This window comes from Apium graveolens, chromosome 9, assembly GCF_009905375.1.
Source record: "Apium graveolens cultivar Ventura chromosome 9, ASM990537v1, whole genome shotgun sequence".
NCBI lineage: Eukaryota > Viridiplantae > Streptophyta > Magnoliopsida > Apiales > Apiaceae > Apium > Apium graveolens.
Window position 1 is genome coordinate 285483409 of NC_133655.1, and position 119118 is coordinate 285602526.

General features: G+C 34.9%; 14 protein-coding genes across 26 annotated transcripts; 3 read left to right on the top strand and 11 right to left on the bottom strand.

Annotated features, from left to right (window-relative positions):
- Positions 1–9372: 9372 nt before the first annotated feature.
- LOC141686493 (uncharacterized) lies at positions 9373–9759 on the top strand. The gene has a single exon (XM_074491527.1). The coding sequence runs from the start codon at positions 9373–9375 to the stop codon at positions 9757–9759; it is 387 nt and encodes a 128-aa protein (XP_074347628.1).
- Positions 9760–17291: 7532 nt separating this feature from the next.
- Positions 17292–22372, top strand: LOC141682503 (putative F-box protein At3g25460). 4 transcript variants are annotated; one of them, XR_012559802.1, is made up of 4 exons: positions 17292–18717; positions 19295–19368; positions 19583–19686; positions 21966–21984. XR_012559802.1 is itself a non-coding variant. In XM_074487199.1 (2 exons), the coding sequence occupies exons 1-2, from the start codon at positions 17366–17368 to the stop codon at positions 19629–19631; spliced, it is 1401 nt and encodes a 466-aa protein (XP_074343300.1). In that variant the 5' UTR covers positions 17294–17365; the 3' UTR covers positions 19632–19909. The 4 variants fall into 4 exon arrangements, 1 of the variants encoding a protein (XP_074343300.1); XR_012559801.1 differs by lacking the exon at positions 21966–21984 and having other exon boundaries at positions 19583–19909; XR_012559800.1 differs by lacking the exon at positions 19295–19368 and having other exon boundaries at positions 17293–18717; positions 21966–22372.
- Positions 20931–26415, bottom strand: LOC141682504 (uncharacterized). Its single transcript, XM_074487200.1, has 7 exons — positions 26245–26415; positions 25177–25796; positions 24366–24553; positions 24011–24290; positions 23804–23934; positions 23242–23424; positions 20931–21583 (listed from the first exon to the last, which is right to left on the bottom strand). Exons 3-7 carry the CDS (start codon positions 24390–24392, stop codon positions 21230–21232), a joined length of 975 nt encoding a protein of 324 aa, XP_074343301.1. The 5' UTR covers positions 24393–24553; positions 25177–25796; positions 26245–26415; the 3' UTR covers positions 20931–21229.
- Positions 26416–28082: 1667 nt separating this feature from the next.
- LOC141686870 (uncharacterized) lies at positions 28083–32273 on the bottom strand. Its single transcript, XM_074491964.1, has 4 exons — positions 32113–32273; positions 31561–32007; positions 30350–30532; positions 28083–28529 (listed from the first exon to the last, which is right to left on the bottom strand). Exons 1-4 carry the CDS (start codon positions 32164–32166, stop codon positions 28302–28304), a joined length of 912 nt encoding a protein of 303 aa, XP_074348065.1. The 5' UTR covers positions 32167–32273; the 3' UTR covers positions 28083–28301.
- Positions 32274–34214: 1941 nt separating this feature from the next.
- Positions 34215–37956, top strand: LOC141686823 (uncharacterized). The gene is made up of 3 exons (XM_074491904.1): positions 34215–34714; positions 36373–36453; positions 37134–37956. Exons 1-3 carry the CDS (start codon positions 34318–34320, stop codon positions 37550–37552), a joined length of 897 nt encoding a protein of 298 aa, XP_074348005.1. The 5' UTR covers positions 34215–34317; the 3' UTR covers positions 37553–37956.
- A 553-nt stretch (positions 37957–38509) lies between these two features.
- Positions 38510–45973, bottom strand: LOC141683920 (transcription factor MYB3R-1-like). 2 transcript variants are annotated; one of them, XM_074488726.1, is made up of 13 exons: positions 45726–45973; positions 45153–45345; positions 44799–44853; positions 44477–44534; positions 43371–43465; positions 43154–43257; positions 42479–42607; positions 40332–42297; positions 39723–39940; positions 39603–39692; positions 39287–39401; positions 38977–39162; positions 38510–38859 (listed from the first exon to the last, which is right to left on the bottom strand). In XM_074488726.1, exons 2-13 carry the CDS (start codon positions 45224–45226, stop codon positions 38731–38733), a joined length of 3219 nt encoding a protein of 1072 aa, XP_074344827.1. In that variant the 5' UTR covers positions 45227–45345; positions 45726–45973; the 3' UTR covers positions 38510–38730. The 2 variants fall into 2 exon arrangements, with proteins under 2 accessions (XP_074344827.1, XP_074344826.1); XM_074488725.1 differs by having other exon boundaries at positions 39603–39940; positions 45726–45969.
- A 2054-nt stretch (positions 45974–48027) lies between these two features.
- LOC141686703 (uncharacterized) lies at positions 48028–50931 on the bottom strand. The gene is made up of 6 exons (XM_074491754.1): positions 50751–50931; positions 49524–49651; positions 49122–49225; positions 48935–49022; positions 48665–48726; positions 48028–48480 (listed from the first exon to the last, which is right to left on the bottom strand). The coding sequence occupies exons 1-6, from the start codon at positions 50861–50863 to the stop codon at positions 48328–48330; spliced, it is 648 nt and encodes a 215-aa protein (XP_074347855.1). The 5' UTR covers positions 50864–50931; the 3' UTR covers positions 48028–48327.
- Positions 50932–52652: 1721 nt separating this feature from the next.
- LOC141686794 (sulfite exporter TauE/SafE family protein 3-like) lies at positions 52653–57248 on the bottom strand. The gene is made up of 13 exons (XM_074491873.1): positions 57078–57248; positions 56651–56885; positions 55838–55997; positions 55293–55493; positions 55145–55209; positions 54967–54994; positions 54782–54870; positions 54625–54711; positions 54459–54509; positions 54054–54275; positions 53457–53550; positions 53115–53255; positions 52653–52976 (listed from the first exon to the last, which is right to left on the bottom strand). Exons 2-13 carry the CDS (start codon positions 56870–56872, stop codon positions 52891–52893), a joined length of 1446 nt encoding a protein of 481 aa, XP_074347974.1. The 5' UTR covers positions 56873–56885; positions 57078–57248; the 3' UTR covers positions 52653–52890.
- A 9791-nt stretch (positions 57249–67039) lies between these two features.
- Positions 67040–67786, bottom strand: LOC141686494 (uncharacterized). Its single transcript, XM_074491528.1, has one exon. It carries the CDS (start codon positions 67784–67786, stop codon positions 67040–67042), a length of 747 nt encoding a protein of 248 aa, XP_074347629.1.
- A 5984-nt stretch (positions 67787–73770) lies between these two features.
- Positions 73771–74313, bottom strand: LOC141686495 (RING-H2 finger protein ATL52-like). Its single transcript, XM_074491529.1, has one exon. It carries the CDS (start codon positions 74311–74313, stop codon positions 73771–73773), a length of 543 nt encoding a protein of 180 aa, XP_074347630.1.
- A 981-nt stretch (positions 74314–75294) lies between these two features.
- LOC141682595 (proline-rich receptor-like protein kinase PERK1) lies at positions 75295–81923 on the bottom strand. Of its 2 annotated transcripts, none has more exons than XM_074487287.1 (8): positions 81765–81923; positions 78346–78828; positions 77544–77630; positions 77074–77144; positions 76722–76852; positions 76204–76351; positions 75790–75951; positions 75295–75718 (listed from the first exon to the last, which is right to left on the bottom strand). In XM_074487287.1, exons 2-8 carry the CDS (start codon positions 78752–78754, stop codon positions 75578–75580), a joined length of 1149 nt encoding a protein of 382 aa, XP_074343388.1. In that variant the 5' UTR covers positions 78755–78828; positions 81765–81923; the 3' UTR covers positions 75295–75577. The 2 variants fall into 2 exon arrangements, with proteins under 2 accessions (XP_074343388.1, XP_074343387.1); XM_074487286.1 differs by lacking the exon at positions 81765–81923 and adding an exon at positions 79316–79911.
- Positions 81924–83014: 1091 nt separating this feature from the next.
- Positions 83015–90829, bottom strand: LOC141682579 (beta-adaptin-like protein A). Of its 2 annotated transcripts, XM_074487268.1 has the most exons (11): positions 90118–90828; positions 88790–89306; positions 88101–88225; positions 87380–87578; positions 86085–86313; positions 85776–85942; positions 85463–85672; positions 84830–84940; positions 84562–84738; positions 84042–84482; positions 83015–83482 (listed from the first exon to the last, which is right to left on the bottom strand). In XM_074487268.1, the coding sequence occupies exons 1-11, from the start codon at positions 90159–90161 to the stop codon at positions 83192–83194; spliced, it is 2511 nt and encodes an 836-aa protein (XP_074343369.1). In that variant the 5' UTR covers positions 90162–90828; the 3' UTR covers positions 83015–83191. The 2 variants fall into 2 exon arrangements, with proteins under 2 accessions (XP_074343369.1, XP_074343370.1); XM_074487269.1 differs by lacking the exon at positions 84562–84738 and having other exon boundaries at positions 90118–90829.
- A 360-nt stretch (positions 90830–91189) lies between these two features.
- Positions 91190–95756, bottom strand: LOC141686830 (uncharacterized). 7 transcript variants are annotated; one of them, XR_012560817.1, is made up of 6 exons: positions 95604–95756; positions 95153–95215; positions 93480–93602; positions 92973–93046; positions 92126–92177; positions 91190–91709 (listed from the first exon to the last, which is right to left on the bottom strand). XR_012560817.1 is itself a non-coding variant. In XM_074491912.1 (6 exons), exons 3-6 carry the CDS (start codon positions 93597–93599, stop codon positions 91450–91452), a joined length of 495 nt encoding a protein of 164 aa, XP_074348013.1. In that variant the 5' UTR covers positions 93600–93602; positions 95153–95215; positions 95604–95755; the 3' UTR covers positions 91190–91449. The 7 variants fall into 7 exon arrangements, 4 of the variants coding, with proteins under 4 accessions (XP_074348013.1, XP_074348012.1, XP_074348015.1 ...); XM_074491912.1 differs by having other exon boundaries at positions 92126–92189; positions 92973–93023; positions 95604–95755; XM_074491911.1 differs by having other exon boundaries at positions 92126–92189; positions 92973–93023; positions 95143–95215; positions 95604–95755.
- Positions 95757–115711: 19955 nt separating this feature from the next.
- Positions 115712–116191, bottom strand: LOC141686496 (uncharacterized). Its single transcript, XM_074491530.1, has one exon. It carries the CDS (start codon positions 116189–116191, stop codon positions 115712–115714), a length of 480 nt encoding a protein of 159 aa, XP_074347631.1.
- Positions 116192–119118: the final 2927 nt, after the last annotated feature.

The window sequence follows — 119118 nt, forward strand, 5'->3', positions numbered from 1 at the left end:
ACAATAAGTAACTACTACATCCTAATCACTGAGTCCTAATGACCAATGATGGTAAGTACATAAACTAAACAAATACGCCGAGTCCCCGGCAGCGGCGCCAAAAACTTGTTAGGGCGAAATCATGCACTAATATTCAGGCAAGTATACGCGTTCGCAAGTAATATAGAATACTTTCTAGTTCGTTCCCACAGAGACTCAGACTAAATTATTGTCTAATTAAACTCACTCACCAATGTATGATTACTTCTCAATGTTAAGACACTAACACTTAAGATTGTTGATTAAATATTAACTACAATTAACTACTTAATTAATCACTTACTTAACACTTCAAATTATCAATAATAAAACACTCATGAGATCACAACTTCATTATTACTTCCTTCAATAGCCATTGTTATTACCTTTAGCATGTGACAGTGATGATATTAATCGAATAACACAAAACTGATAAAAGCCAACTTTCATTGTACTAATACCATTCTACCAAGCATCCACAATTAAGATAGAAGTTGAATAGTCATCAATTATGTTGAGTTCCTATATGTCTACAGAAATTGACAACACAACGATTTAAGCACAAGTTATTCCTTTTGATTACATAGGGCAAATAAAACTGTTAGAGTTACCCACTAATCATGCACAACGTACATGAACCTATGCTAGCATGGCAAGTTCTAAATCTCAAGATCCACCGTCGCTTCACAAGAGATTAACACCCTATCTTATATGTTCGCGACGCACATAAGACGAATACGCACAACCAATACTAGATATCATACAATCATCACACACTAAAGTATCAAACAATTAACTAAAGAATTCCATAATAAATCTGTTGCAACCCCATGATCACGATTAGCCCATAATAGCACTTATCGTCATCATGGGTTCATATGAAATCATGATAAGCAAACACAAGAAAATAATAACTAAACTAATTATATTAAAACAGAGTACGTCACAAGAGTAAATAAGTTCAAAGCAAGAAAACTAGCATCCAACGTTACAACGAAACAAGAATCACAAGAAAATATGCTTCCTCTTCGTTGCGGTGTGCTAAATCGGTCTTCTTCCTTATCTCTTTTGCTCCTTGTGTAAAAACACAATCTTCTTTAATCCACACTTGTGAAAATGTCTCAAATCTACTTATATAATAGTCTCATAAAACTCAGATTACATAGAAGTGGAAACCAAACAGAAGTAGAAGTCCAGAAATATTATATCTTTTTTCCCGACCCTGCGCGGCCGCTCAGCATAGCTGAGCGGGCGCTCAGCTTGCTGCGCGGCCGCTCAGCAATGCTGAGCGGACGCTCAGACCTCTACTGGAAAAAATCTGATTTTGCTCCGTTTCTTTGCCGTAATCTGCCCGTTTCTTTCCTCTCGCAATGGTGAACACATGCCAAGGCTTATTCTTGATGATTCCTCCCCCGAAATGCAACTAATACCCTGAAATGCATAAACACTAGAAAAACGCATCAAATACACAAAATACTTGATTTCAAGACACCAATTTAAGCCATTTTAAGACATTCTAAGTGGTATAAAATACCACTTATCACCTTTACAGATTCCTCAGTCTGTAAAACAGATCTTGGTAAATGCTGATCCTGAAACCTATAAATCTGTTTATTCTGATGTCCAACCTACCATAACATCCCAAACACCACAACAACCATCAGAACATACCACTCGTACTACTCAACCATCTCTCCGAACATATCTCAAATCATATATCTCCACCTCACAGACAGCTCAACCTTCATCCTCAGCACCTACTGTGAAGCCTTCATCTTCCAAGCCTAAGAGGACAAAGACTGTTCCTCAAACACCTCATAAGAGAAGGAGGATTATTTTGAGAGATGAGTCTGATAGTGAGGAACAGGTTTCTACTTCAGAACCTGTTGTCAAAGAAGCTGAGAAAGTTTCTTCTCAGAAGGATTCTGGAATTGGGGAATCTAAGCTTCTCAAAAGACTTAGAAGAATGACTGAAGCTCCCAAGGAATCCCCACCTTCAAAGAGATACAAGAAACAGATAGCTAAAAGGCCGGTTTCAGATGATGAAGAAGCAACAGCTAAGGAAGGAGATCAGGAATCTCTGATCTCACAAGAAAAGGAATCTGCTCAAGCCACTGCTTCTCCATTAACTCCAACTCAGGAAGCTGCTACTGAAATGGCAAACACATCATCTGTGTCTCCTGTTCAAAATACTGTATCTCCTGTTGATCCAGGCACAAGTGCTGAAATTGATATCCAGAACTTGGTTGTGCCTGAAATACTTTACTTAGAAGCTCCAACAGCAATTCATCCATTAACAACACCTGTTACTGATGCTGCTCAAACTCCAGAACTATCTACTACACCTTCTCTGCAACTAGATGCTGATGATCAGAATATAGGTGAGCATCAGGATATGGCTGTTGATCAGAACTTGGATTCAGATCAACACTTAGAAGATGATGTTAAAGCCTCAATTGCTTCTCATACTGTTCTTTTGTCAGAAGATGCTGCTTCTATAAGTTCTGATGCTGCAAATGTTGGAGATACTGGTGATGCTGCTCCAAAAGTAGATACTGATGAAGCAGGTCCTTCAGGACATGCCTCTCAACAAACTGTTCTTAAATCTGAATTAGTTAAGAAGTTTGTTACCAGAGAAGCACCAGTGCCTTGGAGTGAAACTCCTGCAGGACAGGAGTGGACTAAGGAATGGAACTCAGTTACCTGTGTTCCATCTGCAAAGACTCTTGCTGAGCACTTGTCTAAAGCTGATGAGATGTTAATTACTGATGATTTCAAAACACAGCTTAGAGTCACTGCATTGAGTACTAAACATTTACAAGGTCTCCATTCAACTACTCATGCAGAGATACATAAAATTCAGGAAGAATTAATAAAGCAAGAACAAGTTCAGAAGATTGATAAGAAAAAATTCTTCCAACCTACCTTTGACAGAGTTGCTTATATTGAGAAGACTCAAGAGACACAACAAGCTCAGATTGATGATATTCTGAAAAATCAAGCTTCTTAGCAATCTCAACTTAATGAAATCCAAGCCTCAGTGGAATTGCTTGTCTCTCTTCTCTTACCTGCTGATGCCAAAAAGGGGGAGAAAGTAATTAAGTCCAAATGCAAAACTGATAAGACACTGAAGAGGAAGGATGATGAAAAGGATGATCAAGGAAACGCTGGAATGGGTAGAAGTCATAGTCAAGGTAGAGGTTTATCATCAAGAAAAGCTGAAATCACAAGTCACGGGACAAGTTCTGATACTGGAAAAAGAATCACTTCTGCTAATGATAAAAGGATAAGTTCTGGTGAACTTTTGGATCTTGATGAAGAAATGTCAAGACAGTTATTTCTTCAGGAAAATCCAGGAATGGACTTGGAGAATTTAATGGAAGAAGAAGCCAGACTTAAATCAGAAAAAGTCATATCTAAATCTGAAGCTTCTGGTAAAAAGACATTTCCAAAACTCAAGGGCATTGTGATAAAAGAAAGGACAAGTTCTGAAGCAACAATGGCTAAATCACAATTGCAGGTAGATCCAAGGTCCAAGGGCAAAGAGAAAGTTGGTGAACCTATCAAGGTTTATGTGCCTCCTGTGAATGAAGAAATTACTAATAAAAATGATAATCTTGATCTGACTTCAAGAAAAGTTTTTAAGACAACCTCTGACATGGCTCAAGTTGTTCAGAGTTAAGAGATAATTAGTTCTGATATTTCGAAGAAGCAAGTAACCTCTGACACAACTCAAGTTAACTTGATATCAGAAGATAAATCAAAGGAAACCTCTGACATTGCTCAAGTTAAACCTTCGAAGTTACTCCTACCAGGATTCACCAAAGCCAAACAGACTCAACCTTTAAAGACTGCTGCAAGTGGTTTTGAAGCAAGAGTAGTTACTGGAAAGGAAGCAAGAGATAAAACTGGATTGGGAAGTGTTGATGAAAGAAGAATACAGAACACTACCAATGATCCAACTTCCTTGAGTGAACCAGGTATTGGAGCAACTCCTGAGAGATTGAATCAACTAGAATCTGTGCAAATGGTTTACCATACCTACTTGAAAGAACACATCCTGTTGTACTGCATGACAGATGGTAGGGTTTATCATATAAGGGAAAATGCCATTCCACTGAAGTATTTTGAAGAACTGGAGCATGTATTATTCTTACTTCAAGTGAATGACTCAATAACTGAAAGTGCTGCAAACTATTTGAAGAATCAGATTCAGAGACAGAAAAGGTTTTATTCTGTTAAGTCTGACAGCACATATCTTCCAAAGTACATAGATCACAAGGGTGATATAGTTGAAATGAAGCCCAACACTGCTAAGATTATAACTACCTTTCTGGGTTACAGGGCTATGGAATTCAATCTAGAGTTTGATAAGGCATATTTGATCAGACTGGATCAGGATATAAGAAAAGCTAGAATTAATGATCTCAGGGCTGCAATCTTTCAAATTGGTGAAGATACTGCAAAACATAAAGATGCTAAAAGGAGGATGATTGATGAACTCAGATATGCCGAGAGATGTTTGTTAAGAACTATCTCAGAACAACTCCTGACATCAGAGAGATCAGAAGATGAAGCCAAGTCAAGATCTACAACTACTTAAATTCTGATATGAATACAGACTGAAGTTGTTATCAGAAGTTAAAGATTGGTAAAGCTTTAAGGACTGTAAGTTGTAGTTATCTAGTCTAATTCTCATGCATTTGTACTTAATGTTTTTGACATCGTCAAATATCTGTTAAACTTGTATATTATGCTAATTTACAAGTTGGGGGATATTGTTAGATATATTTGATAATGTCATAGCTAATATGATTTATATTTAGTTTTCAGATCTTACTTAAAACAGGATAAATCAGTAATTACTGAAAGTCAGGACTTAAGGATATCAGTACTTATATTATCAGAAGATAATCACCAAAAGATGGATATTAGAACTTAAGTACTGAAGGACGTTCAGATAAGGACATCAGTTGATTAAAGGAAAGAAGATCGAGATAAACATAAGTAGAGATATGCATGAAGAAGGAATTCTATGAAGAATAGAATACTTGGAAGAAAAAAGATATCTGATTGATATATTTTAGGAAGCAGAATTATATTCAATATCAATTAGCGATTATCTTGTAACTGTGTAGTATATAAACACAGACATAGGGTTTACACTAAAAGTGTTATCATATTCGAGAAGATTATTCATTGTAACCCTAGCAGCTCTCGTGATATTTGTTCATCACTGAGAGGTAACAGTTCCATACTGTAACAGAGTTTATTATTTCAATAAAGTTTATTTTCTGTTACTATACACTGTATTCACCCCCTCTACAGTGTGTGTGTGACCTAACATGAATCATATGAGAAATATGAATGATCTAGAAAGGATTTAACCCTACTATTTTAGGAGTGATATTATTGGCTTCTTGTTTGAGTTAGACTATGAAATGCATGACCATGCTCAAATGTTGATTTGATGTTATAGTCTACTCATCGATCAAGGAAACCTGGATTAAATTATGAAGAGGATGACACATAACATGCCTCGAGTTTAATCTATAATATATGGTTAAAAGGATTATAGTACATTATACATTATACACAAAAGGTTTAATCGGTCACCGATTTAATTATTATTACTTGGGTAGCAATGATGTATTACTAGATGTTGCTCATTGTTTATGATTTGGATTTAAAATTGTTGTCAACGTAATAATAACCTAAAGGGTCGCACAAAGAACGATTGGAGGATTATTTAATTTAAATTCGGATTTAAATTAAATGTAAGTAATTCAAATTATTTGTTATTAATTAAGTGTGACTTAATTAATTAAATAAATAGGAAATTCGAATTTAATATTAAATCCGAAATTAAGTTATTGGATGATTAAGTGAGACTTAATAATACAATAATTAGAATTTCAAATTTAATAATAATAATAACTCTAAAATTAAGTTTAGGGTTGGAGGCCCAATAGCTCTTGTCTATATAATATTTTCTAATAGAATTAGGATTACACGTTTTATTTGATAAAACATAAACCCTAGAACTTGAAGAGAGATAGAGAGAGCAAGAAGGCGACTTCAAGAACGTGCTAGTACACACCCATCCTCCGGGTAATCATTCGTGTGGATACCTTCAAGACGTAGATCGTTCCAGCGACGGGCTACGTGGTGATCATTCAAGACCTCCATCTTTCCATTAACGTAAAGTTTCTTAAGGTAAACATACTGAACTACGAATTAAATATTATTTTTTACATGGATCCTGCGGAGGGTTTCGATTTTTTAATAATTAAATTTACGTTTTCGTTGCATTTATATGCTAAAAACCCTTCAGGAATTGCCTCCGGAGACGTTGTTCTTAGAAGACACAATCAGGATTGAAATGTTGGAAGAAGAAGATCCCCCAAATGACATAGTCTAAGCGAATTTCAACGGGGAACGGCTCGAAGTAAGATTTGATGTCTTACAGAGTCTTGGACAAGATGTGCATAAGGTAGAGGCCCCTCTCCCTGAGAGCGCGCCCTTATCCTCGGGAAATTCAAAGGAAGTTGATGCCCCTATGACACATGGCATGCCTTCTAAAGAAGTTGATGATCCTCTCCGAGAGGATGCGCCTTCTCTGCCAAATGAGAGGATGATCCCGAAAGTTATGTGCCATCGTTTGAACATTAATCCCAAGCATAAGGGGATCCGATAAAAGCGGAGGGCCGTAAGTGGAGAAAGGGCTGTAGCCTTGGCAGAAGAAGTAGATAGACTCTTGGATGTCGGGCTAATCAGAGAATCTTTTTTACCCAGATTGGTTGGCAAATCCGGTGTTAGTGAAAAAACCTAACGGCAAATGGAGAACATGTGTGAATTTCACCGATCTGAACAAAGCGTGTCCAAAGGATAACTTCCCTTTGCCAAGAATTGACCAGTTGGTCGATGCAACGGCAGGCTATGCCCTGCTGAGTTTCATGGACGCGTACTCTAGCTATAATCAAATCTCCATGTACGAGCCTGACCAAGAGCACACCTCTTTTATTACTGATAGAGGACTCTATTGCTACGTTGGGATGTCGTTTGGTTTGATCAATATTGGGGCCACTTATCAAAGATCAGTGAACAAAATGTTTAAGAGGCAGATCGGGAAGACGATGGAGGTGTACGTGGATGATATGCTTGTAAAGTCTAAGAGGGCGGAAGATCACATAGCAGACTTGGCTGAGATGTTCCATATTTTGAGAAAATATAGGATGAAGCTAAATCCTCAAAAATGTGTATTTGGCGTGGAGTCAGGGAAATTCTTGGGGTTCATAATTAACCACCGAGGGATTGAGGCGAACCCAGCAAAAACCAAAGCTCTGTTGGACATGAAATCTCCCACCAGTATTAAGCAAGTGCAAAGCCTGATGGGAAGGATTGCGGTTTTGAATAGATTTGTTTCAAAGTCTTCGGATAGATGCAAAGAATTCTTTAAGGCAATTAAAGGGATGGGGAAGGATTTCGTGTGGACCTCGGACTGTGAAGAGGCTTTTCTGAAAATCAGGGAGCAGTTGGGAAATCCTCCTATGCTGGCCAAGCCAGAAGATGGGGAAACGTTAATTCTTTACTTAGCAGTCTCAGAATATTCCATCAGCGCGGTGTTGGTGAAAGAGGAAGGGAGCCACCAATCGTCCGTGTACTATGTGAGCAAAAGGTTGCTAAATGCAGAGACTAATTATACCAGTATGGAGAAATTGGTGTACGCCCTTATCCTTGCGGCACAAAAATTAAGGCCATACTTCCAAGCTCACCGAATAGAGGTCCGTACCGCTTATCCTCTCCGGCATATTCTACATAAACCAGAATCATCGGGAAGAATGCTAAAATGGGCAATAGAGTTGGGACAATTTGATTTGGAATATTGCCCTCGAATAGCGATAAAGGGACAAGCGCTGGCTGATTTCATACTTGAGTTTGACTCTGAAGTAGATGATAAGGCTATAGTGTTGGCAGAACCTTCCTCACAGGGGAATCCTCCTGTTGACATGAGAGAAGAGTTCCCACACCCTTGGTGGAACTTGCATGTCGACGGGGCCGTGAATAATAATGGAGTAGGGGTCAGGATTGTTTTGGTCACCCCGGAAGGACATCGTTTGATGAGTGCCATTCATTTCAAGTTTTATGTCACTAACAATGATGATGAGTATGAAACGTTAATCAATGGTTTGAAAATAGCTCTAGAAGTGGGGGTTGTGAATTTTATCGCTCGGACTGACTCAGAGTTAGTGATAAACCAAGTCAACGGAGGATTCTAAGCCTGAGGACCTCGGACAGAGTTATATATGAGATGTGCGCAACATCTACTGGGAAAGTTTGAAAGTGCCAGGCTAGAAGGCGTACCAAGGGAAGAAAATAGCAATATGGATGCCTTGGCAAAGATGGGGTCGTAAATGGACAGCGTCCAACTTGGGCAAATTCCTTTGGGGATCCAAGAAATCCCAAGTATTCCAGAAATAGGGGTGTTCCAGGCACAGGAGATCCCACAAGGAAATTGGATGACCCCCATTCATAGCTATATTCGAATGGGAGCTCTGCCAGAAGACAAGTTGCAGGCTCGACGCCTTCGCTACCAGGCTGCGAAGTACGTTGAATATAATGGAGTATTGTATCAGAGAGGGTTTAATCAACCACTATTACGCTATGTGGATCTGGAAGAAGGAAATTATATCCTTAGGGAAGTACACGAAGGTATTTGTGGCAACCACTCGGGGGGTGGTTCGTTGGCATTGAAAGTCCTCAGACAAGGATATTACTGGCCAATCATGAAAGAAGATGCCTTCAAGTTTGTTAGGGCATGTGATCGCTGTCAACGATTTGCTAATTACTTCAATGTCCCGGCAACATCTATCACTTCGCTGGCGAGTCCTTGGCCTTTTGCCATGTGGGGCATTGATCTCATTGGAGAATTGCCTAAAATCAAGGGGGGTGTGAAGTATGTTGTGGTGGTTGTTGATTATTTCACAAAATGGGCGGAAGCTATGCCATTGGCCACGATCACGGCAAAGAAAATCAAAGACTTTGTCTTCAACTCCATAGTCTACATGTTTGGTATTCCATATAAACTCATCTCGGATAATGGAAAACAGTTTGACAGTAAAGAGCTAAAGAAGCTTTGAACATAAAGAAAGATTTTGCTGCGGTTTACCACCCGCAAAGCAATGGTCAGACAAAGCCATAAACAAGATTATCAAGCACACTTTAAAGGCTAAGATGGAAGAAAAGAAGGGAGATTGGCCGGAGGAGATGCCCATGGTTCTCTAGTCTTACAACACGACTCCTAGATCGACCACTGGAGAGTCCCCTTTTTTGCTAACGTACGAGTATGAGGCTATGCTCCCCGTAGAAGTAGGGGCCGGATCTCTGCGAAGGGATTTGTTTGTTGAGAAAGATACGGAAGTTAACCAAAGACTCCACTTGGATTTGCTGGACGAAGCCAGAACGAACTCTCAGTTAAAGCTTGTTGCGTATCAACAGAGAATTGCAAGATATTTTAATAAGAAGGTAAAATCTGTGCCTTACAAGGTAGGGGATCTTGTGTTGCGAAAAGTTATGCCAAATACCAAAATAGCTCGGCATGGGGTGCTTGGAGCTAACTGGGAAGGACCATATAAGGTCAAGGCTATACTTTGGAAGGGAACCTATCTCTTGGAAAATTTGGATGGCAAGCTTATTCCCCGGGCTTGGAATGCAGAGCATCTACGAAAGTTTTATCAGTAGGGTGCGGCTTTGGCCCCCTCGTTTCAATGATTAATTTCTATGTAATATACTAGTATCAAATAAATTCGTCCTAGCCTAGGGGGGTAGTATACATGACTATGAACTTTGGAACTAACAGAAGGATAAATTTTTTAAATAAATTCCCTACAGAGCATAGTAGCCATGGGACTGGTGTACTTTTTACACTAGAGCGCATTATCAATGAAAGGAAACAGTTGCTTCAAATTGCTTATGTGCTTCGTTTAATTAAAGAAAAAGTTAGGTCGCGCCCTAACCAAAAAGACCCTTTAATAATAGAGAAAAAGTTATTTGTAATACACAAACAAAATATATCCATGAAACAATGTTCTCTAATTCAGAAATTGCAAAACATCATATCTAGGAATGTCTGCTAAAAATCAAGGCGCGCCTCTATGAAAGGACGCGCCTCAAGTTTCTATACACTTAGCAAATCTCAACAAATGATAAAAGTATATGATTAAGAAAAAGCTAAGACAAAGACTTAAATAAAGCAAGGCGCGCCCAAAAGGTAGAGGTGCCTTGACAAATTTTTTCCTTGAAAGATTGTTAGACAAGAATGTTTACTTTTAAGGCGTGTCTTACCCATCAGGGCGCGCCATCAATTTGGTACTAAGAAACTTTTTGCAGAAGATCAACTTGTTGAAATAAAGATAAATGAAACCTTACGACAGTCACAATAAAAGAGTAGCAAAACGGAATATAGTCATACAACCTTGCACAACATCAAAAGAGGGTTGGCTCCTCAAAGTATTGAAAAACTTAGTTCAAATGCAGTTTAAATATAATAATAGATCAGAAAGCGCCCTGAGATTCTCCAGTTGGAGGAATGGATTGGAGGGGAATTGAGGGATCAACCTCAGGCGCGTCCTTTTTAGGTTCATCAGTAGGCGCGCCCTCATCTTCCTCCAACCCAAGCTCAATCCTTTTTTCTCGAATCTCCTTGGCAAACTTCTTCTTGAATTCTGCCATTTCAGCTACGGTTTCTTCGCCGAACTTCTCAAAAGTGTACTCAGGATTGTTCTCCACAAACCCAATCCTGTAAAATGGAAACCGTTGGCAAAAGCATCATCTGTTATAGCCCTTCTCTCCTTCATCCAACCATTCATTTCCTGATCCTCAAGGTACTCTATCCTCGCTTTTGCTTCAGCCAATTCTATGTGAAGAGATTCAGCCTTTTTGTTGGCTATTTCAAGCTGGGAAGTCGAGTTTGGAACTTCACATTTGAGGAAAGAGATTTTAAAATCCTTGGCCTTGATATCTTTTGCATGGAGGAAGTCTTTGTCCTTCAAAGTATTTTGCAAAATGTTGTTGTCACCTTGCAGTCTCTCATGGCGCGCCTTCTCCTCTAAAATCTTGTCCACCACCTGATTGGAGTGGATGAACAATTGGCAAGATGCCTTGATAGAAGCCCTGGTGGCATCCTCCAAGCTCATGGCTTGCCACTGCTCCACCTCATCATCTGTAACACGGAGGGAACCCAGAGGGCCAAGGCAATTCAAAGCAGCAGAGGATCTCGAAGGCGCGCCATCTGTCCTTTGATTTTTGGGTGCGCCTTATTTTTCGGTCAGATCAATGATTGGCCTTTTCGGAACAGGAGCAGTCTGAGGGACAGGAGTAGGAGCAGGAGTGGATGTTTGGGCTGTAGTGACATCTTTCCTTGATTTGGGTTTGGGTTTGTTGCCAGGATGCGCCCCGAATGACTTAGGAATCCTGGGAGGAGCCATTTCTGCATAAGACATGGTAAATATTAATGAATATTGCAACAAGGCGCACCTAGACATTAGAGCGCGCCAAAGGTATCAAATTTATCAATGAAGGTTTGAAGACATATAATATACAGAGATATAGCAAGCAAAAAATGAAGGCATGGACTAAATGCATAATATAAGTGTGCAATCTTTAAATAAAATAAAACAAAGGCAACAATGAAAGAACTAAGGTATCCTAATAAAGGGCGTGCCCTGATCAAGGAATAATAGATTGATAACAATGAAATATAACATGCAATGATTTAAACTAGCAAAGAGCTATACAGGCAATGAAGTTTTCTTAAGCAATGGAGACGCGCCCACACTGGAGGGTGCGCCATTGAGACCTAAAATATTCAAACTTGTATGAATCTCGCCATGTAAGGAGTTGTCTTCCAATTCCTCCTCTTCTTCTTCGATTTCTTCATCGGTCTATATCAATGATATGGGAAACAGGGTTACCTTTCCTGAATTTGATGAATTTACGTTTTATTCCTACTTGGTCAGAAAGGATCCCAACTCGCATCAGATTACTCTTGGTGGCTAATGTGTTTAAATTCCATCTCTCGGTGGCCACTCTAAGAAGGGCTTCTGCTCGCCTTTTGGGCATGCCCTCGAGTGCTCTCACCACTGGTTTGTCTGAGTAAAAGCACTGTTATAAGAAGCAGAGAATATGTACAGGTGAGCTAAAAAATAAAACTGAAAGAGGCGCGCCCTTACTTGGAGATGTGTTGAATCGAATCCTCATCCTGGGAACGTCATAGAGGTAGAAAAAGTTTTCTTTCCAGCCCTTCTCGTGGCTGAGTTTTCCAGAAGAGAAACCTTTTTATTGTGTTATTTATCCGTGACCAGATAATAATATCCATGGTCAGATTTCCTTAGACTAAAGAAATGACTTACTTCGGCCATTGTGGGCTGTGGAAAACCTAGGTCCATATAAAGGATGAATAACGCAAGGACAAACTTGTAGTTGTTGGGAGTGAGTTGGAGTGGAACCACATCATAGAGTTCAATCACCTCTCTGAGGAAGGGGTGCAAGGGCGCGCCCACACCCAATGAAACTAGCTTAGGCCTGGTTACCATTCTAGGGATCCTGAAATTTCTCCCATAGTTGAAAATGTGAGGCCACATCATGCTGAGAGGGCGCTCCCAGATACCTTCCATATCATAGTATTCTATGAGCCATTCTAGTTGTTCATCAGAACAAGCTGAGGGAAGGCCCGCGCAGAATAGTTTTACATGCTCTTTCCTAAAACGTTTCTTCATGGCTTCGTTGCACGGCTCAAACTCATCCCAGTCAAAGTTTAACTCACTATCGGAAACTTCCCAATGCTGGAAAGGGATTGGAGAAGGTTCAGGAGAAGTGGAAAACTGAAGAGTGTCTTCATCAAAGAAATTCATTTCATCACGAAGAGGTGATGAGTTCACTTCAGGCGCGCCCTCAAGGATGGGAGATGTAGGCGCGTCCTGAGATTGGTGTGGAGAAAGGCTTGGAGAAACAGCCCTGTATGAGACCTTAGATGGTCCTGCCCCAACATTAACCCCAATTTTAACGCCCCTATACCTATACGCGTTCAAACTTTACAACCAGTCGTCATCATCCAGTTATGTACTAATAGGGACTAGAGATCTTTCTTTTTGAATTAGCTTTTGTTTACCTCTTCTCTGACTTAGAGGGACGTGATCTTGGGAGTCGTTTGATGATTATGCCATTATATCACTAACTTTGAACTCTTGAACAAGGCGTGCCTCTTGTTCCAAAAAGTGGGGAGTTTTGTGCGCGTCTGGGGAGTCTGGCTCAAAAGAGATGGGTGGAGGAGAGTAGATCCCTAGCTTAGTGCAAAAATCCTTAAATGGATGAAAAGGAGAGGACGCGCCCTCGTCTTCCAGCTGTCAAGAAAATCAAAAAATATTAAGGGGGCGCGCCCAATTCGACAAAGGGTAAAAGGAAATATAAAGGAAGTAAACAATGGAAGGGTAGTGTGCTCCTGTATTAGAAGTAACATATGTTAGCCCTATTAAGGCGCGTCATATACTAAGAAGGCGCGTCTTATCAAGGATAAGATCTATGTATTCTGATATGAGGGTTGAGCGTTAAGGTGTTCGAAGGTTAGTGGTTAAGACGGCGCGCCTTATCCGGGAAGGTATAAAGATTACAATCTAAATACACTACTGATAATAAAATGATGGCAAGTCTCAGATAAATGGAAGAGCGCACCATAGGTTGTGGGCGCGCCATAGTAAGTTTCGCGGTATATGTGCTCTTAACCCAGATTGAAAATAGGCTAATGAACGGTTGGAATTCTTTAAAACACAAATTTGAAATTTAAAACCCTATGGTTTTGGATCTAAACTACAAAATTTGTGTATAACACAGATATACATGCATATATACACACAACCAGAGAATGAATTATGAACAGGAAGATGAATAGATAATATGGCATGCACTGTGATTTTATTAACGAAATTCAGAAATGCAAAAAGCTTTATGTACCTTTTTGATTGGAGAGGGAGATTGACCGGAAAAATTAAGGGAATGGTGGAGAACAAGGCCGGTTCTAAGCAGAAGTTCCTCTCGCCGGTGTGGTAATGTTTTGGAGAAAAAGTAAAAAGAGAGAGTAAAGTAAAAAGTTAAAACTGAATGATTACCTATATTTATAGATAGAAATTATGTGGGACAACTGTCAGTCCCATCAATCACGTCGGCCACGGTTCCCGAGAAATAAGGGGAACCGTTTTTGAACCGTTTGAAATTCCAGGACGCGCCCTCTTGAAGGCGCACCTTATCTAACTATCACAGCAACTTGAAATTCTGAGTAGAGAAAGATTGGGACTTATACAAATTTAGATGAAAGATAAGTAAAAATTCCAATCTCATTTCCAATGACATATGGAATTTGGGGGGTGGTTGTTATGCCCGAAAATTGGTATAAACATTACTCATATTAAGATTGATAAAATAGTCAAAATTGAGGTACAAATGCCTAAAATTAAGGAACAGATAAGACGATCTTCCTTTATGGAAGGAAAGTAGGCGCGCCCTATGAATAGGGAAGGACGCGCCCTGAATTATGAATGATTGATGGAAACGTGCCCCTGTAGATATGGAGGGCGCGCCTCACCAGAAGAGGGAGGCGCACCTCAATGGTTGGGAGGAAAACACTCGGGAATTCATTACAGGGTTGGCCCTTTTTTACCTTTTGAAGAACTTAGGGCGCGCCCTAAAGTCAAGGATGGCTGGGAAGAAGTTCAACATGGTTACATGGATGGGCTCTTTGGAAGACTCGAAGAAGATGGAGATGATTATAACTAACGCATTTGATGCAGGTACTCTAGTGAAGAACTCCTTCCTGTAGTGTATCTACAGGAAGGCGGTGTCCGTGGTCAGAGACCTCCAGGGGTCAATGAGTACACTACAGGAAGGCGGTGTCCGTGGTCAGAGACCTCCAGGGGTATTCCTGGACGGAAGGCCTCCTCCTGTAGTCAATGAGTGTCCTCATTGGGGATGTGGGGTAAATTCTGGTGTGTGCTTTGGGAACTCTGTCTCTGTAATCAACGGGTGTCCTCGTTGGAAGACTTCGGAGTATCCAGCACTTTGCACCCAAGAGCTTGGGATCACTTGTTCTGTAATCTGGTAGGGGCTCCTTATCGGGAGACAAGGATGCGTCCAACATTTGGGGTGAACCACGGCTATACCTACGTCCACGAACTAGAGAAACAGCTGGTAGCGGAGGGTTATCCTTGGCCAGGGAGATGCCTTAACTGCGAAGTCTCGAAGCTGCGGACGAGCCTTGGGCCTTTGTGGTTGGGCCTCATCGGTGGACATTCCTAAAGTTAGTAGAAGATGGTTTCCAGTGGGTTTCCTATTAGGCCTCGGGACAAGAGTTCTAAGCCCATTAGGTTTCTTATTCCCCAAGAACTACGTTGGCTTGATTCCCTATAAATAGAGATACGTAGGCAAATTGCAAGGGGTCAGAAGTGAGAGCGCAAAAGAGCCACCACTAACCGTAAGCAATCTCAGCCATCAATAATCACCACCACCAAACACTGTTCATACTATCCGACGAACACTGTTCATCAAATCCACCGATTACTGTTCACTTTTCCGACAAAAAATCACTGTCACGGATCTTGTTTCCGGCTACAAACCTCAGACTATGTTGCTCCCAAATTCCTCCGTCAACAGTCTCTTATTCACTTCAGCTGTGTTTCAAAATCTTGACTACTTCGTACTCTTCACCTAATATTTATATTAATTCATCTTGCTCACAATGCTGTAAATAATAAGCACTTTAGAGCATCTCCAACAGCCTCTTAGTTCATTCCCTAACTTTAACATAAAATATTGGATCCTAATAATTTAAGACATCAATATCTACTTTCATCTCCAACAACATTCCATATATATATTCCTTATATAATATTTTATTATTAAAAAGTATCATTATTATAAAAAGTGAAGAAAGAGAAAGTACTTCATTCAAATATATATTATAAAATAAAAGTTAGAAGAGGGGAGAGGTTAGCTAAATATAAGGATTTGGGACAAGATCTTAGTGGATCTCAGTGATTTAAGGAATCAATAGGATACTGTTGGAGTAGTTTTTTTCCTCTTATTCCTTATATATTGTACTTTAAGACTCCAAATAGCTAAGCTCTTATGTTGTATAACTCATTACTTACAATTCCAGGTTTCTTCTGAGATTTGAGTTAGATAACATTGGAGTTCGAGAACTTAGAATTGTGGTAGATTGACTTTTGGACTTCCGTTAGCTGCGTTTTTGTAATAGTCACCTTTTTAGTAGGATTTTTGATATAAATTGTATTTTATTTTAGTTTTTATTTAGAATTATTAGTCCGAAAGTGCGGACTGTTACAATCTCATACTCGATATTTGTTTCAGAATTTTACATCCATAAACTATTCCTTATATTGTGAAGGTACGAGTTTATCATAGCTGAGGCTAAGGGGGACATGAGTATGACATGGGGCATGAGTAATCAAATTTATTATTATCATTTTTATCTCTATTTAAACACTAAATTGTAAATGGTTAATAAAAAAATAGTAAATCAAAATATAATAAATTAATAATTAAATAAATTAACATTTATAACTTAAAAAAATATTTTAAATCAAACATATTCATTCCAATACTAAATCAAATACATGATATCAAAAATGATATATAAACCCGATTTGTCATTCTATAACCAACCGACATTAACAAAGTACTAGCTTATATCCCGTGCGATACTCGGTATTTTAAAATTTTCATTTTTTATTTTTTAAAATTTATTTTTTAATTTTTTTTAATGTATATATATATTGTTAATTTTGTCGTTATTGCAATATTGTTTTAGTTTTTGATAATTTGTTGTTACATTTTTGCAAAAAATATGCATATATTAAGAAATATACAGACCGAGAATTGAATTACAGCTATGTATAGAGTACTGTCTAATCATATTCTATCCACTCTTATATCATCATTATATAATATTTCGGTTTTTGAATAGTATTAGAATAATGTAATATTGTTATATTTATGATTAGTTATATCTCTAATCATATTCTATTTAGAATTAAATTAAAATATTATATTTTAATTGGTGTTTGAATATTATTAAAATAATATAATTATTTTTTATCTATGATTATAATTTATTCTAATAAAATATAATCCTAACCGTTTATTTTTTATTATATCACATAAATGGTTGAGATTTTTTTGATGGTATCTTTCCGACTCCTATAAAGTTTTTTTATCGAATCATAAAAACCAGAAACCTCACAAATCACAATGACCAAAAACCCTCTCTAAAACTCCAACAATGGCGAAAACAGGAAGAGGAGGAAGAAGAAACCAAAAGCTCAACAGACCCTCTTCTTCATCTGCTAATTCAACACAACCCCTTGTAAAGACTCTTCCTGAAGAACTCATTGATCAGATTCTTTTTCGAACTCCAGTCAAGTCTCTTATTCGCTTCAGGTGTGTTTCGAAATCTTGGCTTCTCCGTACTCTTCACCCAAGATTTATATCAATGCATCTTGCTTACAATGCTGTTAATAATAAGCACCTTTTGTGCCATACTTATGATTATGATCTTGTTACCAAGACTAGCTTGAACCTTATTGCGTATTTTAGCTATATGAAAAGAATGGTACCTGTTTGTTATATTGATAAGTGTGTTAAGAATGGTGGTAGTGCTAAGAAGATTAGGTTTGATGAGTTTTCGAAAGAGATGGTTCTTGCGGGTTCGATTAATGGGGTAATGTGTTTGTCTCAACAGGGTGTTGAGATGAGGGGGAGGTTTGTTGCCTTGTGGAATAATGCGATTAATAGGTGGAAATTGATTAGGGTTCCTAGGTTGAAGTGTGAGTGTGATAGGTTGTATGCTTCGAGTGTTGGGTTGGGTTTTGATGAGAAGAATAATGATTATAAGATTGTGCGGATTGTTCCTGTTGTTCGTGAGCCGGATTTTGAGGAACATCGTTGGTCTCGGGTTGAGATTTATAGTGCTAATAGTAATTCTTGGACAGAGGTTGGTGGGGAGGATGGTGGTTTTATTGGTTTTTGGCCTAAATTACCGAATTGCAATTTTGTTATTAAAGGTTGTCCTTATTGGGTTGGAGTTGATCGGCCAGATGACATGAGGCCGTATGAACCTATGCAGAAGCACGAATTTCTTGGGGTTGTTGATCCTTGTACAGGGTTGTTTAAGAAGGTCTTGTATCCGGAGTATGTCAAGAATGAAAGTACTTATGTGCATCCTCTTAATTGGAAGGACTCGCTTGCTATCTTAGTTCAATCCCCAGGTGAGCAGCCAACCCCAATACTCGATATGTATTGGTTGGATGAGAAGAATCAAATTTGGACAAAGATACATACCATGGGGCCGTACTACTGTTTTGAAGGAGAATATGGATTCCGGATTCCTCAGTCCCTTACCACAGGCGAGATTGTAATTGAGAGTTGGAAGGGGACGTGTTTAAAGCAACGGACACCTTTCTTCTGGGACCCTAAAATTAGTGATTCTGCGATCTATACCAGTGACTATGACACTCTTTGTCCACTGTGGTATGAATCTTACAGTCATGTCGAGAGTTTAGTTTGTGTTAAGGGAATGGAACTTATCGAGAAGGAGGACAAAAACAAGAAGAAAACTAAACCTGCAAAGAAATGGTAAGTGCAATTTATAAACTTTGATTTTGTTATGTGTGTATACTTTACTTTAGTTGTCATGAAATTTTAATGTAATCAAATGGTTGGAATTAATACATTAGAAATATGTGTTATTTGTCAGATGTGTCTAAACAACGTGATGCAACTACATTCAAGCAGAACTATATGACCAACTTTAGGCTTGTCACTCCTCAATTGAAAGACTTTGGTCTACAGATTAGGCCCAGTAAGGTGTTTAGTTGAGTGTAAGCTATCAAGAAATGATATTAGTATTCAGAATCAGATGTATAGTGCATTGTGCTTGACTTTAACAGTTTCACCAATGCAACCTGGAAAGTCATTCCCCTCAAATACCCAACAATTAAATAATTTTACTGTACTGAGTTTGACTTAAATACTCCAACAATGTAACTTTATCATGCAGACTAAATTATATTATAAGCAATTAATTTGAGATAGTAAGTTTGTAATATGCTAAGATTGATCCAGTTGTTAATAGAGTTATTGTTGTTTAAGTGTACATATTCCCCCTTCTCTCTTTATTAATATATATATGTTTTGAAAATTTTGCATGCAGAGCATATCAGAGGACAAACTTCTTTGTTGATCATTCTATAATGAGAGAGAGAGAAAGATGTAGATACGTCACAAGTAAATGCAATTGTTTGTTACCCTCTCTGCGAGGGTCTCATATTATTTGCGCTATGTTTGGTAGTCAATAGCTATATATGATACTACTCATACTAGTATCAATGCATGTGTTAACTTTTCCTAAAATGCCTACTTGATAAGTTGATATGTCCTTTTCCGACTACCTCAACTCCCTGCAGCGTAATTTCTAATTTGGTTTGCTTTTTACTTGCAGGACTGAATTGTTCACCAAAGATTTTGAATCACTATTGCATCTTAAGTAAATCTTTTGCTGGATGAATTTGGAAGGAGCAAGGTTGAAGACGTTGGAAAGAACGGGTATAGTGTTTCTCTATAGTTATACTACTCTAGTAATGTCTAGTGAAACTTAAGCCCCATAAACAATTTTCTGTTGCAAAGGAATCATTACACTTAAGAAGAAGAAATGCTGGACTAATGTAAACTGTTTAACAGATAAGATGTTACTTCCTTGGTGTAAGCTTCTATGTATTTTGAATTTTTGATGGTTTGCGCGTTGAATTTAGAAGTCTGATATTCTTTATTTTGTTTTGGATATGAGCTTTGACCAGTGTTAGCTTCGTTATTGTTGTTGGTATCAAGTAGTTTCAGACATAGTTATTGTTGTTGGAATCAAGTAGTTTCATATTTGCTGCATAGTAAAAGCTGATCTAAGTTGCTTAAACCAGATATGATGCGACAGATAATGTTAGGGACAGCTTTGCCACTTTTTATTTTTTTGTACATATCTTACAGATTCTTAGGGCTGGCACACAGTCGGTAGGGCGAGGAAATGTGTGATATACTGGGTTAATAGGATCTGTGCTGAGGAAATGTGTGATATATTGGGTTAATAGGATCTGTTACTTTGGCCACATCTTGGAGGTACTACTGTATGTGGTGCTGAGCGGAAAACTAGTATTTTGTCATATTATTGAAGCTTGGGGAGCTATTTTGTCAACTCTATTTTTGAGTCTGACAACTCTGTTTTACATATGGTTATGCTTCGTTTTTTTTTACACTCGTTGGTCCCTTGGATTTTAAAATTTACATACCTCATATCGGCCATGGATAAGGTTTAGTACTGGTTTATACAGTTGTGTGCATTGTTTTTTAGACATGTTTATAAGCTTTAAACATGCCAATTGTTTTATAAATTTTGTTTTTGGTTCATTCGGTTGCAAAACCTGCTTCAATTTGGCTAGTATTAGTCAATGTGAGTGGTGCTTGGAGTTAAGTCAGTTGCAGTGCTCTGATTATGTTTGATTCTCATCTAACAAAAACCCAGTTGGTAGGTAGATTCAAAATCCTTGTTAAGTTTGTTAAGACTAGAGTCAATAGAATATGGTGCAAAAGGTTGTTCCAGACTTTGATTTCTTGGTACAAATTTACGCCTCCGTGGTTTGTAGGCTTCTGACTATCGAGTTCTTTCTCACTTTATTTGCTCAGTGATTTGATGTATATTGTACAGGTTCCGTTATTTCTCGTAATTGTTAGAATATATAGTTCACTTTGAACAGATGTGGCTTGGTGTTTCACTTCCAAATTTACAGTTCAGAATAAGGATAATAGCAAGATATCATAGTAAATATATGCAGATTTAACCTTAAAGATTAAGAACAAGTGAGCATTTGCTAAAAACTCTTGTCAGGCCAGTACGTCAAGAATATTTCTACTAGTCAGAATTGCTTTAAAAACTTCTGGCATCATGCCAGATTCCCAACCTGAGATGCCAATCTTAGATACGTGAACCCCATCAAGAGAGTCGGCATATGTACGTTTCTCTTAGATCACTCTCTGTGCCTTCAGAGAACATTCAGTTTGTTAAGCATCGGAATAAACATAATATTTTAAACAAACACAACTAATCATTGATGAGCACCAAGATCCAGCTACGCTTTTTCTGATTATCGGGTAGACTTTTAAGCATGTCAAATTCATCAACATCGCCATTCCTGAATCTCTCGACAGCCCTCATAACGTCATCATCCGTAATACCATCAACATTAGATATGACGTCATAGATTTCTTTGCATGTGGGTCTTGAAGGCACTTTTTCTTTACTCAAGTATGCAGAAGCGTGCGGAACTCCCTGTCCAAGACAATCCCTCTTCTGCCTTTTGTTTGATTCCCCAGAACCTGTCTCAGCAATGTGAATAGCTGCTTCATCACAATTCTGAATGTGCTTATTCTGATATGCAGAAGCTTGCGAAACTATCTGTCCAAGCAATTTCCAGAAAAGTAAAAAAATAAAATCAGCAACTCGAAGTAAGTACAAAGATGAAGCAGTGTTTAGTTTAGACTATTTTCATAAGTAGTCAATTAATGTGAGACTTCATAGTGGACTAATACTGGTACTAGTAAAGTAATACAACTAGATAACAAGAAATCAAGGTGGAGAGAAATTAAACCCAACTACAGGAGCACCTGAAAAGCTTACAACGACGACTTGATATATGCTATAATCTTCTAAGCTCTATAGTTCAAACTCTGCTAGTAACTGGGGTATTACCTTTCATTGCAAAATTCAGCTACCAGAGAAGTTAGATATGAGTACTAACTACTAACGTAATGATTGATTTTTTTCCTTGTTATTACAGTGGTTGTTGCAACTCCAAGCCCTCTGCCTCGACATCTTATCAAGCCAAAGAAATTCAAATACAGACACAACCACTACAGTCTGGTAACTTTTGTTGATCTCAAAGAAACTATATATATCTACATCACTACATGTTTGGGATTCTATAGTTACTTATACTTAAATATAATGCATAACTTCAGATCTTCTATGAATGAATGATCAAAATCAGTGACTGCAAATAATAGTTTTAAACGTCATAGTACATCCATAAGCTCTAGAATATATAGGCATTTGACAAGAGGAAATGACTGATCCCATTTGCTAGTTATAGGCATTTTACTGAGTATTGTAAAGGCACAACAAAGAACAGATATCATCAATCATTTTTAAAACTCTGTAAAGACACCAATTTATGAAAGACATTTATCATCCAAATTTCGCACTTAAGGATCATGTGATACTGAGGTATAACAAGTACATAATCATAAATATTTTTTGGTCATATGTAAAGACGGTGCAAGTAGCCATACAACTATTACTAATAATATTATCATTAATTAAAAAAAAAAGTTTTCTAGTCTGTACTCTTAGCTCTTGCTAAAGACGCAGAAGCACTCAGTTTGAAGAAGGCTCTATGTGGATAAAGTATTTAAATCTTAAGAAGTGTATCTTTGAGACAGATGCAAACAGTGGCGGATCTAGCTTAAATAAATAACCCAGCTGATTTTTTTTCACAGTGAATAATACACTTCAAATATTAATAAGATTCAATGAAGCAATGACTTTGGGATTGAAATTTTATTCCTGCTTTATACTCTTCTTCCCTGCTCTCTGCCTCTCTCTCTATTTGGGATCTTTATGAAATTTACCAAGAATATATGTATTTTGTTTTCACCTACATACTTTTACCCAGCGGAGATGTTTTATCCTATTAAAAACTAAAAAAAAAATTGCCCAGCTGGAGCTGGGCCAGCTTCCTCTACGGTCCGCCTCTGGATGCAAAGCTAGTTGCTGATGCTTGTCAAGGCGCTCGTGGAAGATATTATTTTGATACTATCATTGCTAATTGTGTTGTTTTTGTTTAAGCAACGCGATGAGGTGCATGTGAGTTTTGTTCATAGGTCAGCAAATGGAGCGACTCATTCTCCTGATTTTCTTCATCAAGCTATTGTTTACGATAAAACTAATTAATTTAAGTATGATTTGTTTAAAAAAAATAATGGCCTCGCTGAGGAGAAACCAATACATCTGGGGGCGATATATTGGTTATATATGCATATAAATAAATAAGTTACCTCGGCCTTGACTCTCCTTGCCTTCTTTGCTACTGGAGAAACAGGAGGCCCATCATGAACATTGTTCTGTCCTACAGCATCCTCATCATCCAAAAGAATAACCGTGGGTTCAACCTTAACCGCTGAAATAGGCACCTTCCGTGGCCTACCCCGCCCCCTCTTACTTGGCCCTTCATTAGTACTCTGTTCAAGAAGGACCACATTAGTCACCACAGAATCATACATAACCCGACTGATAATAGGAAATTACTAAAAAGAATACTCCATCCCTCCCACTCATGTATCGCGGAAGATCTTATTTTGATACTATCATGGCTAATTGTGTTGTTTTTATTTAAGCAACGTGATGAGGTGCATGTGAGTTTTGTTCATAGGTCTGCAAATGGAGGGGCTCATTCTCCTGATTTTCTTCATCAAGCTATTGTTTACGAGAAAACTAATTAATTTAAGTACGATTTGTTTAAAAAAATAATGACCTTGCTGAGGAGAAACCAATATATCTGGGGGTGATACAAAAGTGTCTAGACATAGAGAACACAGAAGTAACTGGACTTTAACGTACCTCATATAAATATTCACCATCATTAAAATGGTCATTTCCACTTCCTCCCTGTGTTTCATGTGAATCAACCTCTGCATCATCGTCATCTGAATCCCATTGCTGAAGGTCAGGCACAGGGGGGAGAACAAATCCTGAAACACAAACATAATTTGGAAATATTAGTTTCAAGGTTCGTGTTAGCAAAGCAATATACCGTTAAAAGATAACCTTCTTCTCCTTTCACAACAGATGTGTGTCTCTTATCTTTCCAAAACTTGATAGGTTCTCTATATTTTAGCAGGAGTTTCCATTCAATTTGTCCTCTCCTAGATTTTTCTTTAAACTTAATGTTCTCCAATTTACTTGTGTCAGCATTCTTTATTCCCAGTTGTAGGGGAGACAATTGGGGTCGATGATAGTTAACAACTTCAATGTCGAACATAACAAAAGAAGAGAAGAAAATTCTCTGTTTTCCTTTATCAAATCTTTCATAGGGGCGCCAGTTTATCTACAAAATTGTCAAAAAAGATATTAAGAGCTGCTAAAACAATCTGGGCAGAAAAAACAAGAAAACTACACTCACATCCTTTTGATGCTGAACACCATTCATTAAAGCCACCCACTCGATATTCCTGTGGTTATTTTTGAGACGTCCTTCAATTTTTTGCTCCAATACAGAAAGGAAGGGAACTCATTAGTTGTACAACTTTTGGGATCAGGAATGCCCAAGTACTCCTTCTGTATGGAGGGAATCCGCTCCAAAAAGAACATCTGCAGAAGAAATTAGAAAATAATAGGAGCAAATTCCAGCAGTAAGAGGATGTCCAGTGCCAGCTACAGGAGATGCTATTTCTAGCTCTAATATAGCATTTACAAACAACTCCAATGCAAAGCTAATGTGGATCAATAAAAAAGGAAAAACTGAAGTTGCTATAACTGAATGTGCTATTTCTACCTGCTCTACTTAGATGCTTTCTGTAACTAATCATAATCTTCCGGTTTAAACAACTTAGGTCCAGTCAAGAGCTAGTTTTCAGTAATTATAATTAGTAAGCCTGATACCAAAATCCATGCACCGAGATTAATACTATCATTTACAATTTACTATAAGCTTCAACATACAGTGTACTGAACCGTAGTGCTTACAGGATCAAAATTACATGCTTTGACACGGTGATCAGGAATCTTGCAAAATTTAATTAATTTTTCCTTTTTCTGAAAGTTATATTCAACCAGGTAATTAGCATAAAACCTTAAAAGTGAACAGACTTTTACTAGATATAAAGCATGATTTCTTAGAAAACCTCTCAAACTATAATCATGACTCGAGAAATTTAAATAAAGAACACTATAATGTTCGTGTCAGGAAAAGAAAATTTTACATGAATGCATACCTACAGTATCCATGTTGCTCCCTTTGTGAATCTTTTTCTTTTGAATGCTGACTGCAGCTTTGCAAGTACAGCAGTGCCCCATGCAAAGCTGTTAACTGATCGAGCACTTAAATCCTTCAGCATTGTTAAATATCCCACGAAAACCGTGGGTTTCCCCTTTTCAGGAAACAGAATTGTTCTCATCAAGAAAAGAATGTACGCCCTTGCATACTTCTTTAAATCTTCTTTGTTGGTTGCTGGTGGTAGCGTCTGAAAGGTGTTTAGCAACCAAGACTTCTTAACATAAAAAACATCAGCTTTTCTTGACGGATCATCTTGCCCTAACATTTCTAGGATCAGATTAGAAGGGTTAAAGTCGCCGCAGACAATTGGTTTACCATCCACCGGAAGACCAGTTATATTGTACATATCCTCCAATCCCATATACAAATTATATTTTTTGAAAGAAAACATCTCGCCATCCAGTAGGGACATTATAGCTTGCAAAAAGTTGTTGCTACAATGAAACTCAGTCATGTTTTTAAATATATTGAAGCACGTGTCATTGAGCAAATTGTCAACTGCTTCATCGAGCTTCCAACTTTTAAATTGATCTATTGCTGAACAACTTATCATTTTTTCTGCATTGTAAGAAATAAGTTATCAGCTTAACATTATCAAAGTAGGAATGTACATTGATCGTTACCAATGAAAATCAAACCGAACTGCAGATCTCGGAGGCCAAAAGGTATATATGATCACGACATAGACACGAGTTCAAAAAAAATTAAACAATGTATATCTCTCTAAAACTATATTTTAATGTTCTACAATAACGAATTAACTCATTTTACCCATAGAATAACTAACTTAAAATTAGTTACAGTGACGTGGAACTATGCAATTGAACTTGTGAGGGAGACAATTAGAGAAACATGCATATCAATAAACACAACAAAATACACGAAAGTAGTTCAATTGCATACATTGAGCAGATATAAATAATACACAAAATGAGTTCAATTAAATGCAATTATACAAAATTAGGGCATAAATAATGCAACTAATTTTACGAGATTTCGAGATTACCTGATAATGATTTTTTGACTGGAAAGAGACGAGATGGAGTGGGAAACACTGAGAGAGAGAGAGAGAGCGGGAGAGAGAGAGAGAGAGAGAGAGCGGGAGAGAGAGAGAGCGGGAGAGATAGAGAGAGAGAGAGAAATAAAAGTGTGAACAGACAGAGGGAGGGGAACGGTGTTAAACAGCTTGAATTTTGATTTTTGAATTTTTTGACATTTCACGGATTTAAATGTCAATCAAGACTTGGAACGTCATCCACAGACTCTTCATTTATAATTAACTTTAAAATTCGTAAATTGTTGTTAATTCATTTATATTTCGACTAAATACCCCATAATTTCAAGAGTTACATTTAACATGCTTAGAGCAACTCCAACAGCTTAACTATTTGGAGTGTTAAAGTTCCTTAATTCACAAGATCCATTAAAATCTTTTTCTAATTCTTTATCTTTAGCTAACCTCTCTCCTCTTCTAACTTTTATTTTATAATATATACTTGAAAGAAACATTTTTTTTTCTTTATTTTATATAATAATGTTACTTTTTAATGATTAAATATTGTATAAGGAATGAATATAGGGAATATTGTTGGAGTTGAGAATAGTTATTGATGTCTTAAGTTACTAATATCCAATATTTTATATTAAATTTAGGGAATGAACTAAGAAACTGTTGGACGTGCTCCAACAATGTCTTGGTTGAAGTCTGAAATATAATATAAAATTTTATGTCCTAGTAATTTAGGACATATTTATCTTACTTGAACTCCAACAATGTGTCTTGTTCTTATTATATATTTAATATTTTATTATTAAAAGTTTACTTTCATCATTAAAATACAATATATAGTAGAGAGAGAAAGAGAGAGTGTACCATAATATATAATAAAATATGAAATAGGCCAAGAAGAGAAGTGACTTAAAAATAAAACTCAAAGAGGTTGTCCTACGCAACTCCAAGAGATTCCCTATTTGTTATCCTAAGGTGTAATTTAAGGAATGGAGTAAAAAATGTGCTCCAACAGAATCTAGAGTCTTTATTTCACTGAGATCCTTCTTCCATTACTTATAAATAACTAACCTACCCCTTCTTCTTAGTAAGTGCTAACTTTCATTTAATAATATAATATTAGAGCATTTTCTTTCTCTCTCTATTATGTAGTGTATGAAAAGTACTTTTAGTAATATAATATCAAATAAGGAACCAATATAAGAAACATTGTTGAAACTCAAAATTCTTATCAATGTTCTAAATTACTAAGATTCAATATTTTATATTAAATATAAGGAATGAAGGCATACTAGGTCATTGTTGGATCAATTTTTTTTATCATATGTCTTAAATTTCAATTTAGGATATCATATAAGGCGTCTCTTGGACTTGCTCTTAAATTTAACTTCCTAGATCACTCTCCATGCCTCTAAGAAATGAAAGTTATTGTTATCTCCAGATATAACTTATAAGTGTAATATATTTTATGTCTCAATTTATCTGTCTTGTTTGTATTTTGATGGTCAAATTAACTCAAATTTGACCGTAAATAAATTGCATTTTGTTCAAAAAAAAAAAAAAAAAAGTTTGACCGTAAATAAAAACTCATTTTTTCATTATTTTGAAAAACCGAAAAAGAAATTTTAAAGTAGATTAAACATATTTTCTAATAATATAATTTTTAGAAATATTTTCTATAATGTACAATGTGAAATTTTCAACCAAAATTTGGTTAATTTGATCGCAAAAAATCAAACAAGACGGGTAAATTGGGACGGAGAGAATACTAATCAGGACACCGTGCCAAGACATTAAACAAGATTAAAAGAAAGAAATAAGATTGTGTCTGGAAACACAAATTTCATTCGAATATTGGAATTCAATTTGTAAAATTCGCAATTCTGATTCCAGTATTCGGAATTCTGTATCAATAGAATTTCAAGTCGTGCATTACAAATTCTGACACTGTTTCTCAAAAACTAGAGTTGCATTTGAAAAATCAATTTAAGAACTCGTCATAATAAACATAATCTATCAAAATTAAACAATCTTAGCATTATGCCTAAACACAACTACTCGTTAATAAGCAACAAGATCCAGCTACGCTTTTTCCGATTATCCGGTAGGCTTTTGAGCATGTCAAATTCATCAACATTGCCGTTCATGAATCTCTTGACAGCCCTCATAACTTCATCATCAGTAATGCCATCAACATTAGATATGACATCATAGATTTCTTTGCATGTCCGTTTTGCAGGCTCTTTTGCTTTACTCGCGTTTGCAGAACTGTGCAGAACTCCCTGTCCAAGCCATTCACAGCAGATTAAAAAAAACAATTAATCAGCAAATTAAAATGAGTGCAAAGACGACAACCGGTGTTTAGTTCAGTAGGTAATCGATCAATGTGAGCCTGGTGTTTAGTTCAGTAAGTAATCGATCAATGTGAGCCTGGTTTTTAGTTCAGTAAGTAATCGATCAATGTGAGCCTGGTGGTTAGTTCAGTAAGTAATCGATCAATGTGAGCCTCCTGGTGTTTAGTTCAGTAAGTAATCGATCAATGTGAGCCTGGTGTTTAGTTCAGTATGTAATCGATCAATGTGAGCCTGGTGGTTAGTTCAGTAAGTAATCGATCAATGTGAGACTTCATTATGGACTAATATTGGTACTAGTAAAGTATTACAATAGATAGCAACTAGCAAGAAATTGAAAATGGAAAGAAAGTAAACCTAACTACAGGAGCACCTGAAAAGCCTATGACATCGACTTTGATAATAGGTTATAATCTTCTAGGCTGTTCGGTTTAAACTCCGTTAGTAATTGAAGCATTTCCTTTCTTGTAAAGTTTCAGCTACCATAGTCTATAAGTCAGATGACTACAAACAGAAGTATGGATTAATTTCCTTGACATTACTATGGTTGTTGCAACTCAAAGCCCTCTGCCTCGACATTTATACAGGAAAAGAACATCAGACGCAAACACAAGCACTAACTCTTGTTGATCTTCGAAGAAACTATTTACTACATGACATGATTGGGATTGTATAGTTTGTAAAATTACTTATATATAATACGTGGTTTCAGATATGCCCATGAACGAATGATCAAAATCAGAGACGACAATGATAATTTTAAATGTCGTGGTACATCCATAAGCTCTAGAAAATATATAGGCATTTGACCAGAGGAAATTACTGATCCTCGTTTCCTAGTTACAGGCATTTGACTGAGAATTGTAAAGGCTGACAACAAATTTGAACAAATATCTTAAATCATTGTTAAACCTCTGTAAACACGCCAATTTAGGAAAGACTATATCATCCAAATTTCACACTTAAGGATCATTTGATACTGAGGTAGGAACAATGTCGAACTTAAAATGCCACACTCATACACAGTGATAACCACAAATGGAAGCAGTGTACTACCCACAAATACTTGTAGATAGATAAATTGACAAAACAGATGCTAATGCTATGTTTACTCTCTTCCATATCTAATTATTTATGTGAGACGACTTCTAATACTATTATCACAGTGCACATTACTGTGATTCAGTTCTTTCTAGAGCTCGGTTTTCTGCCAAGGAGTCAAGGGAAACACTTTAATTTTAGAAAGAATTATCTTTTAACTCAATAATCAAAGCAAGGTAAACAAAAATTAAACTATCCAAGTAATTAGCAACAACAAGATAAAGGGAAAACAAGTACGATGAGATTTTATATGGTTTGTCCTTGATAATCCTAGAGGATCAATTTGGCCCAGTGATAACTAACTAAAAACCAACAAAAACACTCTCCTAACTCCTTATATTAATATTATTTATACTCTATTTTATATGGTTCCATAATCCATACTCTATTCGAACATATTTAAAGTCTGTGCAGTAAACCATAAAACTATAATCAGTAATCATAGATAATAACAAGTCCCCTAAATTATATGAAGATTTAATTACAAATTAGGTGTGCACATAATTATAAAAGAACCATGTTGTGTAAGTTAAACAAACCATGCCATGTTATGTTACTAGCATGAAACACACCACACATTTACTGAAAACTAAAGTAAATGCATCATTTGATAGCCTTTGATTATATATGCATATAAATAAATAAGTCACCTCAGCCTTGACTCTCCTTGCCTTCTTTGCTACTGGCGAAACAGGAGGCCCATCACGAACATTGTTCTGTCCTGCAGCATCGTCATCATCCAAAAGAATAAACGTGGGTTCAACCTTAACCGCTGAAATAGGCACCTTCCGTGGCCTACCCCTCCCCCTCTTGCTTGGCCCTTCATCAGTACTCTGTTCAAGAAGGACCACATTAGTCACTGCAGAATCATACATAACCCGACTGATAATAGGAAATTACTAAAAAGAATACTCCATCCTTCCCACTCATGTATGGTTCATGTTTACTCTTCTTTATGTTCTTTTTAGTATTGATTGTATTATTAACATTGAAATTTCAGACATCAATGTTGCTTAAGATAAGTTCTTGATTTTCACCTCTTTGTACTCTTACATTGTTTAAAAAGTGCTACTGCATACTAGCTCACCTTGTTCACTATTTTTTACACTAGATTATGCTCAGGTATATTTGTTGCAACTTAGGATCAGACTATAGGTTCTGTGCTTTACGTAATGATGTTCTTAGTGCCTCAGATGAACACTGGAACATAAACTTGCAGGTAATTTGCAAGTCAGAAAATGAGTATATAAAATTTCTAGCAAAAAGTGGCTTAATTTTGTTTCCCTCTTTCCTTCGAAAAATAACTGTACTAACAATCTGACCCTGAATCTTAATTATAACATAAAACAGTTAGGAGATATGATAGATAATCATCTGCAATGCTATCAAAGAAACAAATGACTCAAGTGATAAAACAAAGGAAAAAGTTCATGCAAATTGTGTAGACCAAAGATAGTTGTCAAAACATATAAACCTAGGGCATTGATTGTAAGATAAACAAACTAATAGCTACCAAAAAAATTTATTACTTTTCAAATAATTAACACTTAAATTACCATATTAACGGAAAGTGGACAATATTTTGGGACAGACAATATGAAGAGTAGTGCTAGGTACCCCAAATTCGTTCCCAAAACTTGTGTGGCGTGACATTTGTCACATTTTAATTTGGTGGCCCATATAGATGCACGCGGATCTCATCTCATTATCAAGAAAGTTACCAAGTATGTTTTTTCCACATCAGCATTTGGGAACGATAATGAATGGGAACCGATTTGGTAACTCTAGCATTTCTCTAATATGAAATTTGGTCAAATTGAATGAAACGGAGGGAGTAATAAGTTATTACAGCATTACTCACAGGACCAATTACAGAATTACTCGCAGGAGTAGGCGGATAACTTGCAGGCGGAGGCATAGACCAAGGCGCTGGCGTAGGCGCATGCATATGCACATTATTATTCATATGCACATGCACATCATTACTTATATTACCCCTAGCATACTGATATTTGGCGCCAGAGTTAGAACTATCAACCAAATTCGCGTTAGGCACACGAGGCCGATTCTGATTCAATAACGCTAACGGAGCCCGAAAATCAGCCGGACTCCGAAACGCAGCGTACTTATATAGTCCATTTTGAAAAAGAACTGTGCCATTCTTTGTCATTGTCTCGAGTTGTCGAGACACCTGTGTAAAATGATTTGGACTCGGAGTAATGTTGTACTGGCTCAAAATATAGCTTGATATACGATGATAACTTGTTCCAGCTTCCTCGTGTAAAACTCCTAGTGCACACGATACCATCTAGAAAAACAACAGAAAACAGAATTGATCTCAAACATAAGTCAAACATGTGCATAAATATTGTGATATTTATGTATATTTATACAAAATGAATAGTAGAGTTACCTCTGCATAACGTGTGGGAGAGGTGAGCGACCGCTGTGACGGTGTTAATGCCATGGAATCGAGAGAGATCGAGATCTGAGAGAGAGAGATCTGAGAGAGATGAAAAGAAGGGTTTTTGGTTTGAATTTCAGAGTTAGGGCGGGTTATGTGGGCACTGACTGTGGTTTAAATGTTTATCCTGTTTTCTTTTCCAAATAAAAAATTTACTTTCAACAAAATGCTACTTAATTTTATACTCATTTCTATTTGTTTACACTTTCATTTTTAGTATATCACTTACAATTTTACATTTCAAAATTTTCTAAAAATGGTAAAAAAATTTAAATCACTTTATATATATAAACATATAATATTAATAGGTGTCATTACTTTGTCAAATAACTGTTAGGTAAAAAATTTGATATATATATATATTAATATAAAAATTTTAAAATAATAATACTTTTGAGGGAATTTAATGGTGAAATCAGTATATGTTTCTAGCAAAAATCGAAAAACAGATTTTTCACACAAAGGAGAATGGTTTTCTCTAAAAGCAACTTTTCGATCAAAATCGCTTTTCAAAAAGTCAACTTTTAAAACAATAAAAAACTGTTGTTAATGTCTACAGCAATATCAAACAAGTTCGTAGTTAATTTTGATAATTAATTTAATAATTAATTAATATTTTTATATTAAATAATTACATAACTTGTGTTAATCATGATAAACCTTGATAACTAACTTACCAATTTTTATGATAATTACAAAAATAATGGAATTTAAATTTGGCTTATTTTAAAATACAGCAAATCAAACAAACTCATGTTACATTTAAGTAATTTTAAGTTACACAATCTCGTTATATAAAAACAAACGAGGCCTTAATAAGCATACCAAGTTACGGGTTGGTGGCCGAAATTACCACAAATTTTTATATTTGATTACCTAAATATCAAATTTGAGATATGTGACCAAAAAATATTATCTAAATATGTTATTTATATACTGAATATGTGAAATACACTCTCTCGGCACATACCTAAATACCCATTCTCTCACTTGCTATTCAACCAAAATTTCTTTTGACATAACCGGTACCGGATAATACTTAATTGGTAAAATTTGGCAAAATATTGAAAATATGTATTTTTTTAATTAATTTTTAGAAGTGTTATTTTTGTCTTTTTTTCCCAAGTCTATCATCCTTTTGTATTAAACGAAGATTTTGAAATTTTCAAACAGAAAACCAAGATTTACTATTTTTTATTTGGAAATTAAATTCAATTTGTTTTTTTTTAATTCTAAATTTTAAGTTATTGTATGAGTCGTGTTCTAAAATTCGGAAATCGGTATTGTTTGATTGAGGTACTTTTCAGTGAGTAATCGGATAATCGGTAATTAATCGGAGCATTTATCGGAACCAATTTAATTAATTAAATAATAAAAAATAACTATATTTAAATTTCATTAGGCTTTTATAAAATTAAAAAATATATATATCACATATCATTAGTTCATATTTAATATTTAAGTGATTTATACATAATTTTTTTGATAATAGATTTATACATTATAATTAATACTCATTACTTAGTACTTAGAAAGTTAGTACATATTATATATAAATTCGTGATCCGCTAAAATTGACCGATTTTTTTAAAAAAACGCACTTTGACTTGGTTTCCCCATTAATCGAGGCAGGAACCGTCCGAACTCCGATTAATCAGTTAATCAACCGATTTTTAGAACACCTATCAGATAATATATTTCAAAAATATTAAAATCAGCGAAACTCTGCCTATAAATATTTATTTATAGTACTTACTTAAAATTTATTATAAAATATTTATTTTTAAGATTTTTCTTTTGAATTTTAGTATAAATTAGGTTTTTTTAAAAAAATATCCGAGTCCAAAAAAACTCCATTCAACTAATAGCATATATGCTTGATTTTGGTTAATTTTGATTGATTCCGTATTTTTGTAAAAAAAATAAAAAATTATTATTTTGAAAATTTCTTTATTAATTATTTACTTTTATTTAGAAAAATAAATTTTATAAAAATATGTGTTTTACCATTTTATAATTTGAGACGTGTGCAGAAAAATAAAACGGCTAATACATAAAAACAGTCAATAAACTTCCCAATTTCATAAATCTCACTCATTTCAAACCCTAATTCCCCAAATCAAACCTATACACACAACGATACACACAACCCCAATGGCGTTACTAAGCAACGCACTTCGCCAAGCATTCATGCCAAAGCACGAGTACGACAATCTGCGAGAAGAAGACAAAGCCCTAATTCAATTACAAAGACCAATTTTAATTTCACTGTTTGTATGTATTGTACTGGTAATTGTTGTGTCTACTACAATTAGCATGAACATTGTGTTTCCAGGGGAGGGTGGGAAGAGGCCCTTTTGTCGGGATTTGAGGATTCAGCCTTTGTCGATTAATACGAGTGGCGGTGGTGGTGGTGGCGGTGGGGGTGATTTGGATGGGTTTCCCGGGGCGTTTTATTTGACGGATCAGGAGACGGTGGATTATTATTGGATGGTTGTGTTTGTTCCGTCATGTTTGGTGTTTTTTGTCTCGTTGGCGTATTTAGTTGCTGGTGAGGAATGTGGTTGTCAAATGTGGTTATTTCGCGTGTTTGCGTGTTATGGGAATTTATTAAGTTGCGGTGTTGAGTTGAATTTTAGTTATGATAATTAATGTGGTTTATGAGAATTTTGTATGGTTGTGTTTGTTACATTGAGTTTGGTGTTTTTTGTCTCGTTGGCGTATTTAGTTGCTGGCGAGGAATGTGGTTGTCAAATGTTTTTGTATTTGCGTATTATGGAAAATTAGGTTGAGGTTGTTGAGCTCAATTTTAGATACGATGATTAATGTGGTTTATGATGATTATGATAGTTGTGTAGGTGGTGAATTGAATTGTGTGTTTTAGTTGAAATGTCGGTTTATTGTTATTTAGTTGCAGGTTAGAAATGTGCTATGTGATTTTCAATGTGTTTAGATTTTGTAGTTAGTTGAATTTTTTTTGTATGCAATGTTGCTATGTAGTACTCTGCTATAATGTGGTTTATGATGATTTTGTTTGAGTTGAATTAGGTTGAGCTGTTGAGCTCAATTTTAGCTACGATGATTAATGTGGTTTATGCTGATTGTGGTTTATGCTGATTTTGTATGCTTATTTTGAGTTTGGTGTTTTTGTTTCGTTTGCAGGTTAGGAATTTGAATGTGAAATGCGATTATTTGTGTGTTTGCGTAGTATGGGAGATTGTTAAGTTGTGGTATTAAGTTGAGTTTTAGTTCTGATAAATTAATGTGATTTGTGATCTTTATGATAATAATGTGGTTTATGATAATTACGATAGTTGTGTAGTTGGTGAATTGAGTTGTGTGTTTTAGTTGAAATATCGGTTAATTATGGATGCTTTTTTTTTGGTGGGCGTGTTTTGCTATGAGGTTTTTGCATTGCTACGAAGACACAATGTTTTAGAAGTACAGTCTTGTTAGTTTTAAAATCTTTATTGATTGCTTTATTAATGATATGAGTTTGCGAAAAATGTGTCATTGGTCTGTAATTTTGTATTTCAGTGATTTGATTGAAAGGATATTTTAAATATGTGTGTAGATTGTAGGCAATGCAATTATGTTAATCTAAGCAAAAACATTTATGACTGACTGAAGCTATTTCCTGTAGCCTTTGTACATAGCCGGTTTAGGTTGTTCTTAAAAAAGAATTTTGCGTATATATTAATATGATCCTTTAGAGTAAATAATTGGGGGTCATGTCCAGCTCAGTTAGCCATGCTTTGCTGAATTATCAATTTCTCAAGTTAAATGAGCTAAAATTACATTTACTTGAACTCTTTGTCGCGTCACTATGTACTGGATGTGTAAACTTGTCTTTTCGCAAAACGTAATCCCAACCCAAGATTCCCAACAGTTGAAAGAAGACGAGTCTGAGAAATTTTTTAGTTCGATGCTTTTTTACTTTTTCCATAAGTGTGATTAATTTCCTGCAAGCATTTTTTAGGTTTAGGAAAATTGCAGCAACATTTGGCCTCTCCTATGTGAGAGTTCGTAATTTGCAAATGTGCCATATGAAAGGCTCAAAATGTGTTAGTATGTTGAGACATAAAGTGAAGTTTTGGTTACATTATTTATCCTGGATAGATGTTTCATGTGGTGTTTTGGTTGATATAATTTTTTTTTCTCAATTTTTCTAATCATCAAGACAAATTTTAATTACACATTTTTCTGCAGGAATGGCTGTAGCATACACTGCTCCGACAAGGCATGGATGCTTGATGGTGGTTGAGAATAACTATTGTGCTTCAAAGAGGGGTATGCATCTGATATTCGTAACTTTGTATAAGCTAATACCTAGGTAGAATTATATAATACATCCCAATTTCACGCTCTGTATATTTCTCAAATCTAGTACTTGAAGATGTACAGGGGCTTAATGTGATCCAGCAAATTTTTTCACTTTTTATCAAGGGTTTTGGTCTATATCCAACCAATAAGCATTTTGTTATTGCATGCCTCTTATTATCTTTGCTTTAAAGTAGCTGATGCTGTTTTGATATAATCAGTAGGATGTTGTATTAGTTTATAAGTAATTTTCTCTGAGACCTTGTCATGAATTCATGATGCTGCTTGTATTTTATTCATAGGATTTGGTCCGAATCTTGTTGAGTGCTTTAATATCCCTAGCTCAAGTGAGTCTCATGGTACATGTGGATCCAGTACATGAGTGGATAGCGGCTTCTGCCTTACCAACAGGCTGAAGACAAGCATCTCTATGTGCTGATTTGTTTTTGTGTCAGTGTTTGCTGTTAACAATTGTTTCTATCCTTGATTTAATATTTACGACACCACCTGGAGTAGTAGGAAAGGAAAAAATCTTCTCATATGACGTATTGATGTCTTTTAGAATTTGTGAAATTAGTTTCCAATGGTATTGCTCGTTAAGAAACTTCTAAAATATTCATAAATTCATTATTCTTTTTATATATTTATAGGTGGCGTCCGCTGTCTTTCCATTTTGAATGCCGTCTTTGCCATAGTCTTTGGTCTCCTTGCTCTATTTCTGGGTTCTACACTTCTCACTCTAGGTAGCAGCTGTTCAGTGCCACTGTTCTGGTGCTACGAAACTGCATCTTGGGCGCTGGTCATTCTGTATGGGGTTACATCATACCTTTTAAGAAGAAAAGCAGCTGTGGTTCTTGATGAGAGTGACTATGCTGGTCGGAATATGGGACTCGAAATGCTGGAAGCAAACCCCGTGGAAGTGACACCAGAGGTAGAGAGGCGCCTGAATGAAGGTTTCAAGTCATGGATGGGTACATCTTACCTATCATCTGATGATGAAGATGATCCTAATGACTATCTGGAAGTGCAGCATCCTTTGCACACCAATTCTAGCAGGCAAAGAGTGTGACTTTTACCGACTTCTCTTTCAATTTTCTGTAACCTCGGCTTCAAATCGCATCCAACCTAACATCTTGCTAAATAGAGGAAGCATGAACTTTTTGGCGGTGTTGCAAACACGGAGAGAAGAATTCCATATTTTGACAAACACGAGTATTGATCTATATGCTTGGAAAACAAGAGAAGATGACGGTATCTGTTGTCGTAAGATTAATTAAATCTGTAAATAGTAGATGCATTTTAACCATTACTCGAGGTTCGGCACTGTAAATCCCAGTGTTTCCACTACAGTGGATAATGTTTATACTATCTTTATCATAAGAACTAGTTAGTTTGCATGATAGTTTGTGAACTACTTCTACATACATTACTAATGATAATAGTGGTTAGTAGAAGCAAAATGTTTTTATTTGACATGTATACATGGAAATTGGCAGATACAAAAGCAACAAAAGCTGTTTATTTTAGTACAGAACTAAACAATTCTGAAGCTAATTTGGAGAAACACATACTCTAATGTTCCTCTTGACAAATTTTTATCTACCTTTTCAATTCTAAACTTGCATTTCCTTGTAAATTTTCTTTTAAAGATTACGAAAATCGATGAAGTTAAAGATTGAATTTTTTCTTCCAGTTGGTTCAAATGAATGTCTACGAAAATGGGAAATGCGATTTTCAGAGCACATATTTTTTCCATAGCTTCAGAAATGTGCTCAGCAATTTGATATCTCATTCTCATCCATTAAAGTCGGTATATTCTCGATAATTTCAAGCCAATTAAACATGTGATTATTCGATATTTTCTTTGTCACTCTCATGTTGAACTTCGAAAGGCCGTTCTGATGATCATTGCAGTGTAACCAAAAGATGAAGAAACGCATTCTTAAACTAAATTACAGATTTTCATTCATAATAAATTACACAAGTACATAGCTGTAGAACTTGAATTTGTAAGGTAACAAAAAGATGAAGAAACACAGTCTTATAATATATTACAAACACTTTTCATCTATAATTACATAATTGTAGAGCCTTGAATCCATACAGTGTCATAAACTCAAAACAGGAAGTATGCAAGATGTACATATACATATTTATATATTTAATTTTAAATATCACATTTAGCTAAAAAAATTAAAAAAATTTAATATCACTATAGCAGAATGCCAGCTGAGCAAAGTGAACCAGCTACCTGCAGCCTTTTAGGAGGTAGGAAGAGGGACTTGAAAAACTCATTGCTGCCGATTTTTTTCCACTTTCTGATCCTTTACGAGGGGTTGCATCACATTCACTGAAATCCAACATCCGCCCCTCCGTCTGAAAAATTATTATGGAAAATACAGTTCTTAGATGCGTTTGGTAAAAACTAAATATGTATATGGTAATTTGGACTAATAATAGTGAAAAGGTAGAATTTGTGCGAACTTGTCATACCAAACCAATTGAAGTTGAATCCACTTTTTCTTCGGAGCATCTTTTCTTTAATAAAGAATCGGGAGTTTCGTCTCCTAATACCTCTTGTGCATCAGCAAATGTAGCCGCAGTGTGTTCACTTAATTGTTTCATTAGTCCAATGGCATCATAGCTCCTTGTCCCTGGACTCGTAAAGAAACCAATGTCCTGCACGTTGGACCGTGATTGCACAGGCTTAGAAAATTGGGGGGGGGGGCACAAGAGGGGTATAAAAACAATATATGGTAAAAAAAAATTATAGAAAATCTAGAAACTACAAAAATGCAGATACCTCAATTGTTATGTCTGTGTCGATTCTTGGACCTGGGACAAAAGAATTCATGAACCAAGGAGATTTCCATGCCGAAGGGGAATCAATGCTTCTCCTGAAAGGTGTCCCACCCATCCTATGGCACAAAAGAGCAACAAGCACAAGAAATATGAAAAAACAGGTTAGCAGTGCTTGAGGAAGGTCACAACAATGTGTAATTAAAGTTTATGTGCATCTCATCATTAAACTGAAAATGAGTAATGTATAATAACAATTTATATCTCGCATAATACATAAACGAGATCACAAGATCAGGAAAAGCCATAATATCTCTTACATGCTAAAGTTTTCAGCACCGGAAAATTTCCCAGAACTGGCAACTGTAATCTCTAAAGGAGCTGATGATGGACGCTGTATGGATGTACTTGCACCAATATGGCTTCTGCTCTTATTTCTGGCAGAAAAATCAGGGCTTAAGAGTGATATCAATGGGCGCTCAGATGATTCTGAAACAGCAACTTGACTTGATGCAGCTTCTAACCTTCTGGTATATTGACTTCCAAGAGTTCTAGCACTTGAGCTTGGGACTCTGTTTGATTTGACTCCAAAATGATCAGGCGAGATGAACAACATATCTTGCATCTTCTCTTCAAGATCTTCGGAAGGCTGTTGCACCTGACATATGATAAAGATGAGAACTTTAACTATTAGTTACATACAACTTTTAACTTCCCGTGACAGATGACAGACGTTAAATCCTTGAACATAATGCAACTCAAATTAAGAGTATTAACTCTAAACTGAAGCAGAGTACAAAATATGTACGTAAAGTATTGTGCCTTCTAAACGCATGACCATCAAAAAATTAATACTAGCATGTCAAGACTAATTATTATGATCTTCCTCTTAAAAAAGTTTCTTGTAGAGTAAGAGTGATAACTGGCATAATTTTTAAGGTACCTATTCTTTATGTACTTAGGAAATAACATAACCAGAAGCGCACCAGTTATCAGTGAGAAAAATAATTGGGAAAATAGAGCAAGAGATTAAAAGAACAAGTACTCACTGTTTGTGCAGCACCAGCGGTCTCAGCATTACAACTAATATTCCCTTCTTTATTTTTGTTGCATCGATTGCTGCTATCAATCTCTTCAGCTAAAATTCTGTTATGTAATGATGTAGTGCATTCTTTTCCCTCCTTTTCCCCAATTTCAGAGGCATGATTTAAATTTTCTTTATCTTCGTCCAAAGCATTAGAGCATCTCATCAGATTTGCTGGTGGCGATGTTGGAGTTGCTTCATGTTTACCAATTTCATTAGACATGACCTCCAATCGAGAGAAATCTCTGGCCAAGTTAGAGAAGCTTCTCTCAGTCTTCTTTTCACACCTTTTTTCAGACAAAGGTGAAACCAAGTCCCGATGTCGTTTCTTCAATATGGACGGTGTGCATGTGAAACTCTTGGCAGCACTTTTTAGCACAACATCTGGACTGTAATCTCGAGATGGTGAGTCCCACAGTCTAAATGGGGTAAAGGATTCCAGAGAAGATGTCATTAGCTGGCGTATACCAAGGGGGCTATACTCCTGCTGCATATCAGTACCAATTTGGATTAGATCGCAGCTGAGAAAAGGAATATCCAAACTTGGAAAACGAGGCGGCTCATAGAATAAACCTCCAGCATCATGTTGCCCATCTGGTTCAACTGGATTTTCACTCTGTGAAGGGAAACTGATAGTATTATTTGAACGAGGCGGCTCATTGAATAAACCTCCAGCAGCATCCTGTTGCTCAGCTGGTTCAACTAGGTTTTCAATCTGTGAAGGGAAACTGAGAGTATTGTTTGAACTAGGCAGCTCATAGAACAAACCTCCAGCATCCTGTTGCTCAGCTGGTTCAAATGGGTTTTCACTCATTGAAGGGAAACTGAGAGTATTGTTTGATTCAGTTAAAGCAAAAGCATTCTCTGGGGCCAAATTTGAACAATGTTTTTCTGTATCTGAATGACTTTGCTGTCCTACACTGTCTATCCTTTCATTTAAATGAGAAGAGACGGTGTCATTGGTGTAGATAAAGCCATCATTTATTATTCTAAGTAGCTCCTCTTCTTGATTCCCAAGTGAGGTGCCATTGAATTGATTTGGATCACTTCCATAAATATTTCCACACTTTTCATAGGGGAACTGGGAAGGAATTGGAAAAGGCTGATAACAATCAGTTCCCATCATCACAGAAGTAAATGGATAATATGAGTTTGAAGCTAGATGGATGCCCTCAGAAGTTTGATAATCTGATGAGTGATCAAGTAATGACTCGGTAAAACCAGCTGTGTTGGTTATTGCTATACATTTGGTAAGATTTCCAGGTACAAATGAACTCTCACTCCCTGCTTGGTAGGGATCTTCAGACATCAGCATTTGTTCTGCTTTGTCAGATCCAGCTATGTTGTTTCCCAAGGGAGCAGAAGTACACAAAGCCACGGAACTTTGCATTGGAAAAGGCAACCCCTCATGGTTTTCTCTGTCAGCTATGCTGTGCACTAACCTCGATGGTTCCTCGTCACAGTGATGAGACATGTTTGGCAACCCATTTGGATCGAGTTGCCAATTTGTTCCTGGAGAAGTTACCCAGTCACGAGGATAAACATGTTCGGGTAGATTGCCCGAACCATTATATTCACAAGGCAACTCTGCCATGGTACATGAAACTTCCCGGGACACTGGACTATAGGTTAACTCTTTACCATAACTAGATTCTTCCTTTACTAGAAAGTCCTCTCTTGCAATTGCATTGGACATGTCATCAGTATACTGGGAACAAGCCATTGCAGTAGAACCTTGACTACATTCTGATGTTGCCTCAGCTTCTCTCCCATCTCCCGGTACACTGTTATCACCGTTGTACTGCTGAAGCCGTGATGAAGACGACACTGATTGAGGACCATGGAACTGTGCAAGTAAACCTGATGCCAAGTATGAGTCTGCTTTCTTTTTTACAGAACTGTTCCAATGATTTTTAATGGCATTGTCTGACCTGTTGACCATAGATGCAAACTACTGAGAAACATGCTAAAATCCACTGTTAAATTTGAACATAAATACATAATAATGGGCCATGAGCAAGAATACTGGATAATGGACGACAGTAGGAAAATCTAATAGCCATGGATACACAATTCAGAGTACTTGTAATGTTAATATATAAGAATACGAACCTTCCAGGCAAGTATTTTGACAACTCTGCCCACTTATTCCCATAAACTTGATGGGCACGAACCAAAGCAATCTCTTCCTCTATGGTCCATGCATCCTTGTTTATGGAAGGATTTAGATGATTGTGCCACCTGAAGATATGCACTCAAATTTTGTAAGTAAACAAGGTTTAGTAAGCGAATATAGATCAGACTGTACCAGATATATCTGTACTTATCCAATCGTACCACGCTGAACAAGCGGTTGAACAAACTTATTGCTAATATGATACATTTAATATGATACTATAGAGTGCCAAGTTAGAACCTTGAGTTAGTACCAGGAAATCTGCTTCACTTGCAATTTCAATTTTTAAAAGAATAGAAAAACCTCTTTCTTTTCAACAGTTGAACTTGAACCATGTAGCAATATTCGGGATGTTAAAGTTACAGTTTTCTTCTGATTATTGTGAATTTAGGTGGTTGTAAATTGCCATCTTCAAGCAACATAGTTAACAAGGAAAATATTATGATTAAGAAGCAGCTAAATGATAGATGAACCGCCTGACACTCAAAAGGAAAATTTTGAAAACTTATGCTGAACAATCTGGAAAAACATACAAGTTACACCACAAAAGATACGTATTAGGTACCCAAAAAATGGAATTAGGAGATTTATGGTTTCATATACAATCTTACCTTTCTCGGCATTGCTTGCCAATACGTCCAGGTAGATGTTGAGCGATAGTAGACCACTTTTTTGGCCCAATTTGTTCAACCAATTGAATTATTATATCATCCTCCTAAACAGATACATACATGATAAAGAGATAAATAACAAAGTTGAAGTCCTAAAATCTTGACATGCTCAAATTATAAATTATTTATATTCATCTGTATAAACATGATGCATCACCTCTTTAGACCATGGACCTTTGACAAGCTCTGGATTTAAAACTTTCTGCCACCTGTGTAAGCACTGTACATCTGTCCTTTCTTTGAAACATTCCGCTGCTCAATTCAAAAAGTAATTGATCAATCCAGTGTAGCGTAATATAAAATGAAATAGTGGTATTGGTTTGGTTGTCTAAGTGAAGCAGATCACATGAAGCAAGAAAGGTAATGTGGCAATTGGAAGACAAAAATCACTCATGACTAGAAATGACTGTGCCTCTTAAAGAGGTGGGCAAAAAGACGCAAGTGAACTGAGTTTTAAATTTATATAGTCTACTGTCACATATGTCATAAATGATTTTTTCTGAAACTAAGGCGCTTCCGTTTTAACAAGTATGCCAACACGAAACCTTACAGTATCCAAAAGGAGAACTGACCTGAATGAGCAAACAAAACGGAAGATGTACTGCCTACAGAATGAAAATTTTGACCTATATATATATATATATATATAATTTAGGACACAAAATCTGTACTCCCTAGAGCCTGGAGAATGAAACTTAAACTTAACATGTAGTTAATACTTAGAACACGTTATAAATAAAATGTTCTTTCTAGAAGTGAATATCATTCGAACTATACAAACTTAAATTTTGTATGATCAGTTCACAAATAACCCTAGTGGCCCAATGGCCAAACCTTAGGCAGCTACATTTGCTATTACAATTACCTACTTCAAACACAACAATATCAGAAAGTACATTGCACCATTTCAGGTCTAGTTCAGGTAATTCAATCTAGTTACAAACATAAGCATCAGTTATTAACACAACCAAGATACTTCAATTGAAATTTACAAAGAAGCAAGGAACAGGACTAAATGACATAATTAAGGCAAATTTAAAAACTAGCCACTGTGTTTATCTATGTCCACAACTTCTAGTATCTCAGTAGATGTGATTCTGACCCTGAAGAAGAAGTAATTTATTCCAATCTACTGAGATACTAGAAACAGAGACTACTTTTATCTCGTTACTGTCAAAGAAAAGAATCATGAACATCAAATGTATTACCAAAACCAGTAATTTTTTTATGTTGACTAAACAAGTTCAGGTAATTAGGACATACCTATCTTTTTCCAATTTTTTCCGTTAAATCGTTGAACAGCCTGCCGCAAAATCTCATCCTGGGGCAAAATGAAATAACCATCACATCAAGAATATAAGTATGTGGTAGAACATCATAAATGTAAAATACAGGAATGAGAGATAAGGTAACATCTGAAAACTCCTATACCAAATGAAAAAAAACTGTCCAATAAAGCTTTGTGCATAATAAAATAAAAGGACCAAGAGAGTAATATATAAGCTATATACTACTTAGATGTCAACCAAAAATTATTAGCATTGTAATTAGGCACTCGGAAGGATCATAAGGAAATGGTTTGTACCTCTTCAGGAGTCCACTGTCCCTTCGTAGATCGCCTGGTAGGACCACTAGTCCTCCTACAAACAGTCATAGAGTTAAACAAGTTCAATTTACACAGTACACATACTTTTAAGTATTTAGCAATAAACCCTTGTTTGCTAAATTAATCTACCATGTAAACAATGTAACTGATATTACCAAGGGCATTTTGGATCATGAGACTTCAACCCGTTTAACGGGAATAAGATTCTACTACATTTTTGTACTTAAATTTCATCCCTATAAATTGGATTAAAATCCATGATTTAAATGCCACTAGATTACACCAAGGAACCAACTATAAAAAACATGACAACTGAAATGCAAATAAACATACCCGTGTAAAGGTCGAACTCTCTGAGCACTATCACTAACTCCCTCGGAAGAATTATTTACTCTATCACCTTTCATCAGTAATCGATTGTAACACAAATTCAGCTCTCCAATAATTATCTTCAAAATTTCTCCCCCAAACCATTATCAATTTAAGTACACGATGAAGCGGTACCCAGCTCCTTGCTCACTATAATCTGAACATTAAAAGTAATCAATTAAAATTAAATTCACAACTTTAAACAACCAAAAAAACACTAACTTAATTAAATAACAAACACATAAACAAATCATATATTCAATTTAATCACAAACTAGAAGTGTTCGTATATATCATCAATTTTACAAACTAAAACACTGATTTAATTAATTAACAGAATTATAACAAATCACAAATTATTAATTATAGAGAAGGGGGGGAGAGAGAGAGAGAGAGAGATGGAGATATGGAGAGATGGAGGGAGGGGGGGGGAGAGAGAGAGAGAGAGATGGAGAGATAGACGGAGAGAGAAAAAGGGGAGAGGGGGGAGAGAGCCAGAGCGAGAGAGAGAGAGAGAGAGAGAGAGAGAGAGATTACCAGATTAAGAAATTGGAATCGAGAGATTGAGGAGCATGAGAGAGAGTAAACTCGCATTTCAGATCGAACTCGTGCGGCGGCGATCTGTGATTCTCCAGTGAATTTTACGGCGAGGAGAGATTTTTAGAGAGAGAGACGGTGTGTGTTTGAGAGAGAGAGATGGGGGAGAGAGGATACAAACGGTAAAAAAATTCAAATAAGATTGGGGGTTTTATTTCAAACCCTATACAGAAAAGTCTTCTTTTTTAGGTGAGTGACGACGACGTTTTGGTGTTTTGAATTGATAATTGATAAATGATCAATGTGTTTCTCTAACGGAAGCTTTTTATGGTATTTTAATTTAATAAAATTAAATAGAGGTCGAAACTTGAAGGTGAATATAGAAGTTAAAATGTTACTGTGCACAGACATAATATATTTTGGTATGCTTTACAAAGTTTGTTTGGGTTTATAATTTTCGCTATAATTTCTTTATTTTAAATATTTGTTGAGAAATATACGGTAAAAATACGATATTATCATAGGCGAGTATAATTAAGATTTTCGTTTCAACTTCGAGTAGGGCTGTAAACGAAACGAGTCGAGTCGGGTTTTTCCTTAACGAGTTCAAGTTCGAGTTTTTTCTTAACGAGTTCGAGTTCGAGTTTTTCCTTAACAAGTCGAGTTTGAAATGTTTAACGATCAGATTTTCATGTTCGAACTCGAGTTCGTTAACAACCGAGTCTCGGGTTCGAGTTGTTCACGAACTTTTCGAGTCGAGTCGAACTCGAGTCGAGTTCGAGTTGGTCATTATTTTTTTAATTTTTTTTGGTTTTTTTTCACAATTAAAGTCCAAACAAGGCATAACCCAAATAAAATAAAATTTAAGCCCAGTCTAATTAGGAAGACACGGGTAGAGAATAGAGCATACTCATGTATATATTTAGATTTTTTTTATGCATATTGCTTATCGAGTCGAGTTCGAGTCGAGTGTAACGAGTCGAGTCGATCTGGAGTCAATATCGAGTCGAGTTCGAGTCGACCACTTGTAAAACTCGGATTGACTCGATAAGTCAAACGAGCATATTTTCTTGTTCGAACTCGAGCTCGATTACTTAACGGGTCGAGTCAAGTTAAACGAGTCAAGTCTAGTCGATCTTTAAAGCCCTAACTTCGAGTAATTCGTAAGATTTGGTTAGTGATATATGACAGAGTTACGCTGTTTAAATTTACTATGGCTACGAATTAAGAAACATTTTCAGAACAAATTTGTATTAACACAAAGAGAGAGGTTATTGTCAAACGTCATTTTTTATCTTTTTGGATAATCGTAAATATTCGTTATATGTACAACAATAAATTTATCGATGACATCAATCCAACATTAAAATAAAAATTTGATCACTATTTCGCACGGAAAAAAATCAAGGTTAATATTTAGATTGCTCAAACTCAAGGGTTAAAATTTATTAATGATCCGTTGATTTTCAAAGGTTGACAGAAAAAATAAATTATAATTCTAATTATGTAATCAAAACCCCTAAACAAGTGCTAAAAAGTCAAGCATCAAATATTAAAAATATTGAAAAACAGAGGGAGTATAACGTTAACTTGAGATACATGGTACTACCTCAGTCCCGACCAATTGTTATCGTTTATGAGAGAGTGTTGACACGCATTTTAAGATGAATATAAAGTATAGTTCTAAAACTTTTTTTAAAAATTTTCTTGTTCTGAATAAAAATAGAATGTTTATACTTTTATTCAGAAAAAGAAATTTTTTAAAAAAAGTTATAGAATTATACTTTATATTCATCTTAAAATGCGTGCCGAATACTCTTTTAGAAACGATAACAACTGGGAGAGACGGAAGGAGTAATAATTAACATGTATACGTATAAATGAATTACTTATAACTGTTCTATACATTACAAAAGGATAATAAAGAGAAAGGAAAAATAATCTCAAACAGCTGAAAGCCTCAAATTCATCAAGCAATGCAACATTATAAAGACCATTCAATTAAGATAATAACCATAATGGACTTGTACTACCAGCCCTTGAAAAAACAAAGCTAATTTGCAACTGAAAATGCTTCCAGGTGACAAGCATTTTCTTGGAAGCATTTTCTTCCCAGACAAGCAAGCAAAGGATCACATACAAACACTAAAAAAGTAATCACCGACACCTTATACAGTAAAATCCCCTACTAAAGTCGAATTCTTCGTTCTAAAGTTTTAAATAAATCCATAGCAAAGCAGTTATACCGACACATTATTAAATAACAAAAAACAAAAAAAAACATTATTAAATAACAAAAAACAAAAAAAACTTCTGGCGGTGATTTGTCATCGCCAGTTAAGAATGCATATTACGCACAGAAACAAGTTTCCGCCCACCTCTCAAATTGTACATTGTGGTTACAACTTATTAAGAGGTTCAGGGCTAACAATTACATCACACAACATATTAATACTAGTAATAAATACCCGCTTCCCCTTCTCTGTTCTCTCAGTATGGATATCTCATTTTATACTTACCACTTCTTTTTTTTCCCTTTGGGAAGTTCCCAGAAACCGCAAGAATGCCATAAAAATAGGAAATATTAAAATTTCCATGTTTTTTACATGAAATCATCTTCGAGTTCTTGCAAGGACTTCTGGGTTGAAGCAATCTCTTTGTTGGATGTCATCTTGTCAGCGACCATCAAATTCTTGTAGCTCCTAACCTCTGCCTGTCTCTCCTTTTCAAGCCTCTCTATCTCCTCCCTTCGTTTCTGTAAAAGCAATTTGAAGGAAATGAATGAAGAAAAAGTAGAAGTAGAACATGCAAAGAAGGTCATAACAAATACAAGAACCTATAACACATGAATTAAAATTACATGACATGTCATAATGATTGCTTCAATTTATGAGGGATGGAAGACAATACGTCACATTCAATTAAAATAATAGACTCGCCTTATCTCTCAGCTGCAATTTCCTTTCTGCACGTTCTGCTGCATTAACTGCCTCACGCTCAGCTGTAATTTTACAATACAACATAAATATTTCATAGGTTGCCAAGTTGTAAAGAAAAGTTACACAAAAAATAACAGAAAAAGTAAAGCAGCAAGAATAAATGCAAATATAACCTTATGGAGATTCTAAACCTCTACATTCCTTGAACGTAAGTGCCAAAAGATTCTTTCATCTAAAATAGAAAAAAAAAAAGAAAAAAAAAGAGGTTACCTTTCAAATCAGGTGTCCTTTCCACTTTTGTCTTGTTCAATCTATTCACAACCTCATTAAGCCGCTTCTCCACTCTCACAGTGCGAACCTGAATGCATAATAATCACAAAGGAAATCCAGAAATAAAATAACAATTCATGTTCAAGCCAAAATGAACAGAAATTTTAGCAGTGTTGGACTACCATACCGCTTTCGAATTGTGAAAACCAACTTGTCCAACATCCATAGACGCAGTCTTCTTCAAGTTTTGCCATGGAGTGTAAACAACATCAACATTGTTCACCTTGTTCCCTGCCCCCCATAAATAAGAAAAACCCATTGTCAATAGAATTACAGTGTAGTACTGATATAGATATTATAGAGAAGTAATCAAATACAAATAACCATCTTTTTCCTCACCAGACAATATATTAAAATGACAATGATGAACTCTATAGCACACATTTAAATACTCAATAAGATTCCCAAACTTTTCACTAACCTTAGATTTTTATTCACAGTTTTGGCTAGAAAATTTTAAATCTAAAAGCATTATAATATATAATCAATTAGCTGAATGTACTCGACAGTAAATAGATGCAGCACTTACCTTGAATGGAATTTGCTTTGACTAGCTGTGCGCAATCTTCCAGAAGACCTTCCGACATATCATCAATTCCCTGACCCTTGCGCAATCTTACATAAACATGGGCTGAAGACATTTTATCCACGTGGAACCTGCGGCAGAAGAAACCCTGTGAAGGAAGTTCTAACATTAAAGAAGAATGAATATCTAGGAAGCCAACTATATATGCCTCTTGCCTCGAGTAGATTATATTCACTCAATCAGTCCTTGAAATTATCAAAATAACTAAGAACCTTAAGCCCCATTTGTTGTGCGTTACATATTCTGTTTTGGAAAATACTAAACAAGAATATAGGTTATTCGTTAAATATTTCCCCAAATTTTTAGGATGCAAAATATTTTCCCCGCTTTTCTTAGGCTTTTTTGTTTTGCTCATCCAATATATTCTGTTGACTAAATTTACTAAGCAAACCAACATAACAAAACTAGAGATATATTTCCCCGTAAAATATTCTCCCAACATACGGTACAATGAAAACAAACCCTACGAGACATGCATAACATTTTAGTCCCGTGCCATATTTAAAGGACTAATCATCCATGGATTAATATTTACCAGTGAATAAGCGACAACCAATTAATAATAAACCTTACACTATAATCCCGAAAAAAAACATAGTCTCAACCAAGATTTCACAACACCTTCTTTCCCTTTATCATAAATATCAAACATCTCCACTTCTTTTCATATTAAACACTACAATCCAGTACTTTCAACCACACAAAAATTCCAAAATCCCCTCAATATTCTACATAAACAATATCGATAAAACCGACAAAACTCAATCCATCACTACACACCCAAATCTTGAACCTCAAAAACAAACAATCCAACCAATTCACAAACCCTAACCATCAAAAAATCCAATCAATCACAAAACCCCAAACAACCCATCCAAAAAGATAACTAATTTAACATAAACAACACACAACCAACGTTGAAAAACATTAAAAATCACTACTTTACAAAAAACAACAAAATTACAATAAAAATTGAAATTTAATCACAAACAATTCAACCAATTCACAAACCCTAACAATCATAAAACCAGTAACAACCCATCCAAAAAGATAACAAATTTAACATAAACAACACACAACCAACGTTAAACAACATTAAAAATCATAACTTTACAAAAAAACAAGATTATAATTAAAAAAAAAAACTGATCTTTATATAATTGAATATACCAGATGTCTTCAGGGAAGCCATATTTGATAAGCTCCTCATTTTCATGCTTATCAAGACCCATAAAGATGGTGTAATCTCCTACTTCGGGTCGGGCTTTGAAGTAGAACACCATTTTTCCCCAAATTGAGATCACCTAGGGTTTCTAATTGAATTGCTCTTCTCTAGATATTCACAATTATAAAGACTCGTTTTTACTTTTTATTTACGAATATTTAATTGTGCCGTACTTTTGCTTTTTAATATTAGAAAAGGTAAAATAATAGTATCTAAATTGTCATTTTGTGTGAGGAAATATTATTTTCGTCAACCACACTCATTTTTTTACCGTTTTTTACTCATATTTATATATATTTAAATGTCATTATAAAATATATTTTCATAATTATTTTTTTATTTTCTTTTTTATATAAACATTTTTACATTATATTTTTTTAAATAAAAAATAATTAAATATTTTGAAAATTATATTTTATAAGATATTTAAAATGCGTGTCGAGTCCGTTTCTGCCAATATAAAGAACCCAAATAACGGAGGGAGTATTATTCTATATTTGTTAGTGCTAGAAATATTTTTTGAATACATATTCTTATAATAAAAAATAAATTTATCATTTGAGTTATTTAATCGCAGGACCTTAATATTAGTTTCAATTGTGTTGAAAATGACGATATTATTTGAAAATATAATTTACTTTGGAAGTAAAGTTGAGAAGATTAGCAGCATCTAGTGATTTAACTTTATTTATTTATTTTGGTGCTAGTGATTTAACTTTATATAAGGAACATGTTTTGGAATAATGAATATTAAATCTACTCATTATTATCACATAACCTTTTAATTATTCTTTAGTTGACTTAATGGCTATCTTTCGGTCCAGCAACCTTGGATTTTATGCATCCAAACAAAACAATTGGCACAAGTTATTCCCATAATTTGTGCAACTTGGAAAAAGAAAATTTATTTTGTTATTTTATGGAGTACTCAACTACTCAAGCATGCCTTGCCAACATAATATATAAAATAACTTTGAATTATAATAAATATATGTGATGATATATTACACTTTCGGTCAAATATAATTAAATTTTGGAGAAAAGGGTTACTAAAGTTAATTTTAGCAAAATTAATTAAGGTGATTACGATTTTGTAGATAAAAGTTCGATGATATTATTGTAATAATTGAATTAACCCGTGCATTTATAAACGTAACCTTGATTTTGTATTGCAAATTAATTTAATTCTGAATAATTCTCTCAGGATAACTTTAGCCTTTTTAAGTCTTAAATTTTTTTAATAAGTGCTTTTTAATAAGTGGAGTGGCTGAGCTCTTCTATAGTAGTTCAACTTTGCGTATGCCTGTGTAATTAAATAGCAAAAGAAAAAAAATCGAATAAACTTGCACAATGCAGATTTTATGGCTCATTTCGATTCTCGCCCATCATTTTTATAAATATCTCAATGTGTTCATTTTAAATTGAACTAAACGTACACTTATGTGCGTTCATGTGTACGTCGAACCGAACCAAATCAAACCATAACAAATGAACTAAACATATAACTGTGTCTATTTTTCATATGTATTTCGATAATAGGGACTAATAATGGAATAATAAAGTTATTGGTTTTGCACATATTTGATTTTGGGCACCTCCCAGAAAGCCTCGTAGGTTGCTTATATTTTAGTAATCTACCCCTCCCACAAATGACGTGGGACAACTCGTAACAAAAGTAACTGTGTATGATCTCGAAACTGTGAACGGAGCATGTTTTGTTTCCTGAATAGGGTGAATCAAAGCTTTGGGTGCAAAACAATGTCATTTTGTTGAGTTACTGGGAACTTACAATAAGTAAGAGTACAGGATAGCCTATAAACTAAGAACAGGAGAGCTGCACAAAATGCTTAAAGACTGACAAATTATTTTAATTACGACAAAAAATTTAGAAGAGACTAAACTCGAGGTTTCTCAAAATGTAAGGATTAAGGTACAACATTTGTTCATACAAAGTAACATTACAATGTATAATACAACGGGACTAACGGTAACAATGGTCATCATTCATCCCACAAGTCAAATACTGCAACATTCTTGATGCACTTTGAGTGCTTCTAGATTGCAATGCAGATCTAGATAGCACCTTCAAGCTTCGTACTTGCAGAGGTTCTCGAAACCCATGTATTCATGCCTCTGAATCTTACCAACCATGTTTACTATTCCGACTCCACCTGTCAACGAAAAAGTATGTTTGTAAATATATCAAGATCGAGTTTACCAGGCTGCAACGAGGTTCACTATAATCCAAACGAGTTTAGATTGTCAATAATGATGTGAATTTCAGTTTTGTAATGCAAGGGAGTACTCACCCAAGGAGATTGCACTAATAAAGATAGTAGAGGCCAGAATGAAGATGATTATAGAGGCCCTTCCAAGTATATTGATCACCCTTCTTACCACATGTTGTCCGACAAAAGCAGCAATAGTGGCCACGAGAACTAAGTAGGATGCTGTTACATAAGTGGAAACATCATCAGACATCAATGCAATTTGAAATTCAATCATTCTACCATCACAATACAAATCATTTTACTCACTAACTTCGTTCTTAGTTCTTATTCTTTCACCTTTTTAACAATCTGGCTGATTTCTTATTATGCTTTTTTCAACTTTTGAAGGTAGGAAAGAAGGTTTTGAAGAATGACACTTACCGTAAGGAACTGGGAAACGCTTTAGAAGGTAGTATTCTACAACTGACATTGATGAGGAAAACATCATTGCAAAAGTGGCTGTGGCACTTGAGACCTGCACAAGATTTCAAGCGATTTAAGAGCAGAATATTACCAAATAAAAATTATATTTGGCAGCTGTGCTGAAAATCTTCAATTTACTGTTTTACAACATACGACTATCTGCTACCTGCTAGTAATATCCAGGATATATATATCCAGGTGATTCTGTTTCTATTTTGAAACAAAAACCAATGATCTTTCACAAGTCACATATTTACCTAAATCGCTTGGGCAAGTTATACTTCAATTCACTATACATATCACTCATCTCTGGTGCACGTTCTACATCTCCAGACATTTTAAGGTACTAATGCTCATAAACTTTTCAAGAATATAATATTTTATTTTTTTGTACTTCTGTACTCCTAATTTCTTGATTAAAACTAGAACAGAGAATCCTACAAAGACATTGTGTAAACCATAACATTTGCGGCACATAAAATATTTACGCATCTGGTACAAATTTTTAAATTTTTTCTTCCACTACTATAGTATCTTAAATAAGCTTGAACTCACCTGTGGAGGGACTCCTAACTCCAAAAATAATGGGCCCATTATAAATCCTCCACCAAGACCAAGTAACCCTCCCACTACACCAGCCACTACACCAAAGAAGCAATAAACAAACAGCTGTCCAACTCGAAAATTGGTTCCTGATTCTCCCTTTGATGCAATCACCCGTCGTCCAGTGTACAGGCTATATGCTTCATACAGAGATACCCCAACAGAAACTGGAACCTACATAACAATAAAAAAGTAAAATTATATGGACATTTAAAACCCCACCTGACGGAAGCTTGAACTAGAACGCGCAACAAACCTATTGTGTTTAAGGAACCATTAGAGAAGAGTCTTCCTACAATAGTATGCAAGTGTGTACATAGGAAAAGTAATTAACCCCAACTCATATGTATAGCATACCTGTAATAAATTGAGTACCCAGTACGCTGTTGAACAATTAGATGTGTAATTCTGTTGCAGAACATTGAATATCAGTGACTCCGTATAAAAATAATAATAGTTCTGAAGTTACTAGAAACACAACAACTCGGAAACATGCATTGTTGACAGTGGAGAAAACAAAAACCTTGGCAATCTGCACTGCAAGAAATGTGACCCAAACAAAAGAAAGTAGCCCGAACTCTTTCCAGCACACATTCTCAAGAATAGATACCTGATATTAAAACACAAATTAGGATATAGAACCTCTGTTTAAAGAATATTGATATCCAGAGATCACTTACTTCTTCTTTTAGAGATTTCTTTGTCCCATTTGCAGCCTTGTCAGGTCCACCAGGAAGAAGCTTGTAGTCTGCTCCCTCACCTCCATTCCCTGGCCATACTAGACATGTTAATGCCAGATACCAGAATATTTCTAATCAAAATACCTTATTGTTAGTATCTACGGTAATTATGTAGCTACACCCACCATTATTCTCCAGACGGCTTGCAGCCTCCTGAAACAAGAAACGAGGAAAACGGGGAACAAATGAACTGCCTTAGTACAAAACATAATAGCATTAAGCTTCAAAGTTTGTTTAGCTAGTAGAGCATTGAATCCTTCTAAAAATATACATAAAAGAACAGACGAAATTATTTATTACTACCTTTTTTAAGATAGTTTCTCCTTTCCAAGTATCAACACCTTTTAAAAATGCCTTCGTTGATGTGCCTGCAAACCACCAATCAGAAACAACTTAGAGGCTATTAGTAATTGACTCAGATATCTAATACAACAGACCATTAATTCATTACCGATAAAGAGTACAATCAGCAGAACTGTGACCATCCAATCAGCGAAGAGCACGTTGAAAGCAACTCCAATACTAATACCAAGCATCAACATTGGTTGAATGAGCACGGCCAAATCATAGTCAATGATTGGCATATCTATTGTGGGATGACGCAGCTTTAAGTTATAGTAAACAGTAGAGGCAGCTGCACCCATGATCATACCTATATAAAAGATAAAATTACTATTTACTTCTTTACCAAGCTAGCAAGTCCTTAAATCTGAGTGACTGATAACAGTTAACACACATGCATCTATAGATAAAACTTCTGTGAAAGCTTAATCCAAGCACCAGATGGGATCTAATATTGAATAATGCAGTGTAACCTCATATATCAAGCAAAAATAGTAGATATATTCTTTACAGGACTAAGGTAAAAAATAGAACATATGAATATGCTCATACAAATAGACTGTGAAACCCAATTATTACACATTCCTATTAAAATCTTGAATTAAATGCATCTTTTAGTTTACAATGACTAATAATTTCACATATGCGGCTTACATTTTGAGATTGCAGTTGCTGATTTGGGATCAAATCCTATAATTAGGGTAAGCATGGGAACAAATATGCCGCCACCGCCGACACCGCCTACACTTCCAAAAGCTGCTCCGCAAAATCCAATTATAGAAGCGACGACGATTTGCCAGTTAAATTCCAACTCCTGAAAGAAGCAAGTCCAGAAATTGTCCACATTATATAAAATCTCTATATGACATTAGCAATTTGAAGGTCAACGGAAAACGATAAATTCATATATGATTGCCCTAGACAAGCAGGTAACAAGAACAAATAGAGCCCCAATCTTGTTATTCATCCAAAATACATGCATGCACGATATCACAGTTTACAAATATAAATATACGAAAAAACAATCTTTTGCAAAATTATCCCTAGTTGGAGGAGGGGGTACACAATTGCTTCCTCACAAGTCACAATTCACAGCTATTTCTCCAAAAAAAAAAAAAGTTTTTTGTTAGTTCAATAATTACTACTATGTAGATAAGAGAAAGACTGCACTTAGATCTACCCCAACATTATGACAACAACCACTATTGAACATTTGATTTCAAACAACTCTCTCATTAATAAATGCCTTGGTCCCTTAAATAAAGGAAATGCTCAGACAATGCAATGTGACTTTCAAATAAGATACAGTAAGTACTTTGTACAATAGCAAAAGTTCCTCAGAACAGCATTAGAGCAAAGCATAACTTATCCAATCTGATTGAATTAGCAATAACAATTATATCAAGAAAAAGAACATAAACTTTATAAGCAATTATGCAATAAATTTATACAAATAATGAATCTTACAGGCCAAACATGCTGGTAACCAGATTGATTTGACTGCCACAAGAAATTCACACACTTAAAAAGAAAATTTGATTCAGATTCATCATCTGCATTATGGATCAAAGTGGAACCCTCTTTTTTGAAGCTCCTTTCTGCTGAAACAAACACTGCAGCTAATGCAAAGCTCCACACAATCACTCCTAGTGATCTCAAAATCTTCCATTTTCCTCCAAACCCCTCCATCACAATTCAAACCCTGAAAAAAACCACCTACCAGTCAAATCACTGTAAAAAAATAATAGTGTGTGTGTGTGTGTGTTTTCAAACATTTTCTTCTGTTTACATCATTTCAAGAAGATTCAAGAAAAGGGTATCTATAAAGTCCAACTTTAAACAGACCCATGTAGTGAAAACTCAAAATCAAACCAAGAAAACAAAAGGGTCTCACCAGAACTTAATTTAAACAAAAGGGTCTTTTTCTGCTTGACACAAAACAAAGCAAGACTTGAGATCAATGATGATGATCCCAAGAATATAAAATGTGGAGAGTGACTTGAAGAAGTTGAAGTTGCAAAGATAGAGCTATACAATTTTAATGTACTAATGTGTGTTATATGTACATGTGTTTTTGTCTTGGTAAAAATATAAGTCTTGTTTGTTTGCAAGTTTGGTGATAAAATTGTACTACTAGTCTATAGTAGATGTTTGATTAACTCACGTTTGTTGATTATTTGTTGACACGTCATTATGTTACATGTGACGGGAACGGCGGGCTTGTTCGATTGTGCATGCAATTTCAGAATCTTCTGAGTGGTAAAGTTGAAGATCATTTCAATCGGTTCAATCGGTGTCACAATCTGTTCTTTTTCCGTATAGCTAATTTTACAAGTTTTTAGAATGGATGAACTTTCGATTATGCTATGATTAGACATACAGTACTCCCTCATTACCAAAATATTTTTCACGTTTTGACTTTTGTCACTATTCACATTAAGCGATTAACAAATAATTTACGGTTAATCTATAAGATCAAACATAGTCATGAGTGATCTTGTTGTATTCGTGTTTAGGAGTACTGTAATACATTGAAATTTTTATATTTAATACAAATACGAAATTAAAGATATTAACAATCAAAAACGTGCATTGTCAAACGTGTCCGACACAAATGGGAAAAATATTTAGGCACAGAGGGAGTAATAATTTAGATCGGTTGAATTAAATCCAGTTCCGCTTATATATTTGACTTCACAAAACTTGAATTATTTTTACAAATTTTTAGATTGGATGAACTTTTCATTATACTATGGTTCGACATATAATAATAGTTTAAATCGATCGAATTAAATCCAGTTCCGTGTATATATTTGATTTCACAAAATTTGAATTATTTTTAGTTCAAACGGGGTTTATTTTAGTTGAGATCATTTCTGATTAAAATCGAACGAATTTCTAATAATGATCGTATTACATTTGGTTTGAATTGAATCAAATTCAATTCGGATCATTCCAAATTTTTTTTTGCGTAGATAACCCGTAAGCGCTATCCTTGAGGTGCGACCGGGTAAACCCTACTGGCTCACGCAATATGCTGCAAATCACGTTAACCAAGTTAAATCGCATTTAAGCGACAAATTCTGACTCAGAAGACCAAATCTTCTTTTATTCTAGATAATATTTTATTTAGGAAAAGAATTGATTTTAATTAATTCTGAGTAAATAAAAATCGTTAGGTAAGTTTCTCATAATAATATTCTCTCCGTCCCTCCATATTTTTTATATTTGGGATGAGGGCTCGTCACACATTTTATATCCGTATAGTTTTTAAATTATTTTAACTTTTTTCTTCTAAATAAAATTATGATGTTTAAGTTTTTATATAAATAAATAATTTTTAAAAAAAAATTATATAACTATACTTTATAATAGTGTTAAAATACGTGTCAAATATGAGAAAAAACTATAAAAAAAATGATTAGGATGGAAGGAGTATTTTTTTATTATTCGTTTATTTATTAATTATTTTTCCTAATTTTGGAGATATAGAAAAAAATAACTCAATTTTATATTTTAAGCATTTATTTTACGAACTCAAAAACATAGCATAAATCTTTCTATTTTTTTCTAGGAATAATCAAGAGGAAATTTTGGTTATACCATAAAGTGATTATGAAACGACTATTTGATAATTAACTTTTTTACTTCTTAGATTATTTCTTAAAAATGTCTCTCATATTTTGAGTGAGAGTTGAATTTTTCTGTTTTTGCTCAATATGAGACGCAACCTGCCGATCCGGATAACCGGTTCAGTTTCGGATCGGATCTACTTTCGGATTATGATATATTCGAAAACCATTCGGATGGAAATCAGATGTGATTCGGTTCGGGTCTAATTCGGATTAAAATCGGATAAAATTCTGTTCGAATTAAATTCGGTTCGGATATTTTCGGATCATAACTTATTTATTTTTTTTAATTTTTGAGATTTAAAAAATATATTTTTTATTTAATTTAGTATTTTTAATATAATATAATGTACTTTTACAAAAGAATACGATTAAATAAGTATGTTATCAAAAACATAAAATAGTTTAAAGTATACATTTTGTTTATTTCGGGTCATATTCGATTCGGATAATATATTATTCGGTTTTAATCGGTTCGACGTTATAATGAGGTCTTGTATTTTGGATAATTTTCGGTTAAATTTTCGGTTCAGATATTTTTCGGATCGGTTTAAATCGATTTTCGAATAATTATCGGATTGTATAATTCGGATCTCGGATCGAATCTCGGTTTCATGAATTTCAGTTCGGTTCTTCGAATTCAGACCCATTTTGCCAGGTCACACAACTCATGTAATTAATACAAAAATATTACTCTCTCCCTCTCACTAATTATTAATATTTGAAATGTAGCTATCGATACGAATTTTAATACTTTTATCTAGTATATTTTCGTAACTCATTTTTAAAATTTTATTTAGAAAAAAAATTATTTAAAATAAGTTATAAAATTATACTAGATAAAAGTCTTGTCAAAAAATTTCATTTCAAATACTGTATTAAGAACCTAGCAACACAGGAAGCATAACCTAGATTGCTAGCTCCCTCCGTCTCAATATATATGTCTCTTTTCAAATAAAAAATTGTCCCAAATTACTTGTCCCTCTCTTCTTTCAATGTAAATTTAAGCATAATTTTTCAAAATTATTCTTAGATTTATTATTTCCGAGATTTGACTTTCTAAAATTAGTATCTATTTTCTTTTTTCAATGCATTTAATGAGGTATTTTGTTGAAAATATTATCCAACTAACCATTTTCTTAATATACGTTTTTTTTTCGAAAAGGGACATATAAAATGGGACGGAGGTAGTATCTACTTAACTCTCATCTCAAATAGCAGCCAGAAATCCCTAATATTAATATCATAACTGGGATTTAAACCAAATGCTACAAAATGAAAACCTAACAACTCCAACTAACCCTAATATTAATATCATTATTAAGATTCTAATTTCCAAACGATAGACTTGATCGTCAATGACCTAACAGAAAAAAGCAAAATAATTCCAAGATATAAAATTCCAAATTTTATGCATAAAAACAGAGACATCTACATGAGCTTAATATGTACTTGCGCAAATTTAATTAATTAAATTTGCTGCACATGTATGAAAATGTGCTGTAATTGTATATACACACAGTGGCGTATTATAAGGTGTGTGAATCATAGATCCAGCTACCATTCTACCAACCAATATGTCCCAGTTTACTAATGGTTTCCCGATCCGTAAAAATACAACCGTGAGCTCCATCGGTTTTACGAAATAATGTCCAAAATATACTATTTTTCATCTTTAAGTGCCCAAAATACCCACACGGGAAAACTGTCATTTTTACCGACTGAATGCGCATTTGTATCATGCGCGTATCCTATTCTTTTAAAAATTTACAAAAAATACGCATGTCAGACATGCGTATCTATTTACTGTAGCAGTATCCTTTGTAAATTTTTTTTAAAAAAATGGTACGCATGATATGAATGCGCATTCAGGGGGTATTATGGGCACTTTTCCTGCATGTGGGTATTTTGAGTACCAAACCCCCAAATGATGGGTATTTTGGTTTTTTACCCTATAAGTTGATGGAGCCGGGGCTGGGCACTTATATTTTGTTGTGTATAGTTTTATAAATTATTTTAATATTTTTTTTCTTTATAAAAATCATTGTTTAATAATTTAATATAAAAAGAAAAATTGAATTTTAATAAATTATAAAATTATATTTTTTATTCATCTTAAAATACGTATTGAATATTGAAAAAAATATATAAAATTGAATTAAACGGAGGGATATATACTTCCGAATATTAGTTTAAATTTAAGTTAAAATTAATTAATTTGTTTATAAGTGTACGAGTAATTGTCTGATTTTACAAAACACACAAATATTTTAGAGCAGGTGTAAAAATTCAGAAACTTCATCTTCGAGAAGACAAAAAAAAAGAGATTATCAAGTTGAACACAAGGGGCTGCTCACTGATTACATTTTATATAATTGTTCCTCGTATCTCCATTTTTAAATTGATTTTAGCTTGCCATGTTGTCCGATTAATTTTTTTTTTTTTTTTGCCAGCCCGATTAATTATTGATTGACTTGCGATTTAACTACCTGTTACATCCAATTTTTTACATTGGAATCTTAATTAGGACTTCAATATCAAAATTTAAAAAAACTTTACCAATACTCACTTTTAGCATTTAAAAATTTATAAAATACTCTACCAATTTAATTACCTTTTAATTTTGTTTTCTAAATAAAAATATATAATTAAAATTTTTAATTTTAGCTATACCGTCAAAATGTGTGTAAGTATCAAATATTAAAAAACAGAGCTAGTAATATAATTTAAAAGACAAAAATACTTCATGCTTTATAGTATAGGTGCTAAATTCATAAACCAGACTTGAAAAAGAGAAAACAATTCAGAACTAACTAATTAATTAATTAATAGGTACATCAAGCTGACCGCAAGTTCAGGGGCTGCTGATCAATTGTATGTTTATTCTTAGCACATCATGAATCCATCTTTCAACTAACATTAGTTCATCATCTTGTCTAATTAATTATTGACTTGCAATTTAACTATGTGTTTATAGCTCTTTATCAAAACCAGATCTTGATTAAGACTTTAATTAACAACCAGATTTAAACATAATCTAGCTTACTATATGAGCATCTTACAGGTAATAATGTCACTCTGCATGATGCATGGGCTAGATTAGATCTCTCAATTGATAATAGATTTGACATTCCTTAATTTACACTACTAGAATTTTGTTCATAGACATCGGCTGCTCAGATGATCGATGTTAAAGTTTTTTTAGACATCGGTTATTTTAAAACCGGTGTTACTGCTTATATTAGACATCGGTCGAGAAAATAACCGTTGTCTATAGTTATTTTTCAAAAATGAGGAACGTTAGTTAGACATCGGTTTTCTATATAACCGATGTCTTTGTTTTATAGACATCGATTGTATTTTACAACTGTTGTCGATGGTTAACTTAAAAAAATTTAAAAAAACACGCGGAAACTTTCCCCCATTATTCCCCAAATATTCCCCCCTTAACAAAAAAAACATGTTTTCCCTCAATTATTTTTCTTGTCTCTCACTCTCTCTACTATCTCTCTCTCTCAGCTCTCTCTGTTCTCTCCGGTTCTTTCTCTCTCTCTATTCTCTCTGGTTCTTTATCTCTCTCTCTCTCTCTTCCATCTCTCTGCTTCTCTCTCTCTCATCTCTCTCTCTCACACACAACATATCAGTTGATTGCAAGTATATATGGTCTCAGTTAAACCCCAAATTGAAGAACACCTTCAATTAATCAAATCCCATCTACGAGAAACCCTAATTTCTGAATAGGTTTGTTTATTCAATTAGGTTTGTTTGTTCAATTAGGTTTAATTTGTTCAATTAGGTTTGTTTGTTCAATTAGGTTTTATTTGTCCGTCTCCCTTTCGTATGCCCACCAGAAAGCCATCTCTCTCCACTCGTTTATTCAGGTACTAATTATTACACACACTCTTGCCTATTATATTGTGCTATTACGTTTATTATTTACACACAGTGATGATATTTGTTTGTGTTTTGTAGTTGTACGGTTGAAATGAGTTCGATGCAACCCTATCACACGACCACTGCTTCTGCTTTGATGACTTCTATGCTTACGCTTTCGAGAGTCGGTTACGGTTGGCTCCCCGAAGGTATTTTCTTTTTTCATCCTTTTTAACTAAAGATGGAGGCATTGATGTTATTGAGACATATGTGTTTTGAAATGTTCATGAGCCTTCTCCTGGCAATGTACTTTACTTTTATCTCTATTTCTAGTAATTGGTTCTTCTACATTGTTTCCATTTTTTACTTTAAGATCTATAATACGTTTCTATTTAATTTCAGTACAATTTTTAGGGGAGATATGATCTAGTTAGGTTTCTAAAGACAGTGCAGAAAGCAGAGCTTTATGCGAATCTTCGAGTCGGGCCTTATGTCTGTGTCGAATGGAATTTTGGGTACTATATAGTTGTTTTAGATCTTATTTTGTTTATTCTGATGCATGTGTTGGTGAGAATTAAAATGTGAAGTTGTTTTAATGGGATGTGTGTTTTTTTGTAAATTTGTTCAGAGGGTTTCCTATTTGGCTGAAGTATGTTCCAGGCATTAGCTTCAGAACAGACAGTGACCCATTTAAGGTTATAATTTTGGATTTGAATTACTTCCATTTTTGCATATTTCTCGGTGTTATCGACTTAAGTAATTAACTTGTTAATTGAATGAAAGGGCGGTGTTGCAGATGGCAGGTATATTGCTTTTTTATTTGAGTACTCGTGTTTTGGGGACATGTTTCTACGAATCATGAACAAGTGTTATCACACGGGCTGATCAGCATGTGATAGTACGTCCGTCGGAGAATGATCCCAATCTAAATTATCATATCATTTTTTATATTCACAGAATAAATGATTTATCAACTGTTTCTGTTCTGGATAAAAGGTAAAATACAGTTTTGATTCAATTTCTGATTGAGGTGGATACTTACTTTGTTGTTAAATATCAAATGTGGTATTAGTATAGATGATTGGTGTTGACTTCAGTATGGGATGTGGCGAGCATCAAAGTTCGTATTGCTATCTAATTTGATATGACAATAAAATGAGTATTAATATCAAGAGTTCGGTTTTGAATAAAGTTAATGATTCAATCCATAATCATTGCTTCTTGTTATTGTTGTTTACGATATTTCCGTAAACACTGTTTTACGAGTTTTATTCTCGTCAAGATTCAAAGTATTGCTGAAGCATTTTGCTCGAAAATATCAAAAAAGAGTTTTGAATACAGTGAGAAACAATTATATAATTCTTTAATAAATTTTCTGATTCAACAATTATGATTTCAAATGTTCTACTCTAATGCAGATGTCAGTTTTATATCAAAACAACCATATATATATTATAATGAACTTGCTGAACATTTCTTTCGCTCATATTTGCCTGTTTTTAAATTTAACCTCCAGTGAGGATTAACTTGCGATGTTTAGCCGCGTAATTCGAGGAAGCAAAGAAGAAGATTTTGGAAGGTGGTTGGTACAGGGTTTGCAGACTAGTGTAAGTTTTATTGTATAAAATTGTTTATATTATATTATATTATAGTGGTGTATTTTATAACTGGACCTAGTATACTTCTTTTCGAAGTTATACTAGCGGGTTAAGTTTTGAGATTGAGAATTGTTGAAAAGAGTTTTAAAAGAAAGTGAAAAATTTATTTGTGGAATTTGGATATCTTGTTTCTAGAACTGTAACCTTAAAATATCTTGGATTAGTTTGGGGTCATTTATGCTAAATATCTTCCGCTGACATTTGTTTATTGATTAAGCAGGTTAATTTGGATTGAGGTTTCATAGTGACGACCAAATCCCTTGACCCCGGATTTGGGGGCGTTACAAAGAGGACAGGAAAAACATCTTTTACATATCACCAACCGCCGATTTAGGATTTATCGGAAATCGGGGATTTATCGGAATATTAAATCGGAATAAAATCGGAAATATTTTAATATTATTTAAAAAAAAATATATGTAAAATAAATATCTTTGTGTATAAAATTAACATGAATATAATATGGGTGACTTGTGACTTGTGAGTGTGTCATAGCCGTGTGATTGTTGTAATCTGTATAGCCACACAGTATGCATGTCTATAACATTGATTTGCGTTCCGTCCCTATAAACTTTTCTCACTTTCCTTTTTAGGTAAATCAAATTACTTTTTCCACTTTATATTTTTAACATAAAAGTAAAAAAATATTACATTAAAAATACAAACAAATCCTATCTAAATACTCTAAAATATTCCCCCACTTACTTCATCTATACCCATTCTCTCATTTAGCACCACCGACTCTTATTCTTCTCTTTTCTCTCCCTTCTCTCTGCCGCCATCAAAACTCTAATTTCTCTTCTTCATAAACATGAGTGTTCATTATGGTTTTTCCGATTACGATGATGAATCTACTAATATGTACGAGTGCTCCGATCCCAATCACTGTGATAAAGGTGATTTATGTGATGGGGAACACAGTTACAATCGTGAAAATATTCGATTGAGATGTGGTCGAAATAGTTTTGAGGAATCGATGGCAAAATCTGATGAGACGGTGGCGAAATCAGATGAAAACCCTAAATCACCGTTGTAGGCAAGTGAGATTAAAGTCTCCTTGGATCAAAACGATGCTCCTCCATCCCCTCTTTCTTCAGATCCAGTGGTTGCTCCGGATCCGTCGAGCGACGACTTGGATGTTGAGGGCGATTCAGAAGATGCATGTTCTCGGTCCTAATCGTTTATTCGATTGTTGTTGTAAGGAATCGTTTTACTTCGACTGTTGTTATTTCTTTGATTTATTCGGTTAAATCGATTGTAATGAATCCCTGTTTATTTGATTGTTTATGTCGTTATCGGCTTCGATTGTTGTTTTAGTGTACTTTTATTTGATTGTTGTTTATTCGATTGTTGTTTTAGTGTACTTTTATTCGATTGTTGTTTATTTGATTGTTGTTTTAGTGTACTTTTAGACGACTTGTTGTTTATTCGATTGCTGTTTTAGTGTACTTTTATTCGATTATTTGATTATATTCGATTGTAAGTAATTGGTGTTGTGGTCTAGTGTTAAACCCTCTGTGATGTTGTTGTGATTTAGTGTACTTTTACCAGTTATTTGCTGTGATTTATTCGGTTCAGTCGATTGTAATGATTTTCTGTGATAATTTGATTGTATTCAATTGTAATTACTTGGTGTTGTGGTTTAGTGCTAAACCGTCTGTGATGTTATAATGACTTGGTATATTTGATTGTTTATGTATTTGATTGTTAAACCATCTGTGATTGTAATTACTTGGTGTTGTGGTATACTCCATTGTTCATCCCTCTATTTATTGTAATTGCTTGGTGTTGTGATTTAGTGTATGTGATCGATGATGATAGTTCTTGTTGCTGAGACAAATTACTGCCCTTATGTGCCATGAGCAACCAAATTACTGGTGGCTTGTGTGTGCTTAGTGGTTGTGGATGTTGTCGATGAAGTTTGGGGACATTCTGACATCAAATATTTATATATACATGTTGTGCTTAAAACTAAGCTTACTTTTAATACAACCACTGCTTAAAACTAAGCTTACTTGTAGCACTAATACTGCAAAATAATGCTTACATGTCCCCAATTAATCTATTGAACTTGATGCTCTGTTTGGTCCATGCATATGATTCCATGCCTCGTGAACATCCAACATTGGTGCAGTGACTTGCACTGGTAGCTTACCCTCAGCTGCTAAATTTTTCTTATTAACATGAGGCACAAGGTAATCATTCGAGCCTTTACTTTCAACACTTCATTCATGGAATATTGATATGATAACCATACACTTGCTAGTGTCCTTGCATCTAGTTCATTGAATGCTTGATGTGCTGCATCCAACATATCATCGACATCTTTTGGCATTTTCTTGTGCATTAAAGATTGAATGCTTCTAAAAAACCCAAGTCCGGAATATTTAAATCTGGACTGTTTAGAGGTTGTTGCACCCGAATGAATGTAAAGTCCCCTTGTTGATAAACTTGTTGCCACTGTGGGTCTTCTTGGCATATGTGTGTCCTTGCGTTGTCTTGTTGTATGTATATAGTTTTATGACCTTCACTTGTTGGCCATTTCTGCATGATTGCTGGTATAATATCATTGATTAACATGTTCCTTATTTCCCTTTTCCCCACTGATTCAACTATCTTGGTGATAACTGTCCCCTTTGCTCTGTATTTGGATGCCCTCTTGGCCGGTTGTTTGTAAGTGAATGGGAAGATGCCTATCTTCCCATCAAAGGTACACTAATTTTCTGCATTAATCTTGGTCTAACTACAGCTGCTGTGAACATAACTTTAGGTATGAATTTGCTTGACTTGGCTGCCCTGTATTTGTCTTTTTCATTTCTTTCCAGGTAAACCCTCTGTGATTTTTTGCTTAGATAAAACCACTTCTCATCAATGTGTATGAAGTTGTACATGGGATAATATTGTCTTTTTACTGTTGGTGTGTCTCCTATTAGCAAATTTAGAACCCATTCAATTCTTTGAAATAGATTTGCCTCTTTTAAAGCAGGATGTAAAGGGTTTGTGTGAGGTTTAATGAGTCCCCTCTTTATCATTCTGTTTGCTGTAGTTGAAGATACTTTAAGTTGTACTGCCAAGTCTCTTATGCATGCTCTGTCCCCCATGTTTATCTCAGTTATTGTATTAGGTTGCATTTGTATTCTTTTTCTCCCTGAGTTATGACCCTTTGTTGACATGTTGTATGGCTCACTTGCTGCCTTTTGCCTCCTTGCAGTGCTCCATATTGTGTTGATTGTTCTCCTTGATACATTGAACAAATTTGCCACTTCTTGAACTGTACCATGCTTCAGTTTTCCCTCTGTCTGGTTGTTCAGAAACCACATTACTACTTGCATCCTTGAATCACAGCTGAGCTTTGCCCTCCTTCTGTGATGATGATTTTCCAGTTCTTCTGTGTCTTCTTCTGCTGGTTCATTCAAATCAAAAGGGAAAGCATGACTCATTTCTGAACGGAGTGGGGTAAAACAATGATGCAGATGTTTCTTTTCCAATTTATACTTGTAAACTTTGATTGTAATCTGTATGCATGTAATGCTGCAATCTGATTGGTTGTTAGCACTTATAATCTTTCCACTTTATGTAAAATATTTGTATTAGCCACTTGCTTTGTTGATTAGGCGGGAATCTTTGTTGCTGTTTCCCACTTTTTTTTGATTTTTTTCATGTAAAACAATTGTGTAAGCCACTTGCATTTTTCAATTAGCACTCAATGATTGTTTCTTAAAATATGTGTCATTCAAAATATGGGCAATGTATTAAAGTACAGAGGGAGTAGTAAGAAAAATAAGAGTTACTCTACATTTTTCCCTCTTCTTCAATTTCATCTGGTTTCTCCTCTCTCTTCTTCTTCCCTTCGCTTTGGGTTCTTCATTTTTAATTGATGGTCTTCGTTAATTCAACGCAGAGTTTCATTTTTCTTCTTATTGTCGTTTTATATATGTATAGCCTCAAATCATGGTTGTGATTCTTCACCTTTTAACCGGAAAATGTCGATTTTTAACCGGAAATCACCGATTTTGGCTGAAAATGTCAAAATACGTTTTCTTCTCCTATTTCACTCTATAATATCGCTAGGCTGCCTTACAGCGATTTATCAACCGATTTCTATAACACTGATTGCAGCCATCAAAAGGACAGGAAAAACATCTTTTACATGCCACCAACTGCGGGCTTGATTTACATTTTACTTGCTATTACTATTACAAGTGTTAGAATCGAGGCAGGATATAATATAAATTCAAGGGCAGGACAAAATTTTAAAAATGGAATCTAGTTAATTAATGTCTCTACACGACGACACCTCTAAGATTGAGGTATCATTTTCTGACAGACAATTCCTGTCGATCGATTATTCAACATTGATTCTTGATACAAACCCATCAAATTACAATGACGGTATGGCAATCTACTCACTACCACTATGTATGTATTATCATAAATGAAAATACAAAATTTGTCATAAAATGATGATTTATCATCTGATTAAAAAATATTTCTTCCGTCTCACTAGATGTTTTATATTGAGAGACGGGAAATCGGCACGTATTTTAAGTTTCTCTTAACGTATGGTTCCTTAAATAATTTTTTTAAATAAAAATATAATGTTTAAACTCTTATACAGAAAAGAAAAATTCTAAAAATAAATTATACAACGATACTTTATAATAACCTTAAAATGTGTGTCAATCATCAGAAAAAAAATACTTAAAAAAATTCAGTGGGACGGAGAGAGTAATTTTTTAATGATATACAAAATCCGTAAATGTAGGGAAACATTAAATTCAAAATAAGTTTTTATCAGAGTAAAGTAGTTGTGAAAAGACTAAATTATCCTTACATTAATTCTTTTTAGAATCATTGATGTGCATTGATCGAAGGCATTATGATCTTTATATAATCTTTTTGCTCTGAAAGTTAAAAAACTATTGTGATTTTAACATTTCCCTAAATATAAGGTATGTAAATATTTAATAATAAATTATTAGTACAATATTACTTATTTACATGTATTTGTGGTGAGTTTAGGAAAAGTATCCCAAGATTAACGCCCTTAGTCCCTAATTTAAAAAGAAAAAAAAGTAAATGGTAAATAAAATAGCTCCACATTTTTTCGTAATCGTATTCCCGAGTTTTAAAAGGAGCAAAAGCGTTAATTAATACAAATTTGACAAAAATTCACTCCAAAAATAAAATGAAAATAATTTACATACTTCTCATTTTTTTTATAAATATAATTATATCATTCTAAATGAGTACATATTCTCATAAATTTTCGGAATAAGTTAGTATCGAATTCGAGACAAAAAATAACATAAAATAAACTCTTAACCACTAAACGCTTACTTCTCATTCAAGTCGGGAGGTGATATGTTCATTGGGTAAGGCCTCGTCTTCAAAACCAGTTCCGTGACCAAAAAATAAAATAAAATTCACAATCATGTGCTTTGAAAAAGACCTGCTCAAAACATTTCTTCATTCTTCACATTTGGTAAGTTGGCAACCTGCTGCCTGCTGAAAATATTACTCACATATGCAACCATGCAATAATACTTAGTGGGCGTTTGAGAAATCTTAAAATAAGGAACTTATGACTCAAAATTAATAAGTGACTTAAAAGTGATAAGTAGATGAATACTTATAAGTTATATAAGTGTTTGATTAATTTTACTTATAAGTCGATTTTTTTAAACTTAAATTAACTGAAATAAATAATTTTTAAATATAATTATCTTAATTCATGACTTTTAAATTAACTTAACATTTGAAAACATATATTTAAAAATTAAAATTAATAAAAAGGTAAAAAATAAAAATAAGTTGAAAAAAAGTACGTCGTTACTCACATTAAACTTATCAACTTATAAGTTGAGTCGAAAAATAGTCTGAAATAAGTACTTACGGGCTTATAAGCCACGCCACAGGTAGCTTATAAGTCATTAGACAAACAGGTCTCCATCTCATTCAATTTCATACAAATTTGGGTTCACTGTTTTTTTTTTCTTTTCCGTTCCATTCTTCACAACCTAATATAATATCAATTTTTTGACGAAAAGATTTGAGTGAAAAACCTAAGATGCAAGTTTCCGATCAGTAACACATTCCAGTGAGCTCAATCGGTTGGGATGAGACTTTAGAAATTTACCCCCTCAAATTATCATGATTAATTTAAAGTGAACGCTCGAATTTAAATAGAAGTTATAACACTGAGTGAGATGTTATAACACTGAGTGAGATGTTATACTAGTCATATTTAGATTAGTCGAGATGTGCCTACGGATGGTTAATAAAAAAAAGAGTTCCAGTCCCCTGCCTCAGTCTCCTCAGCCTCTAGATAATAACAAAGTATTAAAAATTAAATTATACTAATTTATAAGTTTTAAAATGCGAGTATCGTTTGTCAAAAGAAATATGAGTATCGTATCGACGTACCATACTTAAAATTTCGGTTTAATAATTTATTATAGATTGTTAGCTTGATTAGACTCGAGGCTATATATATGATATATAAGGATATTTTTATAATTAAACAGTTTACTTTTAAAATTTTAATTTAAAAATTAAAATTTATACATTTGAGTCAAATAAAAAGTAAATGTAAGTTATAGCAGTCTGGGCATGTATATATATTGAGACTACACTGGGCTAGCCCATAAGCCATCTTAACAGCCTCATATTAATTTACAATCCAATGAACAATACAAACTGTAGTCCAGTAACACAAAGACAGAAACAAACAACTACTACTACTATAAAAATAAAGGATCTTAGGGGGTGTGTATTGAACTAGGATTTTAATTTATTATATATAATCCATGAATTTTAATAGATTATATCAGATTTTGATTTTATGTGGAATCTAGATAAAATGGCGTAGAGTTGATGAAGAGTCTTTAGGATTTAAACACAATCCTTCAAAATCTCATGAATTATGGTGGGATTTCAAAAACCATAAAATATACAAAATCCATATTTTATGAAGTTCAAAAAAATCCGTCAGCATGTGAATACCATCGGATTTTAAATAATCTCAGTTGAATATCTTCATATTTTTAAGCATATTTTAAAATCTCGATTGAATATCACCAGAGTTTGTAGCATAATTTAAAATACTAGTTGAATACCATAAAATTCTGATAAATATTTTAAAATCCTAGTTGAATACACCCGGATTTCATGAATGAAAGAAAGTCTTTTAGAATCTTAGTTCAATACACCCCCTTAGTATGTGACAAGAACTAGTTACTCTAAAATAAACGATTTTAGAGAATGCCCCTTTTCAAGAATATTATATTCTAATAAAATTCCCCCTCACTTAAGAGTTCGGGGTAGAATAGTGGATCACGAACTCTCATCTTTAAAGCATTAATTTGTCATTCTTGTCACGATAAATTGTGAGAATATTGAGGCCTGAATTCTCTGTCAGTTTGAGTTCTCATAGAATGTGAAGCAACCAGTTATTATTCTAAAAATTTAAAGTGTTAAAAGAAGTACTCGATAGGATCGTATAGATCTTATATTTTAAGAGTCTCTCACAAGTCACAAACACAAAAAACACACTCCCTTTAATTAAGTGACTAAGTCCAAAATTGATGCGGTAACTATAGAACTTTCCCTTATGTGATTTTTTGTTTGTTGCTGGTTTATCTTGAACACACTTTGTGCGTGAACCTGACAATTCTTGATGTAGCGGTATCTTTCTTGCTGCCTTTACGGGTTGTCAAGGATTCGAAGTGTGTGTGTGCGCGTGCGAGTATATAGCAAAAAAATATGTGTGCAGTAAGTACGATTTTGGGCAGAGGCGCAGCAGAAGATCATATGATCATTAGATTTTTTTAATTGAAGCAAATATCACATACACATAGTTACCAATTAGGCCTAAAATTGAAGAGATTCCGAGCTGCAGTTAAAATTTTAATAATATTAGATTTATATTTTGATTTAAAACCGAAACCGAAACATAGAAGTATATCTCGCTTAGAGCATGTGTATGCTGGTTTCAGTTTCTGTTCTTCTAAAACATGCACCTTTTGATTGCGGTTGCAGTTTTAGTTTAGAACCATGCCAAACCGCAGCATAATTATGTCGTCTTATGTAACTAATCGAATGTAGTTTAGGGTTAAATTCCTGTTGTCTTCAAGCTAATATTGTTACATAAGCTTCCCTCTATCTTTTGCATTCTAGAGTGCACTGGGGGAATTGGAATGGAAGAGACAGTGAGTCAGGAGCTGCACGCACTTAAAGACGAGATAGAAAATAATCTTTGTTTCACAAACACAATTTTATCTAAGGATTTTGATGAGGTGCTGTGACAGTGTTTGATGTTGATCAGCCAGTATCGTACCATAAGATCAAGAGTCTGATAGATTTGACATGTGAGACGCTGGTCAAGAGAAAAACATACGAGGACTGTAAGGTCGACCAAGAATATTTTCATAATTCTGTTGCAGCTGACCAGTTGCAGCTGTCCAATAAGGACACTAAGCTGGATAAGAGCAGTTACAGCTGTCCAGTAAGGCGCGTAAGGACACTAAGCTGGACAAGATCACTGATCAGTTGCAGCTGTCCAATTAGGCGTGTAAGGACACTAAGCTGGACAAGATCACTGAACAGTTGCAGCTGTTCAGTAAGGCGCGTAAGGACACTAAGCTGGACAAGATCACTGATCAGTTGCAGCTGTCCCATAAGGCGTGTAAGGACACTAAGCTGGACAAGATCACTGAGCAGTTGCAGCTGTCCAGTAAGGCGCGTAAGGACACTAAGCTGGACAAGATCACCGAGCAGTTGCAGAAAATGATTAGTGAAGACCCAAGCTTAGCTAATTGTCTTAACTCTAACGTTGTTGAGCTCCTTGTTAAAATTATCGAAAATGATTGCTATACGTACATCCAGTATCAGGCGTTAAGAATCCTCCAGCGTAAAAAGTATTATGAGTACTGAAGGACGAAATAAATCAGCAGGCAGTTCCAGTCCTGGAGAAGCTTATGCGGGAATTTGATTATAAATGTAATGAAGCTGTGTACACATCGACACATTAAGCTTGTGCATCATCCGATTGTATAAAAGTTATTGTTAATTGTGATGCTCAGTAAGTTGCACTGGATTTTGTTGCCAAAGTTTTGTAAAATTCAGGTGTTGATTTGTTGTTTGGTTAATTTGGGGGGGGGGATTTTGATTAGCTTTTTCAGTTTTCATTATATTTTCATTGCCTGTCATTTTTGTCGAGATTGTTAAGTAACCGGTCGCTCTAAAAACATTAAGATGTTAGAGTAAGGCCCGAACAAGATCTTATACTCTTCAACAGAGATCACAAACAAATAATCTAAATCCTTCTCATATATTTTATCTACTAGGCAACCGGGTATATAAATATTAATGAAGACAGATAAAGAGAACACAAGTATAAATGGAGAACACATTCAGGCATGTATTACCGGATCGGATCCATCAGCAATTCTACAGAAGTCCCTGATGTCGACGGTCTCTGGTGAATTTCTGTCGACGGTCTCTGGTGAATTTCTGGGAGCTCCACAGGAGCGCGACAAAGAGGACAATCTAAATGAGAGTACAGCCACATATCTATGCAGGGAGCATGAAACGAATGCTTGCACATTGGAAGTTGTTTTACTTCTTCCCCTTCTTCAAAAATCGACAAACAAACAGGACAGTCCTGATTATCATATCCTACATGAAGTGAATCCTCTCCTTTTTTGTACTTAAAACTTCTTCCTAAGTTGATCCTAGAGTTATCTACACTCCTACTTAATGACGAAACTCCAACTGCTAAATCTGTATCGTTCAATCGTTGTCGTTGATTAGCACACCACTTTACGATGATGAAGTTGTAGATTGCTAGGACTAACGCGGAAGCTGCCACCACCACGAGGCCGTAGTACAGCATAGGAAGGCCGGTCTTCGGCTGCAGAGAAGGCGGTGGTGGAGTGGAGGTGTAGGGAGGATCCCATATTCTCATGATTGTTATCTAGCTATTGTGGAATGAACTGGGTGACAATGATGAATTAAGGCGAAATGTTATTCGTTAATTGTACAATGTACTAGTGTATAATGGAATGCTAACATTCATGCCGTGTATCTGAAGTAGTCTGAAATTATTAAGTGTAGGAAGCTGAATCAAGGGGTAATGCAGACAAAATAGTGTACAACGTAGAATGATTTATTTCTAAAAGAAGAGCAGTGCTGGATATTCCAAATTGGTTTCCGATTATTTTCCTTTCCTCAATGACTTGATACGACAGGCGACACTTGACACATTTTTATTTGTTTTTTTACCCTCTAGAATACTGATTTTTTTATTAAATTTCAAAATTAATGTGAATACTTAATAAATGTACAAAACAATCAGTGGATAATTAATAATAAAATATTTAACAGTAAAATTTATTAAAACAATTGATGTTCTACAAGAAAAATTAACGTTTCAAACACAAAATGAGTATAACATGGTATAATTTAATATTTATATGTTATAGAATACTGTATATGTGTATTCGTTATTATAATAGCATCTAGATTTAAAGTTTTGTTACAATATCATCAAATCTGACGATACTTGGCATACATTTTTTTTACAAATTTCATTGTCAGGTCAAACAAAAAACTACCAACATATGTATTGCAATACAATAAAACTGGACAAAGCAACCGGTTCAAATGTTCAAGGGATGAAGAAGCCTATTAAAATATGCCGAAAAGCATTAAGAATGTTAAGAAAAGCTGATTCTTAACTTACAAATAAACACGATCTACATGCTATTATAGTCGGATTCTGTCTACATTGCAGGTTGCAGCAAACACCTAATTGCCTCAGGCTAAGAAATTACAAGTTGCCTACTTTCGGATAATGAAAAAGGAAATGTAATATATAAATTCTAATAAACATTCAATATATGCTATTTTTGGATCTGTTAAGACATTTTAAGTTTTTAACTGAATAACCACATTTAGATTCATATGCTAGAAAGTAAATAGATATGTTATCTGGAGTACATAATAAAATTGACCAAATTTGGGTTATTACATTTTCTTTGTCCACCAGCTTTAAATCTGTTTATAACTAGGTACAGGGCTTCTAGGTAATAATCCCGTACATTCTATGAGCGTCCAGGAAGGAATTCATGTAATCATGTAGACAGCAAGTAAAAGGTTGAACAAAGACTACATACAATGCATTGAATACTTGAGCATCATGCTGTGTCGCGCTCAACGTCAGCAGTAAGTCAGTAATGCATACTCCATTGGCGGCGGCGGTTAAAAAACCGAGCTCGACTTGCATGGACATCACGAGACGACCTTTGCACAGGCGGTGTTCCCTCTGACAGATCGAACCAAGAGATATTTCCCTCCAAGACAAGGATTATCTGCATCATTTTCATCAGTTTGTTGTCACAAGGTACACAAAAAAATATCAGTAAATGTAAATCATGGATACCTCACTCATTCGTGGTCTGCGCCAATTAGGGTAACGGATGCATGCAGCAGCACATGCAACCATAGAAGCCATCTCTTCACTATTATAATCCCCTTGTAGTCGAGGATCGGCAAGACCATGAAAATCTTTAGTCTCCAGAGCTTCAGTAAGCAAAGGCCTGGCCTGCAAGCCCCAAACAAACATAGCACCATTATAAACAAAAAAGGATGCATATAAATGCATCAAATGTGAGATTATCTATGATTAGCGAAGCGCCACGCAAGTTGGAGAATTATAAACAGTCCATGAAATGCTGATTTATGATATTTCCATGGTCATTTCTTTTGGCGACAAATAATGATATTTCCATGGTCATTTCTTTTGGCGACAAATAATGAGCTACTGATTCAGAAGAAGTTAATTGCATTGTTGTACCCATGGAACTAAAGAACCATTTGTTGAAGAATCATTTTTATTGAGTGGGCTGCGGCCAGTAATAAGCTCCAGTAGAATAACCCCGAAGGCGAATGCATCTGCTTTAGTTGATGCTTTCCTTCTTGTTGCATACTCTGGAGCAAGGTATCTGCATACAGTGAACATGAAAAACGAGAGCTTGAGACTGCATATAGCTCTGCCTATGCTATTAATTTTGTCTTCTATTTGGTTAAATGGATCAGGTGAATAGTATTGGTATTGGGATTTAAAAAAAAACAAACTAAGAAAACTAGAGATGGGAGAGAAAGATAGAGGGAATGACAGGAACCTCGGTTTTGTTCAACCATTCTTAGGAGACTGTCAAAGATAAAAAGAGAGGCAATATTTTTTGACTAAAATAACACTGTAACCTTAAATCCAATGATGCATAAAAATACATATGAATGTAACATTATAACATACAGGGCATACATTGCAATGAAGTCACCGGAAAACAAGAAAGCAAAGAAATCACCGACCTAGAATTTTCAACAGCCCCAATAACAATAGTGGTATCATCATCATCGTCGTCGTCATCATCATCATCATCATCATCATCATCATCATCTTTAGGACGACGTAAGGTCTTGGCAAGCCCAAAGTCAGAAATCTGAATGAAGATACCAACTTTATAAATAAAGATAATAATTTCAACATGGTTATTAAGAAGACCTTAAGAAAGTAACCAGTGTGCTCAGCACATAAATATTTATGCACTAACAAGATCAAGTTCTAAAAGTTCATAATAAGTACCAAGAGGTTCCTTCAGTGTTAGCTAATTGCTACTTCACAAGATTATTTGATCATCCATATTTGTACTTTGATTATTACCTTAGCCTCAAAGTTTGAGTCCAGAAGAATATTCGATGCCTTCATGTTAAGGTGAAAAATGGAAGGATTGCCTGCAAGAAATATTATACTCATTACAATATGGTTTAGTAAAAAAAATACACAAAAGCATAGCACTTGAGAGATTACGCATCCCATTGATAAAGTGTATGTTGTTTAGTTACAAAAAAGATATATATTTTAAGCTGGCAACAATATACATCTCCTGGAGCACAAAAATAACTTGCTAATACTTCCCCTTCCATGTCACATGTACACATGGAGAGGTCAACGAAAAGAGCAAAGCCGACACAAATCAATATAAACTGAAATCATTAAATGCATGTAAAATTGCAGGATTGACTTTGCTTACTAATTAGGTATGTTTACAATACAATGTCAAGTTTCCAACTCAACCCTAAAGCAAAAGTTGTTATAACAAGGGCTTCATATGAAGGAATGATGGCACTCACAGTCTTCGTGGAGATATGCCAGTCCCTTTGCAGACCCAATAGCAATTTTCATTCTAGTTGCCCAATTCATAACAGGCTGATCTTTGCCTGAAAATATTTTAAAGTGAGAAAAATTGTAGTAGGCATCTCAAAATAAAAGACTAGTACCCGGTGTATACAAAAATCTTTTGCAGAATCGAATTGTTATCATATAATATATAAATGAGAAAGAAAGTAAAATCCCGTAGCGTGTCATTTAAATTAAATAAGAAAATTAAATAATTAAAACGAGTCTCGTAACGAGTAACCTAAGACAGGTCCCATCATATGAAAAGATCGGAGAGAAGAGAGAAAAAGAGAGGTAAACCATCCCCACAATGCATGTTAAAATAATAATAGCAATCACGCAATGCACAAACTCATTTATGACACGGTTCCACTGTAAATGACACTTGTTTTTACTGTAATCCACGCAATGCGTGAATGACACACGCACACACACAAAAAGAAAGAGCGATAACCAGAAACCATATTTGCCATATATACATAAATAGTATATAGTATATTCTAAAACATTTGCGAAGCAGGAAGCCAATTTTCTATATAAAATCTTTAAGGTTATACTTGAATGCATGTCTTCATGGAATATATGCATGTATACATGCTAATTAATAAAAAAAAAGTTGGTCATCTGAAACAATAACAGAAATACAATTAGAAAACGTGAATCATAAGTAGCAACTTTTTTGGTTGTTAATAAAATAATATAGTCATTAGTATAATTACGGTGACATGAATGAATGACAAAATAATTAAACCTTACCATGTAAATGGAATTCCAAATTGTTGTTTGGAATAAATTCAGAAACAAGCAATCTTTCGACACTTGACACGCAGTAACCAACCACTGAAACAAGATGTTTGTAATGTACTCGCCTAATACTTTCCACCTCCTGTTGAAATACTTCCCGCACGCCTTGCCTACTATCCATCTTTAGCCACTTAACTGCAATTCTTCTCCCATTCGGAAGAACACCTTTGTGGACAGATCCAAATTTACTTTCCCCAAGAAGATTTGCTTGTGAGAAACATTTAGTTGCTAAGGATAGTTCCTGAATTGTGAAATCTCCACCACACAAAGGTAAAACAGGAGTGCCATGGACCTCAGTATTAGGTGAAGAATTTGGACTGTTGTTCAATCGAATTGTTGGTGGGATAACATTCCAAGGCATAGGGTTACCATGAACACCTGGTAAATATAAAATCTGTGGCAATTGCTGAGGTGATGGTGCATTATGTAGTCCGTCTGAAAAAGAAAACCAGAATAGATACAAAAACATTAAACCTTCAATAAATTTGAAAATTAATGTTACATTAAAAAAAAAATTAAGCATCAACTTCAAAATCTGATTGACACTTCTTATGATGCACATAGCTGTACAGTCTTAGTTGGTGTGCTCCGTGGATAGTACATTCCCTGACATGCATAAAGAACACAATAATATGCTTCTTTTAATAGCATAATTTTGTTAATCAAGAATACTTCTTATTACATGAGAATTATATGTTAATGTTGTTTGTCTGAGATTTGTTTTATCGCATATATGTACGAGCATGTCAAGCTGAGATCGCCAAAAATATATTAATTACAACACTATATATCACTCTCATTTCAATCAATATCTGATTTTTAACACATGATTCGGCATTACAAATAATTGCTAGCAGTTTCCCCAACAGATCACATAAGGTTACTAAAAAGTTAAATAATTAATAAGGTATATAAATCTCACCATTTGGTTGTGGCGTCGGAAATTTATCAGAATCTAAAGGAACAACATTTTTCCTTTTCTTGTAACAAATTATCAAGACCAAAATAATCGCAACGAAAATAGCAGCTACCAGTATTCCAATAATAATAATTTGACCATTAAAGCCATCCTTATTAGCTGATGCTTCATAGTTAGAATCTAAGAACACCGCAATTGACCTAGGTGGTGAAAAAGGTACAGTCAATACTCGAGATGGTAAAGGCTGTGGAGGTGTCAAAAGTGCATCAATCTTGGAGGGTGGCAAATGTATATGTGAGGGTAGCTGTGGGACTAAGAATGATCTGAGGGTAGGCTGAGACGTAGGCGGAGGTGGGGTGATGACATTTTCTGCAGATAAAGATGAAGATGGAGACATTGTGAATGAAGGAAGAAGGTTGATGGAGATAGTTCTAGAGATAAGGAGGAGATTAGCAATTGTATACTGAGTAGACCCAATATCTCTATGTATACTCGAAAAAATAATTTATGTATATCTTTGTAGATATTGTAGAGGATACGCTTGTAGCAACTCACTATGTATATCTCTTGCCTTGAGATATTAAAATTTAATGTACACGGGGCCTTAAAATGACAATGAGCCAAAAGTATAGTACCTAAGAAAATCTACAAGAACTTGAGCAGATACTAAGGATATATGCATATAACCATCAGCCATGGGGCCCACTGCTAAGATGTGTAGATATAACGTGAAGAGTCCAGCTAAAGTTGTGAAAGTAACAATTATTATGTGTGTTCTTATGTATTTAAATGCATCATCATACACATTTCTAATGCATCTTATTTATGTTACAGATCTCAAAGCGATATTGTCTTTACTCTAAATTGTAATCATATATATCTTGCCATCAATGGATAGAGACAAGCATACAACGAAAGAAAGAAAAAGTGGTATTGAACAGGCAAACCAGATGGCTTGCTCTTGCACATAGATTTTGCCATCAAAAAAGAAAAAGAAATTGCAGATTCTCGTGGCACTCATTTTTTTGGGCCAATTAACGTTTCTAAATAAAACTGATAACTTAATATTGGTAACTAGTGTTAGTGAATAAAACCAAGCAATCACAAGATTATGCTAATCCCATATATACCTTTCAAGCGAAAATGAGATTTGTAGTTACATTCACATAATGATAACACAAACTATTTCGAGATCAACATCTCATTTTTGAAAATTAAATTAGATATCGTGCTCAAACAATGATCAGATGAAAATTTGTATACAATTTCAATAAAAGGCCATAGATACAAATAATTCACACCTTTGGGAAAAAAATATAATTATAATCTATATCTTGAAACAAGGCTAAAATACAATACATATAGAATCTAAGAGATCATAACTTTTGTGAAACAAATTATCATTACTATAATAATCTGATCAACAGCTAGCACTATACAATTATAAATTTCATCATTTGAGACACCCATTCGAGATCTGAGTTGGATCCTTCTTGATGAAGATGGACCCTTTTAGTTTCTTGTAGTCGAATCCAAAATGTATTTTAAGGTCCCTATACAACGTGTTTTGAAAATCATAATTGTGATTTATCTCAAAAATATTAATTTATAGAATTTAAGTCCATATGAATAATTAAAATTTTTAGATTACAAAAATACTAGAATATGTAAAATTTCATCTATCACTAAGAATCCTAATTTAGTGTCAAAGTCCGCGAAGCTGTATCCTATTTCAGATATATATCAAGGAACCTAATTGTTTCAGAACTAAGAATTTGGCACTTGGAACTTCAATAATAGTTACGCACTTTCAAAGTCACCGGGAACAGGGTCCCGAAGCTTCGCAGGAATAACCAATTTGACCAAGGTGATTAAGCTTGTATTGTCAATACTCGAGAACGTTGACAATGCAAAAAAAGTGCATCTCTTTGAATTCGATGGCATGAAAGGTAACAATTTACAGCGGTGATGGTGTGAGTACTTAAGAACTTATCCACAACAAGTTTTATGAAGTAGATGGTTGTAAGGTGGCGAAAATGCGTAGGAGAACACTGTAGAAGGCAACATTGCAAACTGAGGAAGATGGGCTAGCGCAAATCCCGAATAAAAAGAAACAAAATCTAAATAAATAGTTCCTCATCGAACCTAACATTCCTCTCATTCAACCAATTAGTATACTCGAGTCACATTCCGAAAACAATGTCAGTTTAATTACGCAAACATACATTTCTTAAAACAACGGAACGAAAACTAAATATTTCCCAATGCAGGCTACCTGTTCGAGAAAAGTCCCGAAAGAACTATTCGAAACAATAACTGCCCTACGCTTCAGCAATCGCTACACAACTTTCTCATATCATAAAATTGTCCTCTAAAACAACTAAAACATCATCATATACACACATATGTAAGTATATATATGAAAAAACATGGAGATTTGTGTAAATCATACCATTAGAAGTGGTTCAAATTAGAGGATACTGAGAAGAGTAACAACTTGACCCGCATATACATACAGATATGTGTATGTATATGCTCCAATTGAACATTGGGATTGATGAAGAAGAAGATTGAAATGATGAAACCCTAGAATCAGTTAGGAGCTGTTAACTCGCGCCATTTTTTAAGTAGAAATAATTTCCTTTTATTAATATTATAAAATAATAATTTTCTAATTTTTTATTTATTCATATTTTTTGTATTTTGTTTTATCATTTTTTTATTTCGGCATTGTTATTAATTATTTGGTTTTTTATATAATTATTCGGGTCTTTTTAACAACATTGAAACTTTAAACTGTATTAATTCTATAGATCTCTATTCACGTCTAAAATATGAGTCGTGTTGGCCCCAAATGTCACTTTTTTTTCATTCAAATGACCCTCACAATGTCACTTTTGAAATAATTGACCTTAAATGTCACTCCAAAACGGAGTTTCGGTTGAAATTTTTGTTATTAATAAAAAATGTAATTTCGTGTTTCGTTTTCAACATTTAAAAAAAAAATGAAAACGCAACTTCAATTCATGTTTAGGGGGGCAAAACGCAACATCAAGATGAGTTTTTCATATTAACTCATTTTGGATCTGCGTTTTAGTTTTTTTTCCGCATCGTGAGAAAAACTCGGTTACAAATAGTGTTTTTACGAAAAACTAAGTTTGAAACCCCGTTTTTATATCGATAAACAAAAGACGAGACTGCGTTTTTGACCGAAACAATTTCCGAAATTGCGTTTTCATCAAAAACACAGTTTGAAACCGCGTTTTTAAACAAAAACTCAACACGAAACTGTGTTTTTCGTTTATTTTGAAAAATTTCAACCGAAATCCCGTTTTGAAACGACATTTGGGGCTAACAATTTAAAAAATGACATTGAAGGTCATTTGACTCAAAAAAGTGACATTTAGAGCCTTTTTTTTATAGATTGTACGTATCGTACATAAAAATTTTTAGATTTAGATTCGCAATAAGTGATACTAACATATCCATCAAATTATAAGTCCTTTTAAGATCTATTAATAATATACTCTTAGATATGTATTTATATTTGAAAGTTTGAATATCCACATTATTTGATTAATCAAAATCTTCCAGATTTTGACTATTTTTTGAAATTAAAATTAAATATCAACATATTTTGACCGATTAAAAAACATTTTCAAGCTGAAACCCGAAAATGTGGAGTGGGAATATAGATGCAAAATTGGAACTTTTATTGTAAAATGGAACATCAAGATACAACAGGGGTCCTGGAGTTTAAGTTTCTAAGACCAAGATCACAAGAACTCAGAACTCTAAATTTACTCTCATTGTATTGAAATGACATGAAGAAACTAACAAAATCTTCCTTGGGCACCAAAACTTGTTTAAATTAAATGTCTAGGCCATGCCGTAGCTAGACAAAGCCGATTTGAACACCTTTGAGAAGGCGAAGGAAGAGCTCTCATCATCTGCTTTTATCTTCAACTGTGCTTTACAGGACGATGAGTTGATTATACACTCGACGAGGAATAATGATGGCTCTTCTGATTTTTGTGCAAAGAAGAAGAACTTGAAATTTGGGGATTGACCACCTGAGGCTATGCACTGAATGGAATGGCCCTGCATGTGATGTAGAAGGGATTGCAGATTTGATAATGCAGCCACTCCTTGTGGACTTATGGAGGCTTCCTGAAAAAAACGTTGACAATTATATCAGCTTTAGCAGGTCTTCTGAATGAAATGACAGAGTGAAGACTCGCAAATTTATTGTCTTTGCATTTGTTCAGTAAAAGGAATTCCAGAAGTACCAGTTTTAGAAAATAACTGGCAATGACTTCGCAACTCATAAATCAAGAAAACAAATGCTTCCTAAATTGTTTTTCCTAATTAAAAAATTTAAATCTTTTACCCTAAATTGCTCTAAATGGTTGCATGGTGCATCTGAAATTAAACTTTTGCACAAGCACACATCACCTTACAAGTGATTATTTAAAAAACAAAAAATACAATTTGGGGGATAGAAGAATCTAGACGTAAAATGAGATGTGTCACAGAGTTCAGTAGCTGGATAAAACACAAGATTATTTATGAGAAAAAACAAAAGTGAATATACATTTTGGAATGATTCAAGCATAATGAAAGAGGAAAAATAGCATGGCAATTGCTGAATGCAAACATATAACTGAAAATATAATAAGAGATGGATTAAGAAAATGCATTCACAGAAGAAACAGAAACAGTAAGAAACCTCTGATAGGGATACAGAAAGTTGCCTCCATTTCTGCTGAAAAGTGTTCGGATCAAGCACGGGTTTAGCATTAAGCTTCAATGCAGGGGCAGGAGTAGATGCAACTGACAGTCCTAGACCAAGCAGATCATCAATGACCGAGCTAGTCTGTGAAGATTGTGATGGTAGTTGGGGTTCTAAAGATACAAGATCTGACTGAACCTGTGAAGGAGCCAAGGATAAGGAACCATCATATGCAGGAGCATTATATGCAGAATCATTGTTACTGAGACCCTTGTCTTCCTTCTCTGAAGCACTTAGAAGTAGATCCTTGTCATTGGCCTCTACCCTCTGGGATGAAACTATAGTTTCTGCACCTTCAACTCCCATAGACATATTCCCGAGTTCTTCTGAAAATGCAAAAGGTCCTCGGTATTCTTTATCAGTAAACATGTAGGATGGCTGCAAAATATAGATTGTCAGCTAAGTTGAGTAGAAATGAATACGAGGGGAGAGACACAGATGGAAAGAATTTAGATGCCTTCTGGTATACAACAGATAGACTATTAAATTCATCAAATATCCTGTCCTTTATTTCGCTACTTTGATTGTCAGCGAAGACTGAAACGGCTTGTTTTGGAGGATCAACAATTCTTTCTGCTATAAATACTTTATATTGCAGAAGCCTGTAATAGAATAGGGCTCTGTCATGAACATCCTGCAACCAATTAAAACGGCGTCTAAGTAGTCCCACTAGCTACCATGTAACAATGTGTGAACTTATTTAAAGTTGTATAAAACATTTGCACCTGATGGAAATCGGCAACACCAGCTGCCAAGGCAGCTCCAAGGGCCTGCTGGGTCTCTGGGGGTCTTTTGAAGAAACATTTCACCACTGATGTAAGCAGGTGCAGACGGACCTATGTCACAACAGAATAAATTAGTAGAACATTGTGTCAATAAAACAAATGACATCAATCCATTAAGTCTACAATTTGCATTGCAAGGAAGTGAACGGGTGGGCCTGTTTGTTTCTTTGTTTTGGAGTAAAAAGGATGCAATTATAGAGAACAGGGTATTTAAAAAAAATCAGAGTTGGACTCGTCAGAGCAACATTGATATAGATAAAATAATTATAGAAATTTCAAATCAACCAAGTATATAGATAGATCGCAGAACCTACATTTCCTCAAACTAATGTGCAAGAAAAATAGGTGCAAAATGTAAATTTAGGAGGCAATACAAGTAGACAACAGCATAAATAGAAATGCAATAATACAGATGTAGTTGAAAAGCATTGCAAAGAAATCCAGCTCTTATTATCAATTCTATTTCTAAACATATTTAGAAAGTTGGGAAAGGGAGGCCCAAAAGATACTCACTAGCAAGTACGAAAGAAAATAAGGATTCAAAATGAAAATCATGAACGGCAAATTTATTACCTCTGCTGAGTCCTCGTCCTCCCAGTTTTCAACCAGACTTTCCAAAACATATGGGGCATCGTGCATGTCTTGAGCATACTCCCCTAACATCCATATCAGAGCTGCCTTGGCTTTAGGTTCCTGGATATTTTTGCTGCTGATGTTTCCAACCACTGCAATGCAATCACGACTCCATTGTGGATATTTTCTCAGAAGATCTTTTACAAGAACCTATAAGAAGAAATGTAAGACTATAAAGATTCAGATCTAGAAATATTTAAGTACATCACATGGCACTTTCAAGAATATAATCCGATAACTGGATTGCAGTTACCAAAGTTTCAGCTGTCACATGGTCCTTCTCCAAATCTAGAAACTGAAGCAGCCTGTCAACAATTGCATTAACATCATACTGTTGGAGGGCTATTTTCCCAACAGCCCGAATCGATTCCCTAGCCATTGGAATATCAACATTTGCAGCATATTCGCATAACTCTGTCACTGTATTGAAATTAAAAAAACTAGTAACTAGTAATTTGCAGAAAGCTTGAGATCAGATAGGAGACTAAGAATTGATAAACAACCAAGAATATTGCTATCACTATAGGAAAAACTACGGGAACAATATAAGAAACATTATTACCAATTTCATAAGTATTGCTCTCATTTGCCACGGCAGTCAACATCTCAAGCTTCAGTTTCTTAACATAGAACGGCTCGTTATACAGGCAATAGAAATGTTTGTAATCTGCAGAGAATAGCATTGGTGCACGCATGACCAATAGATGCAAGTGGCTCAATACTGCAAAGGACTGCTCCGGACTTCCTGAGCTGACTTGAGTAAGCAACGGTGCTTTGATGCGCTCATACACCTGATACAAGTCTATATCAGTTTATTTCAAATAAAAGGTGGACATCACTGCACTTACAAATAAAACTAGAGTTGCGAGATAGCCTACATATTATACCATCTATGAAACCCGTATATACTCACAATTGTTGTGTTCCTTCAACCATCCTTATTATATATCGAGTTTTACTTGAAGAGATTTGTATTGTGTTGTCAACTCTTAACATGTACAAGTACTACAATTTTTTCACTTCTTAGTTCTTACAGACGAAAATTCTCTTAGTTCAATAACAGAGGAACAACGAACAACACTGCCACAATAACAACAGTAATGAATCAAACTTTTATGTTGCATGTATGAACCATGTTATTAGGATTGTAGGGCTGGTTTAAAAGTATATGTTTTTTATATAGTTATCTCCTTTGTTCGACTAATCATATTCTCCTGTTGCAAAGTCCTTGGTGTATAGGAAAGGCCAAAACCGAATCTTTTGAGTGAGGGTAGATGGATGGAGCACTGGTCAAGAGTGAGAAAGAGAAAAGAAGAATCAGACCATCTCTCTAATGCGTACTAGAAAGTAGTAGTCTTAATCGGCCAACTAGAAACATAAATCACGCCCTTTCTCCTAGCTCTAGCCGTCCAAGTCCGCTAGGGCTTGTTCTTTGAGTGGAAGCACGGCGGTGCCCCTCTACAGGATCAACTATCAATTTTCTTAGGTAAAGAATGGACCCATTCTTCTTTTTTAAGAAATTGAAAGGGGAAAATGCAGGATATATATCTGAATGATACAAACAAAATTTTACCGCACTAGAAATCTAGATTATTATTATTTCCTGCTAGTATTTGAATCAGAAGCTAAAATGTAAATCGATCTCTCGATTAGGGAAAAGCAAACAAGCATGACTTAATAAACAAGGCCTTTTGTTGGGTCAAGCCAACATAAATATATTGATAAACCCTATGCGAAGAATCATTCCAAAACATAAACAATACGGTACCACCTAACTAACACTTTTATCATGGTGAAGGTATCTAACATAGCCAAAGTAAACTGAGCTAAAGAATTAACAATATAGTTATGTTGTACCTGTTGATGTACATCAGTCATATCCAACGTAAGTTGTAAAAACAACTTGATAGTTGCTAACACAACAGCACCGTTTGCATGTTGAAGTCTATCCTCGAGAAGATTCATTATGTCAAAAATTTCATTATGGTCTGGAGGTACATACTTAGACACCATTTCAAGAATAATACACTGTGCCCATTCATTGAAGTCTTTGATCCTGAACATGATCATAGAGAATATCTAAATCAAAAACAAAAAAATACAACGGCTTTCGAAGAGTTCAGTGACACAAGACATTAAAAAGATCAATAAAACAAATGCACTCAGTGGGCTTCCTAGTTTTGCTACAAGCAAAAAAAGAACTTAGTATCCCTGGGCGCCACAGGACTAAAAGCATATTTCACCAGTGGAATTCAGCATAAGCAACATGAATATACAAAATGACTGTTGACCTTAACGAACAATGTCATAAAGTTAATAAAATGCTTCTGGTTTATCTCAAAAGAGATGGACACTATGAAGACTTTGCCGTAAACTCTGATAAGCATGTATGTCAATTATAAGATGCAAGAAGATGATAATCATGGATGACGAGTGTTATAGCCTCCTCTGATTGCAATATTTTATGGTGCAATTTACATTGAAAGTTAGATCAGTTTGATCTGAGATATATCAACCAGGAGAATGAAATAACTAATGACAAATTATTATTTAAATAAAGATATAATGAAAGGCATACCTATTTAAAAAGTAATATATAACAGGCTTGCTAAGTAATGCTTCTCTTTCCCTTGATGCTTCTTCAGAAGTATTTGCCTCCAAGCTCCAAATCTCTTGTAGTGAAAATAAACAATTTGCAACCACCTAAAATGGATAAAAATTCAGAAGTTGGAAGGGTATATTGAAAAAGAATTAGTAAAGCAATTCCCCAAAGGAGCAAAACAGCAAAAGTAATTCAATATATGAAATAGAAAGATTATAAATTCAGCTGATGTTTCTCAAAATCTAAAACATTTTAGTAGACTACTTTGATTTGGAAGTGATGCAGCAATTAAAAGTATCAGGATTTAAAACTTGACTTATATTATGTGGCGTGGGGGTCTTTTAACAGTTGACACTAGTGTGATCTAGGTTTTATGAAAATTCCCGCACAAAACAAGTACGTAGTAGCAAAGAAGAAGGCCGTTGGAGCTAATTTGAGGACAATTTTAAAGTTCAATGTTTTGCTGCATTTATAACATAGGCAGGTAGTCATCTCTTTCTCTTGTTAATTCAAGCATGTTTATTTCGTATCATATATCAACAATAGGCATAACAAAGATCAATAGATCACTACAGTAGAACCTCCTAATTATCCATGGCACATACTCCTATAAATCAATTATACACTTCTATATTGATTTAGATAAATAATTGATAAAATCTGACCTGAGCATCTTGGTCATGAAGCATCAACTGTTTAAGTATGGCAGGGAAATCAGCATCCACGCACGTTGGAGCAGATATATGGTACAACTTCACAACCCCAATAGACGCAACCATCCTCACATAACTACTCTTATCTTTTAATCCCAATGCCAACGGCCCCACCAAGTACTCCACTAAATTCGGCACACGAAGCATACACAAACTCCTCAATGCCAATCCACGAATCATCGGATCCTCATCCTTACAATCCCTTTGAAGAAAATTAATTGTCAAGAGTGCAAGATCCGGATTGTACTTGGCATAATTCCCGACATACAAATAACACATTTTCTTCAAAACAATATCTGATGTTGCTGAGCACATCACCATTTCACTAAACACTGAGGATACATCGATCCCAATTGTCATGTAAGAGAGCACCTTCTTGAAAAGATCCCGCTTCGAGTCATCAGTCCCCGGTGCTCTACTCCCTGCCAACTGCCTCAGCTGCAATTTCACGTCCACAACATCTCCTTTCCTGAAAATAGACAAAACCACCAGTATCAGACCAAGGCCCTGCTTAGCTTACCTTAACAAAGTTACTTGTCACTTAAAAACAAATATTTTAACCTATACGTAAAACTAATCCGCTCCGTTATAAGGTATCATCTGTCTGGATAGTTGATATTGAATAACTCAAATTATTATAAATTACCAAGAATTGCACGTTCTGGATGTCGAGTCACAGAAATACAATTAATGCATTCCTACATTATTTAAAATTCAACTTATAAGTCCGTTTTAATTCATAATTCGTTACTCAACACACAAATCAATTAAAGTTGATTCTGACTTATAACTTCTAAGTAATTTACGCTCGTAATTTTAAGTAAGATAGCCAAACATGCCCTTACATTTCTTTGAGCTCCTAACTCCCTCCTGCTAATTTACATTCTACCAAATGATATTGAATTTCGCGTAACAAATTCAACACAATTAACAGTAATAAAATAATTACATATAAACATTCAATTGTGGTAACTATGCAATGTATAATCTAGCACAGAAAAATGCAATAAAGTAGACTGTCATTTAAATTACATTTACACAAAAGTTGAGAGAGAGAGAGATTAGACAGTCATTTCAATTATAAGTACACAAAAGTTTACAGAGAGAGGGAGGGGGGGAGAGAGGGAGAGAGATTAGACTGTCATTTTAATTTTAAGTACACAAAAGTTTACAGAGAGGGAGGGAGGGAGGGAGGGAGGGAGAGAGAGAGCGAGAGAGAGAGAGAGAGAGAGAGAGAGAGAGAGAGAGAGAGAGAGAGAGAGAGAGAGAGAGAGAGAGACCCTGAAGGTTGAGAAGGAGAAGCAGATCGTTGAAATGGAATCATGATCCCTCAGCAATTCTCTTGGCAATTGAAATGAAACCTCAATTGTCTTGTAAAAAATCCTGTTTTTTTCTGTTCGAAATGCAGTGTTTTCTTCTGGAATCAGTATTTTATATGTATTCCTTCTAAAAAAATAGAAAAGATACTATAATTATCAAAAAAAATGAAAGTGTTAAAGAATTAAAGGTTCCCACAAAAGACTGTTGGTCAGGGAAGAATGCAATGAACACTCTGCAATCTTCACCCAAGAATCGTTCACCTCGTCGTCTGCATGACGAATCTCAGGTGTTACAGTTGCAACAAATTGCGCAATCAAGGGCTCAAGGCTGTTCGGAAAGTGTTTTCCGATCAAACTCTACTCAGATAATAGATAATGTAGAAATAATCTTCGAATTGCAGCACCAAAGTTTTTTTTGACTAATTTGGTATATATGCTTTGCAATTGAGTATTTGTTCTAACAAATTTCGGTGGTGAGCGAGAATCGAACCCAAAACCTATAAAAGCCCTTAACCACGAAAACCTGAGATAAAAGCCCTTAAACACGAAAACCTCAAATCTACTACTGTCGACAAAGTACTGTAACCATCATTTCTTCTAATAAACTCTTGGACCACCAACAATTACAACTAAACTATGATTGAACTTTGAAGGACGTTTGCATGATCGAGGTGTTGCCTAGTAAAAGATAAATTTCATATACAGTATCTGTTCAGATTCTACACCAATGAGTTCCCGTAGCATGAAGTAATTGTTGCAATCGTTCCCTCTCCGAGTTGTACCGTAATGGGTTAAAAACTACATTTCTTATACTTGAGGGTTAAAAAATACATTTCTATACTTGAGGGTTAAAAGGTACACCTCAATATAATTTTAGGACTAATAGATATAATAAATATATAAAAAATGTACATTTTCACCCTCAAGTTATGATAAATATACCTTTTGAGAACGGTCAAAAGGCTAAAGGGTACGAAATCTGGGGGTTAAAAGGTACGGGTTCAAATATTTGGAGCTGATGGATATAATGATATATACTTTAAGGATCAAAAGTCATTTAGCCCAAGAATAAAGATATCTAAGATATTGTCATTGTTACATGTAGAAAGCAATGCTAGGTCATTATATGCACTTCATCACACGCCTTATGGATATCTACATTTTGCTTTTACATACCACCCTCACTTGAATCCTAAACATTTTACAAGGTACATTTGAGAACATAAAATGGAAAACTAGCACAAATTGCTTCATGTACAACCACAGTCAATAAATAATAATTTAAAAAAAAAACTAAGAAGTGCCCTGCACGTTGTCATATTGAATTGTCGTTCTTGTGCTCTGGCCGTTCATTTCATTTACAATAGCATTCCCGTCTGCCGTTAAATCGTTGCAATCAACTTCTTCTGCTAACCTAAACTTGAGTATTTTTTGTAGCTGAGCTACTGGTTTGACTTGCTTACTTGCAGCTTGATTTGGGTCTTCTATGCCTATGCCGGCGAAAAGGTTTGCTTCGGACGGTCCCGTCTCCACATGGACCACCGGAGAGGGATCTGGAAGAAGAGTCAGATGGTTATATATAATAGCATATCCACAGAAGTAACAACAAAAGGTTTAAATGAATTCTCGAAATGCATGTGAATGGCTTTTCAAAAGGTAGGTTTCATCATCTTCTTACAATTATCCTTCACATGCATGATTGCTACAATGAAAAAAACACAGAACTCCCACTAATTGGATGTGGCAAGTCAAAAATACTACAAAATTACGTATAAGATGAGGAGGATGGTCATGATCCAACAAATACCCAGGGGTTGATCTATGCTAGGCCCAGGGCTAAGCCCCCCAGTTACATTTTAAAATTGTCATAATAATATTATGTCCAACTATTTGTATGTTACAGCATGCTCTCACTAGAATCATTGTTTTGAGCACATATGTTGCATAATCAGAAAGAAAATTAACTTACCACTTTCACCGAAGACAAGGCATGTACCAATTGTTTCTACATATTCTCCTACCTGCAAGCACAACTAGTACCGTAATTATCAACCACCACCAGCCTAAGATGGTCATATATAGGCTACAAAATTCAGGAGGAAGAATAATAAATTAAAGGGTGCATATTCTTTTCGACAAGGTGGGTATGATGTTATTTGATCAGTCATAGATTAGAGGAGTATCGTCATATTCGTGAATCAAACAAATAAGTTCATACATGTGACACCACTGCATTTTCACTGTAACTATAAATTTACTTTCTTAGCATGATGTGACAGACAATAATACACAGAACTAACTTTTAAATGCTAGCGACATGAGAACATTGGAAGGCAATATGCTATTACAGCTCCTAGTTGCCCTCTTTTTTTTAATTCTCCTGAAAAAAATTACTTGGTTCAATGTCCAGTAACATGTACTATGATACAAAGTGCAAATTAACTGTCAATAAACATACAAAACACTGACATCATCCTTGGGAATGATACTTAAGGGTTTGTTCTAATTTACAATTATAAATTAGAAAGAAAACTTTAATTTAATATAAGTTTCCAAATAATTAGATTTCTAATAAAACATGGCAAAGATTAGCATAATAGTAAAGAAATTGTCCGATGTTATGCAATTCATTTACAGGAAAAAACTTAATATTAGAAGTAAGCAAAAACAGAGTTAGAAACTCTGAACAGCATCATAAGGAGAAGTCAAATAGATATTCAAAGCATACAAAATTTCAACAAGTTTACCAAAAAAATAGATAAACCAATGTATGAAGATTATCCTTGTACATTTTGTTTTTGTCGGCCGTAACTCACCAGTTTCAATTTGTTGTTAATAATCAAGGTAGGGTTCATGGTGTCCAAACCCTGCAATTTTACGATAAATCCCACTGATAGAATAAAGAACGAGATAGAAATAAGCAGTTAGTGAAGACAACAAAATTAATATCCGAGACCTAAAAGCCACTTCAAAGGAAAATGGTGCCACAATCATAATAGTCACAAAAAAAGGAGCTTCACAGAGTAAAGAAATCAGAGATGTAACAGTGTTTCCATAAGACATAAGAAAACTGAAACAAAAGAAATCTGAGAACTGTTTGTTCTTCAAGAGATTAAGTACATGTATCACGATTTTCGGGTTAAAATTAATCTGCAGTAGCGCATTTTGCACTAAATCTGAACTGGAGATCTTTGCTAGTAGGTGACTAGATCCCTCAAATCATGAACTGATGTGGTGATTTAGAAGAATTATATCTTCTCGTGAATGATGATGAATCAAAAAATAACAAAAATAAAATACTGTGAATTTTTACAAAAACATACGGATAGGACATATGGTGCATTTGGCTGGATGTCAACTTGTTCAGAAACAGCATTCAGATCAAGTAGCACAAACTCTTCCTCAACCTTCTCAGAATCATGAGGTATGGACGTTGTCTCCATTACCTGTGAAAAAAACATGTTGTCAAACTAGAGTTTAAAATTACTATATCCTCTGAACAGTGAATCAAAAAAATTACATATGCAACTAAATTTAGTCCTAAAGCATTTACGTGACTAGCTTGCAGCATTGGAAAAGAAATGGTCACAAATATTTTACATAAAAATAGAAAAGAAGTCACGAAAAAAGCGCTTTAGCTTGGCGATAATAATCAGTCAAATGTGTTTAAGTGCAGTGTGAACTTTGAAAATTTGGCAACTTATAGCACAGGCCAATGCAAACTTGTGCTACAACTCAATTGTACATACAACTACAAACATTAGTATGCAAAGATGAAATAGGCACCGTTCCAAATGAAACCTACTGGTAAATAGATCCATGATATTCCACTTCCAATTTACTCATAATACGTTGTTTTTGCAGACCACGAATCCCAAACTATTTCTTAATGTCTGTAGAAGCAATATGAACCCTAAATCATGGTATAGATACTAAATCTATTCCAAAGAGGCAAAGACTGTAAAAGCTAAGTTCGAATTTACAGCTACAAAACAGTAGAAATGTAAGACTGTCTGATCCATCATACTTCTCGCTGTACACTGTCAGAATAACCTGGCAGGATCACACCTCAGTTTAGGAATTGACATTGAATATAGGTTATACAACTACAAAAACCCAATTGTTAATTTATACATGACTCTTATCATAGTCCATAAACATGCAAAAGCACATTCCATGACTGAAAATTGAAGCAAGATTATTAGCAAAAGGGCTGGTAACACTTTCAATTCCAGCCAAAGTACAACAAATTATGTTTGCATTTCACAATCTTGAAACTATATGCTTATGATTGTTGAACCTCTATAAATTCATCAAGCCATATTAGTTATTACAAATGAACACTAAAACGTGTTTCAATGATCCTAAATGCTTAACAGCTATAGTTCAAATTCATAGCAATATTCTGTGAGAATGTGTGATCCATAATACTTCTCTCTGTACACTGTCAGTACAGAGAAACCTGGTGGGATCATACCTCGATATAGGAAGCTGTTGTATGCCGCTGATACTACGAAAGCCAAAACAGTTGCATTACAATCAATATGTGTGCGTGTGTGTCAGTTTTGTGTTTAGTTTTGTGTTTGTGAATAATTTAGCAACAGCTTCCACATATTATAAACCGCTTCCTTATGAAAAAACTTAACAAGTTTTGTACCAATACAGAATTTATTCAACAAGCTATGACTACCCTTCTGGCCTTCTCGATACCATCATACTATCTTACTCGTATAAACTTTAATTCTAATATAACTACTCATAGCACGCTAATCCTTGTGGACAATATAAACTACATACAAACAACATAACAAATTACTAGACACGTAATCAATATTCATAATGTGTAAGAATTTGAAACAAATAATATATAAATTGCAATAAACTATCCCTGCGTGTCTTTATTAACGCTATCATCCCTAAAACCAAATTTGACTTATAAATCTACAAAACGAATCTTAACGATATAAATAAATTACGTTAAATTACGTTAAATTACGTCAAAGAGTTTGAGAGCTTTCGGTTCTCCGCTCCTTATATCCCTTAATCTCCTTCTCAGTATCTGTATCATCCACAAAAAGACACAGCAAATGTAAAATGATTAACTTGATGCCACGTTAATTCTTGGCAGGAAGATACATATCAAAACATCTGCCACACACGTAGCCACAATACGACATTTAAACACACAACACATCTATCATTCTAAGCGCCTGGGTTAGAGTTGGCTACCACAATCCACAAATTTAAATATTGTACAAATCTAGCACTTCTATGGTATTTCGATATATCGTTCACATACAAATTTGTACAGGCAGCACATGTAGCTAGAACTAGTCATATAATGAGAGAGTGAGAGAGGGAGGGAGGGAGGGAGGGAGAGCGAGAGAGAAGGAGAAAGATGGAGGGAGGAGGGAGGGAGAGAGAGAGAGAGAGAGAGAGATCCGTGCCTATCGGAGGTGGAGGGGGGAGCAGCGGCGGCGTGAATTGGTGGGTGGTGGTTCTCGATGGTGGGTGGTGGTGCTCGATGGTGGGGGAGCGTGAGGGTGATACATAAGTTCTGTGTTTTCTGATTTGAAATGTTAACATTTGTTGGGCTGGTCTTAATTTAATGGATTGGGCCTGGATTTCTAGTTTTCAGGCAGGATATTTCTATCAGAACAGCTCTTTCCGTGTATATATACGGGGATAATTCAATATAAACCAATTTAGAAATTAAATAATTTTTAAAAAAAAATTAATTTGAAATATAACAAATATAGTATGCAAATCGATGGTTGAGAGATGTAGAAAAATATAGCGAAATCGGATTTTAGAAAAAACTTACGGTTTGGCGTGAAAAATCAAATTAAAAACAACGGGGAAAAACTGAAATTGGGTTTGATAGGTTGAGAGTAGTTGGCTGAGGTTATTTAAGGGGACCACTAGATTAGGTAAATCTAATGGCTTTAGATTAGTTTTTAGTTTTTATTTTAATTTTAGTTTATATTTGATCATTTCCCTATATATATACATATATACATAAGGGCTACTCCAACATAAATCAATTTTTGAATATAAATTATAAATCAAATAATATTTTTTTAAAATTACTTCAAAATATAAAACATATGGTATGCAAGCAGATTGTTGAGAGATGGAGAAAAATACAGTAAAGTCGGATTTTTTTTAAAAAAAAACTTACTGTTTGACATGAAAAATCAAATTAAAAACGGAGTAGAAAAGCTGAAATTGTGTAGGAGGTGTAGATTAGTTGAGTGAGGTGCTTTTAGGGGGGCCATTAGATTGGATTAATCTAATGGCTTAGATTAGTTCATAATTTCTATTTTAAATTTGGTTTGTATTTGATCATGTCCATATATATATATTATTATCTATTTATGATACCTGTTTTTTTGTATACGCGAAATTTACTGAATTAGCCTTAAAAGTTTTATTAGACTTACTAATCGAATTATAATAATAAAAAAGAAATAAAAATCGTTTTCAACTTAACACGTTAACTTTTTTATTTCTCTCAATTAAAACAAATTCTCTAAATATCACGGACATTGCATTTGCACGGTTCCTTATTCATATAATTCGATTAAGAGCACAATTTCATGATCATAATATAAAAAAATAAATTAGATAATGCAGTGGAATTTGTATCTCAATATTTCAATGATTATTGCATACAATTGGGATTGAAGTGGAACATTCAGTTGCCCATGTACACACTCAAAATGGTCTAATCAAATCTTTCATTAAGAGACTACAACTGGTTGTTAGACCTTTACTTATGAAAATAAATTTACCAAATTCTTTCCGGGATATGCGATATTAAACGCAATTTCTTTAGTGCAAGAAATCTTGTGGAATGCAGTCCCCATGTCTCTTTATGACCCGCACAATCAAAGTGAACTTGAAGTTATCCACCTCAAGAAGTAGCAAACAGATTAACTGATACATTTGTTGATGTCAAGACAGTGACAAAGTCACATATACCAGCCGTTAATGTTCCCTCTAAAATTTAACTTTCCGCTGAAGAAAAAAATCATGTTAGCAAATGAGTCCAAAGCATGCCAGAAGCGTGGTAGGCCCATTGGATCCAAAGATAAAAATCCAAGAAAAACGAGGAAGTTTGATAAATGAGTCGGTACATCAAATGACATCATTTCAAAATTGATCATGGAAGAGACGTCTTCAAAAGATGATCAAGCACCTAAAATTGTTGACAACGAAGAGATCTCGGTAAACTATGTCATTTTAGGGCATATGTGGAATAGAAAAAAATTGTTATGGATGATATATTTGCATATACAGCTGCTCTTAATATTATTGAAGAAATTGAGGATCATTAATCCATATCGATCTACGAATGTAAGCGAAGAAAATATTGTCCAAAATGGAAAGATGCGATTGACACCGAATTGAAATCACTTGAAAAACATTAAGTTTTTTGGACCAATTGTCAGACACCCGCAGGTGTGAAACCCGTCGGTTATAGATGGGTATTTATGCGCAAAAAATGAGAAATATAAAATTGTGAGATACGAAGCCCGACTTGTGAAGATACTGATTATGAATATTCATCGATGAATTGAGGGAAAATTTATATATAAAAAAATCTCTTGGATAATTGAAATGAAGTATAAATATCTATGAGTTGAACAAGAAGATCATAATCTATGAATGAAAGTTCATGGATTAACTAAAAGAATTGAACAAGTCCTGATGCGGAGAAAGACTATTCAAGATGGTCACATCAGAAGTTCAAGGTAGGGAACGAATAGGATTGCCTACATGACAATGAGTAGGTGCCAACAAATTTCACTGATTATCCTAACTCTCGTCATTATCCATCTCAGGATGATCCCACCTCTTCTTCTTCGTAATTTCATGTTTCAAATAGTTTCTCTTTCAACATCATTTTAAAATCGCTTACTAACTTGACTTTCGCACGTATATCTGTCATTCCAGTGTTTTACCTCGAAGACCTTACTCAGAAATATTCCAAAAATATTTGTTAAGCCGGTAGTTGCCTGCTACACGCATCCGTTACTAACTATAAGTGGCCAGTTCCCCCTGAGAACAGATCAAAGAGATCTCTTAGGGATCTCAATGCAGTCCATAAGTTCAGTGGCATGTGTGTGTAATTGAACATACGTTACCGAATATATTAGAGGTCTACGAGTATATATACGTAGCCTCCGACATCATATCTACCGAAGAATTCCGCTCTAGACTCATTGGTCTATCCTTTTTAAAAGGTTCTAAGATCGAACTATCGCTCATTGTAATCTTACGCCATTCAATTATAGTCATGCCATCAATTCTCGATGCTCTCGATCTCCGAGCTAAACCATCATAACCTTACATGGTAAGCACACTAATAATATCACTTAGTGTACTCGTCTTATGATAACATTCTTATATTACATTCAAATATTATGTAATAGAATTATAATCCTTAAGGATATATTGGACACTATCTCTGGTGAGTTTGTGATCAATACGATATTCCCATCCTCATTGGTAAAATGACACCTTCAACTAGTTTGCGTCAATAATCTCAATTGTATACTAATAGTTAGACTTTATGGTTCTTACATGTGATGCATCTTCATGGGCAACCTATAAAGAACTATGAGTAACCATACTCGTGTTATCACAATGAACATATGGTGTTGGTAATATCGTCTTTACCCCAAATGCCCTGGAGACTCAGCTCCGAGTTTTACATCCACATACTTGCCAAATCATGTATGATTCTAATTTTTCTCCTCATCATTCTGATAATCTCCAATGGTCCTATTAGTCATACTTTAATACCTCAAATATACACTTATCCTAACTTACACATTGAGGCTACATCCGGTAGTCCAATGATGAACTCTATATGAGCTCTTAAGAAATCTCGCATCTAGACAGACTCCTAACACTCTCGTCTCTGAGTACTATAACTTATTGCTCTGATACCATTTCTGTAACGCCCCCAAATCTGAGGTCAGGAATCTGGGTCGTCACGCCATCCTTCACTCATGTGTAACCTGTATAGATTCAATAATACAACAGACCCCAATCTCATGCACACTGTTAGGTCACACTTTCACTGTAGAGGGGGTGAATACAGTGTTTATTACAATCAAATCAAACTTCAAGAACTTATGTAACAGAAAACAAACTTTATTTAAACAATAAACTCTGTTACAATCTGGAACTGTTATCTCTCAGTGATGAACAAAATATCACGAGAGCTGCTTGAGTTATATTAAATAATATTCTCGATAATGATAACACTTATAGTGTAAACCCTATGTCTGTGTTTATATACTACACAGTTACAAGATATTCGCTAATTGATATGGAATATAATTCTGCTTCCTAAAATATATCAATCAGATATCTTCTATTCCAAGTATTCCATTCTTCACGGAATTCCTTCTTCATGCATATCTCTTCTTATGTTTATCTTGATCTTCTTAACTTTAATCAGCTACTGTCCTTATCTGATCGTCCTTCAGCACTTAAGTTCTGATATCTATCTCCTGATAACATAAGTACTGATATCCCTTAAGTTCTGACTTCCAGTATAAGTACTGATCAGTTAAGTACTGATTTGTTCTGTTCAAATAAGATCTGAAATCTAAACATAAAACATATTAGCCATGACATTATCAAATATATCTAACAATCTCCCCCAACTTGTAAATTAACAAAATATACAAGTTTAACAGATATTTGATGATGTCAAAAACATTAAGTACAAATGCATGAGAAATAGACAAGATAACTACAACTTACAGTCCTTAAAGTTTTTACCAATTCAACTTCTGATAACAACTTCAATCTGTATAAATATCAGAATTTAAGCAGTTGTAGATCTTCGACTTGGCTTCATCATTTTCTGATCTCTCTGATGTCAGGAGTTGTTCTGAGATAATTCTTCAACAAACATTTCTCAGCATATCTGAGTTCATCAATCATTCTCCGTTTGACATCTTTAAGCTCTGCAGTATCTTCACCAGTTTGAAATATTGCAGCTCTGAGATCATTAATCTTTGCTTTTCTCAACTCCCGATCTAGTATTATGACATAAGCTTTATTAGACTCTAGATTGAATTCAAGCCCCTTAATACCAAGATATGTTCTTATCTGTGCAGTATTAGGCTTCATATCAACAATATCACCATTGTGATTTCTGTACTTTGGAACATATCTGCTGTCAGACTTAACAGAATAAAGTCTTTTCTGTCTCTGAATCTGTTCCTTTAAGTAGTTTGCAGCAGTCTCTGTTATTCTGTCATCCACTTGAAGTAAGAACAATACATGCTCCAATTCTTCAAAATACTTCAACGGAATGGCATTTTGTCTTATATGATAAACCCTACCATCTGTCATGAAATACAACATGATGTATTCTTTCAAGTAGGTATGGTAAACCATCTGTACAGATTCTAGTTGATTCAATCTCTCAGGAGTTGCTCCAATACCTGGTTCACTCAAGGAAGTTGGATCATCGGTAGTGTTGTGTACTCTTCTTTCATCAGCACTTCCCAATCCAGTTTTATCTCTAGCTTCCTTTCCAGTAACTACTCTTGCTTCAAAACCACTTGAAGTAGTCTTCAAAGATTGAGTCTGTTTTGCTTTAGTGAATCCTGGTAGGAGTGTTTTAGATTTATTTTCTGATATCAAGTTAACTTGAGCACTGTCAGAGGTTACTTGCTTCTTCTGAATATCAGAACTTACAATTTCTTGACTCTGAACAACTTGAGCCATGTCAGAGGTTGTTTTAAGAACTTTTCTTGAAGTCAGAGCAAGATTATCTTTTCCATCAGTAATTTCTTCTTCCTCAGGAGGTACATAAGGCTTGATAGGTTCACCAACCTTTTCTTTACCTTTGGATCTTGGATCTATCTGTGGTTGTGATCTAGCCAAAGTTTCTTCAGTATGTATCCTTTCTTTGATCACAATGCCTTTAGGTTTTGGAAGTAACTTTTTACCAGAAGCTTCAGATTTAGATGTGACTTTCTCTGATTTAAGTCTGGCTTCTTCTTCCTTTAAACTTTCCAAGTCCATCCCTGGATTTTCTTGAAGAAATAACTGTCTTGACATTTCCTCATCAAGATCTAGAAGTTCATCAGAACTTATCCTTTTACCAGCAGCAGAACTTATTCTTTTCCCAGTATCAGAACTTGTTCTGTGACTAGCTTGTCTTGATGTAAACCTTCTACCTTGACTATGACCACTACCCATTCCAGAGTTTCCTTGGTCATCTTTTCCATCATCCTTTCCTTGCAGTGACTTGTTGGTTTTGCATTTGGACTTAATTACCTTCTCCCCCTTTTTGGCATCAGCAGGTAATAAAAGAGAGATAAGTAGTTCCACTGAGGTCTGGATTTCAGTAAGTTGCGATTGCTGAGAAGCTTGATTTGTCAGAATTTGATCAATCTGAGCTTGTTGCTTCTCTTGAGTTTTCTCAATATAAGCAACCCTGTCAATGGTAGGTTGGAAGAACTTTTTCTTATCAAGTTTCCAAACTTGTTCCTGTTTAATAAAGTTCTCCTGAATCTTGTGTAGCTCTGCATGAGTGTTGGAATGAAGACCTTGTAGATGTTTAGTACTCAATGCAGTGACTCTAAGCTGGATTTTAAAATCATCAGAATGTAACATTTCATTAGCTTTAGTCAAGTGCTCAGCAAGATGTAAAGCATTTGGAACACATGAAACTGAGTTCCATTCCTTAGTCCACTCCTGACCTGCAGGAGTTTCACTCCAAGGTACTGGTGTATCCCTGATAACAAACTCCTTTAGCAGTTCAGACTTAGGAAGAGTCAGTGGAGGAGTATGTCCTGAAGGACCTGCTGCATCAGCATCTACAGTTGTAGCAGCTTCACCAGTATCTCCAACATTTGCAGCATCAGAACTTAAAGAATCAGTATCTTCTGATAAGACAACTGTATGAGTAGCAATGGAGGCTTCAACATCCTCTAATTGCTGATCTGATACTAAGTTCTGATCAACAGCCATATCCTGATGCTCACCTAAAATCTGATCATCATCTTGATGCAGAGAAGGTGTTAGTGATAACTCAGGAGTTTGAACAGCATCAGTAACAGGTGTTGTGGAAGGATTATTTGCTGTTGGAGCTTCTAAGAAAAGTATGTCAGGCACAACCAAGTTCTGAATATCAATTTCAGCACTTGTGCCTGGATCAACAAGAGATATAGAAGGTGAATTAGCCTTGTCAGATACAGGTTCCTGAGATGGAGTTGATGGAGAAGAAGTGACTGGAGCAAATTCCTTGTCTTGTGAGATCAGAGATTCCTGATCCCCTTCCTTAGCTGCTTCCTCCTCATCATCTGAAACTGGCCTCTGTGCCCTCTGTTTCTTGTACTTTCTTGTTGATTTGGATTCCTTGGGAGTTGCAGGAACCGTCATACGTCGAAGCCTCTTGAGAAGCCTAGAACCCCCAATTGCAGAATCCTTCTGAGAAGTTGCCTTCTCAGCTTCATCAATCATAGGTTCTGAAGATGGAATCTGATCCTCAGAATCTGATTCATCTCTCAAAGTAATCCTCCTCTTCTTTTGAGATGTTTGAGGAACAGTCTTTGTTCTCTTTGGCTTAGAGGATGTATGCTTCACAGTAGGTGCTGAAGAAGAAGGTTGAGCATTCTGTGAAGTGGAGAGATAGGATTTGAGATAAGTTCTGAGGGTAGGTTGAGTAGAATGAGAGGTAGGGACTGAGGTTGATGGATTTTGGTTATGGTGAGTTGGTTGAACATTTGAGTAAACAGATTTGTAAGTAGCCGGGTCAGCATTTACCAGAATCTGTTTCACAGACTGAGGAATCTGTAATTGTCTCACCATTGATTTCTTTGTGTCAGCATTTATCAGGTCGTTAAAGTACCTTTTTGCAACCTTAAAAGGTGGGGTTTGAGTGCTGACTAACTGGGGTTCAGCAGTACAATACGTATAAATAAGTTGACAGAATCTAGCAAAATAAACAACATCTCGATCCTCTGTCATCCTATCCCCAATAAAACCAATTATTCCAGTTGCAAAATCAAAATGAGTTTGATGGATAATAGCATACCCGATGTGCTGACTCAGAATTGGGATGGCATCAAAATTTGAACACTTGTTGCCAAAAGCCTTGGTGATGCAATCAAAGAAGAAACTCCATTCTCTTCTGATATTAGCCCGTTTCAACTGTCCAAGTTTCGTCAGACTCTTTTCATATCCCAAATCAGTCATTAACCCCCGAAGTTCTGATTCCTCTGGTATAGAGAAAGTACAATCTTCTGGAAGATGTAATGCTCTTCGTACTGTACCAGGAGTGACTACATAGGAAGAATCACCCACTTGGAAGATAATACTGGGAGTTCCTCATTTACCACCATCATCAAAAACTCCAGTCCTCCAGAACCGCAGAACTTGTTGACTTGAGTATAATTCAGGCTGAGTTAAGGCGTACCCAACCTCACTATGTGCAAGAAGATCTTGCACAAAATGCAATTCAGATGGAGCTTCAGCATGATCAAGAATTGCAGCATAGTTGTTTGGAACAAACTTTGCTCCATCAATGATTAAATCCTTTGGTGCCATGTGAAAAAATATTGAAATTCAAGTATGCCTGTTAGGTGTTTGAGATAATGTCTGTATGAAAAACCAACGTGAGAAAGAATGAGAAAGAGAGTAAAAGTAAGAAGAGAGATAAAGTATTAAGAAAGTAAAAGATTAAAGAAATCTTCTCTCTGTTGTTCTTATACTCGAAAAAAAATGTTACCGTTGGACACCTGTCAGACATGCAGTAATAACGGATAGTTACTGGGCTCGAGAAAACAGGAATGATTACTTATCCAGTTGCCTTGATTCAAGGAAAAACCATTTCAGTTATCAAGAGACACAGTTTTAATTCAAAATTAAAACCGTTAGCACTGATTGAATTATTTTTCACTGCAACATTAATATTCTGAAAATGAATCATGTTAAAAATGACCTAGATAATTTCGATGAATAAGTGCTGACAAAGAATCAGAACTTAAATAAAGACAAAATTTAAATGGTCATCAGAATATCAAGCAGGATTTAACAACACAGATAAAATAACTCAGAGACAAAATCTTGAAGTAAAAACAGTTTTCATTAATATATCAAGTCAATACATATATGAAATAGAAATTACATCAATACAAGATTTTCCCTAAGCTTCTAATCCTAACGTCAACAGCTTTAGTCCTAGCTAAGAAGCCTGACAAAGCTGAGGATGAAGAAGAACAGGAAGAAGATGAGATTAAGTCATCCTCCTCTTCCTATCTTCGACAAACAAGATAGCGAGTCGAATGATTCGCTCTTGCTGACGGATACGACGAAGGTGAAGGTCTCTTCGAACGGCCACCAGATCACGTTTGATAACCTCTGGAAATTGAATCCAGAGATTGTGAGGGATGTTGGTGATAGGGTAGGGAGTTGAAATTCCATTCAAAAAGACATGCACAGTCTCATCACCGTAATTGTAGAACCAGCCAAATTCAGCCATTTGTGATAGTAAATGAAAAACAAGACTGAATTTGTGATACAAGTGTGATGAGAAGACTAATGTGAAGTGGCTGCATATATAGGCAAGAGAATGCCAAGAGACACAAAGATATTGAATGCAGACAGGTAGAATTAATTCTACCTCGTCTCCCTAGACCTTGAAAAAGAATAACAGTCATTGGAAAAGGAATGGGCACATATAACAAGAGTGAACTGTTCAAGGACGAGTGCCATTATGTTTTAACCATAGACTATTAATCTTCCACTTCAACATTTCGAAATTAATCTGAGACTGTTACCAAATTTTACTCATAAATAAGTCAAGTAAAGGGTTAGACTGAAAAATCAGAACTTAGACCTATACCAGAACTTAACAGTCATCAGAACATAATGTCTTAACTCGAACAAGGAATATCTAGCTTAGTAATTACTCATACAAGTTCTTAGTTATGAACGTCAGAACTTAATCATCAGAACGTGTAACTAGAACCTGTCCTCAGAATTTGTGCAAAAGTGACACAATGACTGTTTATCTAAAATAACATAGACCACCACAGAAATTTCATCATTCATATGGAGTGATGTGTGTGTGCATTAAGCTAAATAACAGACAAAGAGTAAAGTCTGATCTACTTCAGTACATCTTAGAAATAAGTCATAATTAAAATTTTGCTAAAGAACTGTCATTATCCTGAAACCTACTGATAAATGAGTTCATGCATGAGTTCACCTCTACTGTTTTTGTGCTAATTTTATGCATCTTTTGAAATTCTATTTTACAGAGGCTTCTCAGTGTAAGTGAGTCACGACTGTTTATTAGAATTTATGCTATTATCAGAGTATTTCTCCAGTAATCATAGAGTGTGAACAGTCACCAAGAAAAATATTTTGCTTTTCTAATGCATATTTACTTAATACCAGCAATGCACTTGGGTCGTCCCATTCACATTTTTACTCTAGATCTCAAAGGAGTACCTGATATTATTCTTTGATTCTTTTCTTTTTCTTTTGATAAGTGAGGTTTATCAGCACTTAGTACATTCAGCAGTTTTACTAGAATCAGAACTTAAACAGATGAGTAGCATTATTCTAATTTGGGACTTAGTAATAAGATATACAAAGTAAACTTAACTAAGCTCAGTTATCAGAATTTGCTTGTGTCATAAGATTTCCACAGAAATAATTACTTCTTTCATGGGATCATTTGTTTATTGAAGACTAGTAGGACAGTATCTAGCACAGTTATCCTCATAGGATTGAATAGTTACGGAAACAGACATATCACTTATCAGAGTTTAGAAACATATATCAGACAACAGTCAGTACTTAAAGACATTTATCAATTAATGCACAGAATATACAAAGAGATTAATTCTGTAAATACTGATCATAAAGTCTGATAACATAGAACAAGTTTAAGCAGATTTAGAGAAAGAACCTGAAATCATTCCAAGTTCATTTACCAATTTTGAAAAGGTAGCTTCACACAGTGGTTTTGTGAAGATATCTGCTACTTGTTGATCTGTGGGAACAAAATGCAATTCCACTGTACCTTCATCCACATGTTCCCTGATGAAATGGTACCTGATGCTGATGTGCTTTGTCATAGAGTGTTGAACTGGATTACCTGTCATAGCAATAACACTTTGATTATCACAGTAAATAGGGATTTTGAAATACGTTAACCCATAATCTAGTAACTGATTCTTCATCCAGAGAATCTGTGCACAGCAGCTTCCTGCAGCAATGTACTCTGCTTCTGCAGTTGATGTGGAAATTGACTTTTGTTTCTTGCTATACCAAGAAACCAACCTGCCTCCAAGAAATTGGCAGCTACCACTTGTGCTTTTCCTGTCAATTTTGCAACCTGCAAAATCTGCATCTGAGTAACCTATTAATTTAAAATCTGATTCTCTAGGATACCATAATCCTAGATCAGCTGTTCCTTTAAGATACTTAAAGATTCTTTTTACAGCTGTTAAGTGAGGTTCTCTTGGATCTGCTTGAAATCTTGCACAAAGACAGGTAGCAAACATGATATCTGGTCTACTAGCATTTAGATAGAGAAGTGAGCCAATCATACCTCTGTAATCAGTAATATCTACTGAATTACCAGTATCCTTATCCAGTTTTGTTGCAGTGGCCATGGGAGTGGATGCACTTGAACAGTCTTGCATTCCAAATTTCTTCAGCAAGTTTCTGGTGTACTTAGATTGACAAATAAAAGTTCCTTCTTCACTCTGCTTGACTTGAAGGCCCAGAAAATAACTAAGTTCTCCCATCATACTCATCTGATATCTTGACTGCATTAGGTTGGCAAACTTTTTGCAAAGTTTGTCATTTGGAGACCCAAAAATAATATCATCAACATAAATCTGGATCAGAAGTAAGTCCTTGCCATGGTTGAGATAGAACAATGTTTTGTCAATAGTTCCTCTGTTGAATCCACTTTCCAGAAGAAACTGAGCTAAAGTCTCATACCATGCTCTAGGAGCTTGCTTAAGTCCATAAAGTGCTTTATCAAGCCTGTAGACATAATCTGGATGTTTGGAATCTACAAAGCCTGGAGGTTGTTCAACATATACTTCCTCTTCCAATTCTCCATTGAGAAAAGCACTTTTCACATCCATTTGAAAGACAGTAAACTTTTTGTGAGCAGCATAAGCCATGAATATCCTTATGGCTTCTAACCTAGCAACTGGAGCAAATGTTTCATCATAGTCAATTTCCTCCTGTTAAGAATATCCTTTTGCAACCAGCCTTGCCTTGTTCCTTACAATTATGCCATCACTGTCAGTTTTGTTTCTGAATACCCACTTTGTACCAACAACCGATCTATTCTTGGGTCTTGGCACTAAGGTCCAGACTTTGTTTCTTTCAAATTCATTCAACTCTTCCTGCATTGCTTGCACCCAATCAGCATCTTGAAGAGCTTCTTCCACTTTCTTTGGCTCAGACTGAGAGAGAAAAGAATTGTAAAGACATTCATTCGAAGTACCTGTTCTAGTTCTGACACCTGCCTCAGGATTTCCAATTATTAAATCAGGTGTATGTGATTTTGTCCACTTCCTTGCAGATGGAAGATTTTCTCTAGAACTGGATGCTCCCCCATGATTCATGCTGTCTTCGGTTTCATTTTCTGATGCTCCCCCTGAAACTATGCTCTCTGAGTTGGATCCTTCAGTATTTAGATTTTCAGCACTGTCAGTACTTGGCTTATCAGAACTTGACGAATCAGAATTTGAAGAGCCAGATGTATGTTCTGATGCTTCTTGAGATGTGATAATATCTTTAGTATGCTCCCCCTGCATTGGTGCATCTTCCTTTGACGTAGTCACCACAGTTTCAATAACATCAGAGTTTAATCCATCAGAATTTACAGTATCAGGACTTAGACTGTCAGGACTTGAGATATCAGAATATGAATCGTCATTTTCAAATCTCAGCTTATCATGATCAATGCAATCTTCAAGTCCAGTGATCTTCTTGTCATCAAAAGAGACATTGATAGATTCCATGACCACTTTTGTTCTCAAATTATAGACTCTGAAGGCTTTTGTAGAAAGTGGATATCCTACAAAGATTCCCTCATCAGCTTTTAGATCAAACTTGGATAGCTGTTCAGGATGAGTCTTGAGAACAAAACACTTACATCCAAATACATGAAAGTATTTGAGATTTGGCTTCTTGTTCTTCACCATCTCATATGGTGTTTTTCCATGCTTGTTAATGAGTGTTGCATTTTGAGTAAAACAAGCAGTCTGCACAGCTTCAGCCCAGAAATAGGTTGGAAGCTTTGCTTCTTCAAGCATTGTTCGTGCAGCTTCAATTAGAGTTCTATTCTTCCTTTCAACAACTCCATTTTGCTGTGGAGTTCCAGGAGCAGAAAATTCCTGCTTTATTCCATGATTTTTGCAGAACTCTTCCATTATCAAATTCTTGAATTCAGTGCCATTATCACTCCTCAAAATTTTCACAGAATCTTTGATCAATTTATCCAGATGTTTGACATGATCAATCAGGATAGATGCAGTTTCACTTTTTGTGTGCAAGAAATACACCCATGTGTATCTGGTGAACTCATCTACTATGACCAACGCATATTTCTTCTTTGCAATAGACATGACATTCACTGGACCAAATAGATCAACATGAAGCAGATAATAAGGCTCAAGAATTGATGATTCAGTCTTGCTCTTGAACGAAGATTTTCTTTGTTTAGCCTTCTGACATGAGTCACAAAGACCATCAGGAACAAACACTGATTTTGGCAGTCCTCTCACAAGATCTTTCTTGATCAGTTCATTTATCTTGTTGAAGTTTAAATGAGAGAGTTTCTTGTGCCAATTCCAGCTTTCTTCAGTTGAGGCTCTACTCACTAAACAGATTGCAGAACCATCAGAACTTGTTGAAAGCTTAGCTTCATAAATGTTACCACGCCTGAATCCCTTCAGAACAATTTTTCCTTTAGATTTACTAACTATTTCACAATGTTCTGCAAAGAAATCAACATGATAACCTCTGTCACAGATTTGACTTATACTCAGTAAGTTGTGTTTAAGTCCTGAGACCAGAGCTACATCTTTAATAATGACATTCCCAAGATTGATATTGCCATATCCCAAAGTTTTTCCAATGTTGCCATCTCCATAAGAAACACTTGGGCCAGCTTTCTCCACAAAGTCTGATAGCAGGGCCTTATTTCCAGTCATATGTCCTGAACATCCACTGTCCAGAACTAAAATATTTTTCCTGTTGCCCTGCAATCAAAAAGACCACTAATTATTAGTTTTAAGGACCCAGACTTGCTTGGATCCTTTGGCCTTTTTAGGTTTGTTAACATTTGCAGCGGATTTAACATCAGATTTTATGTTAACAGTTTTCTTATCAGAACTTATACTAGAAGGAACAACATAAACTTTCTTTAAAGAAGGTTTTATTTGATAATAATCATAGTACAAACTATGATATTCCTTACAAGTATAAATGGAATGCCATAAACTACCACAATGAAAACAAGGATTTTGTGGTTTGTATCTAACAGACTGACTCTTAACTCCTGACTTTGTAGATAAGGAGTTAATATTCTTATTCTTCCTGCAAAAAGAAGCCAGATGGTTAGAACTTCCACAGTTATGACATGCTTTCCTAGGAGCATCAGGAACAGATTTATAGTTATTGCTTTTATTCACACCTTCCTTTCCATTCCTGTTTTTCCTAGGTGATTTTACCTTGTTTGCATTCTTAACATCTTTCAGCTTATGCTTAAGCTGCTTCTTTGTCATTAAGCCTATGTTAACTTCAGCTGTCTTTTCCTGTTTTAGTTTGTCAGAAGCTAATTTCTTTTTAACTTCTGATTTCTCATTTTCGGATTTTTCAGTTACAAACTTAACAGATTTTAACTTCGGCTTTTGCTTATCAACAGGCTTAATTTCTACAGTTCCTTTTTTATTTTCTCCATAGCCTAAGCCCTCTTTCCAGTTTTCACTGCTTAGCAAATTTTGAGTTGTTTTGCCAGAGTTAGTCCAAGTTCTGATAATCTCTCTCTCCTTTTCTAACTCAGTTTTTAGAGATTCATTCATTTTTAGCACTTCATCCCTAACATAAAAAGCATTATCTCTATCCTGCTGAGTTTGATGAAACATGACTAACTCTTTTTCTAAGAAATCATTTCTTTTCTTAAAAGCAAGATTTTCAGAAGTTAATCTTTCACATGTTAAAGTTTGATCTCTATAACTAACAAACATGGTTTTAAGATATCTTCTCAACTCATTAATATCATCAGTATGAAAAGCATAAGTAGTCTGAGGTACCTTTGTTTCAGCAGCTTCAGAACTGCTCTCAGAACTTGATTTATCAGCATTTGCCATCAATGCATAGTTCTCCTCACTTTCAGAGTCTGAGGTGTCTGTCCAGCTTTTCTGCTTTGTGACAAGAGCTTTGCCTTTGTCATTCTTGGTTTTCTTGCAATCAGGAGATATGTGGCCTTTCTCACCACAATTATAACATTTAACATTAGCGTAATCTCCTCTGTCAGACTTTCCTCCTCTTCCTTCAGATCTTCTGAAATTCTTCTTATCAGAACTTATGCCTTTCCTGGAAAACTTCTTTCCCTTCCTGAACTTCCTGTATGCAATCTTTGTGATTCCTTTCACCATAAGAGCACACAGCTTCATCATCTCCTCATCAGCATCAGTTTCAGGCAAGCTTTCAGATTCTGAGTCATCATCACTCTCAGAACTTGATGACTCAGTATCAGATTTTATGATAAGAGCTTTACCCTTATCTTTCTTTGAGGAAGGTGGTTTGGGGGATTCCTCTTCAACCTTGAGAGCAACTGTCCTTGACTTTCCTCCTTTCCTCTTGCTTCTTTGTTCCATCTCAAGTTCATGAGTCTTGAGCATTCCATAGATTTCATCAAGAGTTGTTTCATCAAGATTGTAGTTGTCTCTTATTGTTGTTGCCTTCAAATCCCAACATTCAGGAAGAGCTAACAGGAATTTGAGGTTTGTATCTTCAAGATCATACTCCTTATTTACTAATGACAAGTCATTCAAGAGTTTGACAAATCTATCATATACATCAGTCAATGACTCATTAGTCCTAGAGTCAAAGTGTTCATACTCTTGAGTGAGTATTGTCTTCCTGTTCTTCTTAACTGTTTCAGTTCCTTGACACCTTGTCTCCAGTGCATCCCATATCTCCTTAGCAGTCTTGCAGTTGATTACCCTGTTTGACATTACATTATCAATGGCACTATGCAATAAGTGACGTACCTTGGCATCCTTAGCAATAGATGCTATATCTTCAGCAGTGTAATCATTCTTTTCCTTTGGTACGGTCATTGCTGCTTCACCTGCAACTACAACAGCGAGCTTGGTAGGTTTGTGAGCCCCTTCCTTGATTCTATCAAGATATTCTGGATCTGATGCTTCCAGAAACATGGTCATCCTTACCTTCCATATGGGATATTCAGATGGTCTCAATATGGGAACTCTGATAGTCTCATATCGACTCTGAGTTGATGTCTTTGATGATTCCTCAGTTTTGGTAGGCTTAGTTGGAGTTTCTGTGTCAGACATGATTGTGTTTGGATCTTTAACTGTATGTGTGTTAACAGATAGCTCTGATACCACTTGTTAGGTCACACTTTCACTGTAGAGGGGGTGAATACAGTGTTTATTACAATCAAATCAAACTTCAAGAACTTATGTAACAGAAAACAAACTTTATTTAAACAATAAACTCTGTTACAATCTGGAACTGTTATCTCTCAGTGATGAACAAAATATCACGAGAGCTGCTTGAGTTATATTAAATAATATTCTCGATAATGATAACACTTATAGTGTAAACCCTATGTCTGTGTTTATATACTACACAGTTACAAGATATTCGCTAATTGATATGGAATATAATTCTGCTTCCTAAAATATATCAATCAGATATCTTCTATTCCAAGTATTCCATTCTTCACGGAATTCCTTCTTCATGCATATCTCTTCTTATGTTTATCTTGATCTTCTTAACTTTAATCAGCTACTGTCCTTATCTGATCGTCCTTCAGCACTTAAGTTCTGATATCTATCTCCTGATAACATAAGTACTGATATCCCTTAAGTTCTGACTTCCAGTATAAGTACTGATCAGTTAAGTACTGATTTGTTCTGTTCAAATAAGATCTGAAATCTAAATATAAAACATATTAGCCATGACATTATCAAATATATCTAACACACACACACACAAGTTATAGCCTTAGAAACGATATACAAAATGTAATCTTCTTTTATTACACTCAAATGTGCTTTACAGGATCTCAAACAATTATTCATAACCTCTACATGAAGTTACAATAATTATGAGTGATATCGTATACCTATCTGATACTCTTGCCCACCTGAGACAAAGCTGCCAGGGATTCTCCCCATGACTGTAAGCGACTAAGTCCCACACCGGCATACTGGTTATCTGTTGTGTTGTGTCATTTAAAAGAAAGCAAGAGTGAGCTATAATGCCCAGCATAATAATGTACCGTATGAAATGACTGTATGATAAAATCAAGTAAAACGTCATATATGATAAATACGTTTTCTTCAAAAATAGTTTTCCTTGGTGATACACACCTTCTTATGAAAACAATTCTTTAATGGATTATTATCCTTCGAATACCTTAATGGTAAACCCAGCACCTAGGCTCGGGTTACAGTATTGCATCACAATTCCAATTGGAAGAATAGGACATTCGTTGGAGACACCGCATACGATGATCAGTCATACTACGGAAATAGTAACCTTTTCTACTAGTAGAAGGACGACACATTCGTATCCCGGTTATCACCCCTGCTGCATTCGGGTTACGTGTCCCATTTTTGGGTATACACATACTTCACAAGTTCCTGAGTACACAGAGTACCTTCGCCCGCGGTACCTTTGATAGTCCATCTAGCACACATAGTACTAGAGTCTATCCCTCCCTTGTCCTTTAACAAGATTCTATCATATCTTGAGAACTCGTACCACATCGAAGTTCCCCCAAACGTTTCGCTTGTTGATAGAAACAACTTGTTTTATTAGCGTATATATGTATATGTATACGTACTTCCAAATTTTTCGGAGGAAGTACCAAGGATGTGAGTTGACCGTTGTCAACAGATAAGTAAATAAGGGGAAGTTTCTTTTGAAACTATATTCTAAATATTTAAAATAAGTCGAGATAATATTCTCCGACGATCTGAAATTATTCGAATGATTTTTCGAAAATCAGAAAGTATTTTAAATCAGGTTTTATGATTTTTAAATCATAAATAAATCATTTAATAAATATTTAATAATTAAATATCAATCGTTAAATAATTAAACCTCGAATAATTATGATTTTAAAAGAATATTGAAATAATATTCCTCAATTAGTTTATGTTTAAGTAATTTAATAATCTTTAATAATTAAATCAGGTTTGAAATAAATAATCATTGGAGAATACTTCTCCCATAATAAATGAATAGTTAATTAATATTTATTATTTGAATAATAAAATATAGTTGAGGAAAATACGATCTTTGGAAATCGTTTTAATAAAAGTTCGAGGTATTTAATATTTCGCAAGTGGCCATCGAGTCCCTTGGAATAAAATAAGTACGGATTTTTAATGATCCAAAACATATCCGGGATGATTCCCGAGTTTATACTTTATGAAAACTGACCGACTCTCGGTCTTATAACATATATATCACACTCTACTATAGCGTTTGTATTCTTAAATAAAACACCTCCGGAATACTTCCGGGTTTTCATAAAATTATACTGACCGATCCTCGGTCTAAAATATACTCCTCATATATACAACGCTACTCTCTAGCGTTATCGATTGAAATTCGGTAATATTCATATACCAAAATCATTATCGTATCGTATGATATTATATAACATAATTCGTAAAGGGTCCCTATCCACAACCATAGTTGGATAGGGACCACTTACAGCCAACAAATCAGGACCGTTAAAGTAAAAAACGGATGGCTGGGATTCGTTACTGCCGCTATATTTTATTGCGGCTTCCGCAATGTTTCATTGCGGCATGATCCACAGACTCCATTTCCCTTTTTGCCCTTTATCTATATTAATTCATTTATTAATACTTTTTTATCTACATAAATATTAATTTAATAAAATATTATTCTTAATATTTCTGATTAAAGATTGTATATTAAAAAATACTATAAAATATTTTTATGATAAATTAAATATTATATTTAATATTCAATATTTTAAAAGTATTGAAACATTAAAATGAAATTAATATATTTAAATATTTAATAATAAATATTAAAATAATAAATAAAAATATTTTGATATTTAAATATTTTAATTATTCAATATTTTTAATAATAAATGAAAATATTTGAATATTTGAAAACATTAATAATTTTAAATATTATATCGAATATTAAATAAAAATAAATCTAGGACCGCAATGTTTCATTGCGTCCCCGCAATGCGCAATGAAGCATTGCGGTAGTCGTTTTCCTTTACACACAGATACACACAAAAACTAACCTTAAATTCAAAAACATACCAATACTGAGGCGATTCTGAGGCGATTCTTGGCGATTCTCTCTATTCTTGGCGATTCTCTCTATTCTTGGCCCTTTGAAGCAGCATCACGGGTTTGTGAATCGGAATTGATGTTTTTATCGTCCGCTAGAGTTCTTTTTCCTTAAAATCCCGCTAGAGTTGTAGGAAGTGTGCTTGTATTCTGATTTCAGGTTTCATAATTTGTATGTATGCTTGCTTGTTCTTAGATGTGTTGAATATCTGCCAACTGTTCGATATATTGTTTAGGAGACACAACATTCTGTAAAAGATTTCAGAATTTATTATTGAAATATATTGCATAAGGTTTTGATAATGCACTTGCATGTTGTCAGGTTTTATATAATGAATCTCACAGGTTTTATATAATGAGCGGGGTAAGTCAATAATGTCGGCTAGTAGGACCCATGTAGAGTGTAATTTAGTTGCTTATCGTATTGGATAAATATGATGTTCTATATAGTTTGATGAGGATGTAGATGATCTTTCAGAGATGGTGTTGTAGTTTTTTCAGTTGACATAGTATCTGATATGACCCTTTCTTGTCTTCTTACGGAGTTTGGACTTCTTACAAGTGATGTTTCTTTCTCTGTTTTTTTATACTTGTCTTATATTTTGTCAGCAATTTTGTGTTTTGTCTTGCTGATTTTTCCCCAGCTGCATATTTATTTTGACAAGTAATCTGGGTTTTGCATAATTTTGCAGATTGGTCATTGCACTTGCAAATGATTTATTTTTTATATAATACTTTTTCTGTTTTACAGAAAACTTTCTGCCTAATTTTGAAAAAAAAAAATCTTCAAAAATAACTTTTTTTCAAAAAAAATTTTTGGAGTCACTTCTTTTTTTGGGATTATTAATAATGGCAACAAGTACTAACATTAACAACATTGAAAATATTTAATTAAAATTTATTAATATTTCAAAGTACCTGATAAGAAATTACAATAATTTTTTTCCTAATAATCTCGAGGGACAATTTCTTCTATCATGACCTTCTTCCCTCGCCCCACAAAAACTGCACTTTCGAAATTGTTTATTTGAACTTGATCTCTCGATACCACTTTTGAATCTACCCGCTTTTGGATGTCCTTTTGTTTGTGACCTTGGGGGATCTAATAACGGATCACCTTCTTCATCACTTTCATAGTCCTCATTTATTTTTTTCTCTCTCTCTTCTCCCGGAAAAGACTTAATCACATACTCCTTTTCTCTCTTGATCACGCTCATCAAGTAATTGTACCGCGGAACGGAGCAACTACCAACAACGGACAAACCTTGGAAAGCTTTACACAATCCACTATATCTTGTCGTTTGAGATTCTACAACATTACCAAGCATCCGAGGGGTACACAGTAGAGGTCCCGCAACTTTATTTCCGTTTATTGTCCACATCATTGCTACAAGATCTGGCGGTATCATCGTTTTTTATTTCTTGTTAAGGTAACGGATCATGTGTCTACAAATCATCCCGGAATGTTCAAATTTTTAACATGTACAAGAATAACTCCCGTCGATGGAAACCTTCAAGAAAAAATTCCTTCTATTAATCTCCGGCAAGGTGGACTTTTCTACCAAATACATCTTTGAAAAATAATCTCCACAACCTTTCATGCTTTTCACAACAAAAGATTGACTTTTTTGAAGCTCTTTTTGAAATCGCTTAAACATCTCTTTTTTGTATATCTTGGAGGCATGTATCTCCATTGACAAGTTAGAGAATAGTCTCATTTCCTTGTACTCGGTGTCAAAATCGGCTTGAACCTCCCGTAAATATTGTGAGTCCAAAGCTTTTTGTGAATTCTCAATGAATTCTTTCAAACCGGTCGACGCTTTCACATACTCATCAAAAAATGAATTCATAGACTCGCTCCTTGAGGTGGTAGTCATACCGGCGACAAAATGTTGTTTCGTGAAAGCAAAAACCCATTGTCGTCTAATTGCATACATATCATTTAGCCAATTGTGATTTTCAAGATCATATTTCTCTTTCAAGTCCTCCCACCTACCTTCAAATTCCGTTGGTCACAATGACTTGTAGATACATGCATTAAAATCTGTCTTGAACTCCGAGTATTGAGTATACAAAGTAGATAGTTTCTCGGGAAACTTGCTACTAATATGCCACGTACAATATATATGGTTGGTGTTAGGCATAACCTCGAAAATGGCATTACTTAAAGCGATGTCTTGATCCGTAATAATGGTAATAGGTGGCTTGTTATCGACCGCTTCCAACCAAGTCTTCAAAACCCATCTATAAGTAGTCTCTTTCTCGTCCCTTATAAGTGCAAATCCAAACAAAATATTTTGATAGTGGTGATTCACTCCCGTAATTGGAATAAAAAGGCATGTCATACCTATTAGTCCGATATGTCGAGTCGAAAGTCACCACATCTCCAAAATTCTTGTACGCGTTAAGCGAACGAGGATCAACCCACACCAAACCCCTAACCCGATTCTCCTCATCCACATCCACTCGGTAGCAAAAATTGCCATCACTTTATTTTTTCAAGTCTCGTAACAAAACAGATCCACACTCCGCATCACCGGAATCAAAAACCCGTCTTCGAATGTCACGTATTACATTTCGTACGTCTTGAGCGGAAAAACCAATTTTTTCAATACCATCACATGTCTCACTAAGTAAATTCATCACTTTCGGGGTCTCGATACCCGATTTGTTGAATAACTCAATCAAAGATCGGGTAAACGGATCTATGTTGTGTGATCTTTGCATGAAATTTACCTTATCTGATGTAACCATATCATGATTGTGCTCTAGGTTGACCTTGGTTACTTCCCATTTGTTTGAGCTTACTTTGTGAGCAACACACATACGAGCACGACAACAAGTTCGAGGAATAACATCTCGAGGTCGTTTCCCTTTAGCCCTACCTTCAACTTCCAAGGGTTTTGGGCCCAATCTTCCACCCTTTCGACATATATACAAACGTGACGATATACCACCATTTCTTGAATGCTTATGACTACTTCGAATAATTATCTCGAACCCTATACTTCGACCATAACCTCGATAAAAACTTTCCGCTTCATCCAACGAATCAAACATCATACCAACACAAGGAACTACATCATTCATATTTCCAATAAAATTTTCATCATTAATTTTATCATCATCATCGCCATTAAAAGAATCATTACTATCATCGGAATCATCGTGAACATCGTGATTCTTCCAACCGAAACCAACATCATCATCACTATGCGTTTTTCGCTTTCTAGGATCATTAACTTTATCTTCAATACTATCAACATCTATTACTTCATCATCATTAAAGATTTTACGATAAACCCTCTTTTTTGTGTGGGGGATAACATAATTAAAATCGTTATGATCACTAGATGAACTTGAATAATCAAATAAATAAGAAGCCATGGATATTGAATACTAACCTTTTTTTTCAAAAGAATAAATTTGAGCAGAATGTTAAGAAGCAGTGAAACAACAATGTTTCAAAAATACAGACATTTTAAGGTAGGTGTGTGCATTAAATGCACGCCCGCAATGTTTCATTGTGATGGCCGCAATGAAACATTGCGGCACTGTACAAACCCCCAAGCCAACAACTGTAACTATTTGCAGTTTAAAAAAAACTTTACAACGTACCCCAGCAATGTTTCATTGCGGGGGGAAGTGTCCTCCGCAATGAAACATTGCGGTTGCGATGTTTATTTTTGTTATTTTCTTTAAAATTAGAAAATTAATCAAAAAAAATTATAAAAAATAGTTTCTAGACTTATTATATTTCATTAATATGTTAAATTTTATTTTGAAAATATAAATGTTTATAAGAGTAACTTAATCATAATATGCAACTATTTTACATAGTTTTGTGAAAATTTTGCATAATAGTTATGTCAAATGATATTTCTTGACGTGTAAGTTGTAAAGTACAAATTTTGACGATCCAACTATATGGATGTTAAAATATAATGATTATAATAATTAAGAAAAATTATTTCTTAAATAAAATGCGGTATTTATATATAGTTTGTTACCAAGAAATGTTTAACATTTTGGGGGCTAAATTAGTTTATATTTTTTTATAGATAACGAAAATTCGATAAATTTTTATTTTTTTAGTTTTTCACATTTTCAAATTTTAGTATTATATTTGTTTATTAAAATTTAAAATTGATAAAATAAATTGGACAAGTACAAGAAAAATAAAACATTAAATAATTTATTTCATTCAAATATAAATGGAGTACATTCAAATATTTTTTCAAAACAAATACATAATAACATTTTATGTCGACGAGAATGATCAAACTTTAACGGTGTTGGAAGAACCGCCTTTATCACCCTTATCGTCGTCTTTCTT

What these genes read in the sequence shown, in the direction of transcription:
- LOC141683920 (XM_074488725.1), bottom strand. Translation starts at nt 45,226, where the DNA reads ATGAAAGGTGATAGAGTAAATAATTCTTCCGAGGGAGTTAGTGATAGT. An exon ending in GACAGTGGACTCCTGAAGAG is followed by an intron (nt 44,535 to 44,798) that starts GTACAAACCATT and finishes ATTTTGCCCCAG; the next exon opens with GATGAGATTTTGCGGCAGGC. An exon ending in GGTGCTGAAAACTTTAGCAT is followed by an intron (nt 39,402 to 39,602) that starts GTAAGAGATATT and finishes TTTGTGCCATAG; the next exon opens with GATGGGTGGGACACCTTTCA.
- LOC141686703 (XM_074491754.1), bottom strand. Translation starts at nt 50,863, where the DNA reads ATGGTGTTCTACTTCAAAGCCCGACCCGAAGTAGGAGATTACACCATC. An exon ending in GGCTTCCCTGAAGACATCTG is followed by an intron (nt 49,652 to 50,750) that starts GTATATTCAATT and finishes CTTCTGCCGCAG; the next exon opens with GTTCCACGTGGATAAAATGT. An exon ending in AAGGACACCTGATTTGAAAG is followed by an intron (nt 48,727 to 48,934) that starts GTAACCTCTTTT and finishes GTAAAATTACAG; the next exon opens with CTGAGCGTGAGGCAGTTAAT.
- LOC141686493 (XM_074491527.1), top strand. Translation starts at nt 9,373, where the DNA reads ATGCTCCCCGTAGAAGTAGGGGCCGGATCTCTGCGAAGGGATTTGTTT.
- LOC141686794 (XM_074491873.1), bottom strand. Translation starts at nt 56,872, where the DNA reads ATGGAGGGGTTTGGAGGAAAATGGAAGATTTTGAGATCACTAGGAGTG. An exon ending in AAGCCGTCTGGAGAATAATG is followed by an intron (nt 54,871 to 54,966) that starts GTGGGTGTAGCT and finishes TAGTATGGCCAG; the next exon opens with GGAATGGAGGTGAGGGAGCA. An exon ending in AGAAATCTCTAAAAGAAGAA is followed by an intron (nt 54,712 to 54,781) that starts GTAAGTGATCTC and finishes TTTTAATATCAG; the next exon opens with GTATCTATTCTTGAGAATGT.
- LOC141686495 (XM_074491529.1), bottom strand. Translation starts at nt 74,313, where the DNA reads ATGAGAATATGGGATCCTCCCTACACCTCCACTCCACCACCGCCTTCT.
- LOC141682595 (XM_074487286.1), bottom strand. Translation starts at nt 79,709, where the DNA reads ATGTCTCCATCTTCATCTTTATCTGCAGAAAATGTCATCACCCCACCT. An exon ending in GGCATATCTCCACGAAGACT is followed by an intron (nt 77,145 to 77,543) that starts GTGAGTGCCATC and finishes TATTTCTTGCAG; the next exon opens with GCAATCCTTCCATTTTTCAC. An exon ending in ATGGTTCTTTAGTTCCATGG is followed by an intron (nt 75,952 to 76,203) that starts GTACAACAATGC and finishes TGGGGCTTGCAG; the next exon opens with GCCAGGCCTTTGCTTACTGA.
- LOC141686870 (XM_074491964.1), bottom strand. Translation starts at nt 32,166, where the DNA reads ATGGCATTAACACCGTCACAGCGGTCGCTCACCTCTCCCACACGTTAT. An exon ending in CTCCCACACGTTATGCAGAG is followed by an intron (nt 32,008 to 32,112) that starts GTAACTCTACTA and finishes TTGTTTTTCTAG; the next exon opens with ATGGTATCGTGTGCACTAGG. An exon ending in GTAATTCTGTAATTGGTCCT is followed by an intron (nt 30,533 to 31,560) that starts GTGAGTAATGCT and finishes CTTCTTGAACAG; the next exon opens with AGTACTGATGAAGGGCCAAG.
- LOC141686496 (XM_074491530.1), bottom strand. Translation starts at nt 116,191, where the DNA reads ATGATACCGCCAGATCTTGTAGCAATGATGTGGACAATAAACGGAAAT.
- LOC141686823 (XM_074491904.1), top strand. Translation starts at nt 34,318, where the DNA reads ATGGCGTTACTAAGCAACGCACTTCGCCAAGCATTCATGCCAAAGCAC. An exon ending in GTTGGCGTATTTAGTTGCTG is followed by an intron (nt 34,715 to 36,372) that starts GTGAGGAATGTG and finishes ATTTTTCTGCAG; the next exon opens with GAATGGCTGTAGCATACACT. An exon ending in CTATTGTGCTTCAAAGAGGG is followed by an intron (nt 36,454 to 37,133) that starts GTATGCATCTGA and finishes ATATATTTATAG; the next exon opens with GTGGCGTCCGCTGTCTTTCC.
- LOC141682503 (XM_074487199.1), top strand. Translation starts at nt 17,366, where the DNA reads ATGGCGAAAACAGGAAGAGGAGGAAGAAGAAACCAAAAGCTCAACAGA. An exon ending in ACTAAACCTGCAAAGAAATG is followed by an intron (nt 18,718 to 19,582) that starts GTAAGTGCAATT and finishes TTTTACTTGCAG; the next exon opens with GACTGAATTGTTCACCAAAG.
- LOC141686830 (XM_074491912.1), bottom strand. Translation starts at nt 93,599, where the DNA reads ATGGAGACAACGTCCATACCTCATGATTCTGAGAAGGTTGAGGAAGAG. An exon ending in ATGCACCATATGTCCTATCC is followed by an intron (nt 93,024 to 93,479) that starts GTATGTTTTTGT and finishes GTAAAATTGCAG; the next exon opens with GGTTTGGACACCATGAACCC. An exon ending in TTAACAACAAATTGAAACTG is followed by an intron (nt 92,190 to 92,972) that starts GTGAGTTACGGC and finishes TTACGGTACTAG; the next exon opens with TTGTGCTTGCAGGTAGGAGA.
- LOC141682504 (XM_074487200.1), bottom strand. Translation starts at nt 24,392, where the DNA reads ATGAATGGTGTTCAGCATCAAAAGGAT. An exon ending in TGTTGTGAAAGGAGAAGAAG is followed by an intron (nt 23,935 to 24,010) that starts GTTATCTTTTAA and finishes TTTGTGTTTCAG; the next exon opens with GATTTGTTCTCCCCCCTGTG. An exon ending in ATGGTGAATATTTATATGAG is followed by an intron (nt 23,425 to 23,803) that starts GTACGTTAAAGT and finishes CTTCTTGAACAG; the next exon opens with AGTACTAATGAAGGGCCAAG.
- LOC141686494 (XM_074491528.1), bottom strand. Translation starts at nt 67,786, where the DNA reads ATGAGTCATGCTTTCCCTTTTGATTTGAATGAACCAGCAGAAGAAGAC.
- LOC141682579 (XM_074487268.1), bottom strand. Translation starts at nt 90,161, where the DNA reads ATGATTCCATTTCAACGATCTGCTTCTCCTTCTCAACCTTCAGG. An exon ending in GAGCAATACTTATGAAATTG is followed by an intron (nt 85,943 to 86,084) that starts GTAATAATGTTT and finishes ATTTCAATACAG; the next exon opens with TGACAGAGTTATGCGAATAT. An exon ending in GTGTTGCCGATTTCCATCAG is followed by an intron (nt 84,739 to 84,829) that starts GTGCAAATGTTT and finishes AATTGGTTGCAG; the next exon opens with GATGTTCATGACAGAGCCCT.